Here is a 144179-nt window from a genome sequence, read left to right on the forward strand (position 1 = left end):
AAACTGCGGGTATCCTTTTAAGTTCATCTTCTGTGAGAATGTTTCTTATCTATGGTTACCGGTTCCTTACCTGGCTGAGTGCCCGAAGGCAGGTACTTTGCTACTTTGGATGGAGGCCCTGCACACACAGTGTACCTTCAGTAGTAGTTGAATGAACCATCATACATCACAATACTCCCAGGGCCTGAAGGTCTAACAAAAGAGTATTGCATCAGGGAGCATAATAGTTCTAGATCTAAATTAAATTTAGGTAGCTAAAAATACAATTGATTAAAATATTTAAATAGAAAAATAAAACAGAATTCAAAGAGAAATTAAAAAATCTTTTTGAGCCGGGCATGGTGGCCCAAGCCTTTAAATTGGGAGGCAGAGGCAGGCGGATCTCCGAGTTCGAGGCCAGCCTGGTCTACAGCGCGAGTTTCAGGACAGTCAGGGATACACTGAGAAACCCTGTCTCGTAAACCAAAAAAAAAAAAAAAAAGAAAAAAACTTTCCAAAAGTTTAACCATTGGAGTAGGGGAACGACCAACTGCATCGCGCGGGCGCCGCAGAGGTGAGACCAGGCGAGGGACGCCGGGGTGACACCATCACGTGGCCGCACGGCGCACCCCTCCAACTGCGCTTGCGCAGGGGCTCCCGGAAGTGGCCGACCTAAAGCGCTGGCGGCTCAGTCCGTCGGCCCGTCGGTCCGCTCGTCCGCTGCCGGTGCCGAGCGCGCCTAGGCCGTCGTCGCTGTCCCTCCGTGTCTCCGGCCCGAAGCGGCGGCCGGGCGCTCACCATGTCGTCGTTCATCTGGGTGCAGCTGAAGAAGACGTCGGAGGTGGACCTGGCCAAGCCGCTGGTGAAGTTCATCCAGCAGACGTACCCGAGCGGCGGCGACGAGCAGGCCCAGTACTGCCGCGCGGCCGAGGAGCTCAGCAAGCTGCGGCGCACGGCGCTCGGCCGCCCGCTCGACAAGCATGAGGGCTCGCTGGAGACGCTGCTGAGGTGGGCGCGGGCCGCGGGCTTCCGGCGCCCCGGCTTCCCACCCTCCCTCTTCCTTCCCTCCCTCTCCCCCTCCCTAGCCGCGCTTCTCCCCCCCCCCCCCACCCCCCAGTCCTGGCCTCCCCACCCTGACTCAGGCCAGCGGCGTAGGTGTGGTCAGCATTCTTTCCCGGTGAGAAGACTTGTTACCCGGCTCTCCCTTCCGGGTGGCCTCTGTCACCTAGGAGCCTTGCCTGGGAGGAAGTCCGCCACGTAATGGTCTCTCTGGTCTCAGCTGTTTGACTGGTTTTCACTTTCCTGGGTCTTAACAACTGAAGACTCCCTTTTTACAACCGCCCCTTGTGATTTTATTGGGCCGCATCTAGGTTTCCTAATAATAATTGCAGAAGGGAAGGGAAGAGAATTGAGCCACTGGGCCAAATGTCGGTTACTCATCACTTTGTTCACTTCGAATAAGTCACCTGAAGTTCAAACATAATCGAATGACAGATTGACAGTTGTAAAAGTTAGGAGCGAAAGAAAACCTGAGTGACATAGGCCGCTCAGAGTGGGTTCCTTAAAATCTGTTGACAGGGGGGTACGCACATGTGGAATACATGGGAACTCTGGTACTTGAAGATGACAACATTTCTGTGGTTCCTTGTGATCCAACTTCCTGTAATATGATCTCGTTTCATGCAAGAGACACTGGAGTATTAGGGTGCAAGTTTCAGAAACCCTGATTTAAGTAGCTTAAGCTAAGATACTCTGGGGACAGAGTTGTCTAGAGACTTCCCTTATTAAAGTTTGACATCAGTAGGGATCATCTTGCCACCATGGTACTTCCTTCATAGGTGAGCTCTGTGTGGTGAGAGATGACCACCGGCAGCAGCTCTTACCATAATTATAATGGCTCACAGCACTGCGTAAGCTTTGCTTGTTGAAAGTCTGTGGAGGCCGCTCTGCTTGGTTGGACACATACGTTAATGACTGGGGAAGTGGGCTAAGTTAATGACCTCTGTCTGGGTTACCCAGTTGGTTTAGCTTCTCTGCTCTCCATGGATCAAAGAAAGATTAATTTGGGAAGGGGGAAAGGTTGGTTCTCCAAAGGAAGGGATATTGGATAGTTTGCTCAGAGATTATGTTTCTTTGGTGTCAATTTTAGAGCTAAGACTGTTGGGTTGCAAGGATCATTAGTCTGATAGAATAAGCACTTTTTAAGGTAATGAAGAAATACTTAACGATTCTTTAGAATAAACGTAAAAATTTCAACTTTATGCAGACACCAGTAACATTCAGTGAGGTGTGCTCCCCACCCCTTTGAGACAGGGTTTTGTGTATCCCTGGCTGGTCTCAAGCTCCCCGTGTAGCTGAAGATGACTTTGAACTTCTAATCTTCCTGTTTCCACCATGATTTGTTTTAAGGGTGGTGGGGTTTTACCCCAGGGCTTCGTGCATGCTAGGCTAACTCTCTGCCTACTGAGCTGTATTCCCATCCCTCAAAGTTGTTGTGGCATTGGGTATTGAATTAATGGACTCAGGCATGCTAGCCACCACTGAGGTACACTCCCAGATTTGTAAAATATTTTAAAAGTTGACTTATTTGTTTATTGTGTGTGTTATATTTGTGCTCAGGTATATGCAAGTATGTGCACTTAGAGGCCAGAGGTTGACATGGAGGCCTTCTTTCATTGCCCCTCACCAGGAATGTATTATGTAGTCCAGGTTGTTTGTGAATTCTCAGTTAGTCCTCCTGTCTGCCTCTTGAAAGCTGGGATTAGAAGCATGAGCCACCACACCAGGTGTTAATAGTATTAATAAAACATACGTGGAGTGTAATGAACCCCATGATAAATAGAGTATGTTTGTTTCCAACACTGAAGCACTCCGGCATATGGTTTTAGAATGTTGGATAAAGTGCAAACGGTTCAGATGGAGGGCTGTAGGGACGCTACACTGCTCTTTCTCTCCTGCCCTTTGCTGGGAAGAAGTGCGGGAACTTTTCTTCTCAGAGTAGCAGAGAGGAGCTGTTGTGAGCTACCTCTGGCATCCTCTTGCAGCAAATAAGTGGTTGTTCGTTTGTTTGTTTTGAGGAGCTGGGTAAAGGTCTAAACTGTGTACACCTTATTTTACAGTGCAGATGTGTACCTGAATTATTTGGGTTGTGTATGGTAAAATTGGATAGTTGGGAATCAAATATTTGTGAACTATTCAAATAAAGCATAATACTTTAATAACCATGCTTGATAACTTTGAAAACAACATTGGCTTATCTTTTATTTATTTATTTATCTATCTATCTATCTGTCTATCTATTTATTTATTATTTTGGGTGGGGGTAGGTGTCTCACTATGTATCCCTGGCGGTCCTGGAACTCATGTAGACGAGGCTGACTCCACAGAGATTTGCCTTCCTCTGGCTCTTGAGTGTTGGGATTAAAACTGTGCAATGACACTAAACTTGATTTATGATTTTTTTAACTTGAACTTTTAAGTTAATAAACATTGGAGAAAAAGAGTTTAAACTAATTCCTCAAGAGTAGAAGCTACGTTTAAAAGACCTTGTGCACAACACCACATGTAGTCTTGCCTGTTTATGTGTTTATACTAATTATCTCTCTGTTTCTGAGTGTGAGTTCTGGGTTTATATATGCCATAACACTTGTGTGTTGAGACCAGCGAGTGCCCTTGGGTATGGTCCTTGTCTTCTACCTTGTTTGAGACAGAGTTGCTTGTTCTTGTTGCATCTGCTCGGTTTCTGGCCTCAGAGCTTCTGAAATTTCCTGTTTCTGCTTCCCATCTTGCCCCAAGGAGCACTGGGATTACAGATATGTGCTACTTTGACTTTTACATGGATTCTGGACGTTTGAACTTGGGTTCTCATGCTTGTATAATAAGTGCTTTACCACTGAGCCCTCTCTCCAGCCCATGACATACCTTTTTGTTTCTGACTTGTAAATGCTCTTTTACAGATTTTCTAGGTTAAACATGTAAGTGGTGTGACAGTAAATTTAAATTATATAAATTTAAAATTTCATTTATATATAATACCCTCCCCACCCTATAAGTTGTATCTTAGGGTTTTTATTGCTGTCATAAACACCATGATCAAGAAAGCAAGTTGGGGAGGAAAGTGTTTATTTGTCATATGCTTCCATTGTTCATTATCAAGGAAGTCAGGACAGGAACTCAAACAGGACAGGCACCTTGATGCAGGAACTGATGAGGAGGCCAGGGTTTACTGACTTGCTCCCCATGGCTTGCTCAGTCTGCTTTCTTATGGAACCCAGGACTGCCAGCTCAGGGATGGCACCACCCAATGAGCTGGGCCTTCCCTAAGAAAATGCTCTGCAGGCTTGCCTACAGCTTGATCTTATGGAAGCATTTTTTAAATTGTTATTTATCGAGCTCTACATTTTTCTCTGCTCCCCTCCCCCTTCAACTCTCCTTTAGGGTCCCCATGCTCCCAATTTACTCAGGAGATCTTGTCTTTTTCTACTTTCTACTTCCCATGTAGATTAGATCTATGTAAGTCTCTCTTAGTGTCCGCATTGTTGTCTAAGTTCTCTGGGATTGTGGTTTGTAGACTGACTTTCTTTGCTTTATGTTTAAAAACCACCTATGAGTGAGTACCTGTGATAATTGTCTTTCTGTGTCTGGGTTACCTCACTCAAAATAATGTTTTTTAGCTCCGTCTATTTTCCTGCAAAATTCAAGCTGTTATTTTTTTCTGCTGTGTAGTACTCCATTGTGTAAATGTACCACATTTTTCTTATCCATTCTTCAGTTGAGGGGCATTTAGGTTGTTTCCAGGCTATGACAAACAAAGCTGCTGTGAACATAGTTGAGCATATGTCCCTGTGGCATGATTGAGCATCCTTTGGATATATACACAAAAGTGGTATTGTTGGGTCTTGAGGAAAGTTGTTTCCTAATTTTTTGAGAAATCGCCACACTGACGTCCAAAGGGGTTTTACCAGCTTGCATTTCCACCAGCAATGCAAAAGTGTTCCCTTTTCCCCACAGCCTCTCCAGCATAAGTTGTCATCAGTGTTTTTGATCTTGGTCATTCTTACAGGTGTAAGATGGAATCTCAGAGTTGTTTTGATTTGCATTTTTCTGATGACTAAGGATGTTGAACATTTCCCTAAGTGCCTTTCAGCCATTTTAGATTCCTCTGTTGAAAGTTCTCTGTTTCGGTCTGTACTCCATTTTTTTTTTTATTGGATTATGTGCTCTTTTGGTGTCCAATTTCTTGAGTTCTTTGTATATTTTGTAGCTCAGACCTCTGTCTGATGTGGGGTTATTGAAGATCTTATAATTTAATTGTACGTACTGCTTAGAACTGGAGGTCTTTATACACTGAGGGAGAACTGAAGAAGGTTGGCAGATATCCCCAACCTGAAACTGTTCATACTCAGGATCTGAGAGCCTGGGAATGAGTTAGTTTGTTTCTTTCTTAAACTACATCTCTTTTCAGGGCTGGAACTCCTGCCTGCTTTATTGGTGGTCCATGCTTAATCAGTTCTGCCCTGACTGCTCTGGTAGATTTGGCTTCTAATTTGCGTCCCTTCTTGGTCAGATTTCAGCATTTTATGCTTCTTCTATCCTAATGTTTTCAAAAATTTGTTGAATGCCCTTTCCTTTTTCATTCCCATTGTCCTTGCTGCATATCCAGCCTTTCACCCCTGTGGTGGGGTGTTGCTGGGGATTATCCCAAGAGCTTTGCCCACTGCTGTTGGACATGTTCAGATTCTTTTTTTTTTTTTTGTAAGATTTTGGGAGGCAGCTGGTGTTAGAGAATTGTCTGTATTCTGTCAATCATGTTTTAAATAAATGCTGATTGGCCAGGCAGGAAATATAGATGGGAAAACCAGACAGGCGGTAGAAATGATGCAATGAGAACAGGAGAATTCTGGGAAGGAGGAAGCTAATTCCTCCCACTCCTGCCCAGACCTCCGAAGCAGCAGGATGTGATCTGCCCTGCTGAAAAAGGTACTGAGCCACATGGCTAAAATAAATCAGAATAATGGGTTAATATAAGTCATAAGAACTAATAAGAAGCCTGACCTAATGGGCCAGTCAGCTTTATAACTTATAGAGATCTCTGTGTGGTTTCCTTTTGGGACTAAACAGCTGTGGGGTACTGGGCGGGACAGAAACCCCAACAAGCAGGCCCCGGGGGTTCATGTTACAGGCAGTAGAGAAGAGCATTTATTCAGATTTATTTAAACAGGAGAGCCAGCTCTTTGAAGTGCTTGAGTCATTATATTCCCATAGTCAGGGGATGAGTTGTTTTTTTTTCCCCCTTCCACATCCTTACTGGTCCTTGTTTTCTGATATTTCGAATTATTGCTGGTAGCTGTACTGGGGATGTCAGGTAGCATTTGTTATTGTGTTGAGGGCAAGCCTTATTGCATATGCTGGCTGCTTACTCCCTTTTTAAAATGACTTTCTATTGTCCATTTTCCTGTCAGGTTGATATTTCTTTACTGATTTGTAAAATTGTTTTCTGAATATTTTATTTATTTTTCCAATGTCCAATCAATTTCTTTCTTGTCTTCCTCTTTTTTTTTTTTCTTTTACATTTTGAATGTTAAGCATGCAATATATGTTCTTTCCCCTGGTTAGACTTGCTCACTATTTGAGCCTTTCCTTCCTCCCTCTCCCTCCATCGCTCCCTCCCTCCCTACCTCCCTTCCTTCCCACTATGTGTGCAAATCAGACAGGGTTTTTATTTGTAGACAAGCGCTATAGTATCACATTGTATCCTTGTCTCCTTTTACAAACAAAGCAACTGTTTTGTTGTGTCCACCTCTTCTCTTAGTCTGGCATTGACTGTATCCTTCTGCCTTTGGTATATGATAGTCTTCCCCCCCCCCCCTTTTGTTTTGTTTTGTTTTGTTTTTCGAGACAGAGAATGCCTAGCAGTACTTGTTATGTAGTTGCCTGGTCTTTAACTCATAGAGATGCACCTGCTTCTGCCTCTTGAGTGCTGGGATTAAAGGTGAACTGTAGTGGGGGGGTGTCCTTTTGTTTCATGCTGCCCAGCTAGCTTAACCCCCGAAATAACCACACAGAGATTGTATTAATTAAATTACTGCCTGGCCCATTATCTCTAGCCTCTTATTGGCTAACTCTCACATCTTGATTTAACCCATTTCTATTAATGTGTATCGCCACTTGACTGTGGCTTACTAGCATGAGTCTAACCAGCATCCTTCTCAGGCAGGAGAATCATGGTGTCTGCCATACCGCCTTCTTCCTCCCAGAATTCAGTTCTGTCCTCCCTGCCTATCTAAGTTCTGCCCTACCAAAAGGCCAAGGCAGTTTCTTTATTTAACCGATGAAAGCAACGCAAATACAGAAGGACCTCCTACACCAGTGAACAACATCACACCAGGCAGATGATAGTCTTAAACATTTTTTGTATAGTGGTAGTAGTTTGTAGTTACAGTTTTTTTAATTGAGTCATTTTAGATAGATGTTGTAAAGAAATAAAGTTGTTGGGGCCGACTGCTCTTGCAGAGGACTAGAGCTTGTCCCAACACCATGTAAGATTGCTTACAGTTGCTTGTAACTCTAGCTCCAGAGGATCCAATGTTTCTGGCCTCTTCAGGTAGCTGAACATGTGCTCACGCACACACAATTACACAGTCATACGCTTAATTAAAAGCAGTAAACTAAATCTTTAAAAAATGAAGCTGATGGACCTAATTTTGTAATGTCTTAACTATTTTCCGAACACTTATGTTTTAATTATTCAGAAAGAAAATACTATGATTCCATTTTACTTCATAATTATTGCTTACATTCAGGTTATTGATTTAGGAGTGGAAAGATACTGTGATAATACTCTATACTAATAATATTGCTACTGTGTGTTTGTGTGTGCGCGTGCGTGTGAGAAAGAATGTGGATCTGAATGAATGTGGGTATGATTATGTGTGTAGGTCAGAGGATAGCCTCTGGAGTTGGCTCTCACCTCCCACCTCATTCAGACAGAGCCCTTGTTCAGTGCTGGGTGGGCTTGCTGGCCTGTGAGCTGCTGGGCATTGTCCGCTAGTCTCCACCTTCCTGGATTCTAGCTGGGGGCATGACTGCTTCTGGCTCTTCCGTGGATTCTGAAGGTCAGAACTCAGGTATTCAGGCTTGTGTGGCTAGTGCTTTACCCATTGAGCCATGCCCCTATTCTCCAGAATCACTTTTAAGATTTTAATTTTTATTTATGTGTGTCTGTGTGCCACATGTTTATGGGTGTCTGCACAACTCCCCTTGTGAGCTGGAGTTAAAAGTGGTTGTGAGCTGCCTGACATGGATGCCAGGAACTGGATTGGTGCCCTTAACCACCTAGCCATCTCTCCAGCCCCTCCAAAGCACTTTTAAGACTAGATTTTGCACTGTATCTTTGATATTTTCAAGGAAATGTACTAATTGCTAGTTTTCCCCCTATAAATTTCTGTTTTTAGCAATATGTAGAATAAAAACCCAGGTAGCCCTGTCTATGCTAAGTGGGTGCTCTATTGAGGCAGATTTTAAATTTCTCCTAGCCGAGTTTTAATATGAATTTACTTTAATTTTTTTTTTAATGCTGGAGTTTTACAAAACATTAGGGAACATCTTAAAAGCACTAAGGTGCAGTCTTATACTTCTTGTTGCTACAGTTATGTGTGGATTGTGTATCTAGCCACTGTCTCAAGCACTTTATGCATATTGCATCATTTGTTCCTCTAAGGCAGTGGTTCTCAGCCTATGGGCCTTGACCCCTTTGGGGTCACATCAGATATCCTGCATATCAGCTATTTACATTACGATTCATAACAGTAGCCAAATTACAGTTGAAGTAGCAATGAAATGATTTTATTGTTGGGAGTCACCACAACATGAGGAACTGTAGTAAAGGGTCGCAAGTGTTAGGAAGGTTGAGAACCACTGCTTTAAGGGAAGCATTACTTTCTGCGTAGGAGTCTTTAGACTAGGAGAGTTCTGTAACTTGCGGGTGGTCAGCTGCCTAAGACATTAACTGCATCCTTGGGTTGTCTGCTTGCAAAGTCTGAGTTCTACTCATTGTGATAGCTTTTGTTTGTTTGTTTTTTGTTTTCATTCTTTGAGACAGGGTTTTCCTGTGTTGCCCTGGAACTCACTATGTAGACCAGGCTGGGCTCAAATTCACCTGCCACTGCCTCCCAAGGGATTAAAGGCATGTGGCAACACTGCCTGGCTTCACTGTGACATCTTTAAATATGCTTAGAATTTAAAATTTTAAAGAAATGATTAAAAATGCACTGGTTTCTAGGAATGATCTTCCCCCTCGTGTGTGTGTGTGTGTGTGTGTGTGTGTGTGTGTGTGTCTTGGCTCTTATGTCTTGATATGGGTATAGAGGTCAGAGGACACTCTATAGGAGTTGGCTGTTTGGTCAGGCTTGGTGGCAAGCATCTTGCCTTACTTAGCTTTCTGGCCAGCCCTGAAGAGATGTTTACTTTTAAACTAAAATCTTTCGGGATTTTTGTCCTTTACTGTATTGTTTTCTATGTTGGATGTGCTTTGAGGGCCATCTTTAAGGCATAGCATATTGGCTTTCTCTCGGGCTGTGTTAAACATGCTCAGGTCTCTTTACATTGTAAGGTATATGTTAGAGTTAAGAGTTAAGTTAGAGTCTTGATATAGCCAAGTCCCTGTGAATGATAAAGAGAGAGGGGTGTGGTGTACTATACTATTTTGATAGATTTCCTTCCTGGAGAACTGTCTGAGACAGACGAGAACCAGAGGGTTGCTAGTTAGTGGTAGTTAGTGGTGTCTGTTCCCTCTGTGGAAGTGAAAGTTCTTGTATTTGACTCTTCGGGAACACCATTTTGTCTGTGGTAACTAGTTAGCCTTGTGGGCTCCCTCTTGTAAAGACATAGCTGGTATTGTTGGAGTTTGCTCCATATTGGTCAGACATTTCTGATTTCCACTGACTGTCCTCCCATAAACTTCCCTGTCACCTCCCATAACATATTCTAAGACAGCCATCTCATAGTTTGTGATTATGTAAATGTGGAATATAGATAGCCTCTTCTCCCCATTCAACTCAAGGTTTTGCTATTTGACTTCAGGCTGTGGAGGTTGAGGCTCGGTATGAAGGCTTCAGTATATGCTATGCAGTCATTCTTTTTCTACCTTTGAAACAAGTAACTTCATGTCGTATTGCTTCCTTGCTTACTTTCCAGCAGAGATAAGGATTAGAATTAATGGGTTGCCTGTTTTGTATGGCTTGGCGACACCTCTTGGGTGGATTAGCACTGTGAGCATTGGTAGCCTAATGGTGTTCTGTGCTTCATTCTGCTCTTTGCTTTTCTTACTATGCTGGTGCCACCCACACATTGGCGACTGTGCTCAGCCATGCTTGACTTCCAGTAGTGGGCCCCTAGTCTGGAAGTTTACAGTGAATTATTTTGTTCTCCAAAGGAGAGGAGAGTGCATTGAAATTTGGGTGTGGTTTAGTGTTGTGACAAAAATACCTGAGAAAAACAAAGTGCTGCGTTTGTTAACTGTGTAAAGAAATGTCCCATTTATGTTAATTAAATAAAATTAACCTGGGCTCACAGAGGCAGGGTTAGCAACTGGTTGGCAGGAAGTAACTTGGAGAAGCTTAGCGTGTTTTTTTTTTTAATTTTTTTTATTTATTTTTTTATTTTTTGTTGGGTGGTTTGGAAGGTAGTGGCTTCCCAGTATGACAGCAATTCTAACTCTCTGAGCTCACAGGTTTTCTCCCTAGCTGTTGAATCTCAAGTTATATTAGAATGATAGAGATTTAGTTAAAAGAACTACCCTTAGCGGCAGCAACAACAGAGCCACTGTCTGGGAGCAGCATTTTCATCAGCTGCTGCTGCTGCTACTAGATAGGGCCTCTAGTAGTTTAAAGTGTGGCCACTAAGGAAGGTGAACCAGCGTCTTCCCCTAAAAGTATCAGCAAAGCTGCAAACTTTTAAATGTGTTTACCTTGGACATGTTAAACTCTTAATATGAACTTACTGAATGAGTATAAATGAGTGAATGGAGAAATGTCTGCCTAGACGAAGAAGTAAGGGGGAAAGGTTTTTAGGTATAGAGGAGAAAAAAAAGACTGAAGGTCCTGAGCCAGAGAGAATGTAATTTATTGACCTGAATGTCTAGTGAATATATCGATGTTGGGCCTGAGAGTTGAGTGGTGGCCTGATAATAAACAACATCATTAAAAAATTTGAAAGTAATAATGTGTGTTACTGTTGTGTAACATGTTGTGTAACATGTCCTGGCTGCCCGGCCATCTTACACCTGAAATAATCACACAGAAACTGTGTTCATTTAAATACTGCCTGGCTCATTAGCTCTAACTTCTTATTGGCTAATTCTTACATCTTAATTTAGCCCATTTCTATTAATCTGTGTATTGCCACGTGACTGTGGCTTACCAGCAGGATTCTAACCAGCGTCCGTCTCAGGCAGGAGATCCATGGCATCTCTCCGTCTCTCCTTCTTCCTAGCTTTCAATTCTGTCTTCTCCATGCCTACCTAAGTTCTGCCCTATCAAAAGGCCAAGGCAGTTTCTTTATTCAACCAATGAAAGCAACACATAAACAGAAGGACCTCCTACACCACTGTTCCATTGTTATGATAGCACACTGTGACTGAGGCGACTTAGGGGAAAGAATTTATTTGCGCCTCTGGTTCTAGAGCAGTGGTTTTCAACCTGTGGGTCACAACCCCTTTGACAAACCCATCTCCAGAAATATTTACCTTACAATTCATAACAGTCACAAAATTACAGTTATGAAGTAGCAACAAAAACAACCTTATGGTTGGGGGCCACTGTTGGCTGCTTATTTGTCCTGGTTGCCCAGAACTGAAATAACCACACAGAAACCATAGTATTTAAATCACTCCTTGGCCCATTCACTCTAGCTTCTTATTGGCTAACTCATATATTAATTTAACTCATTTCTACTAATCTGTGTATTGCCATATGGCTGTGGCTTACTAGCTAAAGTTCCGTCCATCTCTGGTGGGGCTACTTGGCATCTCTCTGGCTCCGACTCCTTTCTTCCAGCATTCAGTTTAGTTTTCCACACCTACCGAAGTTCTGCCCTATCAGCAGGCCCAAAGCAGCTTCTTTTTTATTAATCAATGGTATTCACAGCATACAGAGGGAAATCCAATATCAGGCCACCAGAACATGAGGAACTGTACTAAAGAGTTGCACTGTCAGGAATGTTGAGAACCACTGCCCTAGAGGAATGAGCTCACCATCATGGGAAAGCATTAGATAAGGCAGCTGGAGCAGCAAGCGGAAGGCTCACATCTTGAACCATAAGCAGGGAGAGAGCATATGAGAAATGCTAAAATGCTTTGAAACATCAAAGCCCACCCCAGTGACATACTTCCTCCAGCAAAGCCACACCTCCTAACCCTTCCAGTGAGCACCATCAACTGGGAATCAAGTGATCAAATGGCTCAGACATGGGGGATCTCCTTTACTACCTCAATAGTAGTTCATCAAAAGGCTTTCATACTTAACATTTTGTTCCTAGGAATAAGGATACTTTCTTATAGAACCCAGCCATGTCTTTGACAATCAGGAAGCTGGCTGACTTCATTTAATCTGCCCAACTTAAGCTTTGCTGATACTCCAGGAGTGAGGTTTACAGGTCCAGGGTCTGACTTCTGCAGTGCATTGCTTCAGTTACTAATGCCTCTTTAATGGCCTTCGGTCTGAACAGTTCTCCTCTTGTTTTTTGAGCCTTAGCTTTCCTTTCCTTTTCTGGTTACTAGGAATCAAATTCTAGGTTAGAGATGGCTCAACGGTTAAGAGCACTTCAGTGCTTTTCCATAGGTCCTGAGTTCAATTCCTAGCAGCCACATGGTGACTCACAACCATCTGTAATGGAATCAGATTCCCTCTTTTGGTGTGCATGAAGACAGCACTCATATAAAATACATGAATAAATAAATCTTTAAAAAAATGCTAGGCCAGTAGATTGCATCCTGCCCATGCCATGACCTTGACATTTTTGAGAAACACAGTTACTGTGCAGAATGTCCCTTGATAAAGTGTGTTCTCTCTCTTCTCTCTTCTCTCTTCTCTCTCTCTCTCTCTCTCTCTCTCTCTCTCTCTCTCTCTCTCTCTCTCTTCTTCCTCCCCCCTCTGGAGACAAGGTCTTTCTATTCATCCCTGGCTGTCCTGCAACTCACTGTATAGGCCAGGCTTGTTTTGAACTCACAGAGATCCCGAGTGCTCTGGTTAAAGGAATGTGTCACCATTTCTGACCCCCATTGTTAAGGTTTTCTTCAGATTGCTTTGTGGCTTTGTCGTTTGTGCCCAGGTGGACCAGTGCTGCTTTTAGGGCATATTAGCCATATGGTAGCTTGGGTATCTGTTGCTTGGTTAAGACACTGCTTGCCAGTTTACTGCTTTACAGTTACTATGTTGTACTTTAAGTGCTTGTAGAGATAGCGCATCAAACTTTTTTGCTATTTTATTATGGCCTCAGACTCAGGGAGATCCTTCCATCTCCCTGTTGCTGAGATTATAGCTGTGCATCACCGCCTTTAGCTTATATAATGTCAGGGATTGAACCCAGGGATTTGTACATACAAAGCTTTGATTATTCTTAGTATCCATTGATGAATATTACCACAACTAGGTTATACTGTGGAAAAAGACTTATTAATTGGCTATGCACAGTATATAGAGATGTTTCTGGCCACCTGTTTATTTACTTCAGAATACTGTTATTTTCTTCAGTGGATTGTGACTTGTCAGTGTGACTTATTTTCTTAGTGTGTGGGTGCATGTGTGAGTATTCATGTGGAGGCCAGAAGTCAACCTTGGGTGCCATTCTTCTGGTACCACCCACCTCATTCATTTTTCTTTTCTATAACATTTATTTATTTATTTATGCACATGGGTGTTTTATGTGCATATATGTCTGTGCATCACACTCATGCCTTGTTGCCATGGAGACCAGAAGAGAGCACTCACTGCTCTGGAACTGGAGTTGACGTTGTTTGTGAGCTACCATGTGGGTGCTAAATCAAACCTAAGTTCCCTGGAAGAACAGTCAACACTCTTAACTGCTATGCCATCTCTCCTGACCTCAACTCTCAACTTTGTATTTTGAGACAGTCTCTCATTGACTTAAAGCTTGTAGAGTAAACTAGGCTGGTCAGATAGCTTCAGGGTCCCTTGCTGAGGTTACAAGTAGGGGATCTAACTCTCCTCATATTTGCATCACAAACACTTTAATGACTGAGCTACCTCCCCAGCTCCTTGTTATACTCTTCCTTACTCTATTGGAGCTCTTGAAGCTAGTTCCTTGTGGATTGTCTGTTGTCTTTCATTTTCATGTCTTCATCATTTTCTGGCTTGAGTCTTTAATTTCCCAATTTCATCCATTTCTCTAAGGAGCACTGCTGGCTCCTGTTAGTGCAGGACATTATTTATCTGGACGCTATGTGTGCTTCTTGTTCTTGGGAAGTGTCATTATGCCCAGGCCTTCCCAGCATATATATTTAGGAAATGTATAATACATATTTATAGTTGTTCTTGTTTATCTCTATGATGTTAAAAAAATGAACTCACATTGATACTTCTAGTCTAATATGGATTCCCCTCTGTATACGGTGAATATGTTTTATTACCATTGGTTAATAAAGAAGCTGTTTTGGCCAATGGCTTAGCAGAGTAAAGCTAGGCAGGAAATCCAAACAGAGATATATAGAGAGAATAGGCAGAGTCAGAGAAACACCAAGTAGCTGCCAAATGAGACAGATGTCAGAACTTTACCTGGTAAGCCACAACCTTATGGAGATACACAGAATAATAGAAATGGGTTATTTTAAGATATAAGAGCTAACCAATAAGAAGCCTAAGCTATTGGCCAAGCAGTGTTGTAATTAATATAGTTTCTGTGTGATTATTTGGGCCTGAATGGTAGGGAAACAAAAGAGCAGTCTCTGCTTACACTAGGCCAGTCTAGGCTTCAGTTTGTTCCAGCCCTGCCTCTTCTAGTATTTATGATTCTTTCTTCTGACAGTGAGATAACTGACTCCCATTAGCTTTCATATGTGTTTACATAATGGCTTAGTTCTTTCAGTTTGCAGCCAGACATGCTGCTTTCTGCCTCTCTGGCCTGCCTTCTTGAAACTTTCCCCCAGAAATAATCATGGGAAAGTTAGTCATGATGAAGATGGGGGTGTGTAGACAGGAATACATGACGGTAGATGTCCAGTCAGAAAGCATAACTTTGACCCTTTCTTCATCCTCTGATTGCTGGCTAGCAGCTCACCCTGAGCAATGTCTTGGGCATGGGTCAGTTTGCTTCGTTATGTGAAATGTTGGCTACTATATAGAACATATACTGTAATGAACAAGAAAGAAGGTTGTTAGATTGACATGCTTGCATTGGATGTGCTTTGTGAGTTTTGGGAACTGTGTGTCTTTGTGATGGACATACCTAAAAATGTCTGAAAGTTGGTAGATCTGTTGTTAATCATTTGACCAGCTATGCAAATGTGTCCAATAGACATAGACTTAGTCAACCTTTTTTTAAATTTTGAGACAGGCTCTTTCTGTAAAACCATGGTTGTTCTAGAATTTGCTGTGTAGACAAGGCTGGCCAATGCTTCTGTCTCCCCAGTACTGGGATTAAAGCTGTGAATTGTCACACCAGACCAAACATTGTGATCTTAACAAAATATTTTAAGAAATACAAAATTGTTGGGTGGTGGTGGCACACGCCTTTAATCCTAGTACCTGAGAGGTAGAGGCAGGAGGATCTCTGTGAGTTTGAAGCCAGCCTGCTCTACAGAGTGAGTTCCAGGACAGCCAAGGCTACACAGAGAAACACAGTCTTGAAAAACTGGAAAAAAAATTCAAAAGTTTTCAAATATGTGTTTATTTCCTTTTACTCTATAATACTAGATGAATATCTGTGGTGATGAATATCTGGTGTAGAAGGTCCGTCTGCCTATGTGTTGCTTTCATTGGCTAATAAAGAAACTGCCTTGGCCTGTTGATAGGGCAGAACTTAGGTAGGTGAGGAAACTGGACTGAATGTTGGGAGAAAGAAGGGTGGAGTCAGAGGATGCCATGAATCCACCTCCAGAGATAGACATGCTAGAATTTGGCTGGTAAGCCATGACCTCGTGGTGATGCACAGATTAATGGAGTTGGGTTAAATTAAGTTGTAAGAGTTAGCCAATAATAAGTTAGAGCTAATAGGCCAAGCAGTGATTTAATTAATACAGTTTCTGTGTGGTTATTTTGGTTCTGGGCATCTGGTACAAACAAGCTGCCTCCATCCTACAAGTATCCCTTTTCATTTTTGGTGTAGTTCTTTATTGTGCAATTTAGTCTGTGGCTTAATTGTTAAAGGACTGTGTTTAGTAACTTTAAAACAAATGATTAAATTGGGTTTGTGGGCCACTGTAGTTGGGGACAAATAGTGTCTTGGTATTGAATTGCTGTGAAGAGACACTGTGACCATTGCAGCTCTTATTGCAGAAAACATTTAACTGAGGATTGCTTAGTTTCAGAGGTTTAGTTCATTATTATCATGGCGAGAAGTATGGCAGCAAGCAGACAACATGGTGCTGGAGAGGTAGCTGACTGAGAGTTCTCCATCCAGATCCACAGGCAGCAGGAAGAGAGATACTGGCACTGACTCGAGCTTTTGAAACCCCAGTGACACATTTCCTCCAAGAAGGCCACTCCTACTCCAACAAGGTCCCACCTCCTGATTCCTTTCAAGTAGTACCACTCCTTAATGACAAGACATTCAAATCTGTGAGCCTTTGGGGCCATTTCATTTAAACCGCCACAAGTAGTTTTGGTGTATTCTTTAAAAAAAATTATTATTTTAGTTTTATGTGTATGGGTGTTTTTCCTGCATGTATGTGTACCATATGCATTCCTGGTTCCCACAGAGGCCAGAAGAGGATGCCAGAGTCCAGAAATCTGGAAATAGAGTTACAAATGGTTGGGAGCCACCATGAGTGTTTTGGGTTGAACCCCCCAGTCCTCTGAAGGGCAGCCAGTACTCTTAACTGCTGAGCCATCTCTCCAGCTCATATATATATATATATATGTATACATATATACATACACATATGTGTGTATATATACATATATATAAATATATAAAGCAATTGGACTTATATAAGTTCATATCATACCCTGCTAATAATTAATCTTTCTTTTTTTTTAGATATTATGATCAGATTTGTTCTATTGAACCCAAGTTCCCATTTTCTGAAAATCAGGTAAACTATTAATTTTATTATAAAGTTGTGTGGTGATGACAGGTCACCCATTTCTTCCCACCTAGGATACTGTTTCATTGAAGATAATGATGTGTCTTTACTATGTTTGGTCTTTTGTGGAGTTTTATATAAATTAGAACTTCTGAGGTTTGTCTGATGTGAATCTTTGTCCTTCTGAAGATTCTCCTGAATTCTCTTCTTGTTTTCCTCAGTCCAGAGTGTTAATTTGTATCTTATACCAATGGGATCTGCTTATAGATGGAAATAATGTGCTTATTTCCCCTGGACTTTTTGTTTTTAGTTTTTTGAGGGGGTGGAGGGTTGAGATAGGGTCTCTTTTTTTTCTTTTTTTTTTTATTAAAATATAAAAGTTTCCATTTTCGCCCCTCCTCCCAACACCCTCCCACTCCCCCCACTCCCTCTCCTCTTCGAGATAGGGCCTCTTTACACAGGGTTAAATAATGAAACCTTATTATTAAAAAGAATATTATTAAAAAGAGGGTGTGTTTATTATATGTGTGTATGTGATGTGTATGAGTGTGTGCCATGGTCCTGCTCGTGGAGGTCAGAGACAACTCTGTTGGTTCCAGGGATTGAACTCAGCTTGTAATGATTGTGGAACAAGCTCTCTACCTGCTGAGCTGTCTCACCAGCCCATTTTTCCTACTTTTGTAACAGTGCTTTTCAGTTTTGTCCACCAGGAAAACTTGCAGCGCTTTTTCTCCTTTGCTTGCCTTTGTTTATAAAGACCACATAGAATGATGTTTTGAAATATCTTACTGCTAGTGTTTTACATGGAAAATAAATGTCCTTAAGAAGGAAAGGGGGTCATTGTTTAGAGGTGACAGCTGCACAAGGAACTCTGTCCTTCCCCTTCTTGGATTTTCTTCAGTATTTAACAAGGTCCAAGGTGGTAATAGAAGTTTTTGTTTCCTCTCATTCATTCTAGATCTGCTTGACATTTACGTGGAAGGATGCTTTTGATAAAGGTTCCTTGTTTGGAGGATCTGTAAAATTGGGTATGTAATTTTTAATAAAAATTATAGACTTGACCTGAGCATTTTTACTGCTTTTAGATTTTTTAAAGTTGCTCTCCTAATTCCTTGTGATTACTAAAGTTTTGTTTTTTAAAGATTTCATTTTATTTTTAGCTTCAACTTCTAATCCAGTGTAATTTCAAAATATTTGCAGAGCCCATGCCTTGCCAGGCACTGTCCTAGTTACAAAGATACATAAGGCAGCTGTATTCAGTTTGGTTGTGAAGACAGTTATCTCATTGAAATGTACTATGTGTACATGCATGTAGGATGCACCATGGGATGATGTTTTGATCCATGAGAGACTACATGTATGATGGTGGCCACATACGATTGTTGTCTGGTGGTATTGTACCTGTCTTACTTTGTGTAACTACATGCACAACAACAAAGTGCTTAGCGGCTCATTTCTCAGAACAGGAAGCCGTTGAGGCATGGCTGTAAGATCTCATGGGAGCATAGATGAGGAAGAAGTTAGTTCTACCTGCAGAAAGCAAGCAACAAGTTAGGTCTTGAAGGATGAGTTTGTACAAACATCATAACCAAGGTCAGAAAGTGAAGGCATTTTGATCAGACAGCACAAGCCTTAATTTCCTCATCTGAAAAGTGGAAATAGTATTTATTTCATGGAGTTACTGTGTAGGATAAAAGAGTGAAAACATTTAAAGTCTTTAAACAGTGTTCATTAAGTATTAACTGCAATGAATAATAAATAATCATGCTGTTACTTTGTATAAACTATAGTATATTTGTATTCACATTATATGATGCCCATATTTTATAAAAATATCATATGATGTGTGTATTTCTTACATAGTAGATATACCTTATGTAAGATCTAACAGCATGGGGTGTGGTGTCGGACACCTTTAATCTCAGCACTTGGGAGGCAGAGACATGTGAATCTCTGAGTTCGAGGCCAGCTTGGTTTATATAGTGAGTTTCAGGACAGCCAGGGCTACGCAGAGAAACTTTGTCTCAAATAAAAAGCAAACAAACAAAAAGATATAGCATAGACTAAATATCTTAATATAAGTGTGTGTGTATATGGTATGCACGTAGATACACTTAAGTAAATATATGTGTTTATGTATAGGTGAGAAAATAGGAATATTGTAAAATATTATATATGTTCTATATAAGATGTGATCAATGTAATAATTATTATGGCTTGAAACCATAGATTGAATTGGATTTAGGAAAGCAATTGTAATGGAGCATAGACTGTAAAGAGGTGCAAATGTGCTCTTGAATTTTACTTTCCCACTTACATATTAAGAGCCAGTCATTACTGTTACTTACTCAGGTTTCCTATCTAGTATGTTACTGAATTCTCCAGAAATGCAATAAGGAAAGACACTTTCATTGCTGGTTGAGTATATTGGCTTGGAAAGGTTAAGTGACTTGTGGAGGGTGTGTAGCTAGGGCTGAAAGGAGCTGAGATGGGAATGCAGAGAGCCTGCCTCTAGGACTAGAGAAACAGATCATTTGAGAGATCTGTGAGAGATGATGAGTCTAGATTAGGTAGTGGGTATGGTCAGAGAAAGTTGGGCTTGGAAGGAATTCTGGGCGGTGAAATTGACTGGTTTTACTTCCCGTCAGAGAGATGAGGAGGAGCTAAGAGTCTGAGATTTGATCTGCTGGATATTTAGTTTTTGATAGGTTGAGTTTGGTTTCTCAGTTACCTCTGTGTAAGATTTCTCTGACATTTGGAAATAGTAGATTTAAAACTCAGATGAGAGAGAGCGAGTGAGGAGATCTAGATTTGCTAACCGTTACTCATGAATAAAATCCATTCACCTTTGACAGATTATAGGGAAAATCATATAAATTCTAGAGCTCGGGTGAAGTTGAGAAAAAGTGTTTGGACCATGGAGGACCAGGAAGAAGCATTCTCCATGGAATTGAATGTTGAAGTGTTTTCAAGGTGATGCTGTTCAGTGGTCCCGACACTTGGTTTCTTACTAGCACAGTTAGGGGGGCGGGCATGTTAAAGTTACCACCATTCTGTAGCCCCAGAACTTGGGATGGGGAGGCAGGTTTATCAATTTTAACTTGGCCTTGGCTACGTAGAGTTCTTGGCCAGCCTTGGTACCCTAAAATGACAACAGCAGTAACTGTGTATACTGTTTTATGCATGTACAGCCTTAAGGTTTCTTTAAGGATGTTAGCATGGATCTTTGACTTGTTGAAATTGTCTACATTTATTCTGGGCTCAGTTTTTAGTTACCTTTGTTTTTTGAGATAGTATCTTATGTAGTCTAGGCTGACTTGATCTCCTTATTTAGCCAAGGAGGACTCGGAAGCCCTGAATGTTTCCCAGAATGCTGGGAGTACAGGTGCACACCACCATTGTTCCTTGGTCATCTGTTTCTCTCGGGACCTCCGCATACTATTTGCCTTTTTCATGTTACCTTGTTTTCTTGTAGTTATTTAGAATGCAGATTAGAGCAATTGGTGTGTCTGCTGAGTGAGTGAGTGAGGAGATCATGATGGGTTTGGGAACAAGTAGAGAACTGGGTGCTTTTAGAGAGGTGCCAGCTACTTCCTGGCCCTACTGTGTGGAGTAAACAGCTGTCTTTTGCTCTGGTTCTTTGAGATGGAATGTGTACTGTTCTGTGTAGACAGCCTTCTGAGTGTTTGCCTTGGTGATCAGTGTCTCTTCTGTCAGCTTCTGGCAGACATGTTAGTCCTCTTGTTTTTGAATCTCACTGTCCTAAGTACTGCATGTAAGTAGACTTACATGTCTTCTTTTTAAGATGTTGTAAGACGCACAATGCATGAGATTACCTTTTAACCATTTTGAAGTATGTGGTTTTTAGTAGTGCGAGGGTACATCACATCATTAACAACTCTGCAAAAGTGCTTTAATTCACTAAACAACAGCCTTTTGGCCCCATCTTTGGTATCCACTGTCTTTGTACTGCATTCAGCTCTTTTTGCATATGCCCTGGAAGGGTTTCTGGGTCATAAGAATCATTTTAAGGTTTTGAGGACCGACACATTATTTCCTATAGACCTGCAGCATTTTGTATTCCTTCAAGTAAAAGTTGCAGTTTATCTCTGTTATTTCTCTAAGACTTTGACTCCTTTAAGTATTTCCTGTAAGTGGAATCCTAGCCTTTCATGATTGCTTATTGCACTTAGTGTAATGTCCTCAAGATTTGTCTTACATTAGGTTCCTTTCTTGGAAGTTGACTAGTAAATACTTTATTGACTGTTTATACGTCATTTTGTTTATACATCCTTTGGTTGATGCTCCCTCAGGTTGCTATTTTGAACATAAGTGCAGAAATTCCCCCATGAGATTCTGCATTCAGCTCTTTTTGCATATGCCCTGGAGGAGTTTTGGGGTCATAAGAATCATTTTAAGGTTTTGAGGACCTACACATAATTTCCTATAGACCTGCAGCATTTTGTATTCCTTCAAGAAAAAGTTGCAGTTTATCTCTGTCATTTCTTGTTCATTTCTTTTTAAAAGTTAATTAGCTGTGTTGATAGATGTGGGTTGTGTGGATTTTTCATCAGAGAAAGGGGGATCTGGAAGACCATCAAAAAAGCACTGGTATGCTTAAGTTGATGTAAAGACTGGTGTGTGTACATGTGTGTGCATGTGTGCATATGCATGCATTGTGGGGGGAAGATAAAAATTTGAGAGGTCATAGAAAATTGGAAATGATTTATTTGAATTTAAGTAATTAAGTGAGAAATAACATAAAGATAAGTTTTACATTTTGAACCTGACTGTAGTAAAAATGTGGGAACGAAGAGAAGGAGAGAAAGAATAATTTATTCTTCTTTTGAGTTTTTGATGAGTATAATGTGGGAATATGGCAGCCGGTCTGCAGTAGGTGAGAGGGAAGGTCTTCGGAGAGCCCCTGGGATAGAGGCCATGATATTTCTCATTAAATATTGTTTTCTTTAGTAAAAAATAATCTGATACATTTTTTCTTCTCAATTTTTTTTTACAGCTCTTGCAAGCTTAGGATATGAAAAGAGCTGTGTGTTGTTCAATTGTGCTGCCTTAGCTAGCCAGATTGCACAAGAGCAGAACCTGGATAATGATGAAGGATTGAAAACCGCTGCTAAGCAGTACCAGGTATGCAGAAAAGCAGTTCCTACACAGGGATGCGCACTGGATGCAAGGGGTGATGGCATTTAGATGATAGCTGTTGCCTTCCTCATGACGGTTGCTCCGGGAAAGTTGTGCTCTTCAGTAACCTGATCCTCGTTGAGTCCTTGGGTAAACTCTTCAGCCCTGCAGCCCTTGTTCTAGTGCCCGTGTCTGTTTTCCTCTCTGTACTCACACCAGCACCTAGCACAGTGCCTGGCACATAATAGAGGCTCAATGAATGTTGATTGGACAGCAAAGATGAAATGTGTAGGCGAATGCCATACATTTGTAGAAAACCTCTTAAATGACTTTAGTCAAAATGGTTAGACATTTGTGTGCGCGTTTTCTCAGGGCGAGGCACACCCGCAATTTCAGTGGTATGGCAAAATTAAGATCTTTTGACAAAAAACTAAGTTACGTGTAGACTCTGGAGAAGTTGTGTTTAAATGTGGTCAGGCCTGGACTGCTCTTAGGATAGCTTACTATCTTAGGGACTGCTCATTGGCTCATACGGCATGCTGTTTCCTGCCACTTTATCATTTACTCACTTTTAGTTTATTTTTTGTTTCAAAGATAAGAACAATGTCATATCTTTTTTTAAAATGTTAAATTTAAAAACTGTGTGTGTGTGTGTGTTTGTGTGTGTGTATATTGGTATGGTTGAGCATGTGTGTGGAGGTCAGAGGACAACTTGTGAGAACTGGTTTCTCCTTTCACCATGTGGGTCCTGTGGCTTGAGCTCAGGATGTCAGGATTGGTGACAGGCACCTTTCCATACTGAGCCATCTTGCTGATCCCATGATAGTCTTGTTAACACAGTGACTTTGAGGTTTGCATTATCTTACCAATTTAACTCACTCTAAGATCCCAGATTGACTTGACTTTTTCCTTTTTCTCAGCTTATAAAGTAATTTTAGTAGTAACCCCAAAATAAAATTTGGGAAGAAAAATGTAAAGGGGTACATTTCACTAGGAAGTTCTGAAGGCCAGGAAATGTCTGTCAATGGCATTGCTGGACCTCAGAGTGTGCCATTTGGGGTGTCCCCTAAGCCCAGTATGCTTATTTGAAAGATGATTTTGTTTGGGATAAAAAGCAAGAACATTTTTGTACTGAAAACAAACAAGTAGAGGCTGAAGGAATGTTTCAGTCAATAATGAAAGCAGTTGCCTTGTAAGCTCACTTGAGTTCGATCCCCAAAATCTATACAGTCAATGCTGGGCTTGGAGGTATATGCTTATAATGCATTCCCTAGGCCTTACTGACCAGCCAGTCTAGCCTCATGGGTGAGCTCTGGACCAATGAGAGGCCCTGTCTCAAAGGAAGTGGGCAGTGGTCCTGAGGACGACATCTGGGATTGTCCTCTGGCCTACACACACACACACACACACACACACACACACACACACGCATGCACACACACTGTGTACACACGTAGCCATTTGAATAGTCTTTTATCTCTTCATCTGTTCTTGGGTAAGTTTTAAAGAAGTGCGTCTACTAAGTTAACCTTGATTACCTTTTGCCATTCTCTTACTTTACTCTTCCCTGTTGTCACCTGTGAATCTTTGATAAACTTTTTGTTGCCCTAGAATCATGGTAAGGCCCTTGTCTGTGAATGAGATGCTTTAGATCACAGTATAGAAATGTGCGTGTAGTTACCTTATCATTTTCTCAGTTGGCTTGTAGATGTTTGTGTGTAACAGTAGAAAATTTAGTTTCAATGTTAAAGATTTTTTTTCTCTCCTTCTAGTTTGCTAGTGGTGCCTTTTTACATATTAAAGACACAGTTTTATCTGCCTTAAGTCGAGAACCTACTGTGGACATATCTCCAGATACTGTTGGGACCCTCAGTCTTATTATGCTGGCCCAAGCTCAAGAAGTATTTTTCTTAAAAGCCACACGAGGTAACTTCAGTTTCTTCTTTACTGTGTTACATGTGAAAACAAGTGCTAGACTTTTATGCCTAGATAGTGATTGGGTCATTGAGTAGTCAAGCTCACTGCCAAGGGAGAGTTGCCTGGAGGAAGGTAGAATGCTTCCTTCATGTGGCAGTGGCTGGTGGTGTGGTTGTGGGATGGCTATGGGGAGACCAATGATTTCTTTTAAGGTTTGATTTAAGTGTATATGCAGGTGTCTGTGCCCTACAGGTGAGAAAAGGGCATGGGTCCCCCGATTCTGGAGTCACAGGCATTGTGAGCTGCTTGATATGGGTGTTGGGATTTGAACTCTGGTCTTCATGATTGAGCAGCAAGTACTCTTAATCATTGAGCCATCAAGAAGGATTTCTTTAAGGTCATCCTGTTTATACTACACTTAAATGACAAAAAGCTATTCAGGCAATATCCTTGGTGACTAGGGCATAAGGACAATCCTTGTAAAGGTATGTAAGACAATGTGAGGGATACAGACTGAATGTCTGAGTACAGAGAAATCGAAAATGTGGAAGCAGCATAAACACAACTTATTTTTTTTTTCTAAAAATGGCAACTTGGGTGTGGTGGCTCATACCTGTAATCCCTACACTTGGGAGGCTGATACAGGGGGATTGCCAAGATACTGAAGCAATGCTAGGTTACCTAGTGACTGTCAGATTAACCTGGCAACAGTGAAACCTTGTCACAAACAAACACACCCCAAAAATTCTGTATGTGGTGACTCATACCTATAGTCATAGGAGTTAGATTTAGGCTAAGTTGGAGGCCATTTGGGCTACAGAGTGAGACTACTTCAAAAAATCATGGGGTTGGGGAGGGAAATGAGAAGCAGCTTATGTGGAGATAGAAGACATATAACTCAGTGTTGTAGGAGGCCACTTATTTGTTCCTGGCTGCTCAACCCCGAAATAACCACACAGAAACTGTATTATATAAATCACTGCTTGGCCTATTAGCTCTAGCTTGTTATTGGCTCTTACGTCTTAATTTAACCCATTTCTATTAATCTGTATATCACCACGTGGCAGTGGCTTACTTGCAAGGTTCTGGCTTGTCTGTTCCCAGCAGTGGCTACCTGGTGTCTCAGTGACTCCACCTTCCTTCTCTCAGCATTCAGTTTAGTTTTCTCCACCTATCTCTGTTCTGCCCTGCTAAGTCATTGGTCGAAACAGATTCTTTATTCATTAACCAATAAAAACAACACATAGACAGAAGGACTTTCCCACACCAACTCAGAATTCCCCTTTTGACTTTATAATGCAGTGCTTTCTGGAGTATTCACAGAACTTGATAGTCACCACTGCCTTATGTTAAGATATCACCACACCCAAGAATAACTCTAATGTCAGGTTCACTTCCTTCCTTCTGCTTCAACTGCCAGTAGCCATTACCTATTGCTGTGGCTTTGCCTCGTTTATGGAATTGTTTATTTATTTATTTCAAAATAGGCATATGTAGCCTGGGCTGGCTTGGAACTTGCTATGTAGCTAAGGACAGCTTTGAATATTTGATCCTCTGGGTTTAGGCCCAAAGTACTAGGGTTATATAGGCTTACATCATCATGTTTTGCTACCTGTGAAATAGTTTTTGTGCAGAAGACTAAATTTCATCAATATGGATTTCTTTAGACATATATAAATTTTTCTTTTGTCTTTTTTTCTTTTAAATATGTGTGGATATGTGGTTGCTGTGTGTATGTGCACCAGTTGTGTGCCTTTTGATATCGTTGAAGCCCAAAAGAGGGCATTGGATTCCCCAGAACAGGAATTAGATAAGTGTAAGCTGCTGTGGGCTCTCTGGAGGAGCAGCCTGTGCTCTTAACTGCTGAGCCATTGCTCCAGTCCTGGGTGTACACATTTTCTTTTTTTTTTTAAATTTCAGTATCTATGCCAAGTCATGTATCAGGTTATCTTATTTACTTTATTATTTTAGTTTGTATGTGTGTGTGGGGGGTGGGGGGGAGTGAATGCAGGCACATGTGTACCATGATGCTTCTGTGGAGGTCAGAGGGCAACTTTGAGGAGTTGGTTCTCTCCTTCCACTGTGAGTCCTGTGATGGAATGCAGGCTATCAAAGTAGTGCAGTGTGTATGCACGTTCCCCTGCTGAGTTTTTTTTTTGCTGGCACTTGTCTCATGTACCTCAGTTACAATGATCATTTAACATTTTATTTCAGATAAAATGAAAGATGCCATCATAGCTAAGCTGGCAAACCAGGCTGCGGATTACTTTGGTGATGCCTTCAAACAGTGTCAGTACAAAGACACTCTACCCAAGGTCAGCTATTGTCTTCATTGACACTTGGTTATTTTGCATGTGGGAATATTGTTATGTGTGAGGAAAAGGTTGAAAAGTATGTTTCAACAAAGAGATCTGGTATTTTAATGGAACCTTTGAAGGGTAGATTTAGAATGTTTTCTTACGTTGTAAGATGCATGAATTGTTCTTTTATGGGATGCCTTTCTATTTTACTCTTCACTAAGTTTATTTCTCTGAGCTAAAACTCTTTCTGGGAAATGCTGCTCATCTGTCCTCAGTCATTTCATCACCCTGATTGTTGACGTTTTGGAAGAAGCATGGTGTGAAGCATGTCAATGACTCACATTTTTAATCGTTGTCCTATTTTCTTAAGGATGAGCCTTAAAGCGCAAAAACAGACGTAAAGAAAAAAGGAAAAGGAAACCTAAATTCATCCCATTCTTTGATTAGAATTAAGTTTTACCAACAGGTATAGGACATTTCGCTGCTAATGGGCAGCTAAGGAAAAGCAGCCATCCTGACCACAAACCGCAGGAAGCATTGTTGCAATGTAAGCTTTTCTGAAGGGGTAATGGGAAGACTGTCCAGCCATGTCTTGTAAATGACAGAGCATGTGACCGCCGGGCTGATAGAGCTGGAGTTCTTAAAGTAGAGCATTGAACACCAGCAAGAAGGACTTTTTTTTTCCTTTTTGGTTTTTCAAGATAGGGCTTCTCTGTGTAGTGCTGGCTGTCCTGGAACTCCCTATGTAGACCAGGCTGCCCTCGAACTCACAGAGATCTGTCTACCTTCCTTTGCCTCCCAAGTACTGGGATTAAAGGTGTGTGCCACCACCACCTGGCTTGAAGGACGTTTTAACTGCACTTTCTCACAGCTGGACAAAGAATTGGTTATTTGTGTTAGTAAGTGATATTTGTAGGAGAATCTGTGAGTTTATGTTATTCAGGGATCTTTGTACATTTTGAAACCTCGAGAACATAGGGTACAGTTTGAAATAGATGGAAGGTACCCAATAGTACATGAGCAGTGGAGAATTAATATCGAGATCTATGGGCTTCAGGCGCACTGGGCTTGAGATCATTGTTGAGCACTTGCCTAGCTAGCACCTAAGACTCTGTGGGTCCCATCCATCCCATCCATAGCACTGCCACTGTTCCCTTCCTCCAGTTTTAGGAAGTTTGCCCAGGACCCTTGTGGTATCCAGAACCTCTTTCCATATATAGCTTTACAGTGCACTGTCATATCCTGCCACATCAGTAAGTCAGTCCTGTCACAGCCCTGTTATCTCAAAGGCTTGAAAGCCATGTCTGCAGCATTCCTGGGTCTTCTTGGAACATCTTTACTGAGATGCTCCAGCCTTCCTTGAGTACGGACAGTTTCGGACTACAGTGTGTTTGAATTTCTCCTTTCACTAAGTCTCCTGAGGTATTTTCGCATCCAGTTCTGACTAGATGTCCGTAAGCAGCAACTCAGTTCTAGTTCTGATTGGATGTTTGTAAGTAGTGGTTCAGTGCTGGTTTTTCTTAGCAGACAGGAAACACTCATGGTAGTCATTAGATTCTTGATATAACAATTATCTATAATTGATATAACAATTATTGGGTTTTAAAAAATACCATATACTTCAGAAAAGCAGTGAGGTTGCAGGATGGGACTTGATTGTTTTGGAAGAGTTCCTACCAATATAGTGACTTTCTTGGTTATGTGTTTGGATTTAAGTATATTAGACTATAGTTATTTTAAAAATAAATTAGGGCAAATTTACACTTTATAATCAGTTGTATGTCTGGGATGTATTTTTGAGTAGATAATACTGAAATGTTAATATTTATATGCTATTAAATGATTTTTTTTATTGGCTACCATAATCTTTTTTTTACAGTCTCTCAGCATAAGAATTTAAGTGAGGACTTAACTTTACTGTCTTTTGTCTTTTAAACATGACGAAACAGTCAGCTCTAGAGCAGTTTCATTAGTATATGTGAGTAACGGTGGTGTAGGTACCTGAGGGCTGGGTAAGGGCTAAGGAAGTTTCTAAAGCTGGGCTTAGTATTCCTCCATGAACTTCCCAACTCATGCATGCCTTCCTATCTTCCTTGTAAACAAAATGCTTATTTCCTGACTCCATAGAATGAACTTTAAAAAAGCTTTACTTAACAGTTTAAAACAACAAACAATAAACAAACCCTAATTTTAACTGAAAGAAAATTGAATTCATAGATGGTACTTCCTGCAAAACCACAAGGTCTTCTCTGCTCACACCTAATGACTAACCTATCTAAACCATTACTGGGTGATTGTAATTTCTGTCTCCTCTCCTTTCTCTTCCTGCATCCTGTTGTCTGTGGTGGTTTGTGTGGTTGGACTCTCCCTGGTCAGTATTTTTATTTCCAGGAGGTATTTCCCACCCTGGCTGCCAAGCAGTGTATTATGCAGGCCAATGCTGAGTACCACCAGTCCATCCTGGCCAAGCAACAGAAGAAGTTTGGGGAAGAGATTGCAAGGTTGCAGGTGAGTCTCTTGGTGATAAATGTTTAGGTGACATCCTTCTCCCATTTCTGCCTAATGAGACCCAGTTTGCCCATAAACACTTCCTGTTCCTTGCCTTTATCAGCAGAGGCAAGTGGTAGTTTTCATCCTTATACCTACAAGCATGTTTTGCAAACTCTTACAGGTATCTAAATATTGCATTTACAATTTTTATTATATTCCCTTATTTATTTGTGTTTATTTATTGTAAAAATATTCTAAATTAATTGTCATGTCCCAGGAAGATATGTACTGCTTAACTTGTGGTGTAGGTTTATAAACTGGAGATCATAGCTCCACAGTTTGAGAAAGATGTGGTGTCATGTACTCTGGTCTTTTCATTGTGTGGTTCTTTTCCTTCTACACTGTGGGTATATAGTGGGTCTGTGTGTGTGTGTATCTGTGTGTATGTGTGTGTGTCTTAGGATTTCTAAGGCTGTGAAGAGATACCATGACCATGGCAAAGTTTATAAAGGAAAATGTTTAATTGAGTGGTTTACAGTTCAGAGGTTCATTATCATCATTGTGGGATGACTGCATGCTCGCTGACATGGTGCTGAAGAGGTAGCTCAGAGTTCTACATCCTGCAGTCAACAGGAAGTGAACTAGGCATAACTTGAACATATAGGAGACCTCAAAGTCCGCCTCCACAGTGACACACTTTCTCCAACAAGACTACACCTACTCCAACAAGGCCACACCTCCCATTAATGCCACACGCTTTGAGGGCCATTTACATTCAAACCACCACACTTTATGACCAGACTGGCTTCACACTCCTGATCTTCCTTCTCCAGTCTCCTGAGTGCTGAGGGTCTAGGTATATTTTACTACTGCCAAATTTTAACTGTCATGAAAAATCTCACAAATTAGAAGTATGAGTTAACAAGTATCCATTACTTAGCTTCAGTGACTATTTGTATTTGCAGGTTTGTTTGTTTTCAAGACAGAATTTTCCTGTGTAGCCTAGACTGGCTTCAAACTTGGGATTTTCTTGGATCTTGAATGCTAGGGTACAGATATGCTCTCATCATCTTTTATTCCTGGCTTTTTTTTTTTTGAACCAGTATCTCACTGTGTAGCTGTCACATTGTTTAGCTTTGAATTCCTGATGTTACCTCAGCCTCCTCAGTGCTAGAACCACAGCAGTGCACTTTGTTATTTGATGCTGGAGATTCAACCTAGGGCCTTGTGCATGGTGAATGACCACTCTATCTTCTGTTGGTGATGCTTCTAGTGTTTTATTTGATTTACTGGATTTTTTATTTCTAATATTTTTGTTTTTCTACCATCCATCCATCCATCCATCCATCCATCCATCCATCCATCCATCTATCCACTGATCTATCAAAGTTAGAAGCAGGAACACAGGACCAGTAAGATGGTTCAGCTGATAGTCATGATCAGCTAAAAAAGCCTGATGGCCTGAATTCAGGTCCCTAAGGACCACATGGTTAAAGCAACATGCAACAGGCGGATCTCTGTGAGTTTGAGGACAGCCTGGTCTCCAAGAGCTAGTTCCAGGACAGGCTCCAAAACTACAGAGAAACCCTGTCTCGAAAAACAAAACAAAAGAACAGGAAAGAAGCTGGGTTTCCATGTTCCCTCACAAGTGTCTGTCTGTCTGTCTGTCTGTCTGTCTGTCTGTCTCTCTCTCTCTCTCTCACACACACACACACACACTCACACACACACACACACACACACACACACACACACACAGAGAGAGAGAGAGAGAGAGAGAGAGAGAGAGAGAGAGATATCTGCCTGTCTCTGTCTCCTAAGTGCTGGGATTAAAGGCATGTGCCACCACTGTCTAGCTCAGACCGTTTTTTTTTCTAATGAGATTTTGGTGTTTGACTTGCTATATCTTATCGTGTGTCAGATTTATGCGATAACGTGTTATGTTTCTAACATGGAGCTCAAAGTTCTGGAAAATTACACCGTGGTGCTGTTCACATTTCATTTATTTTTTTAGTTCAGGTATTGTTTGATCAGGGGTATTATAATCTATTTTGATATGGACTGAATTATCTTATATGGCTAGTGTCTTACATACAGAACTAAGAAGTTTTGTATCCTATAATGGCAGGTGGCAAAACATCTACTCATTTTATATCTTACAATTGATTTTTAAAAATTTTTTATGTATAATGTTTTGTTTGTATGTGCACCATGTGCATGCAATGTCAGTGATCAGCAGGAGGCATTGAATTCCCTCTGGAACTAGAGTTACTTGTTGTTTTGAGCTGTATGTGCATGCTGGGAATTGAACCCAGGCCCTCTGCAAGACCTGTTTAGTGTTTTTAATCCCCCAGTCATTGCTCAAGACCACCTCTGAAATTCTTTTTTTCTTTTTCTTTTTTTTTCTTTTTGCTGCTTTGGTGTCTTGAGGTTTCTCTGTTTCTCTATATAGATAGCCCTGGCTGTCCTGGAATTCAATACATAGACCAGACTGGCCTTAAACTCACAGAGATAACACCTGCTTCTGCCTCTCCAATGCTGGGATTAATGGCCTGCGCCACCACACCACACTTCTCCATGACAATCCTTTTTTTAAAGATTTTATTTATTATCTATACAATACAGTGTGCTGCCTCCATGTATGACTGCATGCCAGAAGAGGGCACCAGATCTCATTGTAGATGGTTGTGAGCCACCATGTAGTTGCTGGGAATTGAACTAAGGACATCTGGAAGAGCAGTCAGTGTTCTTAACCTTTGAGCCATCTCTCCAGCCCCCTTACAATTCTTATGTTTGTACCGTCTTTTTTCCTTCCTTGGCTGATTGATTTCCTGTGTTGTGGAATAACTCTTGGCGAGTTCCACCATTTCACTGAGAGGACGGCTACTTCAGGTTCTGCTCATGGGAGAGGCATGGAGAGGTGTATCTCTGGTCGCTGATGTCTGTGGTTTCCAGACTCTCATCCGAGGGCTCCATAAAGGCCCTCAGAACTTCTTAATTACTGTTAATAGTTGTGCAGCTTGTGGAAATAACATGCAGTCCTCATTAATGTCGGGGTGTGTTGATTGACCCCCAGCTTTCTTTTGCTGCCTTGGCAGCTCATACTGGGCTGTCTGCTCCTCCCCTTTTATTATTAGATGTTTTGTCATGGAATTTCCAGGTTATCTTGCTAAGCACAGCACTGGAATTTCGAGAGTTTAAAAATGCTTGATAGAAAAAGCAGTCATCTTCAAACAAACACTGTCTATATAAATGTTTATTTTTAGCATGCAGCAGAACTGATTAAGAATGTGGCTTCTCGCTATGACGAATATGTCAATGTGAAGGATTTTTCTGACAAAATCAGCCGTGCCCTTACTGCAGCAAAGAAGGATAATGATTTCATTTATCATGACCGTGTTCCAGACCTTAAAGATCTAGATCCTATCGGCAAAGCCACCCTTGTGAAACCCACCCCAGTCAATGTACCCATCAGCCAGAAGTTCACAGGTAGGTCTGTTCCCTGTGTACTTTAGTCAATTTGTGTTTTCTCCGGGTTCTCCCCCTTCTTGTTTTTTTTCCCCTCAGCGACCCTGAAAACTACTCATTTTCTATTTTTTTGTGAAGAAAATTGTGCTTTGATGAAGGCTTCTCTCTCCTCCAGGCTGATCTGTGTTATAATATAAAATCTCACATATTTTCTCTAATACTTAGAATAGAACCTGCATTTAAGTTGTTTAAAAGAAACATGGGAATAGAAATGGTACACACCTGATATCCCAGCACACTTGAAGCTGAGACAGGAGGAATCTGAGTTTGAGGTCTGCCTGGCCTACATAGTGAGTTCTGGGCCTAGCTTGGCTTTAGATTGAGTAAGATGAGCAAACACAGCCAACTATGGACAAGAAAGTGTGGGAAAGTTAGATGTTGTGTCTTCTGTGACGTTTCCAAGGGGAAAGTAAGCAACGGAGCACCTGTGAAGTATGAACCGTGGATATTTGAGGTAGGTTTTTGATAAGATTAGGACTTTAGACGAGCCTAGTTGTTTTGCTGATGGAACATTCGTTATACCATCACTGAATATAAACATATGGTTATTTATTTTTTATTTACTTATTTATTTGAGAGGTCTCATGTAGCCTAGACTGGCCTTCATCTCACTGTGTAACCTAAGTTGGCTTTGAACTCCTAAATCTCCTGCTTTAGCCTTCTAAGGACTGAGATTATGGGTATGAGCCACCGTACATGGATAAATAATTTTTAAACTAGTATATTCTAGTGTAGTATTTGCATTAGGTCAATGTTTTTATTACAGCCTTTCTTTGATAGTGCCAATATATGTTATATATGCAATATTTGATAGCTTCTAACAGATCTCCTGCATAATAATAATAGGAAAAAGTGATTAACTTAGTTTTGTTTAATAAACAGAAAGTGTTAACTGTGTGCCAGTGACTAAGATGGACAAATACACTCAGTTTGTCTCTCGCAGCGTCCTACGACACAACTATTGACGTCTTTGCTGCTGATGCCGATGCTGTGGCTCAGAGCAAGTATGTTTCCCAAGGCTACATAGCTAGGAAGTGCGGACTGTGATCACACAGTCTGTCTGGTCATCAAGGAAGCAGAACCACTAAGATCCTTCATATATGATGACTTGAAACTTATGGGAATGAAGGTCTGAGAGGAGCTTTCATTGCTCTTGTCTGTCAATATAGTGATCTGGAGTTCTGTTTACCACTGGCTTTCATTATGATGTAGTTTCTGATCTTGTGACATTACAGAGAAAACGAGTAGTCCTGTCTGTAGTTTGAGTCTGTTTCATATGTCTTACTTGGACCTTCTCTTCTGTTTTAGATTTGTTTGAGAAAATGGTCCCTGTGTCTGTGCAACAGTCCCTGGCTGTGTTTGGTCAGAGGAAAGCTGACTTGGTTAACAGATCAATTGCTCAAATGAGAGAAGCCACTACTTTGGCAAATGGGTAGGTGGAAGCTGGTCTTCAGAAGCTGACTTAGAGGTTCTTAAGTCAGCTGCTTACTTATGCTTTGAGTAATTTATGAACATTTTGTAACCTTGAGCCTGGAAATGAATACCAAGCAGACCTAGATACACCAATACTTGTTCTTTTCCGTTATTTTCTTAAGAAGGCTTACGTAAACTAGAGTTGGAATGAATGGAATTACAGAAAAAGGTAAGACAATTTGATTACTATTTTGGATTTCAAGAGACTTACTTGATGAACAATGAGTAGAGATGAGCCCTTTAAGATGCATGGTTCCAGGCTGAAGAGATGGCTCAGCCTTATGTTAAGTGCTTGCTGTTAAGCCGTATAATACCAGTTCTGTTCCTGGGACCCTCATGGTGGAAGGAAACACCTGCAGGTTGTCCTCTGACCTCCACATGTGCACTGTGGCATGCAAGTGCCTACACATATACTCAACAGAAATACATGTAATCAAAAGACTCTTTGAATCGTTAGGTACTGTAAACCAAGTTTTATATTAAGAAAATATTTCGTGGGCTAAAAACTAGGTATAAATTTACGCATAATGAAATGTGCTCATTTAAAGTGTAATTCATTTAGTTTGGTAAATGCAAATACCCATGTAACTCCTACGAAGAACATAACCTATGTCAGTCCTCATGCCTCCTCCCCTTCAGTCCCTCTGCCCTTAGTTCCTGGCTCCTCTCACGTGTTCTGTGTCACTGTAGGTCAAGTTCACTCTGTGCAGTTTGCCATAAATGTAAGCCCTGTAGTGTGAACATTGTGTACATCTTAGTTTGCCACATCACACACCATATACAGTACTAACAGTGCATGCTACATATGCCTCAGGAAGCAGAGCTAGGCGATCTCTATAGCTTGCCGTCCAGGGATCCACTTCTCCATCTTCTAAAGGTTCCACAACCTCTAAAACAGCTACCAGCTGGGATCAAGTGTTGAAGAACATGAACCATGGAGGATGTATTCTATTCCACCCACAATACTCTGAGCATTTTATCATTATGACAAAGTACTGTGAAAACTGCCCGAGGGAGAGCCTTAGTTTCTTTTCTGTTACTATAAAGTACCTTGACAAAAAAGGCGATGGAAAGGGTTTATTTTGGCTTAGTGTTGCAGAGGGATGGGTAAGGGTATGGAGGCTACCTGGGATCAAAATTAGGCCCTTTTATGTGTTAGGCATATTTTTTTACCACTGTGTTATATTATATTCTTAGTCATTTATTGCCTTTTCAAAATTTAAGTTTTCCTGGGACCAGTAAGTTAGCTCCGTGGGTAAAGTCATTTACTTTCAAGCCTGATGACTTGAGTTTGGTCCTTAAGACCCACATGGTAGAAGGCAAGAGGTGACTCTTGCAAGTTGTCCTCTGACCTCTACCTCCACATGTGTGTCTCTCCTTTCATAAATAAATTTAACAAGAAAATTCAAAATAAGGCTTTTTTTTTTTTTTGTTTTTTGTTTTTTGGAGACAAAGTTACTCTGTGTAGCTCTAGCTGTTCTGGAACTCATTTTTTTTTTTTTTTTTTGTAGACCAGGCTGGCCTCAAAATCAGAGAGAGCCCCTGCCTCTGCCTCCTGAGTGCTGGAATTAAAGGTGTGTGCCACCACCACTGGCAAGTTTTTTTTCTTTAAAAGATCAATTTAACATATTATTTTATTATAAATATAACTAATATATTTAATGTGTATGAGTATTGTGCCTGTATGTATGTATGTATGTATGTATGTATGTATGTGCACCATGTGTGTTCAGTGCCAGTGGAGGACAGAAAAGGGTGTCAGATCCCCTTGATCTGCCTTTATGGATAATTATGAGCTGCCATGTGATTGTAATGGCAGCTGTATTCTCTACCAGTTCAACAAGTATTCTTGACAGCTGAGTCACCTCCTGATAATCCTTGTCTTAAAGAATTCTTCATGTATTTTAAATGCAAGTCAGATATTTGTGATTGCATATTTTTTTCAATTTTGGCTTTTGATGCTTTCAATTTAAATGATTGTAAATTTTGACTTTTTGTTACTGAAACATTTGTACTAGTTCCCTCCCTCCCTTCCTTCTTTCTTATATCTTATCTGTCTGTCTGTCTGTCCATTCATTCATCCATCTCTCCATCCAGGGCCTCAGACTTCATCTATAACTGAGGATAATTTTGAAGTCCTGATTCTCTGTTTCTCATGTTCTTTGGCTTACTTGTTTTATTTTGGTATCATGAATAGTAAATATGTATAAATTCCTTTGCCTTTTCATGTACATGAAAAGTGACCACCACAAAACCCAGAATGTGGGTGAGTCTGTAATTGATACTTTGATCTTTTGCATAGATACAAAATTATAATAGGGCATGCACCACTGTGCCCAGCATTTTTCTTGCTTTTTGTTTTTTAATTCTGAACTCTGAACTTAAACATCTCAGTTCTTTTAAATTTTTATAAATTAATTGAAAAATTTATACTGGTATGCAGTGAATCTTTGTAGTGTCCATCTCCCACTCCCCTCCTTCAGCTTCTCCCACCCAGCCAACATAGCTCCTCTCCCCCTCCCAACGTCTGTTCTTTAATTAGTTTAATTGTATTAATCACTGATTTCTTCCTCCCTCTTATTTTTAATAGGAGTCATCCTTGTGTCATGCTAACTCCATTGTTGATGTGGGTGGCTGTAAGTGACGGCTGTTTTGAAGGTGGTGTAGATCTACACATACAATGTCTCCTCCTGTTTTTCAGGGTATTGGCTTCCCTCAATCTTCCAGCAGCAATTGAAGATGTGTCTGGAGACACTGTACCTCAGTCGATACTTACCAAATCTGCATCTGTAGTTGAGCAGGGTGGCATCCAGACTGTCGACCAGCTGATAAAAGAACTACCCGAGTTACTACAAAGAAATAGAGAAATCTTAGAGGAGGTATGTTTGAAAAGATTGGCTTTTCAAGTAGAAACTGACATCTTGGTGCCTCCTGGGTTTTGAGGGGTATTACTCAGTGTCTGGTTGAGGTCACTGTGCCTTCCTTGCCTTTATTTATTCTCAGGAAGAATTCTATTGAGTGAGAATGAGTCTTTTTTCCTTTTTTGGTTTTTCAAGACAGGCTTTCTCTGTATAGCCCTGGCTGTCCTGGAACTCTCTTTGTAGACCAGGCTGGCCTAGAACTCAGAGATCTACCTGCCTCTGCCTTCTAAGTGCTGGGATTAAAGGCATGCACCACTACCACCTATCTATTTCTTTTTATTGTTTTATAATTTAAAAATTATTCTTTTGACTGTTTCACACATGTATATAATGTATCTATCAAACCCCAACCCCAAGCCCTTTCTATCTCTCTGACCACTCCCATACTTCCCCCTCCTATATGGCTCTTGCTCCCCCTGTTCCCTAATCCACTGAGCCTAGTTAGTGCTTCTAGCAGGAACATGAATGTTGGGTCATTCACCTAGACAAACTATCAGAGGCCATACCACAGATGGAAAATACTGCTCCCCTTCCCTAGCAGCCAACAGTTGGGAGTAGATCCTCAGCTAGGGGTTGAGCCTTATGAGCTCCTGTCTCATTCACTGTTCTGTTGCTGTGAAGGGACATCATTACTAAGGCAGCTCTTAGAAAAGAAAGCATTTAATTAGGGGCTTGTTTGCAGTTTCTGAGGGTTAGTCCATTCTCATCATGGCAGGGAGCATGGTGGTATGCATAACATTAGAGCAGTAGTGGAGAGCTACATCCTGATCCATAGAGAGCAGACAGAAGCCTCAAACCTCAAAACCCACCCCAGTGACACATTTCCTCCATCAAGGCCACGCCTCCTAGTCCTTCTCAAATAGTGCCACTCCCTGATGACTGTAACATTCAAATTTATAAGTCTTTGGGGGCCATTCCTGTTCAAACCACCACAACCCTTTGAACTTTTAATCTTCCTGCTTTCGTGTCCTAAGTGCTGGAATTACAGGTGTGTTTGTTCTGCTACACCTGGTTTTTATGTGGGGCTGAAGACTGAGCCCACGGCTGTGTGCATGCCCATTGAGCACCCTGTTTTCTTTTACTGAGAAAAGTAATAAATACCCTTAACTTGGACTGCTCTCTCTGTGTGCGCTCTCTCTCTCTCTCTCTCTCTCTCTCTCTCTCTCTCTCACACACACACACACACACACACACACACTCACTCACACACACAGAGAGAGAGAGAGAGAGAGAGAGAGAGAGAGAGAGAGAATGAGGTGGTAATAAAATCCAGCCCCTTGTCCCTGTTAGGCAAGTACTCTACTACTGCTCCAGATCAATTTTCTGTCATGTTAAAACTCAAGATTTCTGCAACAAAAATGTATCATTTTTTGTACTAATAATGTCAGCACCTAGAAGGCAGGAGGGTCACAAATCTGAGGCTAGTCTGGGTTTTATATTGAGACCATTTCAAACTAAACAAAATTTACATAGCAATCATTTAGTGGTATTAAAATATTTCTGCCTCTTTCGTTATCTCTGTTGGGTTTGGTCAAAACAGGTCAAAAACAGGTATGGTGTCTTACACCTATAATTCCAACACTCAGTAAATGAATGCAGAAGGATTTAAGGCCAGCGTTCTCTTCATAGCAAGTACTGGGCTAACTAGGGCTATGTAACAAGACATTGTCTCAAAAAACCAAACAACCAACTCTCTCAGACCACATAAACAACAATTAAATTATTGAGGTTTTTTTTAATGCTAGAAATGATAAATGATATCTGAAGGATTTTTGCATCCTTTTTTAAGTCTCTAAGATTGCTGGATGAAGAAGAAGCAACTGATAATGATTTAAGAGCAAAATTCAAGGAACGCTGGCAAAGGACTGCATCCAATGACCTCTACAAGCCTTTACGAGCAGGTAACCACGGCACAGATGAGCTGCATGCAAATCGGTTCCCACTTTATCCACACGTATTTTTAAATTAGACTCAGTTGTTAACTCATTTTTACTGAACTTTATATGACTAATGAAAATGCAGGTGTTTCCCCTTGATTAACAAAGTTTAAAGACAAAGACAAAACAGTACTGAAACTCATCTAGGTTCCCAGTGACTAGTGGAATGCAGCTGATTTGTGAGTCTCAAGCTTTTCCAAGCCCCACATATATTTTAAAAACACACATGAAGTGGTAGGTATGATCTTGTCCTTCCTTTTTGACCTAGTAGTGAATCCAGTGAATTCCAGGTAGATAAGAGAATGAACCTTAACAGCTACTTTGACAGCTTTTTAAGAATTCAATTATTAAGGTTTGTGTTTACAATACGTAGTGTCTTCATTTTAGCTAGAAACAACTTTATCTTTGTTAGATTTTTCAAATGGATCTACTTTTCTTTGAAGTGAGATTATCTTCTGAGAGAGGAGTACTTTTTCATGAGTTGTACCTTGTTTTGGTGTAAATGATTTCGTCCTGTGTTCTGAGTTGTAAGAAGAAACTAGACAACTGTCAGGTTTCTTTCACTTGGCAAATGTTAGCCAAATGAGAACAGATTACTGTGCCCCAGCTTCATGGACAATTTTGTCTTTTTCCCAAAACCAAACTGCGCTGATCTGTAGGAGATAAGGTCTCTTGTCTAGGTCTGTTGTCTGGGGCCTAGTGAAGAGGGAAGGGGGATCAAGCTGAGGACCAGGACTTTAAAGTATCATCAACCCCATGAGCCTGAGTTCTGGAAACTCTTTTCCCCAGAGGGATCCAAATTCAGAGCGGTTTTAGATAAAGCTGTGCAAGCTGACGGAAACGTAAAAGAGCGTTACCAGTCCCATCGTGACACCATCGCCCTTCTGTGTAAGCCGGAACCTGAGCTGAATGCTGCCATCCCTTCTGCTAATCCAGCAAAGACCATGCAGGGCAGCGAGGTGAGAAGGTGGAACTTGCTCTGGGTAGTCCTGTGTTTGTGGAACTCTGTTCAAGCTGCTGTGTACAGTGACCTCCCAGTGTCTTCCTGTTACCTTCTAAACAGTAAAGAATGGGGTATGAGGTATAGCTTCATGGTAGAGCACTTGCTTAGTCTGCTCCAGGTTTTGGGTTTGATTCCAAGTACCACATAATCATACTCACACACAGACACATATACACATGTAGACATAAATTAGGGTTGTTATGTCTAAACTAGTATTATATATATTGCACGATACAGAATTATTGATTAAGATCCTGATGCTATTTTCATTTCTTGAGTTCTTTTTGTGAGCTGGGTACTAAATTCTAGGCACACATATGGTAACAGTGTTATTTTTTATTTTATATACATTGGTGTTTTCCCTGCATGTACATTGGTGCCAGATCCCCTGGAATTGGAACTGCTATGTGGGTGCTGAAATTTGTTTTGAACCTGGTGTTCTGGGAGATAAACCAGTACTCTTAAACACTGAGCCTTCTCTTCAGCCCTCATGATAATATTTCTTTCTTTTTTCTTTTTTTGAGACAGGGTTTGTCTATTGTTTTGTTGGGTCTGTCCTGGAACTCACTCTGTAGACCAGGCTGAGCTCAAACTCACAGAGATCCACCTGTGTTTGCCTTCCAAGTGCTGGGACTAAAATGTGCATGTACCACCACTGTCTGGCCCATGATAATATTTCTAATGATGAAACCCACAGAGCCTCTGATTAGGGAAGTCCTAAAGAAGAGAGAGTGCAGGTGTAATCTAACAGTGCCCACTGTAAGGAAGAGTGATGCATTGGATAGGATAGCTGCTCCCTGGAGTGCAGAAAATAAACTTGGGCAAGAGACAAACACTGTATTGAGAAAGACACATTTCCTGGGATAGTAAATTTCTAAAGTGGTTGATATTGTTCTTTATTTCTCTTTGTATAGAATAATTTTATATATTATAGCAACACTTACTATGTGAGATAGTTTGTTAAGTACTTTGAAAAATTAGCAGTGAATCATAGACACCCATTATTTATCTCAATTTGTGATCCAGTGTGGATAATAGTGTTGGGATTACTGGCATGCTCGGCACAGTTGGTTCAGTGAAACTCCGGGCCTTGTCCATGGTACTGAGTTACTTCTCCAACACGGGGATCTAACCACACTCAGGCACTTTAAAGACTGTAGGCATCCCTTTCCTCTTTTTTTTTTTTTTAAAAAAAGAAAAAATTTTTATTATATTTTATTTATATGTAGGTGTATCTGTCTGTGTGGGTGTCTTAGTTAGGATTTCTATTGCTGTAACAAAACACTGTAACCAGAAAGCAAGTTGGGGAGGAAAGGGTTTTATTTGGCTTATCCTTCCACATTGCTTGCTGTTCACCACAGAAGGGTATCAGGATAGGAACTCAAACAAGGCAGGATCCTGGAGGCAGGAGCTGATATAGAAGCCATGAAAGGGTGTTGCTTATTGGCTTGCTCAGCATACTTTCTTATAGAATCCAGGACCACCAGCCCATGGATGGCCCCACCCATAATGGACTGGGCCCTCCCTCATTAATCATTGATTACTTATTGACAAATTGACAGCTGGATCTCATGGAGGCAGTTCCTCAACCAAGGCTCCTTCCTTTCTGATGACTCTAGCTTGTGTCAGGTTGACACACAACCAGCCAGGACAGTGGGTATTCTCACATAAGGCATTGAATACCCTGAAGCTGGAGTTACAGTTGTGAGCTGCCCTATGTGGGTGCCGCAGACTGAACTCAAGACCTATGGAACCATGAGTACCAAGTGCTCTTAATTTCTAAGTCATCTTTCTAGCTCTTTTTAGATTTTTAATTAGAGAATGTTTATCTACAAATACTGAGAAGGCTCATCACCATGTACTAGAGGTGTGTTGTGGGCATCCAAACTCAGGCCCTAATGCTTACCCATGAGCCATCTCCCCAGCCCTCTCATATATATATATATTTAACATTTTGAATTTATATGCCCTATTGCACCTGACTCAATAAAAAATATGGCACATATTTAAGAGGTACCTTAAATTTACTAAATAAATGAGACTTTCTGATCTGCTTCACTTTTTTTTTTTTAAAACTGTCTGAATGTTTAGATTTCTAAGCCTCTATGGAGTTCAAAATGTGCCCAAGATTTGTAGTTGTTTCATAAAGTTCAGGTGCCAGGTAGCTATGGCTGCATGGTGGGCTCTGTCCTGTGCTGGGAATTACAGATTTCAAGTACCAGGTAGCAGTGGCTTTGTGGTGAGCTCTGCCTCTGCAGAGGCAGGGAATTATGTTGAACACTTCATATGGGTCACCTTGATCTTTACAGTGGTCCTGAAATAGGCATGATTTTCATTTTGCAAATGAGACGATTTAGCTTTCCAGGAACTTACCTGCCCTGGTTATATAGTAACCAAGTCTGTCATGCTGATTACTGGTATTTCAGTCGTGAGATACTATTTTCTTTCCTTCTTTTGAAACAGTGGTTCTGGAGATTGAATCCAGGGTTTCATGCATATTAGGCAAGCTGAACACCATGAACTGTATTCCCAGCCCTGAAAGCTAATCTTAAACCAACCTTCCTTCCTTCCTCCCTCCCTCCCTCCCTCCCTCCCTCCCTCCGTTCCCCCCTCTCTTTCTTTTCCTTCCTCTTTCTCCCCCTCTCCCTTCTTCCTTCCCTCCTTCCTTTCTTTCTCTTTCCCTCCCTCCCCCCTCTCTGTATCTTTTTATGTAGTCCAAGCTGCCCTTACTTTTAAACTCAATTATCCACCTGTGTCCACCTCCCAATGCTGAGATTAAGGTATGCAGCATCAAACCTAGTTTGAAATATTTTCTTTGCTGTAACTGTTTTACTTTGATAGGCCCATTTGTTTCCAATACCAAAAATTTTGAATTTTGATTATAAAAAAATGCTCATTTCCCCAGAGGTAGTGCAGAGGGATTGTGTTCCTCAGTCTTGAACTTTATGTCCAGGGATGCCCTACCAATGACCATGCATGTGTTTGTTGTTTAGGTTGTAAATGTGTTAAAATCCTTATTGTCAAATCTTGATGAACTAAAGAAGGAAAGAGAGGGTCTTGAGAATGACCTGAAGTCAGTGAATTTTGACATGACAAGCAAGTTTTTGACAGCCCTGGCTCAGGATGGCGTGATAAATGAGGAGGCTCTTTCTGTCACTGAGCTGGATCGAATCTATGGTGGTCTAACAGCTAAAGTCCAAGAGTCTCTGAAGAAACAGGAGGGACTTCTAAAAAATATCCAGGTACATTTATATATTTAAAAGGATGTGTGTGCCAGATCTATTACCATTGAAGAACGTGAAAATGAAGAATTCACAGAGGAGAGTATGGTATATCTGCATAGTATGCAAAAATAAAGGGTCTTTACAGCCAGGTTGGCATGAAACTCACTGCCACTGTGAGACACAGGTGAATCTCAAACTTGCCATCCTTGTGTGTCACCTTGAAGAGCAGCATGCACTCTTAATGGCTGAGAATGCCCATTAGTCTCATTCACCTGGTATGTGTGAGGTCCTAGGTTCAATCCTAGTACTAGAAACAAAGTTACTTCTGGCTACCTACTGCATAGAGAACTTTCAGACATGTTTTCCAAATCATTTCTGTTTGTTTCCTTTTTATTGTCTGTAGGGAGGGAAGAATCAAAATTAGTGGGAATCATTAATGCCTGCAGAATGATCGGGCTAATACATGACTTTAGCTGTGTATCAAACTTGAGATGTTGCCATTTTATCAGTGAATGTGCAGAGTTCTATAGTGGTAAAAGTATTCTAGAATAATCAGTTCTATCTGGGTGCTTTTTGTGTTATAGACTGATAGAAATTGGTAACCATTGTTAATTATGTTTTGCTATTATTGAATTTGTGATATTTTTACTTAAAAATGTCACAGTTTATGTGACACAAAGAAATTCCAGGTATTTCTTGTAATTTTGCATACCAGCAATCATGATTTCATAATGGAAAAGATCAATAGTTTTTTGTTGTTGTTTTAGTTTTATTCTTTGAGATGGTCTTACTATGCAGCCCTGACAGGCTTGGCGTTTTTAGAGATCTGCTTGTCTCTGCCTCCCCAATGTTGGAATTAAAGGTGTATACGATTATACCCGGCCCCAGTACAAATATTTTGATTGGCTATCAAGATGGCTCGGGATATAAAGGTGTGTGCCACTAGTCCTGATGACCTGAGTTCGATCCCTGGGACTCATGTGGTGGAAGAAAAGAATCAATTCCTGAAATTTGTCCTCTGTGGCACATGCATACCTACACACACCCATGTGTATGAACTAAGTAATAAATGAAAGAAAATTTAAAAGTATTTTAAGCTAAATTAAATTTATAAGTAAATATACACTTTGTTTCTTTTACCAAGGTCTCACACCAAGAATTTTCTAAAATGAAGCAGTCTAATAATGAAGCTAACTTGAGAGAAGAAGTTCTGAAGAACTTGGCAACTGCATATGACAATTTTGTTGAACTTGTAGCTAACTTGAAGGAGGGCACAAAGGTATGCGTGCACATGAAAGACTAGAGATAATAGGTACAGATGGGATACTATTGATAGTTGCAGTTGGATCAAGTATCTGCATTTGATTTGCTGGTTTTACTGCCTTTTGCTTCTGTCAGGCTTGCAGAGAGAGAATGCTGAGCGGAGGCAGCAACATTTGGTGGAGCTTTGAAGAATAAATTGTGTAGAGAAGGGACTTACGCATTGCAGGTAGCAGGAATTAGAGCTATCAAAAACGAATGACATCTTCTTTAGGGCTAGTTGGGACTGATCTGTGGTGGGAGGGGACACATGGCTGTGATCTCCTATGATGGTGGTGTGATGAAGACAGACTTCCTGAGTATCAAAGTAGTCTTCAGATACATTCTAAGTGCATTCCTTGATTTGTTCTTTAAAGGTTTAGAGGAATATTTAGCTATATATTTTTTCCTGATTGTTTTTTGAGAGAAGTGATTTTTAAGTTTTTCAGATACAAAGTTTCTTCTGGTTCTTAATTTCATAATGGTTACTGAATAAAGTTACCTTGATGAGACACAGTATTTATTCTCAACAGTCTGTGAATAGATAGCACTGTAAAGCCATGGTGTGGCAGGGTACGATGCCATTCTTAGGACTCAATGCTTTGTTCAATTAGATAAGCTGAAGAATTCTCCAGAGAGCTTTGGGTATTATCTGCAGTGACACCTGTATTTCATAGGTACTGTACAGGTTTAACTCAGCATGACGGTAGAGTTAGAGTCATCTCTTAGAGGTTGGTTTTTATGTAGGGATTGGGAACATAGTCACAGTTATAAAACTTGTAACTTACAGCTATTTAATATTTAGTGCCAGTATTCTGTGAACATGATCTCCTTAGTTTTATTTTCTTTATCAATCTTGGGTCATATTTAGTACTAAGTTATTCAACTGATAGTATGAATGTATCTCTTGTGAACAATTTTACCTTCTAGTCCCAGCATCATTGATAAATTAAATTATTGTTAGAATTTATTTTTCCTTAGATTAAAATTACTTTTTACTTATTACTTGTATTTGCTCTTTGCTTATAGTTTTACAACGAGCTGACTGAAATCTTGGTCAGGTTCCAGAACAAATGCAGTGACATAGTGTTTGCACGGAAGACAGAGAGAGACGAGCTCTTGAAGTGAGTTTGTTTTGTGTGTCAGATTGTACTTAAGCTGCTTCCTTGTGTTTAGAATGAACTGGGTGGTGTTAATGCAGCAATTCCCCTTCTGTCTTCTGAGCATTTCATAGAGTCATAGGGCATCTTGATCTGGGATGAAAGAATGAAGGAACAGAAACCCAAGGTGTGGAAGTACAGTGGGGCACAGAGGTGAAACAGCTCAGGAGGACAGTTTAGAAAATAGCACAGTCCCTTTTGCAGGAGCCGCTGAGAAAGCTGGGCCTATAGTAGAGGACTGACATAGTGAGTAATCAGGAGGAAGTTGACCCATGCTTACACAAAGGTACTGTGTTTATGATGTGAGCAAGGGAACAGAATTTAGCAGCCTTTGACTAACACCTTAAGGGGAAATAACCCATACCTGGCAGTAGATTTTTTATTTGGTAACCTGTGACTTCTGTGAGGAACACTATCCCCTGTGTAGGGTAACTCCAGTTAAACCCTCACATATGTATATGTATATGCATATGTATATGTGTATATATATATGCATATATGTTGCACATATACATGTATGCACCCATATATGGATATATATCTACATATATCTATATTTAGGAAGTTTATAAAATTGTATGTTTCTGGATGACTTTTTCAAATATCCTTAGTGTTTAGTTATCCCTCTCCCCTACCTCTCCTGTGCCTCACCCTCCCATTGTCCTCCTCCTTCCATCTCCCTCCTTATTTCCTTTTCCTCCTTCCTATCTCCTGTGCTGTATTATCTCAGCCTCCCTTAAGATCTTTTTCCCTTCTCCCCTTGTGGCCCCTTTCTAGTTTCCTAGCCTGTACAGGTCCTCCAAGTAAACACACAAATCTAGAGTGACAGATTACTGCATTAGCTTTTAACACAAAATAGCTCAGTGCCATGTATCTTTAAGCAACAGGCTAAAAAATTGTTCTAGAAATTGATATATTTACTTGCATAATTAACTTATCTTTATTTTATCCCCTTTTTGTTTATTTGAGACAGGTTTTTGCTACACTATTAGAGCTGGCCCTAAACTTGTGATCTTCTGCCTCTACCACTCTGGGGCTGGATTATTTTATGTGGACACTGATGTTGTACTCAGATTGAAATATTAGCCCAGTGTCCGAATGGGTTACAGTTCTCTGACAATTGTGCTAATAGTTTTTTTTGTTTTGTAATTAGCTATTATTAGATAAGAAACAATCTTCTAAGACTGCTTGCCTAGTTAAGATGTTCCTTATTCTAGTTACAATGAAGACGTCTGAAAGAACTCTATCCTTTGCTGGTCTTAGAAGTAGAGTCATATTACAGCTTTGTTTTGCTGCAGGATTAAAGATGCACTTTTTAGGCAAGAATGGGAGCATGTTCTAGAATACTGTCACTATTTGGAGGCATGTTTGCTTAATATGTGAAGAGAAACAAAGGAGGTAGCATCTTACAGGTATTTTTCATGGTGTTAACCTTAACGCTCCGTCTCTCACAAGGGATCTGCAGCAGAGCATTGCCAGAGAGCCCAGCGCTCCTTCCATCCCTCCTCCGGCATATCAGTCCTCCCCTGCTGGGGGACACGCCACAGCGCCTCCAACTCCAGCTCCAAGAACCATGCCGGTGAGTAGGCCAGGACTCCTGCTGCATTCCTGTCCTGCAGCTGGCCAGCTCAGGGCTGCGGTGGACGGAACTGGTGGTCCCCACCTGTGGTTGGGGGTCCAACCTTCTGATGGCTTCTAGTGTATAAACACAGCAGCACTCATGAATTCTCACTGCCACAAATGTTTAGCCTGAGTGAAACAATATCCTTAGAATGGACTTTTCTCCCAAATGAAGACAGTGATGGAAAAAGATGCTCAATCATGTCCTCAGAAATGGCAAACAAACCTAGAGCGTGAGATGCAGATTTTGAGATTCCCCTGTTTTCTAAACCACATACGTCGACGGGAGGGAGTTGTAGATGAGAATGAGCAGTTCTTTACAGTCTGTGGCACATGAACCTTGATTTGAATTTGGTTCACAACGGCAACCACAGACCTTTCTTTCAGGTGGGTAAGAATCTTGGATCTGGAGTGGATATTCGCCAGACCTAGGGAGCAGCATGATTGTTTTGATGACAAGCTGAGTGTTGATATCTGTCTGGAGGGCTGGCCCTGTGAAGCTGGCAGCTTTGAATGATTCTGCAGACATATGGGAGACAATAGTATTAACAGTTGCTCAATTTCATCGATGCTCATGCAAGTGTGTATTTTAAAAAAAAGTTTCCACAGGTTTAAAGGTTTAGTAAAGAGAATTTGGGGCCTGACAGTAGGCCCAGTAGTGTGTGTGGTGTTGGTGGAGACAGCATGAGTAGATGTCAGACTCCTTCAGAAGTCAGAGACTGACTTTCAGCCACGTTCTAGACTAGTGGGCTGATGTCTGAGAGTGGGAGTTGAACAGTCTGGATGCCTGTGCTCTCCCTCGTTACAGTCAGCAGGGTCTAGAGCCACTGCACACTCCGTGTCATTGCTTGTGTTCTCTTTCAGCCTGCGAAGCCTCAGCCTCCAGCCCGGCCTCCACCTCCTGTGCTTCCTGCAAACCGAGTCTCCCCTGCTGCTGCTGCTCCCACAGGGGCAGGGGCTGCTTCACCAGCACCGCCACAGACCCCTGGGTCTGCTCCCCCTCCACAGGCTCAGGGACCACCATATCCTACCTATCCAGGATATCCTGGGTAAGACAGTGACACTCTGTGTCTCCAGGAATTAACAAATTTCTAGCTGTGACTACTCTTTAAAGACAGGCTCATCCCTCTCTGAGCACAGATCTCATGACTCAGCCATGTTGTTGGCTTGCCCAGAAATTAAAATCATATTACAGTTGCATATTTGAGGAACTGAACAGCTATTTCCTAGATGTCTAGGATATATATTTTAATTTTTTGCATCTTTCATTTGTATAAAAACATCTCTTCTGTGTGAAATTCAGTACCTGTGCCCCGGCTGCCTTTATGTGAAGCCAGGATCATAAGCCTTGTTGATGTGTGTATACTTGGGAATCTCAGTATCTAGTAAACAGACGAATGGAAATTTAGACCATTATGGGATGTGTTTGAAGGTTAGCCTTCTGCGTGGCAATGTCTATTTGTTTACTTATTTTCATGGTGGTGGGAGCTAAACCCAGATCCTCTGGAAGAGCAGCCAGTGCTCTTAACCAGTGAACCATCTCTCCAGGAGCATAGCCAGAGAACTAGAGAACTTCATTCAAATAGACAGTTTCTGTTTTTATTCTTCCTTTAGTAGTGGGAGTCAGCATTATTATTTTCTGGGCAGTATTAGCAGCATGATAATCTTTGATTTAATTAATGATAGCGATGCCTTTTCTTTTGGAACAAGTCCTTTGTCTCGCTTCTCTTTCCTAGAAGAATGAAAAGCTGTTACTGAAAATTGACGTTAGAGTAATGACCTCACTCTACAGGATTTGACTTACCAACCCAGTGTTTTGTTTTCTTCTCACCCTCAGGTATTGCCAAATGCCCATGCCCATGGGCTACAACCCCTACGCATATGGCCAGTACAACATGCCGTATACACCGGTGTACCACCAGAGCCCCGGACAGGCTCCATACCCAGGACCCCAGCAGCCTACCTACCCCTTCCCTCAGCCCCCGCAGCAGTCTTACTATCCACAGCAGTAATGCTGCCACATGCCGGCGGGTTCAGATCAGAGGGACAGGACAGCAGCTGCCGTCAGTGTTCTAAGCCATGTTCTGGTCACTCAAGCGTACTTTGCTCTACCAATTGCCGTGGATAATTTCTGTCTGTGGCTAAAAGCTGAAGTCTGGGCCCCACTTCCACATTTGATCGCACTCGTGAGATTTTGCTGCTGTTGCAGTATAAACACTAGGTATAATAGCATTTGAAAAAAATTACAGTTCATAAAACATTGCAAGTGAGAAATTAAACCTGCAAGTGAAACATTTGAAATTAGCGTACTTTATAAGATGCGGTTGGAACAAAGATGGCTTAAGTACTGATATTCAAGAAAAAGTTTTCTTTCTCTTTTGGTTTATTGATTTAGTTTAATTTCTATTATATTTTGCATAATCAAGGCATTGTAAATCTTATAATTTAAAAATAAATTACTTAAGAACAGCTGTCATTGTTATGTTTTGTCATTGCTGTCTGTTCCTTTCTGGTATTAGCCTCTCATTGTGTATGTTCGCAGGTTAAATGTACTGTGTTGAAATGCATGACCAGCGCCAGTTAGCGGTCAGGTTTAAGGTTGCAATATGAAAGCGCAGCACTTAGCTCTACAGCTCATCTTTCATATGCCGAATAGTAGTTCGTTTTCAAAAGTCCTATAATGTGGGAGACACACAGTTGTTACCAAAGATTCTTCAAATAAATACAGAATTAATAAGTGTATATATATATAATGTTTCATTGTTAGATTTTCCAAGAAAGTGGTGCAAATTCTGGTAATAATTCATTTCCCCCACCTATAATCTGGTTAAAATAAGTAGCTGCCATTGACAGTGTTGTCTGATGTGGTAGAAAGTTCCCTGTGCCTTTCTTGTCCTTGGTGTCACCCGTTCTTACCTGTAATGTGTAATATGCAGTGTCTTTGAACGGATCTTAACCCTTCCTTTTAAAATTTCTTTTTCTTCTTTTTTATTTTTTTAAAGTTTGTGGCTTCTGAAAGCTGAGATTATTTTGTAATTCAGGGAGCAATTCAACAGCACGGTTTTGGGGGATGTATGCTGAATCTGGAATAGGCTGGGACCTCATGAGTCTGCTCTGACAATGCTTAGCTGCTGTGCAGGCCTCATTGGCAGTGAGGAGACGCATTCTGGACAGGAAGCTGTGCAGACAGGATCTCAGGGGCTCAATGGGCTCTGTCTGTGTGAGGCTTCTAGCACATTAGGCACATGAGCAGACTTCTGGACAGGAAGCCATGCAGGCGGGATCTTGGGGGCTCATGGGCTCTGATGAGCAGACTTCTAATCTGTGCTTGGTCTCGGAGTTTAACCTGACTTTTTCTTGCATTATCATCTCATCTGAATGATACTGTCACAGTCCTCTGTTGGTTTCATTGACTATTTGGGCGGATATTTAAATGTAAGACTGAAGATACAATTGTAAAAGGGAGTAAACTGGTTTAAACAAATGTGTATTTTAAGTCACCTACTTTGTTGTATGCAGAAAACACAAAGATGTGCAACTTCACTACAAATGACTGACTACCTGGAGTCTGGACATTGGCTTAAAGTCCAACAGCTTAGCCTTGGCAGAACTAACGGTTAAACATACCATTGCTCAGCTTCAATGTTTTGGATTACTCAGCATTTGAGATGGGTTTATTTGAGTCCTCTGTAAATGGCATTTAAGTTTTATATTCTCCCCACTTGAGTATCTTATATTGATATAAGACATCCCCTGAATTAGGGAGTTTCCAGATTGCTAGCCTATACTCTTTACCAATGCGAAACAGCCTCCAACCAACCAACCAAACAAACAAAATGGCCTGAATATTCTCTTGGGGAATGGGGGTGGAGGTCTAAAGGAAAAGGTGAATGTATCAGAGAGCCAAAGGGGGTGGGGGGCCAGGCTAGCAGCCATTCCTCACTGTACTGGGCCTGCAGGGTCATAGAGGAAGGTCAGCATAGAGGGGGAGCCCCCGACTCTAGGGCAGTCCCTCTCAGTGACCTAGCTCAGCTCCTTAGGGGAGCCTCTTGTGTGGCAGTCACCTCTTGCCAGGTCTCTCATCCTTGATTTTCTCAGGATGTTCCTCTGATCTCTAGGGTTCGGCACCATTGATCTTCAGTGCTAGGTGTGCCTCCCTAAGCCTGTCCGGTTCGACAAGGACTGATAGCCTCTTTCTGTGCCTTCTGTCCTTCCTAGAAGACAAGATGGCGGTCCTCATTGGCGTGGATTGCCAGTGCACTCTTAACCCTGTGCTTGGTTTGCTGTGCTCTTCAGAGCGTACTGCAGAAGTTACTGTGCATGGTGCTGTTTACGTGGAGGTTGAGGGGTCCACTCTGGCTTGAGTGTATTACCGGTGTTTATAATTAGACTTTCTGTTACCTTCTTAAATTAAGGTACCCACCCTCAGGCCATTTATGTTGCCTTTCTAAGCCTATTATGAAATGAATTACCTGCCAACTACTGAGGCTTTGCTGAGAAACCAGTAAGAAGCAGGGAAAAACCATCCGACTTGGATTTCCCATCCTCAGATGGCTGGAATGGCTTGACCACTCGATGTGGTGTCAATCTCTGAGCTAGAGAGCCATTGCTCTGCTCCTTGGTCTTTTTCTTAGTTGAGAAAAACAGTCCCATGGCACTCACTGCACAGCAGCCAGTCTCTGAGACACCCCTGAGTCCACACTCTGACACCCTTGCAGTCAGGCTCCCCAGTAAGTGTGGGGGTCACAGCTGTATTCCCACCTCTGTCCCAGCCAGCAACCTTTCTAGTCAAAAGACTGGTACTTTCTTTTCCATTGAGCTTACGTTTTGCAAAACATTCCTTTGTATACATTTTCTAATTTCATAGACAGGATAAATGATAAATGGGCCTCAGTTTGCTAATGGGAATTTTTAATCAGTGACTAGGGTATCTTGCAGCCTTGCTACAGCCCCGTGGCATGTCATTTCTAAGACTTGTGCAGTTGTTAGTTGACTCATACTGTAGAACAGGGCACAAGCTGGACCAATCCTTTGCGAGAAGAGTTAACATTGCTGGTTTAAATACAGACTTAGAATAAAGTGGAAGAGCAAAGAAGGAAAATTATATTTTTAACAAAAGAGAATATTCAGGCTTTATTTCTGGTATGAAGTTTATATTTTTAAAAAAAATATATCCTATATTATCACACCAGAGATTTTAGATTCCTTTCTGGTTACAAACATTGCTGGTAGTTGGATTATATTTTTATTGTATTCATTTCTCTTAGGGGGAAAATTGTAAAGAAACAAAGATTCCGGATGAATGTATCCTAGAAATAAAAGTTGAAAGATTCTTACTTCTGTGGAGTATGAATTCTTATTTAAAGTGTTTCTCATTCAGCTTCATAGTTCCCACAACTGCCCTGATAGCGGTGGGTTGGGAAGTAATACACCCTCCAAGACTTGAGACTGCAAATGGAAGCCTGATAGCTTTTAATAGCTGTCCATTTCATATTTAATTGTTATGGGTGGACTGTGGTTTTCATTAATTAGCAATTTGGCCGCAGTTCTTTCAGACATACATTTTCTTCTAGAGACAATTTTTGGTCTAATTTTTGGAACAAGTCAGCAAGATTACTACAATATTCATTAATTGGAGAAGGGGTAGTGAAGTGTGTTCATCTTCCCTCCCCTCTTTTTATTAATGCATGTTAATTGTATAAAATAATGCATTTAATTATGGCATTTCATACTCCGCCAATTACCTCCTTTTGTTCCTGTTATAGGAACAAGGCTCAGGAGTCAAATAGTCCCTTTCTTTTTCCTTATACTTCTGTGTCTTTTTTTTGAAATTAGATTTTGCGTATGAGAGACAATGTGAATATTTTGTTTAACACAATGACCTCCAGGTTCATTTTCCTGTAAGTGAATTTTTTCTTTTTTGAGACAGGGTTTCTCTGTAGCTTTGGAGCCTGTCCTGGAACTAGCTCTTGTAGACCAGGCTGGCCTCGAACTCACAGAGATCTGCCTGCCTCTGCCTCCCGAGTGCTGGGATTAAAGGCATGTGCCACCACTGCCCAGCTCACAAATTTGTTCTTTATGGCGGAGTAAAACTTGATCTGTTGATAAGCACCAATGCTGACTCCATGATTTGGCTATTGTGAATAATGCCTTAATAAGCATGGGTTCAGGCATCTTTGTGTGCTTAGATTTCTTGAGCATATACCCAGAAGTGGTATGGGAGGGTCATAGGGTAGTCCTATTTTTAATTTCTTGAGAAGTTTCATTTTCACAGCAATTGGACATTTTTAGAAAATGGGGCAGAAAGCACAGGGATTTTTCCATGCACCTCCACCCAGCTTCTGTCATTAGTGGGCTTGTTGGCCATATGATTGAACCAATAATTTCACACATTAAAGTTCATAGTTCACATTGGCGTCCACTTTGTCCTAAATGACAGTTTTGCCAAAAGCACATTATTTCTCCATCATTATAGCTTCATGCAGAATAGATTTATAGTCCACGAAATCCCTATGTGTCAGCTACTCACCCCTCCCTTTCCAGCTCTAGGTGAGCATTGGTCTTTCACGTTGTTTTTCCAGTGTTGCCTTTTCCAGAACATGAAGAGTTGGAAACACAGTATGTAACCTGTTTTGAGACTGATTCCTTTGTGTCTGTTTCATGCCTTTTCATGCTCAACAGCATAGTGTGTGGATTTACCTGGGCATATGACAGTCTGGCTACCCATTCGTCTCTTGATGGATCCTGGGTGCTTTCAACTCTCGAAGTGTAGGAGAATACATTCTTGTACATTTGTGTGTGTGGCCATACAGTTTTAGTGTTAATCTGGGTGAAAAGTCTTAGTGCAACTTTATGGATAGACCATAGATTGCTTCGAAAGAAGCTGTCGTTTTCCAAAGTCTTGTTACCAGTTTGTATCCCACCAGCAGTATGTAATAGGTCCTGTTTTCCCCATCATTGTCAGCAGTTAGTGTTGTCTGTCTTCTGAACTTTAGTCATTGAAATGTGTGTGTGGTATCACTGCCTTGAATTCATAATTCACTGAAGATGCTTGTCCTCTCATTTGCTAAAATGTTGCTAACATGAGACGGTTTATTTTGGGGAAATTTTATCCATTTTTAAAATGATTATTTTATGTGTGTAAGTGTTTTGCCTGCATGCGTATATGTGCAGCCCATATGTACCTATTGTCTATGGAGGCCAGAAGAGGGCATGGGCTCTGGAGCTGGAGTTAAAGATGCTGATGAGACTGTGTGTGGGCCTGGGACTCAAACTCAGGTCCTCTGCAAGAGCAGCTGGTGTGCTTTTAACTGCAGAGCCATCTCTCTGTTCCTGACTTTTATCTGTTTTTAAAACCAAGTTACTTTCTTACTGAGTTTTAAGGATTCCACATGTATATTTCGGATATAATTCCAGTATCAGATGTGTTTTGTATGTTTTTTTCCCCTCGTAATGGCTTGCCTTATTCTCTTGTTAACCTTCTTTCTTCAAATTTCAAGTTTATTTTAAAATGAGTATATCATAGGAATACACAATAGAGATGACAAATACAAAATTAGTTTTTTTTACTTTATTATAAAAAATCTTGGAAATAACATTTACAGAGCTTTTTCATGTTATTGTTGTAACAAAAAGCTCAAAGCCAGAGCCACCTAGATTCCCCTCCTGTCAAAGCCAGAACTACCTAGATTCCCCTCCTGTCAAAGCCAGAACTACCTAGATTCCCTCCGGTCCCCTAAGTTTGTGTTTTACATTTAAACCAACATTGGCAGCTGAAATATAGTTTTTGCCAAATGCAGAGCTCTAGGCTAAGGTGGTTTCTTTTAAACATGAAACACCTCATTTCATTCTCTCCTTGCCTGGACAGTTGTGCAGAGCTCCTATGAATTCTCATCGAAGTGCAAGTAACACAAGCTCACCTCGGACTTCCAAGATCTTGTGTTTTCTGTGGTCTGCGTACAATTTTCTGAGGTGTAGGGCTTTCATAGCTGAGCGTCCTCATCTGTGCTCTTATCTTAGTTAGGGTCTCTTTATTGTTTGTTTTTCAAGATAGGTGTGTGTGTGGGTGTGTGTGTGTAACCCTAACTCTCCTGAAATTAGCTCTGTAGACCAGGCTGGCTTCAAACTCACAGAAATCTGCTTGCCTTTGACTCTGAGTGCTGATTTCAAGGCGTGTACTATCATTGTCTGGCCACGGCAACTCTTCTAAAGGAAAACATTTAATTGGAGCCTGCTTACAGTTTCAGAGGTTTATTTAGTTCATTATCATCACGGTGGGACATGGTGGCATTCAGGTAGACACAGTGCTGGAGAAGAAAGTGAGAGTTCTACATCTGGATCTGCAGACAGCAGGACACTGCAGACAGCAGACACACTGGCCAGGCCTGAGTCCACCCATTAGTGACACACTTCCTCCAGCAAAGCCATGCCTACTTAAACAAAACCACACCTCCTAACACCACTCCTTATGGGCCTATGTGGGCTGTTTTTTATTCAAACCACCATAGCTCCTGTCATTTAGACAGGATTTTGTGTAGCCCTGTCTTATCAAACTCACCATTTAGTCCAGGCTGACCTTGAGCTCCTGATCCCCTTGCTCAGTGATGGCCCCCTCTTCAGTGTTGGAAATTATAGTCGTGTAACTGCGTGTGATATTTCTTCGGCTCTTTCCTGTCTTTCTTGACCTGGCATTCCCACTGTGCCGTGGACTCAGCGCTCTCACAGCCCTTAGATATTCTGTTCCAGTTTTTAATTCTCTCCTTCTCTCTGCATTCCCTGCTGGTGCATTTTCAAGGTTTCTTTAGTTCCCCCATCTGTGTTCAATAGACTGCATTTTCTTGAGGTGGCGCTAGGAATTGAACCCTGGGCCCCAGATGTGCTAGGTAAGTGCTCTACCACTAAGCTGTGTTTCCCAGCCTAGGTTTCAGTCCACTAGTGAGCCCACTTAAAGTGTCTCCATTTCTTCTACACGGCTTTTGGTTTCCAGCATTTCCTTTTGTCTCCCTAGGCTTCCAGTCTATGTCCTTGACTCAGTCTTGTACAATGTCCATTTTTTTTTGTCAGAACTCTCAGCATAGTAATTAGTTATTTAACATTTGTAGTGTGAACTTTCCCAAATGCTTGCCATAAATGGGTCTGGTTCTGTTGCTGCTTTTGTCTCTTCAGATGCTTTGCTGTTTAGCGTGTGTCATTGAAGGAGAGACGCGATGTGTTGGATAAAGGAGCTGAGATAGAGAACTATAGAATCAGGGCTAATTCCCCTCTGGCTTGGCCATGGTGTTTTTAGCTTATTGTGGCTGTTAAGTCTTGAGATTTCATTTAAGAAAGTATTGTTTATGTGTCTGTACACGTGTCTGTACCCAGGGAGCTCAGAGTGCTGGCAGCCCCCTGAAGCTGGAGTTCCGGGCCGTTGTAAGCTGCCTGATGTGGTTGCTGGGAATTGAACTCTGGTCCTCTCTAAGAACAAAATGTGCTCTTAACCACTGAACCATTTCCCCAGCAAATTCATTTTTTTAAAGTGCCTTTGCTTTCCCTAGGAGTTCCTTAAATTAGATCAGCAGTAGCCCTTTATGGTCATAGAGGAGTGCTGTTGGTGTCACAAGGTGTTTATGTGGGTAAAGTGTCCTGAGAAGACCCTGGGTTTTAAGAAGCATGTGGCCCTGAGCTATGGCCTTCAATAAGTGCTTGTCATTTGGTCCTCCCATAGTAGGAGGGAGGGCCTGCTTTTTGTCCCGCCCAGCTAGCTTACTCTCAAAATAACCACACAGAAATTGTATTAATTAAATTACTGTCTTGCCCATTAGCTCTAACCTCTTATTGGCTAACTCTCATATCTTAATTAACCCATTTCTATTAAATCTGTGTATCACCATGTGACGTGGCTTACTGGCAAGATTCTAACCTATGTCCATCTCAGGCTGGAGATTCATGGCGTCTGCCATACTTCCCTTCTTCCCAGCATTCTGTTCTGTCTACTCCACTAACCTAAGGGCTGCCCTATCAAAATTCCAAGACAGTTTCTTTATTTAACCAATGAAAACAATACAAATACAGAAGGACCTCCTACACCATTTCCCCTTTTTCTGTTTAAACAAAAAAGAAAGACTTTCACTTTAACATAGCAAAATTACATATAACAAAACAGTTGTCATGCAAGAATTACAGTTACAATATTTATATCTATTTTATCTTTTATTATAACAAAGGAAAACTCAACTATCTATTTTTTAACTCCATCAAAGACTCCAGAAGGATATAATATTACCTAAGTAAACAAGAAGTAAGCAACTTCCAAAACTCTAGAAATGACAGAGACATCTCGCTGCCTGGACAGTCACCCAAAGTTCTTTTGTACCGTTGGGGTACCCATCTTCGGCCTACAGGCCCATAGTATCCAGCAGACATTTCCATGAAGCAGGAATTTTTAAAGATAGTTTAGTCATTTTTTTCTGTGTCCTGTAGAATGTCTCACAGACTCTTTCTTGAAACAGGAACCCGAAGGACCATCTCACCTTCAGGCAAGTTCAGCAGTCCTTTCTCTGTGGGTTTTCTGTGTCCAGTTTATGCAACAGTCCAGGCAAGAGCAGTTTCTTGCCCAAATGGCTATCAAAGTCCATAAGGAGCCTCTTCAATGCCCATCTTTCTCAGGAAGTAGCTGGTGCTGCCAGGAGCAGACGTCTCATTGTCATGAAAAGCCCTAAGTTATTAAAACATCTTAAATGCCATATTCTGTAGTCTTTGAAAGAGATGAAGAATACCTATCTAGCTGAAATATATATCCATTAACAACCTATATTTTCTAATTATACATTTTTAAATGAACTACACAATCACAATACCTTAATCAAGAGCAGAAATATACATATAGCAAGATTAACCTTAAATTTATATCAATAAAGCCAAGTCCATACCAATGCAAATTATTTCTATCTATATCATACCCCCCTTTAAATGTAAAAGAACATTTATAAACAATACTTGGGAATATGGGTCATCCCCCCCTTAGTTAAAGCGCTAGGGTAGCAGGGGCTAGAACAGGATGTATTTATTTCCTATAAGGTCAGCTCTGATAGAGCAGGGCGCTGAGACAGCCGCTGTCCCCTCCCTCCTGCTGCACACACGAAGAGACTTTTCTCAAATGGGTCCTGGAAGTAGATGTCATGAAAGTGTGTGCATGTGTGTGTGCGTGTGTGCGTGCATGAGTATGTGTGTCCATGTGTGGTGCGTGCATGTGTGTGTGCATGTGTATGTGTGTATGCGTGCTCGCGCGCGTGTGTGTGCATGCACACGCATGTGTGTGTGTGAGTGTGTGCGAGTAGAGGGCTAGGGCTGAGCAGCAGGAAGCTTTACCTCTCAGGTCAGCCCACGCCAAGCTTCCAACAGTTTGTTCATCATTTTGTTTCCTTTCTTGATCCCCATGGCATACAGTTACCATAAGCAATGTCTGCATTCTCCTGTCCATAACCTTTTGGGGGTGTGTTGACCAGTGAGTTCAGGTCTCTGATGGATCTACAAAGAGGTGTTGGTTTTCAGTTTGCATGTTCTCTGTAAGGATGAAGTGACCCGGGGTGGAGGATGGCTCCGTGGTTAAGAACACTCACTGCTCTTGCAGAGGGCCTGGGTTCAGTTCTCAGCATCCACATGACGGCTGCTCACAACTGGCTGTATCTCCAGCTCCAGGGTAGCCGACGCCCTCTTCTGTTCTTTCCTTCTGGGCACTCACACATGTGGTGTGCTTACACCTGCGCAAATGCTCCTACTCACAAAATAAACCTTAGCAAAACGAGTGGCAGCATCTGAGTTCTTCACATTTCAGAGTGGAGTCCAAAAGTCTAGATACATCTCTTTCAGTTTCCTAGAACGTGATTTTTATGTAGTTTTGGTGCGTGTCTGTGTGTGGCATGTGTAGGTGAATGTGTGTCTTAGTTGGGGTTCCCATGGCTGTGGTGAACACCATGACTAAGGCGACTTGGGGAGGAAAGAAACGGTTTATTTGGCTTATGCTTCCACATCACTGTTCTTCATCAAACAAGTCAGGACGGGAACTCGAGCAGGGCAGGAACCTGGAGGCAGGAGCTGATGCAGAGGCCGTGGGAGGGTGCTGTTTACTGGCTTGCACCTCATCGTTGCTCAGTCTGCTTCCTTATGGAACCCAGGACCACCAGCTCAGGGATGGCACCACTCAATGAGCTGGGCCCTTTCCTATCAATAAGAAAAGGCTCGGCAGGCTTGCCTGCAGCTTGATCTTATGGAAGCATTTTCTTAATTGAGGTTTCCTCCTCACAGATGACCATAGCTTGTGTCAAGTTGACATAAAACTAGCAGGATAGTGTGGTCAAGTCTATTTGCTTACGTGTTTCTGTGCAGGTCAGAGGTCAACGTTGGGCATTTTCCTCTCTTGTTCTCCATCTTATTGGTTTATTATTTTTTAAATTTTGTTTTTGTTTTATATGCATGGGTGTTTTGCACGTATGTCTGTGCACCATGAGTATGCAGTGCCTGAGGAGGCCAAAAGACTATATCAGATAGATCTGGAACTAGAGTTACAGAGGGCTGTGAGTTCCTATGTGCCTTCTGGGAATTGAACGTGGGTCCTCTGGAAGAGAAGCCAGTCCTCTTAACCGGTGAGACATCTCTCCAGTACGTTCTTTTTTTAATCTACACGGATCTGCGATGGATAGCCTGTGTGTCATTCTGCAGGCCAGCAGAGGGCACTGACAGACAGTACGGAACTACTTGCGGTGGCCGGGAATTGAACTTGGGACCTCTGGCAGAGCAGGCGGCGCTCTTAACCTCTGAGCCATCTCTCTGGCTGTTCCAGTACATTTTCAGATATGGTTATGGGATCATGTGATCTGAGACAATCCATTGAGTTCACATTTTCTCCATAGCCCGTGGCTACTTTGTTTACTTAATACCACAATAGCCACCATGCTTCACATAATAAGGTCTTGTTTAATGACTATGGTGAGTCTTTGTTTCATGGAACCCCATGAAGGCAGTGCCACCTCAGAACTACACTCTAAACAGAGGGCACAGCTTAGCTGAGTCGAGCAGCTTGTCCAGGGTTGCAAGACTTCTGAGGAGCTGAGCTGGGCCTCAGTTGCTTCCAGCCTTCTGTGTTGCTGCTCCTGCTCCTGCAGCAAACTGGTGGTCTGAGCTTTGTGGGATCCGAGCTTGCTTGGAGCATTCCAGGTCCTTCAAGCATTTAGCTCAATGGCCACTCGTGAGGTTTCTGCTAACTTTGTCTCACTTTGTAGGAATGAATGAAACATGATCCAGAGATGATAGTGTCTGGGATTGGGATATGGTGAGGCTGGGTTTTCAATATGATTACATGTTAAAGTTTCTAAAATTTATCTTTCCTTTTGTATGTTACTGGGCATAGTGGCATATACCTTTAATTCCAGCACTTGGGAGGCAGAGGCAGGTGAATATCTGTGAGTTAGAAACCAGCCTGGTCTACACAGTGAATTTCAGGACAGCCAGGGCTATATAATGAGACCCTGGCTGAGAGAGAGAGAGAGAGAGAGAGAGAGAGAGAGAGAGAGAGAGAGAGAGATAAATCTCAAAATTTATCAAACTAAATTGCAAGGTGGTAGACTACTTATATTCTCGATTCTATAAATTTTCATTTTGAGTGAGAATGGGATTGAACAGGGAAGCCTGAAGGTGAATACTGCACTGAGCTGCAGGAGGCAAAGACGATAACCATCACACTCTGGAAACTCCCTGTGTGGGGGTGGGCATAGGTGCCAGCAGGAGCTGTCTCTGTGGCCAGAGCCAAAGTCAAGAACTCAGAGGAGGTGGCTTTTTGGCATAATGATACTGGAGCATTCCCAGAGGTGTCATGCTTCTTGTGTGGTGAAAGACTCGCAGATGAAGGGACAGGCTTGTGGTAGTCCGTGGCGACACCCTTGACTGACTGCATGAAGACCCAGCGACCGCTGGCACAGTTTCTCATCGCTCCGCTGTGCTTCAGAGCCAGAAGGCAAAGGTTTTAAGAAATGAGGTAGGTATTTCCTGTTTCTCAGTTGATGGCTTCAGTTTATAGTCCTTTCCTTTATCAGGCCATCTCCGATGGCACACGTATTTTCTACCGCTACTACTACTCCTATCAGTGTGTGACCACGTGCTCTTGATGTGTGTGAGCACATGTGCAATGGCTCACATCTGGAGGTCAGAGTAAACCATGTGCAGTTGTTTTTCTTCTTCCTCCTTTACATAGACCCCAGAGATTGAACTCAGGTCATCAGGCTTGTAAAGCAAGCACCTATAGTAACAAGCCATCTCACCAACTCAGCATAAGTACTTCTGAGGTGCAAACCTGCCCTTCATGCTTGCTGCTTCTGCACCACTGATTCTAATGGACTGTTGAGGCTCCAGGAAAGGGGGAGATGGTGGCCACAATTCAATAGTCTATGGGTGTGGACTAAGAATGGCAATTCCACAGGTAACCACAAGATGGAGACATTTCACAATTTATGCTTTAAGACATTGCGGCAGAGGTTTTATTCTTCTGGTGTCTTAGCCTTTGTTCTAAAATTGGTTCAAGTTTTCCTTAGAGTTAGCAGTGTGATTGGAACCCTGTGATGAGGCTCTGTGGTGGCTCCCCACCAGGAGCTGAAGAATCCTTGTCTTGTGAATCCAGGAAGCAGAGATGAAAGAATGAGCTCCCCAGGGATAGGTGAGAACATGAGGGTTATTGTTCATAGCACCCCTCATGCCCTCTTCCTATCCCCCCCCCCACTCCACCACCCCATCCCAAACCTTGCAGAGCGGAGAAGATATTTATTTTGCTATTTTGCTATGAACTGGACAGATCAAGACAGGCGCATAGTTGTCGGTTTTCTGTTAACTGTCAATACAGCGTTTGTGAGGAGTGTGTGTGTGTGTGTGTGTGTGTGTGTGTGTGTGTGTGTGTGTGTGTGTCGAGGGCGGGGGCGCAGAGCTGGTGTGAAGGAAGGGTAGGAGAACATTCCAAGTGGACAGAGGCTGTGATCCTGGTCTAAGAACCTGAGAACCCAGTCAGGCTTTCCGCTTTGTTTTCCCGTTCGCCCCCAGGGCTGATTTTAATGGGAACAGTTTCGCATACTCCTGGTCCTTTGGCCACATCAGCACTTAGGTCACTGTCTTTATTGCAGGGTACAGAGGGGACGTCTCAAAGCATCTAATTGCAAAGGGCAGCAGCCACTTTTTCAAGTCAGCATCATTTGTTCAGGGGAAGAGTTCTGCAGACCCGACTTGGCGAGAAGTAGGTCAGGTTGGAGGAAGCATCCTGGCATCTGCGAGAGCAGGGTTCAGGGGACTCTGGAAGGAACATTCCTTCAGCTGCCCGGTTCTCTGACCCTTAGGGGCCTTTGGGTGTCCTCTCACCCTGTGTCAATTATGAGCCATGTTTCAATCACCCACCCACCCACTCGCGCTCCACTCACTGAAAGCTAGTGAAAGCCGGCCTTTCCAGACTCCATCCTAGATGCTGGAGCCCCAGCAGAGGACCTCTCAGGATGCTTGCTACACACTGGGAACATGTGGGTCCCTTGAGACAAGTCTGCAAGGTGGTCACTTACTCTCTTCTCTGAACTTTGGTTCTCTCAGAAGTATAACAGGAATAATTTTGTACCTAACGATATCACCAACGGCACAAGATTTCAGTGAGCGTAAAGAAAGCAGATTGTGCGCAAGTCAGCATGGGAGCTGGCTACGGGAAAGCTTTGTCCTTTGAGCAGGTGGCCAAGGCGAACTGTGGTAGCAAGGGTGTGAATTGCTGCTGTTCCCCCGCTTTCCTTGATGGCGCTGGAGCCTGAAACCCGGTGAACCTAATAGATACCTTCTTCCCTAAGGTGTCCAGGACTGAGTTTGTGAGATGACAGCATGACAAATTGTTTAGGGGCGCAGGCCCTCGAGCAGCCTGGCCCGTGGCAAGTCCCAGCTGGACAGTTGCTGGCTGCAAACTTGAAGCCGGGCTACTGAGAGTCTTTGTGTTTCAACGGCCGACCTGTAAAATAACAGCAACTTTCTGAACACGGTGGTCATGAGTCAGTGCCAAGCACCCAGAATAGGCCCTGGTGGACTCAGTCACTCACCATGATGCTGTGGTTACTGTTGTTCCAACCGACTTGGTTCTCTGATGGTAAATTCAAAGGGTGTATGGCTGCTAGATCAGTGATCTCACATCCATGGAGGCCGTTTCTCTAGCACAGTAAAGGAATGCGGTGAGAACAGGGTGGGTGGGAGAACAGAGGAGGGTAGTGGGACGGGTGGGGTTATAATGGTGAGGTTGTGGTGAGGATGAAGGTGAGGTGGCGGGATGAAGGTCAGTATGGCGGGATGAAGGTCAGTATGGCGGGATGAAGCGAACAGAGGATGGATGTTGGTTCAGGTGGGATACTAGAATAACTCCAGAGTTGTAGTTACTTCACTCACTGTCTCAGAAGGTTCAACCCATGGACATTTGGCTTCGTGATGCTGGGCACCTGCTGAGGTAACGTTTCAAGGCGGTAGGAGTGTGGAGGAGGCTGTTTGCGTATCCCCTTGGTTTCCCAGAGCTTCCTAAGGAGCACAATCAGCTAAGGACCAAGCACTTAACTCACGAGTCTTGGGGGGGGGCATTTTAAATCAAAACATACGAGGTGAAGGAGGTGCTGGGTAACTGTTGTCTGTGATGGTGATGGGCTAATGGTCAATGGGGTGACGGTGGGGTTAGTGGGGAGGGGTGTGAGGGACTGGTACGTGGAGGAGGACGGGGTAGTTGTCACTGGAGCTGTGGGAGGTGGTGTGAGATGGGGCTCTGCCAGTGTGGTGAGGTAAGAGGGCCTTTCTCTTTGTTCTGGGGAGGCCATTCTTACTGAGGCCAGCACCACAGGTCACCTTCAGTAACTGAAGTGACCCCAGCTCCTCAAGATTCCACATCTCTTCTTGGAGGCCCTGGTGTGTTGACAGCTATGCCAGTTTCTTCTCATTGCCTAGATACTTGTCTCATTCATTTATGGACTTGCCTATACTAAAGTAATTGATCAATCAATCAATCAACGAACTGTAATTTTCTGTTTTCGTGTGTCTGTGTATTCATGCTTGCAGGTGTGTGTGTGTGCACCCCACCCTGTGTGTGTGTGTGTGTGCGCGTGTGTGTACATGTGTGCGCATGCGTGTGTGGAGACACAAAGTTGATGTCAGGACTCATCCTTCATCTTTCTTCCATCTTACTCATCGAGGCAGGGTTTCTCAATCAAACCCAGAGCTCACTGATATGGCTAATCTCACTAGCCAGCCCTGGGAATCACCAGTCTCTGCCTTGTGAATGTAGAATCACAGGCTGACCACCACACCCGTCCCACATTTATGTGGATTTTGGGGGATCCAAACTCCAATACTCATGACGTGTAGAAAGCACTTTCGCCACTGAGCCATCCCTGCAGCCCTGTCACCTTTCAATAAAATTTTAGCCGATGGTGGCAGTGGTGGCGCACGCCTTTAATCCCAGCACTCGGGAGGCAGAGGCAGGTGGATCTCTGTGAGTGTGAGGCCAGCCTGGTCTACAGAGCAAGTTCCAGAACAGCTAGGGCTGATACAAAGAGAAACCCTGTCTTAAAAAATTCTAAGTATCTGTATTTTATGTGCCTGCACCCGAGTGTGTGTGCCATGTCCATTCTTGGTGCCCAGGGAAGGAGCCGACCTTCTGGAACTGGAATCGTGGACGGCTGTGAGCAGCCATGTGGGTGTTGGGACTCTAACCTGGGTTCTCTACAAGAACACGTGCTCTTAGCTGCTGAGCCATCTCTCCAGCCCTTACGCTTTATTATAGAGTCTCACCTCATTCTCTTTTCCCCCTCTGAGAAACCACAGGCATTTTAAAGATATTGTTCACATATTTCTTACAACATGCCTTTGATGTGGGGTCAGGTACAAGAACCTCACTTTACAGGTGACAAAATTGAGGCTCTTCTTCAAGTCTCGTGTTTCTTAAACCATCTCCAAGTGGTTTCTGGTTTGCAACCCTTCCTGGGGCTGGCGCGATTAATTTTTGTGGGAGAAAAAGACTGTTTTGTTACATTTCCACCTCCCCTCCCATGGAAGGGGAGCTGCCCGGGACGACTGTTTCTTCCTCTTTACAGAGGTTGAGTGGCTTCGTCCTGGGTGACCTGGTTTCCTTGCTGACAGGGTAGTATGGGGTGGGGGCTGATCTATAGAACACTAAGGCACAGGGAGGGACATGCAGTTTTCCTATGAATCTTTGAAGAGTGAGTGCTGTTTGTATTGCTCTTGCCAGCTCAGAAACCATTTTGGGGACAGGAAAGAAAGGAAGAGAAAGAGTGAAAGAGGGAGAAAAATAAAACAAAGCCCTAAACACTTCTGCTATTTTTGATCACTTTTTTTTTTTTCTTCACGGTTGGTAAAGCTGAGAAAAAAGATCACATTTTCCTTGGTGAGAAAAGCTGCAGTTTCTTCCGGAACACCTTTGAAGAGAGGGGCCCACCGTGGTCCCTGTCCTTGGAGATGGTGCATTGTTGCGCATGAGCTGTGACAAAGGCCTTTGAGGCTGAGAAACGGATGAAAGGACCGCATGCAGGCCATTCGTCTCTAGCAAACAGCGTCCTCAAATGCTAGCTGTGCAGGTTAAACAGGAGCCAGAAGCTCCCAGCAGCCTCGCCAGTCCTGTTTGCAGATGGTTTACGGATGGGCGTTGAAGCCTCAGGACCCTCCCTTCTTCCCTCCGGTGAACACTCTTGCTGGTGCCCACTCATTAACTTGTGTTCCCGTTAAGTGCCTGAGGTTGCAGTCCTCTGCTTGCAATAAACGGGCAAGCGCCATCAGGGGAGAGGCTGGAGCCTTAGAAGCGGTCTCCGAAGTGGAGCAGTGTCATGATCACTTTGTAAATTTAAAAACAGCACATGAGGCAAAAATGAGGAAGCCCCATGAAGTGCTGACCAAGAGCGACTTCTCTTCCTGTCCTGGGGCTCCGCGTGGGATGCAGGCAGGGAGGAGGGAAAATTACGAACCACGCAGCGTGCTTGGTTGAGATCCTCAGAGATCTGCCGGGAGACTTTCCTTTGTTGTGTCTCAGAGGACTCCTGGTACCAACTGCTCTGCGCCCACCTGGGTCAGGGTGGGGAATTTAGCTGTGAGGAAGAAGTAGTCTTGGCACCAGGGAGGGAGTCAGTCTCAGGGCAGGGCTGTGTACCCCTGGAAGCTCGGGGCACTGGAGGGCACTGGAGATGCACAGCAGTGGAGCGTGGTCCTGAGAAGAGATGGGCTATGGTGTAGTCGGGGTGTTTCTCTGCTGAGGTGAGACAGGAACAGATGTCAATGGCCCATTCAAGGCCACCAGGTCTGGGCCTGGAGTCAGCACTGTGCTCCTAGCTTATTTCGTCAAAGGAAAACCAGAGTGTTTGAGGAAAGAGGGACTTTGGTTTATGAAATCATTTGGGCATGTGATTCCGGGGTGATGGTGGTGTTGACTACAATGGATTTGGGCTCTGTTCTGGGTTAGTATTTCAGAAAGGGGAGCAATTTGGTGAGTAGGTACCTTGTCTTAGTCACACGCCTTGATTTAACCTGTAGGTCTGGACGTGGGAGGATGGAGCTATCTGCAGCTATGGCTCGGAAAGGAACAGCGGTGACTCACATTAGGGAAGGGAGAGGATGCTCGGCACTCCACCTCCCCCGTTCAGTTATGGAGTGTGGTTTTCTTTTTATATAATTGGACTTCTCAGTTGATGCTGATAGTGTGACATGGGTGTGGATCTTGGGGGCATCACAGTCTAGCAGGGAGCAGCTAGGTTGGCTACCAAATGAAACATCTCAGGGATGTTCTCCCTTCCTTTTTCATCAAAATAACCTGGGATGAGAACTCAGGTTCTTGATATGGAATTTCTGTGTTCTTTAACGAATAAAGAAACTGCTTTGGACTTATAGCAGGGCAAAAATGAGGTAGGCTGGGAAAACTAAATTGAATGCTGGGAGGAAGACGGTGGAGTCAGAGAGAAGCCATGTAGCCCTGTCGGAGACAGACACAAAAACTTTACCTGGTAAGCCACCGCCATGTGGCAATATGCAGATGGATAGAAATGGGTTAAATTAATATGTAAGAGTTAACCAATAAGAAGCTAGAGCTAATGGGCCAAGCAGTTATTTAATTAATATAGTTTCTGTGTGATTATTTCGGGACTAAGCAGCTGGGAACCAACAAGCAGCCTGCTGCTACAGGGTCTCATGATTTCGTGGCAAGCACTTGATTGGTTATTTCCCCAGTCTCTTGTATAAGGTTTTTTTTTTTTTTTTGGTGGGGGGTGGGTAGTGTCCTTCATCCTCTTCCTTGCTCATTTTCTCTGCTATCAGCAGGTGTATTTGAGATGGTGAGTACCTCCTGGGGTCTGTGTAATGCCGGCACTTTGGATTCATGGCCTAAAAGAAATTGCGGTCATTTGGGTAAGGGGCAGGAAGCTGCTGTTGTTGCTGGTGCCAGGCTCTGAGGGCATCGGTGCAGGGATGGTGCCGGCTCGGACTCTGCTTGTTTCCTCAAGTGGCGGGAAGGTATAGGAGGCCCACCCTAGGACTGGACTGCTGGAGTGTTTTCTAACTCACAGGTCCAAAGTGACCCCCCTTCCTTGTGGTGTCAGGCGGGGGCGAGGAGGTACTAGTTACCATTTTGTTGTTCCAGGCAGGAGCAGCATGCTGGGGTGAGACCTCTCTTCTTGTCAGCTCACTAAGGACTGGGATAGACACCTGCAGGCCACGCAGCAGAGCAGGCTCTGGGCCTGTGGATCCCTGCTTCTTCATGATACTCTCTCATGTTCACTAGGAAGACAGGGACAGGGGAGGCCTCAGCAAAGAAGGTAGTTTGAGCTGGTGTGGGTATTGGAAGTTTCTGATACAAAAAGGCTGTGAACAGGTCTCCCCAATGTGAAGGGATGCTTGGTAGATGGAGAAAAGTGTCTCAGATGAAATAGCCGCAGGGGTGCTAAATAGCAGCGTGCGTTGTGACAGAGGCCAGCCTGCCATACTGCCAAGGCTAAAACGTCCTCAAGTATTCCGCTTTCTCGGCCTGACTCCGTGAATCCTCACAACAGACCCGAGAGGCAAGAAGCAATGCTGTCCCATGTCACAGGAATGTCGAGTGACCTAGTCAAGCTTCTCGGTTAATAAGTAGCAAGCAAAGGCAGGATCACGCGTGTTAGAGTCTGGAGTTGGCAGTGACGTCAAGGACAGTTGTAGCAGGACGGTGGTATCAGAGTCAACAGTTGCTGCATGCTTACCCTGCACTGAGCACCGTGCTAAGCTCTGTCCTGGGTAATCATCAGGACATTTGAGTCTGTGGGCTTTCACCCCCACTCAGGCATGTGAAAACCAGAGATTGCTTAGTGGCTTGTGAGGTGCAGGGTGAGAGAAGTCAGAACGCGGAGGAAGTCTCAGACCTGGAAAGGCCTAGTGTGCCGCATGCAGGACCGTGAGGCAGTCACAAAGCCAACATGGATCACTGAGAACACCATGTTGCTATCTGGGGGCTTCTTACTACCCCTCTAGGGGCCAGACTCCCTGAATTCCATAGTTTTTTTCCTATCAAGGGGGCAGGAGCTGTGCCATCTGTGTCATTTGCCTGCCCTGGCCTCTTCAGTGGCTGCTCTGGGGTCTTGATCACATTGTAGGCTACTGACGGTGACGGCAAGGATCGGCAAAACCAGTCTCACCACTCGGAGTTCCCTGGGAGTTCTTGGGCCTGCAGAACGCCCTTTCTTCACTGAATTTTATCTTTTCCCGGGCATGTCTACTTTGTCTACCCTCCCCCCCCCCCTTCCCATGGTCTCCAGAGCTCAGGAACAGGCAGCATTGTTGTGACAGTCAGTGTCCACTGGATTTGGCCATGAAGTTCCCAAATATTTGATTGGACTATATCCTTCATGCTTCTGCAAGGGTGATTAATTTAGATTATAATAGTGTTCTAGCAGAGGGAATGAGATTGCCCCCTACAGTGTGGGCTAGCCTCCTCTAATCAGCTGAAGGCTTGAACAGGACAGAATGACAAGTTTCCTCAAGTACGAATGGTTCTCTGTCTGCTGTTGGTGTGGGTCTCCTCCTCAGCTCTCCCGGGCCTCGAGCCTGCCAACTTGCACTGCAGGTTTAGACTTTGCCAGCTTTCCTGGTCACAGGAAACATTGCTTGTAAGAGCAATTTGTATTGTTCTTTAGGATGGGAATGTAGTTCGGTTGGTAGGTTTCTTGCCGACTGTGCCTGAAGCCCTAGCTTTGATTCCCAGCACCGCCTAAACTAGGTACGGTGGTGCACACCTGTAATCTCCACAGTCGGGAAGCAGAGGCAGGAGAATCAGCAGTCTGAGGTCATCCTCTGCTGTAAGAAAGGTTGAAGCCAGCCTGGGCTATGGAAAACCCCATCTCAAAAAAAAAATGCTATGTTCTGTTTCTGATTCTCTGGAGAGTCCTGAGCAATGTCTGTCTGCACATTTGCTCAGGCAGTACCTGAGGAATCACAGGGACCACCCCATGCCAAACCAGGCACCGAAGTCCTCTTCTGTAGGTTTAGCTCTGCTTATGACAGCAGGGCACCCTAAGGTGCCGGGTGGGTTGATGGAAGCAAGAACTCGGCAACGAGAATAACAAAGCTTGAGACTTGTGGGAGATTTCAAGCTTACTCAACCAGAAGCCTCAGCCTATGCTCCAGTGATCCTCAGAGTTCCTTGGAGTGTCCTGAAGGACCCAACACGGGGAGAAGAGGGAACTCCGAAGCCCTGACCTGGGGGAGCATTTGTTCCTTTATATAATGGAATCAATCTGCAATATCATCCTCAAGCATTTTCATACACAGTCAAACATAGCCCAGGCTGGTCTAGAACTTGCAGCACAGCTGAAGATAAGCTTGAATTTTGGGTCTTCCCAATCTTACCTCCCGAGTGCTTGGAATGCACTACTCTATCTGGTTTCTGCCATGCAGGGGATTGAATTCAGGACTCCATGCATGCTAGGTGAGCACTTTACCCACCAAGCCACATGCCCAGCCCCTCTGAACCATCAGTTAGAGAATTCTCATGCTCAAATATTTGAAAAGCCATTCAGACTTTCTTCAACTGAGTTCCCCTCTCTTCTTTCACGCCACAGGCAACCTCAGTCAAAGAGGTGGAAAGCTGTGCCCAAAGCCAGTGGTGGCAGTGATGGGACTTGAACTCGGCTCGTATATAAAGTCTTTTTTTCCTGTTTAAATAAATACTTAAAAAGCCATACATGTTACCATGTTGCAAGTGTGTGAGGTATCATGCTTATGAATGCGCCAGGCACAAGCTTTATTTGCTATGAAAAGTGTTTGGAATTTTTATGATTTGGAGTTTAAAAATTATTATTATTTTTCTAGCTTAAGAAGCACAAGGTAAATTGATCAGGCCTATGAAGATGTTGAGGGATTTTTTTCCCCATATACAGAGAATTGAACCCCTAAAGAAAATGTCCTAATGGGGTTAATAAAGGTCAGCATCCCTCAGAGAACTGGGAAATTAATCTGCCGGTTGAAACCTCAGAGGGGTTAATGGAAAGTGTAAAGCAACGATTGTGCATATTGAAGTGTCTATAAATAGCTCAAAGTCCTGAACTGCCTCCCGAAGCTGCCGGAGCTTCCTTATTAACTCCGGCAGCTGCATGCCATGCTAGGATGAGACTTGAATCCATTCCAGTGCATCCACAAGACCCCTGCAGCCCTGACCAAAGAGAGGAGTGTGGGGGTAGATGGCAGGTTGCCTGGTTATGAGTGATGTACAAGGTCCTCTTACAGTGAGTGGCGAGGTGTGTTCATGCGCGTGTGCATGAGAGAGAGAGAGAGAGAGAGAGAGAGAGAGAGAGAGGAAGGGAGAGAGAATTTGTGTGTCTGAGATGAGAGGGGAGAGAGTTTGGTTACAGCATGAAGCTCTCCTAGAGATTAGAATCTTTTCATTTATTCGTTATTTTTTGTGTATGTGTGCCTGTGTGTGAACAGGTGTGTGTGTGTGTGTGTGTGTGTGTGTGTGTGTGTGCATGCATGTGCATACGGAAGCCAGAGGGACTATTCATCTTGTTTGATGCAAATTCTTCACAGGCCTGGAACTTGCCCAGTCGGCCAGGCTCCCTTGTCAGTCAGTCAGTCTCAGGGATCCTCCTGCCTTAGCCTCTTCAGCAATGAGATTTTAAGTGTGTGCCATTAGGCCTCCTACCACCCCCTTTGAGAGTGTGGGTTCTGGGGGTCAAACTCAGGTCCTCATGGTTGTCAGGCAAGCAGGCACTTCACTGGCAGCGTCATTCCCCGGTCCCACAGCCTTCAGATTTTCTGGAACAGGATTTTGTGGAAGAGGGCACAGAAGACTTAGATACCAACTTCCAAGCCCCCAGTTTTGATGTGAGGTCCCCTGAAGGCCCAGAGAGAGGGGGAAGCTTGAATGAGACCATAGCTCCAAAGAAGGCATGGGTCGTCCTCACTAACCTGATGGGTGCCTTCCCCACTCCTCTATGTTCTGGGGCCACCTGCCTTACCTGTCTTTCCTGCTGGCTTGTGACCCCCTCAATAGCAGGGACTGTCCCATTTGATTTTAATGTCCAGTGCCTGGCAAAGGGTCTTGGCAGAGTGTAGGTGAAAGAGCTTTCTTAGGAGAAATTGTCCCAGAGTCAATTTTTCCTAGAGAGAGACAGGAGAGGTCAAAGGAAGAAGATTTTTTTTTTTTTGAGTCAGGGTGTCACTCTGTAGACCAGGCTGGCCTTGAACTCACAGAGATTTGCCTGCCCAAGTGTTAGGATTTAAAGGTCTGAGCCACCACTCTTGATGGGAAGAAGTTTTGAACAGAAACCAAGAGACAATGGCACCTTCCATGTCTACAATGGTCATTGTCTCCTGTGACTGAGGAGAAACCCTGCGCGCTGGTCATACCTTACTTGGTGACTGAGGATGGGGAGGCCCTGGGACACTCCACACTGGAGAGAGGCGTGCCTGCTCAGAGGCCGGCGCTGAATCTCTGTGAGCTTTGCCAAAGCCCCATTCTTTATGTGCGGGCAGCTTTCCTGTTTGGGTGCCTTGGGAACATCTGGCAGGGACAGAGAGGGACAGAGAAGGGACACCATGGCCAGGAAAACCGGAGCTATCATCTGTTCAGCGGCGTCCTTTGGTGTGTTTTCTCCCATCAGCCCCTCGTTGGTCCCCAGCCACCTTGCTCTTGCCATGGCTTCCACTTGCCTAGATGAGGCAGTAAGTCCTCTGTCCCCATCATCACGATGGTAGCCAATGGTACTGGGAGTGAGCCTAGGACCTCCATTCCCGGAGTCTCAACTTCACCCACTGTCCCATGGAACTTGTGCCCAGAGAACAACAAAGCAGGTCTGAAAGCAGACGGAAGGCCTCCGAGTTGCAGGGCAACTGGGTTCGACGTACAGGCAGACATGTAGTCTGTGGCCGAAGCTACACCTGAGTTGGGGCTACTGAGGAGGCTCTGATGGGCAGGTGTGATGGGGCGAGAGGGAGGCAGAGATGGGAAAAGCATCACAGGAGGCCAGGAAGCCTGCAGAGTCAGAGGAGGATGAACAGTAGTGATGCTTATCAACCAGACATGGGAGATGGGGAGGGGGGAGAAAGAGACAGAGAGAGACAGAGATAGAGAGAGAGGGGGTGGGGGGCGCTAGCTAAGTAGATGCAGAGAAACAGAATGGAGACCTCACCCCAGGAAACGTTTTTAAGCTTCAGAGTGTCAAGAGATGTTATTTTTGCACTTGTGACATTTTTGGGCTGCAGCTACTTACAATTTAAAAGGACAAAAAAGAAAATCCTCAATCAACCCAACTTGGTCCTTATGCTGGGGGAAAGATAACGCTGAGCTGCTAACCTCCATGTTTCGAGGGTTACGGAGACAATCCTCGGAGGATTTAGAAAGGGCCAGGGTCATTAGTCCTCTGTGCCGATGTCACTCGGGAGGGCCAGGAGTGTGCACCCGGAACCCGGACCAGAGCCCGGCAAAGACAGCATCATCGGAAGGCAAGTCCTGGAACAGGGCGGCAGCCAGCACTCCTCCCAAGGACTGGGTCACCTGCCAGGGCTGGACTTCCAGTGGGTGGCAGGGTTCTGTGTAGCCTGGATCCTGAGGTCTGGCTCATCTCTTCGCTCAAGGTTTTGATTGATCTCAGATTTAATTTCGCCTTCTAGGCATTTCTGACAAAGCTCTGAGCAGGAAAACAATATTATTTTTCTTTTCTCTTCATGAAAAAGAGGGTAGGACCTTGCAATCATTTTCCTTTGTGAGAGAGGATAAATTGAGATGTCTGTGGGCAGGAAGGAATAAAAGATGATTGTAGCTAGGAGGGGCTTGGTAGGGCCTGAAGATTGACTGCCCGTCATTGCCGCCTCAGCGAAGCAACACCCCTGTGCCGGTTAGGTTTTGTTACTTTGACATAAAGTAGAATCAGCAGGGAAGCAGCAGCCTCAATTGGGGAATTGCCTCCCCCGGATTGACCTGTGTGCATGTCTGTGGGGCATTTTCGTGATTAATGTTGGACGTGAGAGGGCCCAGTCCACTGTGGGCAACGCCATCCCTAGGCAGGTAGTCTGAAGTTGTATAAGGAAGTAGGCTGAGCCAACCGTGAGGACCAAGCCGGTAAGCAGCTTCCTTTCTTCCAGGTTCCTGCCTTGATTTCCCGCAGGAATGGACTGTAACCTAGGAGCTGAAATCACCATCCCCAGAAGTTGGTTTTGGTCAGTGTTTTACCATAGCCACAGAAACTGAACCAGGACACAGATTGACAGAGCATGAGTTCCCACTTGCTGCTGTGAATGACCTGACCATGTAGGGTTTAGGTTTTAGACTATGTAGTGGGAAGAGGTGAAAGCTTTTGTAGCTTTGGGCTGGGAAAACCACTGAGTGCTCAGAGCTCAACGAGTTATGGTGGGAACTTGTAAGATGACACTGAGAGTCGTGAAAATGATGGTGGCCTGGCTTGTGACATTTCAGAAGGGAGTCTGAAAGTCCCTCAAAGACTCCATTGGGGCCAGACATGTGATATCTTGAATCAGTCTGTGATTTGCGCTGAAGGGATGGTTCCGTGTTTCAGAGCTCTGGCTGCACTTCCAGAGGTCCTGAGTTCAATTCTCAGCAGCCACTAGCATGCAACCATCTAGAGTGGGATCTGATGCCCCCTTCTGTCATGCAGCCGTATGTGCAAATAGAGTACTCACATACATAAACAAAGAATCTGTGATTTCTGGTCAGTTTGGACCGATAACTTGGCCAGCTGTGGTTAAAGAGAGAGCAGCATCATTGAAATGAAGCCTTCTGGGAATTATTCACTCAGGGTCATCACACAGAAGCTGTGGTCTCGAGAGGAGGCTAAAGCTGCATCTCAAGTTGGTAGCCAAGCGTGGTAATATGTAAGAGTCTCCAACATGGTACTAGGTTTGAAGGTATGAAGGTGAGAAGGAGCTATGTATCGCCGCCAGGGGTTGGCACCATGTGGCAGGGATGGAGCTCCTGTAGGGAGGCCAGGAGACTGCTGGTGAAACTATAGCCTCAGGTGCACTGGAGACCCCCTCCCAGCGTATTGGAGACACAAGGCTGGTGGGGTGACCACTGAAGTCAATGGTGGGTGTGAAGTGGAGCCAGACAGAGCCTAGGTGACAAACTGTGCGTGCTGTTGATAGCAGATCCACAGTGGTGGGGCCACCCAAGCCCTCTGGAGCCCAGAAGATCACAAGTGAGTCTAAGATTTCAGGCACTGAGCTATTTATACTGCTGAGATGGGAAATTAAATATGGTAGTATATTAGTCAGGGTGGTCTAGAGTCACAGAACTTATGGAATGAATCTCTATCTACTATCTAGCATCTATCTATCTATCTATCTATCTATCTATCTATCTATCTATCTATCTATCTATCTATCATCTATGGTATTTATTGGAATGGCTTACAGGCTACGGTCCAACAGTGACTAGCTGTGAATGGAAAGTCCAAGAATCTAGTAACGGCTCAGTCCCACAAGACTGGGCATCTCAGCTGGTCTTCTGTATGTGCTGAAATCCTGAAGAAGCAGGCTCCAATGCCAGTGAAGGAATGGATGTGCTGACAAGGCCAGGGCAAACGGGAGAAGAATGAATCCTTCCCTCTTCCATTGTTCTTATATAGGTTCCCAGCAGAAGGTATGGCCCAGATTAAAGGTGTGCCTTCCAGCCTCCAGGTCTGGATCAAAGGCATGCTGTCTTATTGCCAGGTCACAAGTGTGCCCTCCATTTCTGGGTTATAGATAATTCCAGATACAGTCACGTTGACAGCCATCACAAGAAGTCAAAATAGAATAGATGAAATGATTTCTGTTTTCCCAGTTCTTTGCACTGTCAGCAAATTAGGAACTCGGTAGGATTGCCTGTTACCCACCTGCCCCGGAAGAGGTTCTACCTGAGGAAGCAAAGCTCCCAGCACCGGGCCTGATTAGTTTTACAGTGAGCTTCCAGTGTAGCTGCTGAAAACAGGGCAGTATGCCTGCCATCTGCATGCCCTACCCACCAAATCTCTTCTCCCCACCTCCTGGCTTGTTTTGCAGGAGGGTCTGCTCTTTGGGCACAGGAACACCCCATTTTCTAGTGTCTATCATCTTATAGAATGCATCCCCAGTCACGAGCAGAGCAGTGGGGCACTTGGTGCTTTCCTATGGTTCAAAATTGACAAGTCAGCGCTGCCCGCAGGGGTCCTAGACATTCTGTTTCAGTGGGTCATGTGATTGTTCACATTTTACGAAGGAGAAAAAGAGACTCTGAGGGATCCAGCGTCTTCCTCAAGGTCACACTGTTAAGTAGCAGTCCGTTGACAACCGCCAAGCCCACACTTTGCATCTGCTCTCAGACCGCAGGCAGGCGATGTAGCTCACTGGCTCCAGCAGGCTGTGACGGGCTTGTCCTGCGGAGTGTGCAGAGAGCCCTGTGCTGGTCAGAGTCCAAGATGAGGTTCCTGCATCCTAGCTGTGCTTCTAGCACTTTGCTTAAGCAGGGTCTCGGCTTGTTATAGATGCAGACCCTGGCAACCCCAGCTGCTACATCAGAATCTGCACGGTGATTAGTAAATTAATTTTTGCTCATGTTTCCCTCTGAGGGTATATGTGTGTGCGTGCATTTAAAGGTCATAGGACAACAGCTGTCATGCCCCAGGTTCCGTCTATCTTGTAGTTTTGAGACCGGGTCTCTTACTGCTTGGGAACTTGCCAAATAAGCTAGGCTGGCTGCTCAGGGAGCCCTGGGGCCCCTCCTGTGTCCCTCTTCATAGGGCATAGGCTAAGTATGTGCTATTATGCTTGGCTTTTTAAAATGATGGTTCTGGGAATCACACTCAGCTCCTCATATTTTGAGGCAAACACTTTACCAGTTCGAAATCTGTATTTTGGTCCCTCCCTCCCTCTTTCCCCCCTCTCTTCCTTCTTTCCTCCCTTCCTTATGTGTTGGGGATAAAACTTTGGACCTCATGCAGGCCAGGCAAAATTTCTACCACTGAGCTATAGCATATGCATTTCTACAAGATTTTCTTGTGGCCAGAATGCACCTAAAAATCCAAGAACTTCTATAGAGGGGTCCTTCTGAAAGGAACAGCTTAAGGATGCTAGCTGGGGGGTGTCAGGGACAGATGATACAAAAAAATGCTCCATGTTAGTGTGTCCCCAGGGTCAGAAATAGAAAATTCTCTGCAAGGATGGAGAGAGCCAAACCTACCCCTGGTATTTATTCCCAGGGCAACGAATACAGAAAGTAGCTCACAGAAAAGCTTTCAGTAAGTCTTGGAGTCAGTGGATGTGACAGTGTGGGAACGCTAGATGGCAGTGGATGGACATCTGAAGAAAGCTTGCTAGGCCTTGGGTGCTGTTGCTGTCTTAGGGGTAAGAGAAAATGATAAGGGGCGTGGGGCAGGGTGGGGTGGGAGGCAGCTGAGCACAGTTGGGTCCTGAAGAGACTGTTCGGGTGATGTGAAAGCAACTGTGGTATCATCAGCAAGTTCAGCAAGTCCTGGATGGTTCTGGGCATTTGTAATTTCGGCTGCTCTTTCTTTCTCTCTCTCTTTCTTTCTTTCTTTCTTTCTTTCTTTCTTTCTTTCTTTCTTTCTCTCTCTCTCTCTCTCTCTCTCTCTTTCTTTCTTTCGTTTCTCTTTCTCCTTCCTTCCTTCCTTCTTTCCTTGCCTTCCTTTCTTCTCTCTCTCTCTCTCTCTCTCTCTCTCTCTCTCTCTCTCTCTCTCTCTCCTTTATTGCCTCTAGCTATGTTAAATACAAACTGTCTCCCCATGGGGAGGGATGTCAGCAGCTGGAAATGATGAAGCTGCAGAGAATCAAGTGCCGGTAAACAGTTCTCAATCCACTTGGTTCTGCTCCCGGAGGCCAGGGGAGGCAGCAGATAGTTTACAGCACCAGTTAGTCAGAGCTGGGCTGCAGGAATGGGAACATCCTTTCCCACCATGCACCGGGACTTTGGGATGTGCCTGCACCCCTCTCGGATGCTGCCAACTGGTGCCTTTTGCCCTTGAGAGACTAGAGGGGATGTTTTCAGTGTGTCCACCTATTTGGCTCACCAGACTGGGAAGAGAATACACAGGCTTTATTTGGTTCCTAAGATTCTCCATTCTTCATTATCCTTGGACACCCAGTGGCAGCCATGTCAGAGGGCTTGGAGTCCATCTATGAACTTGAGGGATTTGGTTTCTAACAAAAGGCAAATAAAACCTTCATCACCCCCCAGAATTGTGGAGTCATTTTATAAAACCTAGTCTTTGTACTTGAAAATCTTTATTTGTATTTGACGTGTGTGGATGTTTCGCCTGTATGTGTGTCTGTGCACTGCATGTGTGCAGTCCCACAGGGGCCAGAAGAGAGGCCCTGGAACTGGAGCTGCGGATGGATGTGAGCCGCTGTGCAGGTGCTGGGAATCAGACCCAGGTCCTCTTCACCGCTCCATCACCCCTCCACCCTCAAACCTGGCCTCTTTGCCTGATGGTGCTTGTTTCAAGCAGGTCTATTTGGTCAGTGGAGATAAGAGTCTGAGAATTTATATGGGAACCTATTAAAGAAAACAGAACGATTTCCTGTCTATTTGAAGGCAGTGCTGTCTGAGATAACCCTGGGGTTGTGACAGGTGGGTGGGGACACACTGTTTTTAGAGACCTCAGCGTTCCAAGTTTTAAGTCTGATTTCTTTTCAAGCAACTGTCTTTAATTTAGCTTGGCTAGATTGCCGATGCTGCAGAAGTCATCTGGCCTATTGGCAGTAGGGTTGTGGGTTGTAGGATGGGTATGAGAATGTCTTAGCCGTCTATTGCTGGAGGCCCAGAGGGATCCAGTGTGCTTGTTTAGCAGAGCCAAGGTGAGCAGGCTCACAGCAGACTCTGTGCAGAGACTGCAGATACAGGAAACGTGAAGCACAAATCCAATCAGTGTGCTGTTCTCCCTCCCTCCCTCCCTCCCTCCCTCCCTCCCTCCCTCCCTCCCTCCCTCCCTTCTCTCTCCATCCCTCTTTCTCTCCTTCTTCCTTTCTCTCCCCCATCCTTTCCTTGTTCTCTCCCATCTCTCTTGGACTCTATTTCCCCATTCCTCCCTCTTTTTCCCTTCTACCTTTTAAATTTTCAAAAATATTTTGTTTTATTGAGGTAGGTTTCATGTAGCTCAGGCTGGCCTCAGCATGCTGTGTAGCTGAAGGTAACCTTGAATTTCTGATTCTCTCGCCTCTGCATCCTCAGTGCTGGGGCTACAGATGCAGCCATTACATCCAGGGATGGAACTCCCACACATCTAGGTGAGCACTCTTCCAGCTGGGTACAATCTCAGCCTCTCCTGACCCTTTCAGTTCTGATGCTGTTTTAAGTCCCTCTGGGGATTTTGCTTGCACCAGGTAAAGATGAATAAGCAAGAACGTGGAGACTCCAAGGACAATTTCCTCCTTCCCCAAAGGCCTAAATACAAGTTCTTTTAGACTTTAAGACGAAAGCTTGTATTTTATTATAGTAACTTGCCCTGTATTCTGAGAGAGAAAACCGAACTAGTTAACGTTTTTAAAATTTCTCTGCCCCACCATCCCTCGGCCTGAGGAAATATCCCTTCTGCCACAGAAAAGCCCAGAAATACTCCCAGGAAAGTGCTGCCCAAGTACAACCTGGACATAGTTTACAGCGGGCTGGTCCAATTCTCTAAGTCCTGGGAGTTTTGCTCTTTTGTCAGGGTTTTGTGGCTAGAAACAAATGGCGAATTAAAGAAGTGACGCTGTTACCTTGTTTTCTGGACCGTTGCTGGAAAACACAGGCACACACTGATAGGCAATGATAGGAAAATCTCATGCAAATCAGCCCCATTCCGCCGGCCTCACTGGGCCAAGGCTGGCAAAGGCTGCAGTCCCTTCTTTGGTGTCTGCTGACCTACAGGAAGAAATTAGAGGCCTGGTACCAGACACCTAAAGTCTGCATATAATTGGGCTTCCGGGCCTCTAAAATCTTACATTTTCTTCACAAACACAGGCATCTGCTGCTAATTAAAGTATCAGGGTATAATTATACCCTTTCTTATTAGTAGATATAGAATCTGACAGTTGCTTAGATACAAAATAAGCAAGTACAGATTGCGTTCTGTGCCCTTCACAGGCTGGGGAGACGGAATGGCAGTTTTCAGAGGCTGCATGTGAACGCATCTTGCTGCCCAGAAGATGCAAAGTTCTAAGTTATGATCGGGAAATTTGCCTTCGAACAGATGTTGGTCCCCCATCTCGGCTCTGTGATTGGAGTCTTAGCAGCTTGCATTTCTTTCCATTGTTCTGCACCGTTCACCCCTGCACTGCACCCTAAAAACCAAACAGAAAACAGCTCTTCCAACCCCCATGCAGCTCAAGCTGTGCCCTCACTAACTGCAGGCCAGGAGGAGAGGGCTTTCTCAGGGCATTCTGGAGTCAGTAGGATTACCTGGCATGGTAGGGCCTTGTTGGGGCTGGCTTGGTTTTGGAGGGTGTCAAAGACCTACTGTGGGTTCAGGGGTTTTGATTCCTGACAAATCCTTTTGACACAGTCTCTTTTCTTGCTCAGACTGGTCCTCCTACAGCTCCACCAGAGCTCCCCCCCCCGCCCCCGCCAACCATCAGCTCTAGACGTACAAGGGACCAGGTCTTCTCTGGATGTCTGACCTACTTCCAGCCTACAGCATGGTACAGAGCTGTAGGAAGCTGCTTAGAGCTAGCAACTGGGGAAAAATAATTATTTTAATATATGTATTTTATTATTTTGTTTGAAAATTCCATACACAAGTTTAGATCATTCCCACTTTCCCTCCCCCCACCTCTAACTCCTCTTGTGTCATCCCCCCCACATCCCAACCTCCTTGCAAAGTCATGACCTCTTCTTTTTAAATTATTATTGTGACCAATCTTGGAAATGTTAGTATTTCAACCTCAATATTGGCTATTCATGTCTCAGAATATTATACATTAGTTAGGTGAAGACTTGGTCCTTTTATTATTATTATTACTGTAATTTTATTGTATATACAAATACACCCCTGCCAAGTTATTTAACTTTGTTCATATGTGTATGTGTTTAGGGCTGACCACTTGGGACCAGATAAACTAGCAAAGGGCTTTTCCCTGGGAAAGATTGATTGTCCTTCTCTTAGCAGCCATGAATTGCCCGAGGCTCTTTATCTAGGGGTGGGTCTGTGATGTTTAGTTTCCTGTCAACTTGATACAAGCTGGGTCTTTTTGGAAGAAGGAATCTAAACCGAGAAAATGTCTCCATCTGATTGTCTGGTAGGCAAGTCTGTGTGGCATTTTTTTTTTTTTAAATTTCTTATTAGTGATTGCTATGGGAGGATCGAGCCCACTGTGGGAGGTGCCAACCCTGGCCAGGTGGTTCTAGGAACTATAAGAAAGCAGACTGAGCAAGCCATGGGGAGCAAGCTAATAAGTGGCCTTCCTCCATGGCTTCTACTTCAGCTGCCTGCCTTGAGTGTTTGCTCTAAGTAAGATAAAATAAACCTCTTTCTTCCCAAGTTCCACTTGGTCGTGGCCTTTATCACGTTCATAGTGGCACATCAGCTTGTACTGTCATTGTGCAGGTCTTTGTTAGGGTTTTATGGGCGCATCCCTGCCGTATGTAGAGGGCACCACAGAAGACATCCTGTTCCCTTGGGTCTTACAGTCTTCCTTCCCTTCTTCATAGTGCTCCCTGAGCCTTGGGTGGAGGGGCTGTTTGCAGGATGTGTCAGCTGGAGATGGGCATCTCACGGCAGCTGTTCTCTGCAGTTTGTTCGATTTTGGAATGAAACAGACCCTTGTTGCTTGAACACGCAGTTTGCCTTGCGGAAAGTTAGTATTTCAGTCCCAGCACTGGACATTCCTGTCTCAGAATATTATGCGTCGGCTAGATGAAGGCTTGGAAACTGTAGCTGCTGGGATAGACTCTGCCTGCCAACCTGGTTTTATGTGCCATGGGAACCAAGAACAGACGCTATAGTTTTAAATGGTTGGGGAAAAAAGAATAATATTTCACGACATGTATACGTTGTATGAAACTCACATTTGTTGTACATAAATAAAGTTTTATTGAAACAGCTAAGCCTATTAATTTACATATTGTCCTTGGCTACAGTGGAATTGAGGGGTGGTATAGGAGATCTCTTAGCCTTTGAAGTCTATAATATTTACTATCTGCCTCTAGATCAGGAAGATCATTGTCCAGGGTTAGCCTTTAAGCCTGGGGGTTGTGGATGGAGGCAGGGATAAGATTTTGGGGACAATAAGGAACAAGTTGGCCAGAGGAAGAGACTGGCCGGAAGCCTGCAGAACATTTCTTCATTCTTGATGGATGTGCTGGCCCCAGAAATCCTCTTTCTCCTATAACTCTGATCGGTGCCAGCAAAGAATGAAGCCACGATCATTTCTCAGTTCCTGTGCTACTCTGATTCAAATGATGATGTCTATTTTTCTTAGTCATTGTAAATCCTTGGTCTAAAACGTCCTTTCTTTGTTGGACATGAAGTTTTGCTTCCCAGACAGTGTTTGGGTTGTAAATCTGTATGTGTGAGTGAACATGAGCTGCAGTTTGTTTTGGAAAGCAAATATCTTCCATCCAGCCACAGGCAGCAGCTGCCCCGTGCCTTAGCTTCCCAGTCTGTGGTGAGCCCCACCCCGTGGAAGCCATAAGCTTTCTGTCTCTAAACTCCTCATTGGGATGGAGCCCTATCCTTCCACTGAAGTGCCTTTGTGATTAAGCCTGAAAGGATGCAATCAGCCTAGTTAAAGCCTTGATAATCCACTTGATCCATCCCAGTTATCGGTCCAAATCCCAGAAGGCACCTCCCAGACTGGAGCTTCATTTCTTTGGGGTTTGCAGAAGCATCTCCTGAGCCTATAACACCATCTCATTCTTCTATTATCCTTCAAAATTCTGAATTAGAGTCTAATTTCCTCTAAACTGTACTCTTTGGACTGGCTGAAGCCTCTGACTTCCTGGAGGACACACACACACACACACACACACACACACACACACACACAATGCCTAGCATTCTCTGATGGTGTATTCAAGGAGTTAGGCTTTTTTTTTTTTTTTTTTTTTTTTTTTTTGAGACAGGGTTTCTCTGTAGCTTTGGAGCCTGTCCTGGAACTAGCACTTACAGACCAGGCTGAACTCAAACTCAGAGATCTGCCTGCCTCTGCTTCCCGGATGCTGAGATTAAAGGTGTGCACCACCACCACCTGGCTAGGCTCTGCTTTGTGAATGATAGTGAGTGATCATCTCTGTTTACCCTTAGTAGAAATGAGCTTTGAGAATGGTAAGCAATATGAAGGCTTTCATGACCTTTCAAGAGTCAGTGAAGGAGGGCTCCGTGTGAGATTGTTAGTCAGCTATCTGGCCTGAAGGGTTTGTTTCATTATTATTATTATTATTATTATCATTAAATTTCATGTCTGAGGGTGTTTTGTCTGTCTGTATGTCTGTGCACCACTTGCATGCAGTACCGGAGAAGGCCAGAAGAGAATACCAGATCCCTTGGGACTGGAGCTACAGACAGTTATGAGCTGCCCAATAGGTGCTGGGACTTGTACTGGGGTTCTCTGCAAAAGCATCAGCTGGTGCTCTTGACTGAGGAGCCATCTCCAGCTCACGAAGAGTTTATGTTTAAAGAACTGCAGGAAATGAATGGTGTATGGAACAAAAACACAAGGTTTTCTTCTGAAATAATACTTAGCATTTGGGGCATCTATGTCATGCTAGAATGCTTCTCAAGTTGTTCAGCTTACTTTCTCTGATCCTTACTCGATGTACTGTGTGTGCATTGCAGAGGAGGAAATCATGACCCAGATAGGAGGAAAGGTTGCCAGAGAGCATGCAGACAGGAAAGGGCACAACTAGAGGTGAAATTCATACAGGTATGGCTGCAGAGTCCACGCGGATGTCACTGCATTGCGCCTGCCTGGCTGTAGAATTTACACAAATGTCATCGTATTGCACCTGTATGGTTACAGAGGCCATGTGGATGTCGTTGCATTGCGCCTGCCTTCAGGAATGACTCTTCAGTCACTTCATACTCTAAGGACAGAGAGAATTCTTTTTTAAACTTTTAAAAATTTATTCTTTGTGCCTTTCATATCATGCATGCATCTCGATCTCATTCATTTCCCATCTGTTTGTATCCACCCTCTGCCCTTGCAATCTGCCCCCTCCCCAATAAAATAAAATAAAATTTAAAGAAGAAAAAGGAAGAATCTCATCATGGAAGCTGTAGTGTGACATAGTGAGTCACACAGTAAACATTTTTATCTATATATCTTTACTTGCAAGTGTTCATTGCAAAGAGTCATTGGTCTGGTTCAAGGCCTCTGGTTTCTGCTACACTATCGATGCTGGGCCCTCACTGGGACTCCTCTTGGATATTCTGTTGTTGCCCTGTGTCATGGAGATCCTGCAGCCTTGGGTCTGCAGGCCTGGCCCCTTCATGTGCTCCAGCAGATCATAGATGAGTGGGTGCTGGGGTGGGCCAACCCTATTCTGAGTGTGGGTAGTTGTAGGGTTGGTCATTCCACCAGCTCTCTCCCCTCCTTACCACAAGGGTGAGCTCTCCTGCATTGCCCTGGTTAGTTCACACCTTGAAGCAATGAGCAAGGGGCGGGGCCAATTTTCCTACTGACTCAGGTCAATAGGGTCGGTTCTACTGGTTCTACTGCATTGTTCAGGTGAGGTGTAGGGACCACTCTCTCAAGAGCTGCTGTTGCTAAGGGAGAGGTTCAGCTCCCTCATCCACTGCAGGCAGCAGGGGCAAGGCAGGGGAAGGGCATCTTTTTCCTCCCTCTCCACCATGTGGCAGATGAGATGGGTGCGACCTGCTCTTCCTTTGTCAGGCTCTCAGGGACAGCTCACCCATGCTTCTGCCAACAGGGTCAGCTCCACTGTGCTGCCCAGGTGAGGCATGGGGCCCTCTTAGAGAGAATTTTTGAAAGAACCAAACTAGAAGGAAGTTAACAAATGTGACAGTGGCATATGTGGACCCAGCTGACATGCGACTATTCATTAGGTACAGGGATGTCCCAGCCTCCTGTTTTCCTCCTCCCTCCCTCCCTCTTTTTGGCGTTGTGAAATGGGGTCTCACATAACTCAGGCTGGCCTTGACTTTGCTTGTAACCTTGAACTCCTGACCTTCCTGGCCCCACCTCCCAAATCCTGAGATCATGGGTGTGTCCTGCTGCATCTGGCCTCCCGCTTCTTACATTTTTAGAAAGGATTATCTCTTTGTAAACCAGGCTGGCTTGGAATCTGAACTTCCTGTGCTAGCTTCCCAAGCGCTGGGATTACAGGTGTGTGCTACCAAGTCTGGTGGGCTCATATTTTGTTCAGCTAAAGGTTTTCATCCTCTTTCTTGTTAAACTTTGAAACATAATTGCACAAACAGAGTTACAGTATTTTGGTTAAAATGTATTCACTGTCTTTTACTTGTTGTTTGATAAATTCAAAATCCCGAAAAGAGATATATAAAGAAATATGTAAAGAAAAATATATAAGGAAGTAGGGTATCTATTACCCCTGGGAGACGTCTCAAAGACATCCTTCTGGGTCTATGCCAGTATGGTTGATTGCAAATGGGACCCCAGTTTCTTTCCTTCCTTGGTCCACTCCTTACCTCTCTGTGACTCTGCAGCACCTGCTTTGAAGAGTTAGGGCTTGCTTCCCTGTCCCTCCATGTAGGCTGGTCTGCTGACAGACTATGTCAGTGGGATGTGGCAGCTGTGACCAAGCACCGGTTTGAGCCTAGGCGTCATGTGCTTCCTTTCTTTTACTCTGAAACAGGCTGAGCTCCCACCATGAAGGCAAGTCCAGGCTTAACTTGGAGGACGAGAGCAAGTGTGGAAGGCTGTGAGGATCAAAGACAATGGGTGTATATAATGAGCAGTTCAGAGGCTGGGGTGCAGAGCACACTGGGAGGGAAAGAGCTGGAGAGGTGGATGGGAGCCTCGTCAACCACAGTGGGGGAGTACATGTGTAGAGTAGCAATGTTTGAATAATAAGCAAATTACCAAATAGATTCAGGCATGAATGGCCAACCATGGGTGGAGAACGTGGTCGCGCCCTTGACAAAAAGGGCAGTAGTTGCTTGGCGAGGAAACTTGACTGGGACTTGGAGCTTAAGAAGAACAAATTCCATATTGCTCAGTGACAGGCTGAGCCAACAATGAACAGAGCTGGAGAAGGCCAAATGAGCAAGCCCTGGAAACCACCAAGCCCGGTTCCTGCTGTTTTCTTTTGGATTTGGGATTCTCAGTGCACCGGTTAGTTCTCATACTGACCGTTGACTTCTGACATATCCGTGGAGGGTTCATCCACAGTCGAATGGTGATTATCTGCAAGAAAATGAAATCTAACGTGCCTCTGAGACTGGTGTGGAAGAAAACATGAAGCTGTGATTATAAATAGCAGATTCCAACCTGTCCACAAAACAGCACTTCCTCCCCTCTCCCTGGAACAGTGAAAGTGATTTCTAACATCTTTGAACTTCATTAATATGAAGGCATCTGCAGTGCTATGGAGAGAATTCACCAGCTGTTGGTGCACAACGTCCTAAAACATGTTGGCTTGTGACTCTGTAACTCGGCACAGTAGTAATTTCCCCAGTAGGAGGTGACTTGAACATCCTCGACCAGACTTTATGCCACCTGTGGGCAGTTTGTGCATTGGTTTGTGAGTAGTCTAGCATGATCTCATTCACAGGGGCTAGGGGCTTGGCAGGACGATGGCCCAGAGGCTTCACTTCTCCCCCACAGTCTTGTATCTACCAGGAGGCTAGCTGCGGTGGGACAATCGTCTGTACCCTGTCACTTGTATTTCAAATAAATGCTGATTGGCCGGTAGCCAGGCAGAAAATACAGGTGGAGTGACCAGGCAGGAAGTAGAGGTGGGGCAATGAGAATTCTGGGAGGAGGGAAGTTTCAGTTTGCAGTTGTCACCCAGATGGAGAGGAAGCCAGACACAGAGGAAGCAAGATGTGGCTGCCTCGCCAAAAAAGGTACCAAGCCACATGGCTAGCACAGACAAGAATTATGGGCTAATATAAGTTATACAAGTTAATAAGAAGCCTGAGATACTGGGCCAATCAATTGATGATTAACATAGACCTCTGTGTGATTTCTTCGGGACTTAACGACTGCAGGAACCAGGCAGGAGAGAAACTTCAGTCAATGACTAGCTGTGATCATTTTCCTGTATAGTTCCTTGTACTGTAAGAGAGGGCAAGCCCTAGGATGAACATACTTTGCAATCTCCTCTGCTTATGTGATGCTTAGTGCTAACACTCCATCATCCAAACAAATCCCAAGGTGAGTCCAGATGCAAGAAATGGAAACAGACTCCGTTTCCTCCCTGTCTCTGTTTGTTTTTACTTAGACAACACTTCCGAGAGAATCACTTATTTAGTTTTTGGAGTGGAGGATTGAACCCAGGGCCTTATGGTTACTAGAAAAGTGCCCGGCCATTGAGCTACATTCCCATTCCAAGAGAACAGTTTTGTTTTAAAAAGTGTCTCATTAGGTAGGAAGGTTCTGACAATCCATGTGGCTAAGGCTGGCATAAAGCTTCAGGACTTTCTCTGTATGTGTTATGTGCCATCGAAATCATAGGAGGACACATGGTGACCAATAACGATTTCTTGAAAGCCGACAAATAGCTTTCCTATTCTTTTTGCACTTTTTGACAATGTTGTGTTAGTTGGATCCATATTTACATTCCATCAGCAGACAATTCTTGTCCAGCAAAGTTGAGTTCCCTCTTGGGAAGTCAAAAATTGGAATAAGACTATGATGTCAGGGAAGCTCTAGGTAGTTCCTGAGGGAGACAGGCCATCTCATTCTAGTCTGTTGTCCAGCAGAAAATAGCCTTGGAGAAGTCCTTTGAACTTCTCTCGCTTTAAATTTCTTTCTTTTAAAAATACTTAACTTTGTTACATTTAGTATGCATGTGTGTGTGTGTGTGTGCGCACGTGTGTGTGCGTGGGAACACACACACACACACACACACACACACACACACACACACACACACACACACACACACGAGAGTGCAGAGGGTCGGTCCTGGATTGGTGCTCAGCTTTGGCTTGAGTAATGAACCAGTTGTGATGGATGAGAGATGGTCACTACAGCTTCAAGCAGCTGTCCATGGCTATTGATACCTTGATGTAGCGATTCCTCAAGAACAGTCACCGAGGGGCCCTGAAGTGGTCCTCAATAGGACCTACAGAAAAACCTGGGAGATCAAAGTGTTCACAAACATCTAAGATCTTGCTGCTTCTGAACTTTACCCCAGAATGCCAGGTTTACTCTCCCAGCCCTGGCTGTTGCTCCCAAGACGTTGAGAGGTCACTGACATGAATAAATGAAAAGCAAGTTAATCTTCTTCGGAATGATTGTCTTCCACAGAGATCTGATTGCTACTGTTTCCTTTGGTCAACTTGGTTTTGGTCTAATAGTGCATCGTTCTACAACATTTGCTCATCTCTGATGCCCTCCATTGGGGATTGGGTGAAACCTTCCAGTCAGGGTCTGGGGTAGGCCTATGTGCTGAGCCTCAAAACCTAAATCCAGCCCTCACCAGCCTACTTAGATATCCAGCTGCAGAAAGAAATTCTGTTTCTAGGTGCCTGAGGGCAGTTGAGGGGTTGCTTCTGCTTATGTGGTAGGAGGCCCAACATCCTTACTCCTCATGGTCATAGAGATGCATTGAGCTGTACATTTGTGAGGTGGCTGGCTCATGTGGAGAGACAGGTTCTTAGTGCTATAGATTTGGGACTTGGCAAATGCTGAGAGGCAGGGATAGGCAGAGAGATCCCCATAGACTCCCCTTCCTCCCTATAAGGTGATTACTGACAAGAACAGAGTTATTTTTAGATAAATATATTTTAAAGCATCTTCTTAAAGTGCCTTAATATTTGAGTTGAATTGCTTTCGAAAGACATAGTCTCAAAATGTATAATATGATTTCTACCCTTTTAAAGCAGAACCCTCTAAAATCAATTTATCCTTAAAAGACACTTTTGGATGTATCGAGAGAAATCCCAAGCATAGATGAAAAGCCAGAGTATCATACAATGAACCCCATGAGCTAACAGATGTCCGCAAAAATCCACAGCCAACCTTGTTTCATCTGCACCCTCATTTCCCTCCATTCCAGGCTATGAAAATTTACCTCAGTTCTGTGAATGCAAGGTGGCCATTGTGAATGTCTTCACATACACAGGTAGGGCATGCCCCTTTTCATTGCATTCCCTACAGCTGCCCCCTTACCTTCACCAAGACTCTCCCTAGGCTCACCGCCTATGACCTAGTCTAGAAAGTCGTGGTTTTGTGTTACCTAAGAGCATGTGGAGCTGAAGACTTTCTGTGTTGCTTAATTGTGAATGTCAAATTGATTAGATTTGGAGTCACCTAGGAGGCACACCTTTCTTTGAGTGTGTCTGGGAGGGTTCTTCCAGAGACGTCTAAAACTGAGGAACTAAGGTGGGAAAACCCACTTTGAATGAGGGTGGCACCATTCTGTGGGCTGAAGTCCTGGACTGAATAAAATGGTGAAAGTGAGGGGCTGTGGAGGGGGCTCAGTGGGTAAAGAGTTTGTCGCGCAAGAACGAGAAACCGAGTTCAAATTCTGAGTATCTCGGAACCAGACACAGCCATGTGCACCTGTAATTCCAGCCCTGGTGGACTGAGACAAATAGATCTAAGTAAGGGACTTGCTGGCTAGACACTCACGCAGAGATGGAGAGCTACAGGTTTAGTGAGAGACCCTACCTCAAAAAGTAAGGTAGAGAGTGTTAAAAGAACACACCCAATGCTGACCTCTGCCCACCACACGTGCATACAAAAAAGAGTGCCCCTGTGTGCACCCCCACTCACGTGCTCAAAGATCAAGAAAAAGCCAGCCGAGCACCAGCATTCAGCTCCTCCCTGCTTTGGTTGCCATGTGACCAGCTGCCTCATGCTCCTACTGCCATGGTTTCCCCTCCATGATGGACCATGCTCCCAAACTGTGAGCCAAAGGAACTCTTTCTTCCTCAATGAAGGAGCTGTCAACCAGTGGGAGGAGAGGTGAACACACTTTCTTACCTTGATTTAGTACTGGGTTTGCCTGGGCCATTTAATCTGTTTCGGGAGGGCTGAGATTCTGGATTTTTCATCTCCCAAAGGTGGGGGTATTTTTATTGTATTTTACTGCGGAGGCGTTTCATTCTCTTTTAAAAAACAAAGTCATCATTCACAGATGTAAATAAATTGAAAACCACTCATTTTTTTTGAGAAAGATTCTGAGACATAAATGAGGGAATCTAAATATACTGCACCCATCATTTGTTGGATGATGAGGTTCAGTTTGTTTGCAGCTTCAGCACCGCGTGTTTGCTCAGGAGTGCTTCTGAGAAATTACATTCAGCTTTGGACCAAATGGCTTCAGACAGCTTCTGCATTTATAGCTGAGAGAGAAACTGCAGGACCAGGCAGATAACCCTGCCTGACACTGTGGCCAGCCAGTGTGTGTGACACTGGATCTGTAAGCCACCTTCTCCAGAGAACTGAGCAGCCTCCCGTGGAACTTTCTGGGTCTTCAGTGGTGGGCTCTAAGGATGCTGAGGTGGATAAGGTGTATAGACCCAGAAGCACAGGGGAGGGTTCAGTGAGCGAGGCCATAAAGACCAAGAGAAGAATTTCATGGTCCTTAAAAAACAGAATTTTGCAGTCGACAGGGGCTACCCCTATTTCCCAGAATCTTCTAGCACTTTCCAGCACTCTCTGGGAACACATAAAGACATCTGTAATCCCAGCACTGTGTTTGTGAGGAGGGGTTTGAGATGGCAACTGAGGCAGGAGAGTTTCTAGTTCCTAGATAGCCTTGACCTCACAATAATACCACCTTGAATAAAGCCAAATTGTCAAAGATGGGAGCTCCTGGTTCCATGGTGTAGGATGTTGACAGGGCTAAATGCTGAATGTGTAAGAGTGAGCAAGTGTGAAGCACAGCGCTCTATGAATGCGCCTGTACTACGTGCTATATGGTACTATGCCTGAGGCACCTGCCCTGTGTCACAGGTGGTACGCAAGCCGGGAACTAAGCTGGAGACTTAAAAACACACGACGGAGACACTCAGAGAGAGACACGAACATGGGTCCATGGGTCATCCTTGATACAAGAATGCCAATGCCCAGTGCTCAGGGGCAGCTTACATAGGGATCCTTAGTCACATCCAGCTCTCAGGATCTTTCAGCTGCAGGCCCACCAGTCTGCCATCAGGGTCTCGTGCTCAGAGCAGCTGCAGGTGAGGTCTCATGCTCAGTTCACTCCAGCAGGCAAAGGGTCTGAGGCAGGCAAAGAAAGTCAGGGGGTCAGGGATCTACAGCTCCCAACAAACAAGTGCTTCTGTGTTCGTGTCCATGCACACAACGGTCATGTGTAAGAAGGGTGTGTAACTCTTGCTTGCCTTTGGTAACCACAGACTTTAGACTCTGGGCTGTCTGAGGATAGAACCCTGTACAGGTGGTTTTGTAAACACAGGCAGAAGCTCAAGGTCAAGTTTCTGAAGCTGTTTAATTTACAGCAGATCTATGTCTATAGATTTAGAAGAACATCATCAATAAAGTTCAGCCTGTTCTCTCTCAAATACCACAGACTCAGTATATAGAGAGACAGGATTGACATGTCTTGCTTGGCTGTTGTCTAATGACCAACACCTATGTTACTGCAGCTTTTCCACATTAACTAGAGCACTTCTCACTTATATTCTTGCTCCTGTATAGATGTTTGCAACAACTTCACCTCAAAAGATTAAAATAACCTCCTTTTCAGCAAAGCCATCCTGCTGGTTTCCGTTCTACCTGCTCCTTTGGTCTGAGGACCCTCTCTTTCAAGGAACTGGAAATAAATCTCATACTTAAAGATATTTTTTCCCTTCACTTTAAGAAAAAAAATCCCATGCATATAGAGTTAAAAGAATACAGATGGAAATCTGGTAAACCACAGAGAAAACAGATCCAAATTCAGGCTTGCTGTCTGTCCAAACAAAACATTCCCAGTACAGACCCAAGGATATAACTGATCCTCAGTTGTTAACAGTCTTCTGTGGTGATTTGAATGAGAATGACCCCCTCATAGGCTCTTAGAGTTGGATGCTTGGTCCTCTGCTGGTGGAACTGTTTGGGAAGCATCAGGAGGTGTGACCTTGTTGAAGTGTGTCACTGGGGGCAGGCTCTGAGGTTTCAAAAGACTTATGTCATTCCCAATATGTTCTTTGCCTACTGCTTTTGAATCCAGATGTGATCTCCAGCTGTTTCTGCCACCATGCCTTTGCTCTGCTGTCATGGACTCTAACCCCCTGAAACCATAAGCCCTAATAAACATTTTCTAAGTTGCCTTGGTTGTGGCGTTCTGTCATAGCAATAGAAAAGCAACTAAGCCCCCTACAAGAGTTTGTGCTTGTCTCCCATCTTCTTAGTTAATTTGGCATACCTCTCATCCATTAAGAAAATCTTAGCCTTAGCCTTTACTAGGGGTGTGGCTCAGTGGTGTAGCACTTGCCTAGCATGAGTGAGATTCTAAGTTCAAACCTCAGCAGCCTCTAACCCCAATTTGTGATCTAAACAATTAGATACTAGTCACAATTGTCTAGACATTTAATGCAAGTAACTTTGGTCTTAAGTTTGATTTATTCAAGGTTTACTTTTCTTTGTGAAGATTGGTAAGCATGGTTTCCTAGAACCTCAGATACAGGTAAATTATCATGGGCCTACACTATGGTTTTGTCTCTTTGTGAATGTAGAACTTAAATCTTTCATCTGATTCATCCATCCATTCATCCATCCATCCATCCATCCATCCATCCATCATTTACCCACACATTCATCCATCACCCATCTATTTACCTATCCATTCATTCATTCTTTATCTATTCATACACTATCCATCTGTTCACTCACAATCCATCTATCCATTCTCCATCTATCCGTCCACCATCCATCCATCCATCTGTTTGTCCATACTTCATCTATCCATTCAACTACACACCCACCTATCCAACAGTCTAAGAGTATTGGAAAAAAATAACCCTTATTTTAAGCAGATTGCTGAAGACTTGGACAGTCTGATGGCTTGGGAAAGGAGGATACCATTTGAAAGAAAAGACATTGAGTAAATATTACAAATTCTTTATGGAAGTTTAATCTACCTACAGTCAAAGAAACACATATGAAGCATGTGTCTTAGTGACCCTTTACAAGCATGTATGACTGTGTGGCTACCAGACTGATAAGGATTCAGAAAAAGATCTATCAGCTAGGAAAATACCCTAGCTCACCTACACCCCCTTCCATCCACCCTGCCTGGAGTTAACTACTATTCTGACTTGTCTACATAAATCAGTTTTCCCTGATGGTGTGCGTCAAGGGGTGCTGGCCTCTTTCACTCAAACTCTTGTCTGTGAGAGTCATTCCTATATTGCCATATCACTGGCGTGTCCTGTTTCATTGGCCTGCTCTATTGAGGAGCATTGTTCTGTTACACGGGCTAGTTTTCCCATCCCTTTTCCTGTAGATGGACATTCCAGGTGTTTCTAGCTCTGGACCATTTTGCTCAAATTTGTCAGAGCATTCACGTTTAAGACTTTTGTGGAATACCCTCTTGTGTTGCTGTTCTCTTGAGTCACAGTCTTGCTAGCGTAGCCTCAGGTGGCCTGGAACTCACTATGTAGCCTAGGTTGGTCTTGAACCCTCTTATCAATCACCCTCCTTCAGCTTCCTGTGTGCTACCATTAAAGGCGAGTGCCAGCACTACTGTCTCTAGTGTGAATTAGTGTGAATTAGTGTTCCTCCACGGCTTCTGCTTCAGTCCCTTCCTCCAGTTTCTACCTTGAGTTTCTGCCCTGATGTCTCTTAGTGATGGCCTGGGATATGTAAGCCAAATAACTCTTTCCTCCCCAAGCTGGTTTTGTCACAGCAATAGAGAAAGCTAACTAGGAAGTGGACCTCACTGTCACTGGGGAGCCAGAGACCCTTCTGTGAGACCCTCATTTATGGAGAAGACAGGACAGCTAGCCTGCATGTAGGGGATCCTGTATCTTTCTGTTGAACTTATTCACGCAGCGGAGTAAAAGAGAAGGCAAAGGAGGCGATGCTGCCCTGTGCCAGTTGTCAGCGTTTCCAGTCAGCAGATCCTTGGGACCCAGAACTCTCATCTCACTGGTTCCCTGTATGTAGCGACATGCAAGGCCAGTGTCTTGTGACAGGCAGTTTAATCTTACCTGCCTGCTGTGAGCCGCACTCACCGTCCCAGAGAATTGCGAAGTGGAAATTGTCTCTTAACACTGATAAACAGTAAGGAGGAGGAGATGCTGACAAAATGTTACAACTTCATTGTGTTTCTCAGCTGGGCTCAGGAACCTGCTTCCTGCTCAGGCGAAGGCTGTTTACCAACTCTCCTAGCCCCACAGTAATTATATCCTTAACCCGTGGTGGGCTAGCACCTTTGCCCGGATGGGCTATGCTGCCAGGGAAGCTGAGCAAGGCTTTCCAGGTGCTCAGGCAGGGCCACAGGGTGCGGGGGACCCTTGCTTTTTTGCCTTCTGGCTTTCGACTGTGGGGGCAGCAGGAGGATGAGCTTCCCCCCCCCCAGAAGAGGGGTGGGGGAGGGGATGAGCCAAGCCTTTCTGCTGGCCTGGTTTTCTGGTCACAGGTGTTTGCAGCTCGAAATAAATGTGCGGTGTCAGGGACTCAGCGGCCCATCAGCTGAGACTTATAATGAGGGCTGAGCAGGGAAATAAGATCGGTCCTCTCTGGGCACTTGTCATTATGTTGGATGGACCCAAATTCAGGCCTAATTACGAAGCTGGGAGAAAGGAGTTTGGAAGTGGGAGAGACGCGGGGGTGGGGGGTGGGCGCCTGTCAGGAGACCTGTTGTAGAGATGTCTCTATGCTCTCTGGGCAGATGTTAAGAACGATGTGTTTCGAGTTTCCATTGTGAACGAGCATCTAGAGGTAAGAGCAGCATCTAGCAGCGGCCACCAGGCTCACAAAGGCTCACCTCTTATGGTTTCATCTGGTGTTGTTCAGCAGAGCATTTGTGTGATCCCTCATTTAGTCACTGCTCCCACACAAGTGAAGCCGAGCCCCAAGTCCTCACCACAGCAGGTTGAAGAGCCATGCTCCCAAGTTTCTGTCATTCCCTGAGCCTCAGGATGTGACTGTATTTGGAAAGATGTAAGGTCCTATGTGGTCATAGGGCCCCTAGGGTGAGCACTTCATCCAATGTGACTTTGAACAGAAAGTATCCTTTGAACAGAAGAGCAGATAGGCGTGGCGATGCATGCCTATAGCCCTGGCGTTTGTGAGGTTGCTGCAGAGGCTCTCAAAGGCCAAGGTCAGCCTGGGCTGCACATCAAGACTCATCTAAAAGAAAAAGACAGAAATAGAGCAGACACAGAGGGCACACATATGAAGGAAATGTAACCATGTGGCAGCAGGGGCAGAGATTTAGGCAGAGCCTCTACATGCCAAGGAGCACGGAGGGTGGTGGTCATGAGGAGATGGGAGAGGGGCCTGAGGTGGATCCTCCAGGAGGCACCTGCTCAGCCAACGCCTTGCTCGTGGACTGTGACTGGTGCTAGCCCCTGTCCCAGCACCCCCACAGAACACACACACTCTCCATGACTTCAAGGGCCAGTTCCTTCCCTTTTCTCATTTATTCCCAGTCCTTCCTCAGCTCAGTCTGGCCTCTTGAGGGCTGGTCATGTATGTTGAGCATGCTTAGTCCTCAGGGATCTTGCCTTTGCTGTCTTCTCAACTAGAATATTCTCCCTGAGAAGGTCCCACGACTGGTTCCTGTATTTTCCTTAGGTCTCCATTCAAATGTCACCTCTTCAGAGAGACCTGAGTAGACAGACACTGGAAATAACATCTCCATAAGGGATGAATATATTCAGCATATTGTATGTGTGTGTGAAAATGTCACAACAAATACCAGTATTTCTTGCAATTGTTATATGCTAATAAAAGGGAGAAAAAGAAAACCAGTATCTTTTTTTGTCACTCTCTCCCTCTTTACTACGCTTCCGTTCCTTGGAACTCACCATCATCAGTGTGTATATGTGACTGTTTCCTCCAGCTTCCCCAACCAGCCTGGAAGCTCCAGGCAGGACAGGGGCCGGTTACTGCAGGATCCACAGCATGCATTAATAGCAAGTGATCAGTAAGTGTTTATTGTCAGTATTACACCATGCTGGGCAAGCAAAAGTCAAGTCAGTTCCCTAGATTTTTCCTTCTCAAAGTGCATGCCACAGATATGAAGAGCTGCACGGGAGGAGAGAGGAAGGGGTCACACACTTGGAAGGACCAGTATGAATTTCTTGGACAAGAGGTGCTTGAGATGTATTTGACTGTGGAGCTGGACTTGACCAGGTGGAGCGTGTGCAAAGGTCTTGTGATGGAAGGCACGGCGGGATGCCTGAGAAAGCAGAGGAGGTGTGTGTCGCTGAGCGTCTGAAAGCCGGGGTGGGAGGACCTCAGTGAGATGCTGTTCATATTCCAAGGGAACTGAGATGCTGAAGGGGTCAGACATGGGAGGCACAGCAAGATGGGGTGGCTTGATTTGACTTGTGTTTCGTGGAACCTATTCTGGCTACATTGTGGTGAATTTTTGGGAGTGACCAACCAACTAAGACAACTGCCCAGCTGTAAGAAGTGGCCAGGTACCAGAGGACAAAAATTGGCAATGGATGGCAGTTAGTGTGTGCTGTTGTGCCAAAATCCCTGGCAGGAGCAACTTGAAGGAAGGATTCTTTTGAACCAGACATGGTGGCGCATGCCTTTAATCCCAGCACTTGGGAGTCAGAGGCAGGCTGATCTCTGTGAGTTCGAGACCAACCTGGTTGACAAACTGAGTTCCAGGTCAGCCAGGGCTGTACAGAGAAACCCTGTCTCAACCTCCTTCCTCCCCAAAAATTCTTTTTGACTCATAGTTTGTAACATATCCCATCATGTCGGGGAAAACCGTGGAGTCAGGAGGCTAAGGTGGATGATCACAGCACGTCTGTACTCAGGAACTTGGAGACATGAATGCTGGTGCTTAAAAGATATTTTCCTTTTTAATTTTTGGTTTAATTTTTTTGTTGAGACGTGGTCTCACAATATAGCCTTGGCTAATTTGGAACTCATATGTCTTACCGGGCTGGTCTTCACAGAGTTCACAGAGTTCACAGAGTTCACAGAGATCCACCTGCCTCTCTGCCTTCAGAGTGCTGAGGGTAAAGGCATGTGCCAACAGGGCTGGCCCCTTTTCTCCTTTATATCCATTCTGGGACCCTAGACCATGGCGGGATGTGCCCCCATTGAAGATGGATTTTCCTGTCCTCAGTTAAGCCTTTCTGGAAGTACTCTCAAAGGTGTTTCCACAATGATTCTAAATTCTGTCCAGTTGATAGTCAAGAGGAGAAGCAAGGGAAGGTCCCATCCACCTCAAGGGCTCTTGTGTTTCTCACAGTGGATCAAGATACCATCTCCAGAATAAAGGAATGTCAGAGGAACCACATGTGTTTGGACATGTGTGTAAGAGTGTGTCTCTATGTGGGCACTGTAACAGCCAGTACAGTTTCTGCAAAATTACCCTTAGGTGATGTCTACCAGTTTCAGTGGCCATTAAAGGTGAAACCTCTGAAGAAGGCATCAATCCCCTGTAGTTGACTGGTAAGTTGGTGTTTCCTTTGAATGATGGATTTTGTGTTTATGGCTTGGGCATTCCCTCCTAGTCCTAGTCTGGGCTTGGACACGGGACTTACTTTGGCTAATGCCTTGCTGGTGAACACAGAACAGGTAAGGCTGGGCAAGTGCGTGCATGTTGAAGTTTCTCTTGAAAGCTGCCCTGAGAAGGTAGCGGCTCTGCTGTAAAGGTCAGGTCTTTCCCTAATATGGCAAATGCCACAGAGACATACTCCCGCAGCGTGAGAGGTTTTGGTTTAGATGGAAAGTGTTCTCTACAGACTAAGTCTTTGAACTCTTGGCTTTAGCTGGTAGTGCTATTTGGGAGGCTTTGGACCCCATGGGAAAGGGGACCTCACTGGAGGAAGTGAGTCACTGAGGTGTATAGCTCAGCTTGACCTCCTGTGTCCTCTGTTTCCTGTTTTGTCCCATGTGAGAAACCAGTCCTGTCACCATGGGCTCTACTCTCAAACTGAGCTGAAATAAATCCTTCCTCCCTTGCCTGGGCTGTCACATGTCAGAGCATAAGAAAAGCATAAACAACAGGCCACCATGAATCTCCAACCCCGGTCTTTATGCCACTGTCACATCCCATGAGGCAGAACCCAGCCTCTCCCAGAGACATAAGAGGGGCACCGTGTTCTTGGGCTGAGTTCTGGGTGACTTTTGACACTGTACAAGGTAACTGAAGCAGAATCAGGTGGCGGAGTTGAATTTCTGGGGGGCCTTTGTGGGAGTGTCTCCTCAGCGGACACCACCTCGGGGTCCTCATGTCTAGAAGTATCATCTCTTTTTTACTCTGTCTTCTGTGATGGCCTTCAGGTGGCATCAAAAAAGAGTTAATGGTGACCCTTGCCTTCCTGAGGTCCCTCTCTGATTTCCCCTTCTCTACTCTTCCCTGCCGGTGCCTGAGCTTGGGTTTTCTCTCTTCCCGCTTTTCCTTCTTCCATAGCCCGAGGAGCCCTCAAGGCTGCAGAGGCTTCTGGAAGCTGGTTAGGACCAAAGGACTTGCACCACAGAGTGTCCTCACCATTTCTTTTGTCCCTTGTCCAAGCACTGGAGCAAAATTAGCCATTGTTTGCTGGCTATATTATGTAATAGACTAAGAGTACTATTTGTGAGCCATTGTCAGCCAAGATAAGGGACTAACATGGACACCGTCTTAATTATGCGCCATTAATGATGTTCTAACTGCAGTTGGGGGACGCTGCAGCTTTAGTCCTTGTTTTAATTCTGTGCTGTGTTGTGGAAAGCGCTAATGATTCCAGAAATTCTCAAAGGTTATAATCGGAATATATTTCCTTTTCTTCTTTTTAGGGCAGCAGGAAAAAGATTTAAAGCGATGAAAATGAAATTTACTTCATCATTTGCTTAGCCACATCCTCACCCAAATTATACTGAGGTATGTATTCATTCGCTGGTCATTTGGACAGATTTGAGTGTGCCAGATTTCTTGTATGGCTCCTATTTTTGAATTCTACACTGTTGTGTGTGTGTTTGTGTGTGTGTGTGTGTGTGATGGTTGCCTACCCTATTGATTATGAGAAATAACTGAAAAAAAGTCCATCTAAATCATTATAATATGAAAAGTGCAAATTTAGCAGGAGTAGCATTGGATTTTCCAGGGAGTCATTTATCATCCTTAGAAAGTTTTGGTTCTTTGCAAATAAAAGGGAGGAAGGAGTGGTAATTGTCCTCCTCAGCTAATTGACAGAACTGTGTCAGGAAGCGGAGTCACTGCTGTGCCACCTTCGATGATGACATTTGAAGGTTGTTCCCATTCTCTCTGCTCTGCTAAATTGGGCAATCATTATTTCCCTGTGAACATTATTAATATAATGGCTACTTCTCCCCACAAGCCCCTCCATTAGATTCAGGATCCAGGTGGAAATGTAGAAACAAAATACGGAAGGTCAGAAAATAGTTTGGTCAGTTCGGTTGCGTGGGACTCCTCTAAGTTTTACGACTCTGTCCCTCCATTGGCGAGAAGAAGGTGTCTGTTTAAATTGCGGTCTCAGGAACTCGAGGCAATCTGTTAAGAAGGACTTTCTCATTATTTTCAGGGAGTCCAGAGGTTTGAAGTGCCTCTAGATTCCGAGGACAGGAGTCCACATCGCCCTAGGAAAGCGGGAGCCAAGAAGTTAGAAATGGCAGACAGTGGTGCCCAAGTAACCCCCTCTTTGGGTGGCTTCCATGGGGGGAGGCAGGAGGCTCCATTGACTTTCAGGGTTAATGACACCCCCCACCACTGCCAAGAGTGTTTTTCAAATGGAGGTCTTACACTATGACTTCTGATGAGATATTAATGAGACAAGGGCTAGACTAAGAAAATTGATGTTTGTCACCAGACTTTATAACCCAAATGCCAACTTGTAATGAAATCAGTGCAGGCCAGCTGTTGATAAAACATCACAACTCAGCAGGACAGGTCAACAGCTACCCTCAGTGGCATGCGAAGAACAGCTGGCTGCCTTGTAATAGCGACCTCACGATTTGAAGGCTATCCGATATCTCAGGGATGGGTGTCTCTCTCGTGGAATACCACAGACTCAGCAACAGCTTGTTTGCAGAAACGTACTGGTCCAGTTCTGGAGGCTTTGAGGCCGAGGTCCGAGGAGAGGGAAGGGGGGCTGAATTCATTCTTTTCAAAGTGGTTTTCATTAGCTCATATACACAGTGAATTTCGTCATGACATTTTCATGCATGAACACAATGCATTTTGAACATTGCCCTAGTTACTCTCTTTTGTTCCCCTTTTCCTCAACTAATACCCTTCTCCTTCCTCCCTTTTCCTCCCTCCCTCTTTCCTTCTCTCCCTCATTTTTCTTCTCTCTCTCTCTCTCTCTCTCTCTCTCTCTCTCTCTCTCTCTCTCTCTCCTCTCTATGATGTAATGAGTTTCATTAGGGTTGTTTACAGGATCTTTGATGAAGTTTGCTTACTGTGTTTCCAATAGCTAAACCACTGAGGAAAATCTCCCCTTCTCTAAAAACTAGTAACTGCATATAAATCCCCGGAGACTTCCAAGACAGGTAATGATGGCTTCTGAGAGTTTAAGAAGGCAATGGCCAATGGTCACGCCATGGCCAGAAGTCTGTGATCCATGCCATGAAGTTATTCTTAAGTAAGGAACCCACTCACAAGGTAACGACATCAACCCATTCAAAAGGGCAGAACCCTCATGGGCAAGCCACGTCGTAAAGACCCTACTTCTTAACTGTGCTACATGGGAGATTAAAGGTCAGCCTAAATTTGAGAGCAGACAAGCTTTTCAGACCCCAGCAGTGACAAAGTGCCGTCCATGCTCAGGCAAGACCGTGAAGGTCTTTCTGCTCTCTGCATGCTCCCCCTCCTTACCTTGTCAGTGCTCTCCCTCCTTACCTTGTTGGTGCTCCCCCTCCTTACCTTGTCGGTGCTCCCCCTCCTTACCTTGTCGGTGCTCCCCAGAGCAGTTATCAGTAAGAGCAGTAAACATCCTTGATGGAGAAGAGGAAGCCAAATAAGCTTCACAAATGCATCCTGGGATATTCATTGCTTCCTGTTTCTTGTGACTTCTTGATTCCATGTAATAGCAGGAACTGAGAGCAGAGCTCTGTGGAGTAAATGGGAAAACAGTGCTTGTGAGTAGATTACTGGGGCTGGCACGATAGCTCAGCAGGTGAGAGACCTGGGTACCAAACCCTTACCTATGATCCCAGTGCTGTGGGAGGGGCTGTGATGGCAGGAGGGTCGCTGGGGCCTGCTGACTGCCAGTCTTCTCCAGGTTCAGTGAGGGAGATCCCGCTTCAAGAGAAAGCAGAGGATGTCAGAGCAGGACACCTGCAGTCCTCCTTTGGCCTCTACACATGTGTACACATCATATACATACACACACATATACATTACACACATGCCACACACACCAGACATACGCACTACACATATACCTACATCCACACACAGTACACCACACACACCCACACACCATACCACACCACACCACACATACTCTACACATACATACCACACACACATATACACACAACACACATGCACACACACCACATATACACACATATCCACTTTTAAATTGTTCAAGCTGGCTACGGTGGCATATGCTTGAGATCCTGGAGCATATCTTGTCTAAGATAAGTCTAATGGACTGTGTTGGTCTTTTAGGTATCCACAATATTTATGGGCTAGTGATTCTAAAAATTAAATATTTTTTTAAATAGCAATTTTAATTTAGTTAATAGCACTTGGTATTTTAAATAAAAGTCAAGTCTAGCTTGTCCCTGAACCCAGAGGGATAAAAATGTCCTGTTTTCCTCTGGCAACCACATCAAAATCAGATTTTTGAATCAATGAGAAGATGTTGGAGCCTCTGCCTCTACCTTCCAGCTGAGTGAGCTGGGACAGCGTTCACGTTTAGAAGCGAGGCAGCCCATGCTTGCACGAAGGAGTGCACACACTCTCACTTGTTTTATGAAAGAATTTAAGTGCTTTTCTGCTTTGGATGGGATGTTTTCCTTGGTAATTTCAATAATCATGATGAAAATCATGTGGGCGGTGATGCTGTGAGTATGTGTTACTGCCATTGGTTAATAAAGAAGCTGCTTTCGGCCAATGGCTTAACAGAGTAAAACCAGGCTGAAAGAGATATATAGAGAGAGTAGGCAGAGTCAGGGAGAAGCCACCAGGGACAGATGACTCTGCTGGAGACTGCTGAAACTTTGCCAGTAGGCTGCGACCTCGTGGTGATGCATAGATTAATGGAGATGGGTTAGTTTAGGATATAAGACCTAGCTAGCAATATGCTTAAGCTATTGGCCAAACAGTATTGCTAATAATATAGTTTCTGTGTGATTATTTCATGGTCTGGGCAGCTGGGAACAAACGAGCAATCTCCTCCAACATAAGACCAATTTGAGGGGGTGTGGTTCAGCTGGTGGAGTGCTTGCCCAGCATGTGTGGAGACAAAGGTTGGATCCTCAGCACTACACTGAACTGAGCTATTGCCTGTAATTCTAGTATCCAGGAGGTGGAGCTGGGAGGATCGGAAGTTCAAGGCTGTCCTTAATTACGTAGCAAATTTGAGGCCAGCCTGGACCATACAAGATTCCATCTCAGAAAAAAAAAACATTTGGGAAAAAAAGCATTAAAAAATATCAAGCTGAGTGTGGTGGCTCCTTTAATTCCAGTATTTTAGAGGCAGAGGCAGGCAGACCTCTGAGATTTTGAGGCCAGCCTAGTCTATATAGCTAGTTCCAGGCCAATCAGGGCTACCTAGTAAGACACTATCTCAAAAAAAAAAAAAAAACCAAAAACCAAACAACAACAACAACAAAAAACATTGGTCTTTTGTTTGACTGAGACAGATTTAATTATATATCTTTTTTCTTTTCTTTTTTCTTTCTCCAAATTGCCTTTGTGTCCCCTGGGGTAGGTCCCTTGTTTGGTGATAGCCTGTTGCCTAAAGTGAGAATGAAAGAGGGCCAGAAGGACACGGAAGGCTGAGCAGTCAGGCGACAGCACCTATGGCATTGTCCTTGGTTGAGTCTTTTGTTCTTGTGCCTCCTCTGCGTGGGGAATGGCACCAAGGATGCTTGAGAGTAGCATTAAAAGACGGAGGAGTTCTTCATTTCTGCTCTTATCCGCCCCCACCCCTTTTCCTTTTAATACAACTTTGGCATTCAGGGGCCATGCCCACCAGGAACCTAGCGCGCATTAACTACAGGCGAGTCTCTTGTGGGCACGTTGGCGTGTGCAGTTGCCAGAAAAAGAACGAATCAGATTTCACTTCTGTGTCTAGCTTTGGTAGCGTGACTCATCTTCCTAGCCTACAACTAAAATATGGTTGTTAAAACAGTAACATGATATTTAGAGGGTAATTTCGATCAAGGCTGTCATAATTTTCTTTCCTGAGTAACTCTGTATGTCCTTTGTTATAGCTTTAATTACCCTGACAGTTATTTAGAAGGAATGGTGGGCTAGATATTATCCAAATAGGAGAACGAAGGGTTGACATCAGACACGGAGGGAGTGACTCTGATTTGCTAACATTTATTTTAATGTCATATAAGCTTACTGACTTTTTTCTTCCCTGAAGATGATCATTGCTTTTTATTCTATTTTAGCTTTATATTTATTGTTGAGGAGGAAAGCTGTGCTCCCCTCTGTTGTCCCTATGTCGCTCGACTCGGAGGATCCTAAAATAGGATGCCTCAGTTCAGACACTAAGTGTGGGCTGGGGGTCTGTATCAGTGGTGACGTCCTCGCTGTTTGGACTATTGATTCAAAGCATGACAAACCGTCGCTGTCTCCACCAGAGCAGCTGTGACGATCTGCAAGTAATCCTTAAGATTGGGTCTGCTTATGGTCCCTTATGGGTTGGAGAGGATCATTACATCCTCACCTGAGGCTCAGCCACTTGGTCATGTGTCTTCGCTGACTCCTGGTTGCCTTAACTCTGTTCCAGTTACAAGTTCTCACGGGAAGAGCTGAAGTGTGTACAGGGTGAGACCTTAATGGAAGGGACTCCGTCTGTGCAGCTACGGGGGAGTCGTCATTCATGTGGGAGTAGCACTTGTGGTATTGCTGTTGTTTTGGGGTTCACCAGGCTAGACTTGTGTGGGATCTCTACTTTTGTCTGTCCTTGGTGCCTTATCTGAGAGGAACAGGCCTTTATTCATGTCTCCTCAGGAAGAGTTGAGACAACACTAGCCTGTCATGTGCAAGGTTCTTAGTTCTATTACCAACACAACACACAGCTGCCACCACCACCACCACCCACTACCACCACCTCCACCACCTCTACCACCACCCACCACTACCACAACCACCACCACCCCCACCACCACCATCACCACCACCACCACCACCTCCACCACCTCCACCACAACCCACCATCACCTCCACCTTCACCTCTAGCCCACTACCACCACTACCATCACCACCACCCACCACCACCACCACCATCACCAGCACCATCACCAACACCAACACCACCACCATCACCACCACTACCATCACCACCATCTCCACCACCACCCACTACCACTACCACCACCACCCAGCAGAAGCAGCAGCAATAACAGCTATTCATCTACCCCTTGGGTTCCCTGCAGCTGTAGCCTGTCACAGGGTAGGAGTTCAGCAGGGACCCTCCAATGACTGGACTCTTTTCACACCACCTCAGGGATCTCCATTAACTCCACACAACTAAAAATAACCACATAGAACTGCTGAGAGGGCCAGGGAGACCACAGGCCTGGGGAAGGCTAAATATTGCTCTCATTGATCAGGACTGTGGGTTCCTTCTCAGAGTTGCCTGCTGTTTGACCCTGAGGCTCATTAGCAATGGTGCCTCTTTGGGGCTGAGAAGCAGGAGCACAGTGGGCTGGGCAGGGGGTGGGCAGGAGAAAGCAGGAGGCTGCTCTAGTTGCAGAGTTCTGCCCCATCAACCCAGAGTTCCCTTTTCTTCTGAATTAATGCAGCTTTTGGAATTAAGGTGTGGTCTTACCTTGGCTCCAACCCTCAGAGACTCAAAAAAAACCAGGTTCTCTCAATTTCCTGGCAAAATGTCTGCTTCTTGTTTTCCTGATGAACTATGGGTTTTCATATGCATGCTCAGCTAATCGAATTAAAAGATTCTAGATCCAAATCACATTATGTTAGAAGGGTGTGTCATGAACCCACCGGCAGCCCCGAGACCGTGCTGGTGAGACTTCTGACAATTCTAGGAAGCAGCCTCACAGAAAATCCCGGATCCTCTGGCTTTTACTGTCTTTTCTCACTCCCTTCCTCTATGATCCCTGAGCCTTGGGGGAAGGAGGTAGACTGTCGATGTATTCGTTGGGACTGGACCCCAAGCTCTACATTTTGATTGGTTGTGGTTTTCTGTAATCGTCTCCATGTTTCCTTAATGAGGGGTGAGGAGCATGCTTATCCAGGTTGATCTTGGAGAAGGCTATCTTGGCAGGCCGCTTACATGGCTTATCGAGGATCTGAACTCCAGACTTTAAACTTGTGTGACAAGTACACTACCAACTGATCAGTCTTGTCTGTCTGTCTGTCTGTCTGTCTCCCCATCTCCTTGTGTGTGTGTTTTGGAAGATAGGGTAAGTAGGGAGAGACATTTAAATGAGTTATGAGCAAACTCTCTTAACTCCGGTATGAAAACAACCTAGCAGTGTTCTGCCTAACGTTTCTGTCCTTTGAGACAGGGTCTCGTGGGACACATGGGAGGATTTGAGGCAGGTGGGCCTCAATTTGGCTGAAGTCAAGGATGGGCCTAAAGTCCTAATGCTCCATCTCCTGCCACAGATGTGTCTGGACCGTGTCCCCATTTTAGCCAGGTCTAGGGAATTGACTCTAAGGCTGCAGTATGCCAGGCTGCTGGCACTTTATCCACTGAGCTACATCTTCAGCTCCCAGTAGGGTTTTTTTTTTTGTGTGTTGTTTTTAAATGTGTCAAACGCAGTGAGCATATCTTTCTTTAATAGCTTTTTTCCCTATTGTTTTTAAATATAAATAAAAATTTTTATGTTCATGGGTGTTGTCCTGCATGGATATCTGGGCTCCACACGTGTGTCTGGTGTATCAGATCCCCTGATGCTGGAGTCCCCAGCAGTTATGAGCCACCTGATGTGGGTACTGGGAAAGAAACTTGGGTCCTCGCTTAATTCAGTCACTCTCTCCTGAGGGCATTTGCCTTTCATTTCTGAGCTCTGAAACACATGTTGGAATTTACCCCCACTCTGAGGTTTAAGAACTGGGACCTTTCAGAGGTGACTGAGCAGTTAGGGCTCTGTCACCACGAATAGACAAATCCACCAACGGGTAATGGGCTAGTGGGGTAACGGGTCACTCTTAGAGTGAATCTGTTGTAAAGAACAATTTATCTCTGTCTCCTGTTTGAGCCTCTTTACCATGTGACCCCTCCTTCACCACTTTGGGACTCTGCAGAGTCCCCAACAGTAAAGAGACTCTTAGCAGGTACTGTCCCTCTGCTGGGACCTCCCAGTCTCTGGAACTCTGAGTTGAATCTTTATGGATTCCGTTACAATAACAGCAACAGATGGACACACCCCCAAACTGTTTTTCAGACTCTAGTACCTAAACAAAGTAATAAGGAATCATCTTTTGCTTTGCAAATGAGACCATTGAACTTGTGCACCCACTATCCCGTAGCTTTGCTTGAGACTGCTGAGCATCGTTGCGTAAAGATCAGGTGTATGGAAACAGACAAGCAACCAGTTGTTTTGCTTGGCTTTTGGAGTTTGATTGTTCAGGGTTTAATCCCGAGCCTGTGACCTTCTAGCTGTGTGACATGGGGTTGGTGACTTGCACTAATAAAGCTTCTATTTCTTTACCTGTGAAATTGTTCAACCACCACTAATTAAGTCCCAATGGTTTGAAAGGCTAGGGCAAACCAGCATGTGAAATGCGAGGAAGGGTAACCTAGCAATGGTAAGCGCTCCCTGGGTATCGGGGCTGGATAATTATTTCTGGGGTTAGTGACTGGAGGATCCTTCTGTGTAGTTGTTTTTAGGGTGCTGAGATAAAATACTGTGACCAAAGCAACTTGTAGAAAGGTTTATTTTGGGTTATGGTTCCGGAGGGTTAGAGTCCATGATGGGGGAGGAGAGGCAGCAGGTGGCAGGCAGACATGGTATCTGGAGTTGCAGCTGAGAGCTTGTGTCTCAAACCACAGACAGGAAGCAGAGAGAGCATGCTGGAAATGTGTCCGGTCTCCAGTGTCACACTTCCTCCATCAACATCACACCTCCGCATCCTCACCCACCAACTGGGGTCCAAGTCTTCAAATGCCTGAGACTTATGGGAAACATCTCTTTCAGACCACTATACCCTGTATGACACTAGCATCACATGGTAGATCAAACTGCCCTCAGTTGGTTCCTCAGCTTAACTACCGAGTCTTCTCCCAATCTTAGTCCTCAGGCCCCCTGAATGTGTTTTAAGATATTTTATGACCAGGAAACCTTCGACAGTAACTCTGATGTCGTCTCCCAGGGAAGTATAAGATATAAATAACAAGCAATAAAGACAGAAAAATTATGCTGCAGAAGTGAGGGGGAAAATTGGTCCTGGAGGAAGGCATCTGAACTTTACTGCCAAAGATAGAAGCCTCAATTGGAAATGTGGGACTAAGCAGAGAGTAAGAGGCCTTAAAGAAACAGTTCCATGCCACAACTGTTGGGCTTTGTAGGAAAAGAAGCATTTTGGGTTGTTATTTCTGAAGACTAATCAGCATCAAGAAGAAAGCCAACAATGGGACTGGAGAGATGGCAAAGAAGTTACAAGCACTTAATTGCTGCTCTTGGAGAGGGCCTGAGTTCAATTCCCAACACCCACAGGGTGACTCACAACTGTCTGTGGCTCAGGTTCTAGGGGAGTTGTTGCTCTCTTATGAACTCCATAGACATCAGGCACAGATGCCTATACTTAAAAATAAACAAATCTTAGAAAAAGAAAGCCAAAGTGTTTAAAACATTATTTGATTTTGAAAAAATACTATAAATTTATTCTTTGAAAATTTCACACATTCATGCAATGTAATTTGATCATATCCTTCCATCATTACCTCCATTCTAACTTCTCCTAGTGTCCCACCTTACCTTCCTCCCAACTTCCTGTCCTCCTCTTGACTGAATCAACACACGGTAATTACACACGCTGATGTGGTAGAGTGAGATACCTCAACACACACACACATCGTGTGTAACAATCAGATCAGGGTGATGAGTGTGTCTGTCACCTTTGTTTCCTTGTGTTGGAAACACTTGAAATCCTTGCTTCTGAGTTATTTGGAAGTAAACATCAGATGTTATCTACCATCGTGTCCCTGTGGGGCTGCTGACTGTTATTAGAAGTCATTTCTCCTGTGCCTGAACCTGTTACACAGCCTCTCGTAGCCCTTCCCCACCCTCAGTCACCATGGTTCTACTCTCTACTCCTCTGAGATCGGCTCTTCACAGTTTCCGTGTGGAAGTGAGAACACGGACTACGAGTCTTTCTGTGTCTGATATTTTACTCAATAGAATGTGTTCTAGACTTGTCAGGCTGCCACAGAGGAGTTCATTCTTTCTGTGGCCGAATAATACTCCATCGCACATATGTATCCGGTTTGTTTTCCTATTCATGCATGGGTGGAGACCTGGGCTGCTGCCATGTCTTGGCTGTTGTGGGTAGTACTATATATAATCACTGTGGGAAAGGCTACTGCCCCATAACAGAGTTTTCTTTGCATACAGACTCAGGAACGGGATTCCTGGATCATTTGGTTGTCCATTTCCATTTAAAGTCTTTTTACTATACGTATCTTTCCATTGACTAATTTTCTCTCCCTCCACCTCTCCCTCTGTGCATGAGTATACATGTATATATCTGTGTACACGTATGTCAATGGCATGTGTACGGAGATCAGAGGGTATCTTGGAGAACGCATCTCTCTATCATGTGAGTTCTTGGGGCTCAGCACAGTCATCAGTTTTGATTGCAAGTGCCTTAACCCACTGAGCCATCATTTTATTTTTAGTTGTTTTTCTTTGAAATTATATTTGTGGGTTTGTGTAGGTGCCCACAGAAGCCAGGAGGGGATGCCAGACCCCTTTGAGCTAGAGTTATTGGTGGTGGTAAGCTGCCTGACATGGGTGCTGGGAACCAAACTTATGTCCTCTGCAAGAGCAGAACTGAACACCACCTCCTTAGATCCCATTTGTAGCTTTCCGAGGGTTACCCCACCCTGTTTTTCATGATGTCCATTCTAATTTACATTTGTGTCAATCATGCAGAAAGGTTTCCTGGTCCCTGTGTGTATGCTAATATCTGCTAGGCTTTGGGAAAGAGATCATGTCTCATTGTACTTTTGATTTACATCTGTTATGATCAGTGATGTTGAGTACCTTTACATATACTTGTCCATTAATACATAGTCTTTTGATAAATACCATTTAATTTATTATTGTTGTGCTGTTGAGCTCCTTATGTTTTGGAAATTAATCCTTTGCCAGATGAATAGAAATATCTCCTCCCATTCTGAAGGACTGTGTCCAAGGCTTTGCATGTATGAAACAGCCCATCATTGCGTAACAGTTCCGAAGGAGTGATGGTGCTGTCTGTTTACAGGTGTGACTGAAGCATCTAGAGTTCTGACATCTTTCTAGAACCCTCCTAGTGTGTCAGTTACTGCTGTGGGACAATGGTCCTCTACCCTGTAAAGATTTGTCAGGTGTATTGCTTTAATAAAATACTGATTGGCCAGTAGCCAAGAAGGAAGTAGAGATGGGACAATGAGAACAGGAGAATTCTGGGAAGAGGAATGGGTCAGTTTGCAGTCGTCATCCAGACACAGAGGAAGCAAGGTAAGACTGCCTTGCTGATAAAAGGTACCAAGCCATGTGGCTGACACAGACAAGAATTAAGGGTTAATGTAGGGTAGAGAAGTTAATAAGAAGTCTGAGCTAATAGGTCAACCAGTTTATAGTTAATATAAACCTCTGTGTGCTTCTTTGGGACTGAACAGCTATGGGACTGGGCAAGATAGAAACCTCTGTCAACAAGTTACCTCTCTAGTTACGGTGACAGGAAACAGCGTAATGGTAAGGGATTTATTTCAACTCAGTTTTAGGATGCTGTCCATTGCGGTTGGGAAGGAGCATGAGGATGCCAGTCACACTGAACCTCTATGGTCAGGAAATGAGAGCAGACAGGGTGTGGAGCTGGACTGTAGCCTTAAGACTGACCCCTACTCCTCCATTAGTGAGGCTCCCTCTCCTAAGGTTCCCACAGCCTTCCAAAGTCAGCACCACTGGCTGGAGACCAAGTATTCAAACACATGAGCTTGTGGAGGATGTTTCATACTGAAACCACACTGTGAAACCACACTGAGCTGGAAAATGGTCCACCTGATGCTCCAGCCCCCTTGTCTGTCAAATTGAAAGCCCATGAAGACAGAGGCCTGGTGAGTTCTCTGTGTCTTCTTCCTCAGGGGAAAATCATCAAGAAGCAATAACTTCAGGAGAAGGGTAAGTGTGTTAGAGCGGCCAGCCGCTGAGCTTCATCCTGATCTTCCAAATGTGGACAAAGATGGAAAAACACAATTTGAGCAATTTATTAAATACCCCTTCTCCTAAGAGCAGATAGAAAACAATAAACTGAAATGAAAACACAGAGAACAGCAAAACAGTGTCCTCAGAGTTTTCTCCCCCCATACTAAAGGAGTGGCTTCAAGTTCATGAGGTGTTCATGACTCCAGCAGTCACTATGTCTGCAGATACGAAAGAGAGAAAGGCAGCACAGGAGGTGGGAACTGTGCAGACAGTGACAGTTTTGAAAAATGGGACAGATACTGAAAACTGGAGACGAATGTCTCTTGGAAGAGATTTTAATTTCCTTGTAACATAATGGAGCAAACACCAGGAGAAAAGAATCTATAATCACACGAAAGGTAATAGAATCAAGAGCAATGGGCAGTCAGTTTGTAAACAAAGATTCATGCCAGAACACCCCGCAGCATCTCACCGATGGAATTATAGAATTAGTGTATGAAGGAAAAAAAGGAATTTAATACGTTTGAATATTTGGTAATATCTGAGGGAGAGAAGGTGTGAAAACCAAGATGAACTGAATGTAAGTAACATTTTAGAAAAGTTCCTAACATCTCTTTGGGCTGGGATTTCCCTATTTAAAACTTACTTTTTAGTTAAGCTAGATTTTGCTAGAATTCTGTGAGCAGTCTGTTTCGTGATCTGAAACCTACAAAAATAAACACTGCCCTCCCACACACCCCAGATCCACCACCGCAATAAGACATGGCAGAGGTTTTCATGAATTCCAAAGAAGCTATATCTTTTGTTTTAACCTCAAATGGATCACTTCATGCTTGCAGGAACTCAGATGAAGATCCTGCATGTGTGCATGTATTTCGAGTGGACTTGTCTGTGCATGCACACACCTGAGGGAATCAGAGGTCAGTGTCAGGTGACTTCCGTATTGCTTTCTATCTCTTATTTAGCATCCCTCATTGAATCTGGGTGATTTGACTATTTCAGCTCGCTGGCAGGTTAGTGAGTCCCCAATGTCCACCTGTCTGCACAGTCATGTGCATGTGATGGCCAGCTCTTAACAGGGGTTCTGGGGATTCAAACTCAGGTCCTTATTCTTGTGCACAAGGCACTTTGGCCATAGATCTACCTCCCCAGTGTTGATACCGATGTCTTAGAACCTTTTTAGATTTAATTTGGGTGTATGAGTGTTTTGTTTGCATGATTGTCTGAGCACCATGTGTGTGCCTAGTGCCTGCAGAAATCAGAAGAAGGTTTCTGAAACCCTAGAAGTGGAGTTAGAGATAGCTGTGAGCCTCCATGTGGGTGCTGGGCACCAAACCAGGGTCCTATAGGAGAGCAGCCATGCTCTTAACCACTGAGCCATCTTTGGCCTTTAGCATTGTTCCTGTGTGGTTTGATGATATATCTCTTGTTCCTTTTTAAGGTGGAACACGCAGAGATGTTGTAAGTCTACTAAGAAACCCACAAAAAGATGCTGGAAGAGACCTTGAATGGCGCATTTAGAGTCAGACTACAGTGTTGAAAGCAAACAGTTATTGATGGTTTTCAAAAGCGATTTGGAGAGAATATTATTGTATTTTGATATGTAAATAGGAATAAAAGCTATAAACGAGTAAAATGGGAAACAGGCAGAATGGAGGGGCCAGAGAGCTGGTGCAATGGGTGAGCGTGCTTGCTGGATAAGCGTGAGGGCTGAGCTGGAATCTCAGCACGATGTAAGAAACTGCATGTGACCTGTGCACCTGTGACACCAGTGCTGTGGGGGTGGAGGCACGAGGATCTCCAGGGCTGGAGCCACCAGCCCAGCTCCAGGCTGAGTGATAACCGTCTCAAGGCTACGGTAAGGCAAAGTGGTAGAGCAGGATACCGGGTCTCTGGATTTCTCAAGTGTGCACACAGGTATGTATACTCTCTTACATATGTGTATACACCACACACACACACACACACACACACACACACACACACACACACACACACACACTTTAGTAGAAAGGGAAATAGAAAAGCAGAATGGGGAGAGTGTACTAAGAAAAGATCTTTGAGAATAAACATTGATCTATGATGGATGTTTAATGTGATTGGTCGCTACAGACGCTGAGGGAGTGCGCTCAGCTTGAGATGCTTTCAATCTCGGGGCGGGGTCTCGAGGGAGCTCTAGTGCAGTTCTACAGGTCACACTTTATCACACACACACACATACACACACACACACACACACACACACACACACGCACGCGCGCGCGCACGCACGCACGTCTAGGCAGATCAGAAGACAACTTTGGTGGCTGTGTTCAAGTAAGCTCTAGTTTTTGAGACCGAGTCTCCATTGGCCTGGAACTTCACCAGCTAGGCTAGTTGGCCAGGGAGTCCAGGAACTCAACCGTCCCCACCTCCCATCTCATCATGCCTAGCCTTTTTGTTTTGTTTTGTTTGTTTTTTGAGACAGGGTTCTCTGTGTAACCCTGGTTGTCCTAGAACCACTCTGTAGACCAGGCTGTCCTCGAATACAGAGATTCATCTGCTTTTGCCTCCTGAGTGCTGGGGTTAAAGGTGTGTGCCACCACCCCTGGGCTGTGCCTGACTTTTTGCCTTGGTTCTGAAGATCTGAACTCCAGCCCTCACACTCGCAAGGCAAGTGTTTTATTCTCTGAGCTATCTTCCTAGCCCTATTTTAAAAATTAATTTGTCTATTTTTTTTAAAAAAATACTATCTTTTCTCACTTTACATACCAACCCCAGTTCCCACTCCCTCCTCTCCTCCCACTCTCTCCACCTTCCTCCCCATCCCACCCCCCATCCACTCCTCAGAGAGGGTAAAGCTTCCCATGGGAAGTTAGTAAAGTAGAGCACATTGCTTTGAGGCAGGACCAAGGCTCTCCCCACTATATCTGGACTGAGTAAGGTATCCCTCCAAAGAGAATGGGATCCAAAAAGTCAATACAAGCAGTAGGGATAAATCCTGGTCTCACTGCCAGTGGTCTCATAGTTGCCTCAGCCGTACAACTGTCACCCACATTCAGAGGGCCTAGTTTGGTCCTATGCTGGTTCCCCTGCTGTCAGGCTGGAGCTGGTGAACTCCCAGTAGCTCAGGTAAGCTGTTTCAGTAGGTAACCCCATCATGGTCTTGACCTCTTTGCTCATATTATCGCTCTTCCCTCTCTTTGACTGGACTTTGGGAGCTCAGCCCAGTGCTCCACTATGGATTTCCATATCTGCTTCCTTCAGTTGCTGGACGAAGGCTCTATGATCACATTTAAGATAGCAATAGGACAACATTTGCAATTTTAATGGTACTCTCTGGGATTAAACGCATTTATATTGTTTGGCCGCCAACACCGTCCATTTTTAGAACTTCCCCCTTTTTCCATTTTTTTGTAATTTCAAATTGAAACTCTATTTATTCAAGAGCTCTCTCATCTTTCTGTTCCCCGGTCCTTGGCACTCACTATACTCTACCCTGTCTCTTTTGACGTTGACTTTTTGAGGTCTCAGTGTAAATGGAATCATTCAGTACAGATGTTTTTGTGTATGATTTATTTCAATGTATAATGATATCCAGACTCATCTATGCTGCACCATTTGCTAGAATGTTCTTGTTTTTGTGGTTTAGGTAATCAAACCCAGGTCTGACACAGACCAGGCAAGGGCCTGGTCACTGATCAATGTCCTCAGCCCTGATCTCCTTCCTGGATAAGACTGCATACCAACACGGTGTTGCATACATGTGCTATCCTCTGCTTACCCATTTGTCTGCGGATGGGCATTTAGGGTTTCCCACCTCTCCCAGCATGAAGAATGGGGCTACAAACTCTGCTCTGCAGACAACTGTTGAATAGTTTGCTTTTGGTTCTGAGTGTTTTTCCAGAAGTAGAATTGTTAGGTCATATGGTATTCTATGCATAATATTCTATATTTCTGTATTTGATTTTTGTATTTCATTGGTAATTTTAGTCACAATGTATCACATGGTAATTCTGTGTTTTTCTTTAGTGGCTACAACACTTACTTTCCTGGCAGTGACATTCAAGGGTTCCGATTTTTCTATATTCTGGTCACCATTTGTTATTCTCTCTGTCTCTGTCTCTGTCTCCTTACCCAAGTGGCTGTGAATGGCTATCTCATCATGCTTTGGCTCAGATTTCCTAGTGACTGATGATATACCAGTATTCTTATTTGTTTACTTGTATCTCCTTTACAGGAAGTGTCTGTTTGCATCTTTGGCTCTTTTAAAAATTGTGTTGTTGGGGTCGAGGATGGAAGTCAGCTGTAGAGTGCTTGCCAAGCCTGCAGAAAGCCCTGGGTTTGATCTCCAGCATGGCATAAACTGTATATGGTGTCACATGCTTGCAATCCTCACACTTGGGAGCTGGAGGAGGAGAAGAAAGATAATAAAGTCATCCTTGGCTACATAAATAGTTTGAGGCCAGCTTGAGCTATGTAAAACTCTGTCTCAAAAAAATAAAAACGGGTCATTGTGTCTTTGCTGTTTAAATGTAAATATTCATTATGGTAATTTGGGCATTATCTTTCTGACAGTTACACGGCTTGCAGATACCCTCTCGGTTCTGTGGGCCGTTCTTGTTCTGTTGGCAGTGTCCTTGGATACAGAAAGTTTTAGTTTTGATGAATTGCAAAGTCTTTAACTTTCCTTCTTTTTGCCTGTTCCTTTTGTTTCCAACCCAAGAAAGTAGCCAAGTCTAATGTATAGAGTTGCCCCTTTGCTTTGTTGTAAGGATGTTATACTCATGCTTAGAGCATTGATTCATTTTGAGTTAATTTTGTGTATGCTGTAAGGTAAGGGTCTGATTTCAGTCTTGGATACCTTGGTACTTTTATCAAAAACTATATGATCAAGGACTGGAGGTGGGGTTTGCCAGTACAACAATTACTTCACACACACAGGCCTTGGGTTCAATTCCCTACATTGCAAAAACAGACATTTGTTCACGATATGCAGGGTTTCATTTGTGAGCCCTCCTCTGCTACATTGGTTCAAGCATCTTCTATATACCAAGTATAACTGTTTCGATTATTGTAGACTTACGGCAAGTTTTAAAATGAGCTTGAGTCCTTAACTTCAGTCTTTTGTAAGATTCTTTTACCTGTTCAGGTTCCCTTGAGAACCCCTGTGAGTTTGGGGATGAGGTTTGAGCATGGTGACTCATGTCTGTAACTCAGCAATTGTGGAATTGAGGCAGGAGAATTATTATGAGTTTGAGGACAGCCTTGACTACATAGCGAGTTCCAAATCATCCTGGAATGCAGACTAAGACCTTGTCTTAAAAACAAACAAACAACAACAACAAAACCCCAAACTCCCCAAAGCAAAACAAAATCAAACTATTTTATTGATTGGGTTATGCTGAATTTACAAACTGCTTTAGGCATTATCAACATGATGAAAATGAGAAGTTTTTTTTATCCATGTACAAGGGGTGTTTTTCCCTATTCATGTTTTTCTATAATTACTGTTAATAATGTCATTTAGTTCTCAGGGTAAAAGTCTTTTGTCTACTTGGTTGTTAGTTTGCTATTGTTTCATCATCAGCACCATCATCACCATCACCATCACAACCATCATCACCATCATCATCATCATCATCATCACCACCACCACCATCACCATCATCACCATCACTATCACCACCACCATCACCATCATCACCATCACTATCACCACCACCATCACCATCATCATTATCACCACCATCATCACCATCATCATCATCACCACCATCATCATCATCACCACCATCACCATCATCACCATCATCATCACCATCATCACTATCACCACCATCATCATCACCACCATCACCATCATCATCATCACTATCACTACCATCATCACCATCAATAGTAGACTAATAGTAGGGTGTATGTTTTGCTAGTATGTAGCTATGCGCACCATGTGTAGCCTGCTACTCAGGAGGCCAGAAAGGGGGATTGGTTTCCCTGTAACAGGAGTTAGATAATCGTGAGTCACCTTGTGGGTGTTGGGAATTGAGCTCAGGTCCTCTGGAAGAACAGCTAGCCAGCCTGTTCTAGAAGAAAATTCCTCACCTCTGAGGTCTCCTGTTCTCTAGGACTAAAGGGGGACCACCACACTCACCCAACATTTCTGTGGGTGCTAGGGATCTCCGCCCCCATCAGAGCCCCTCTCTAAGCTTGCCTCTGCTACACTGGGACAGAGTGACTAAAGGTTTAAATGACACCAAACCTGCTCTGGAGCCGGTGTGCCTTGCACCGTTCTTCATTCTGAATGCTGATTTGACAGCTTGGTGCTTCAGAGACCATTTGGCTTCCCAGGTTTTCCTGGGGCTGTTGCTTTTGATCTCCTGGGGATAATTTCCCCCCACTCACTATATGGCTCCATTTATGTCCTCTTTGACAATTTCCAGTCACCCTGTGGTCAAGGACTTGGGAGCCCGATAAGCTGTGGTAAGTCTTAGCCTTATTCCCATTTCTACAAATCTTAGACTCTTGTATTTTCTCCACTATACATATATATGAAAGCTAGCATAAAGATTAAGTAGGAGTCAGATAAGGCGTTTAGATCTAGAGAGTAACCTATACAATGAGATTTCCTATAGGCAAGAGCAGACTTTTGTCTTGATTTTTAAAATTAGTTTTTATTGGGACATATTAATTACATATAATAATGGATTTCATTATGATAGTCATATATGTAAATAATGCATTTTGATCATAACCACTCCCTATTCCTCCCACCCTCTTCCCATTACTGCTATCCACTCTTCTTCCCAATTAGTCTCCCTTTCATAGTTTGTTTTTTTCATAGTTTGAATGAGTTCAGTTTATTTATTATGTTTTCCTTAATTTACTTTTTAGTGCGTGCGTGCTTGCATGTGCACGCATGTGTGCTTTTGCAATGGTGTGCATGTGGAGATCAGAGGACCACTTTCAGGGATCAGTTTTTTTCTTCCACCATGTAGTTTCTGAGCTCCTCAGTGTTCATCGCAAGTGTCTTTACCTACTGAGCAATCCTACCCTCTCCCAAATGAGTTTAATCAGGTTTGCTTAGAAGGCCTGGGCAAGGGCTTATTTCCAGGGGCACAGGCAGCTTGCTGGGGCTATACCACTGAAGAAAATGTAAAAGCAGTTCTTTTATAGGGAGAACTGGGCCGCCAAACGTGCCAGCAGCAGTAGCCGGAGGAGTAGAATTACTGTACTATTTAATGAGCTAAAAATGTCCTTTTTGGCTATTAACTGTAGTTTGGATAATATGAGTTTCCCCCAGGAGGGCCGTTAGTGGTAGGCATCAGTCTGATTAGGTAACAGTTTCCGTGGCCTCTTTCACACCCTCATTTGTGCGCCCCCCCACACAGCGTGGGTGGTGGTGAGGATGGTGTAGTGGGTCCCAGGGGCAGCGTTACCTTAGTAATTTTCTGGTAACACTCAGCTTGCCGACGTGGAACTGCTGTTTACAGGAAGCCATCTGTCTTTCTCCAAACAGTTCAGAAAAGGAATCCATTTTCTTTTCTATAAATCCTCTTTGTCTTGTGATGTATAAATCATGCCTTCGTAAGAAGCCCTCCGAGATATCAATTCAAGGCATTCTCTCAAAACATCATCTCTCAGCACGGCCCTTTTATGCAAGATAATCCTTTATGGCTGCTCAAAAGGCAAGATTCATCCCGAGTTTCACTGAATTCCCATGGAAGATTAATGTCAAGGCTATCCCTGTGTGCAGTCTGGTTGGGGGCCAGTGGCAAGCGGTGACGGTGTTGATGTCCTCTCTAGAGACCCTGGGCTTCTTCCTTAGTGCGATTTGTGTGTACAGCCGTTGTGCGCTGTGGCTCATTGCTGGGTAACCAGTACCACCTTCTCCTGACTGGTAATAGGTGGCAGGAGACCTGTCTCTCGTGCTGGAGCAACAAATAGCAACCTCTGACTGACTGGTGCCGGCTCGGAGGGAGTTTATAAAGCCATGATCTTCTGCCTTAGAACTAGATAGACCCACTGTGCCACCTATGCCCCAAGAACTGCCTGTAAGAGTGGGTTGAGGCTAGACTTTGCTGGAGAGTTTCAGACTGCATGATTTCTGCTGCTCATGAAACTTCTTGTTTTACCCCCGAGCACTCTCCCTATAAATCATCTGGACAGAAACCTCCTTCTCAGAATGGCTTTGAGGAAACCCTTAACCAGGTCAAACTCGAGCTGACCCAAAGACTTCACAGGGGGTTCTTGGTCTGCCTGCAAAGGAGCCGTACTGTGTGGTTCTGGGGTTGAGGTTAAATACTCCCCCAAGGAAGCAGCAACCCGTTTGGTCTTAGTGACTTTGCTTGATGTATAAATGTACTTGGTTGAAACTTGGGCCAGCAATCTTTTGTTGCCTACAGGGGATGTGAGCTGGGTGTTTGTAAAGAGTTGGCCTTGCCTGGACTCTCCATGTACCCCTGGCTTGTCAGATGACTGTCTTAGGCGGGAGATGCCCTCTTGCTCTCCAAGAGTCTACTGTTCACTGGCACTGGGAGAAAGATGCTGAAATAAGGAAGGATGTGGAAGTCGTCTGTGAATGTGTCAAGGTCTATACAACAGTATCCTAGAAGCTTGGGTAAATCATTCTGGGGTGTGATAGCAAGGGCATCTTGATGAATGAATCTGAACTGAGCCTAGGAGAATCGGCTGAGAGACCAGTTTGGTTTAAGAGACCGTGCTTGGTTTAAGGCTGGAAAAGACATTGAGTTGTGTTGACAGTCTTTATGACCTCATATAGCAATTATAAATTATAATTCAATGTGTCCTTTATTATGTAGGACTCTCAAAAGGGACTTATGGCAAAAAGGAACTTCTGGGACCATGGGGATAGTTCAGTGGGCAAGGGCTCTTGCTGTTGAATCTAAAACTTTAGTTCAGTCCTTGAGAGTCATGTGGTGGAGAGAGAAAACCAATTTCTGCACATTTTCGTCTAGTCTCCAAGTATGTGACCCTGCCCTGATACACGGACAGATGTAAAAACATGAGCTTTTCTGTTCTCAAGGTACCCGGCTGAGCTGTGGGCTCGTTTCGGCCAGTGAAAGTGCACATACAGGCTTTTCTCCCTTCTCTTGCTTGGAATCCATGTGTCCATGCTGCTCTCTCTAGAGACAGCTTTGCAAGCACATCTATTATGTCCTCGAATGAAGCATCTGCTCTACTGGGTTCAGTGGCACAGGCCTGTGTTCTTAGGTGTGTGGGAGACTGAGGCAGGAAGATCACAAATTCTTTCCGGGCTTCAGAGTGAGTTCAACGCTGACTTGAACTATATCATGAGATCCCGACTCAGAAACCAAAGCAAACCCAAACAAAACAACACTGGAACTCTTGGACTCTTTCTGGCTTATGTGATTCTCATGAAAGGCCCTGTGTTAGTTTTTTTCAAAATTGTTATAAAATACCTGAAAAAACAAAACAAAACAACACAAAACAAAATGAAACAAAACAAAACAAAAAACCCCTGAGGGATGAAAAACTTATGTCTTACTTCTGTTGTAGTAAAATATCCTGACCAAAGCATCTAAAGGGAAGGTTCCTCCCTCCCCCATAGTTGGAGGGTATAGTCCGCCCTTGTGGGGAAGTCCTGGTGGCGGGAACCTGGTGGCAGCTGGTCACATGGCCTCTGCACTTAGGAAGCAGAGCAGGATAACTTCTGCCATCCAGTTTATTTCCCCTTTTTTATGTAGTCCAGGACCTCATCTTACGGAAGGGTGCCACCTACGATCAGGGTGGGTCTTCCCACTTCCCTGACACTAAGCTGGGTCGTCCCTTTCAGGCATGCCCAGAGGTGTGCCTCCTAGGCAATTCTAGAGCTTGTTAAGTTGATAATATCAGTCATCACAACTTACTTGGCTCACGTTCTCAGTCTATGCATGGCTGAATCCACGGCTTCGGGTCTGTGTGAGGCAGAACATCCTGGCAGACCAAATGGGGCTGGCACAGTGGAGCAGGGCTGCTTCGCTCTTGGTGGCCAGGAAGCAGAGAGTTGACAAGGGAGTGAGAACAAGACATATCCTTAGAGGACGTATCCCACGTGCTCCTCTTTCTCTAATTAGATGTCACCTTCCAGTTTCCATGTCCTCTCAATAAATAATGCTGTTAATTATAAGTCCATCGATAGATTAACCCATTGATTAGGTGAGAGTCTTAGTGACTCCATCAGTACTGGGAAATGGTGTCAACTGGGGACTTCAGCCTCTCTTGGGGGACATATTCCACCCTGACTACAAAGGTGTATATTAAGGTTTTTTTTTTTTTGATACTTTACTTGTCTTGGGAACACAGGCAGGTAGAGAAGTATTTTCTCACTGAGTACAAACAGCTAGCTCCTTGAAGCATTGATGATTACAAAAACATCAGTCAGAAATTGAAAAAACATGGAGTGACGTTTGCTCATCCTTTTTTTTTTTTTTTATGCATAGCCCTGAAACGCTCACCCTGATCACACGGACATTCGCTTGCTGACAGTTCAGAACCTGAGTGCTCCCTAGGAGCTGTGACTGTACCCGTTAACTACTGTGTTTGCAGCCCACACAAAGATCCTGGGGAAGGTGGGGGTCTTCCTTCTCCCAATGAGTGCAGCTGTGCGTTAAGGATCCAATAAAGTTCCATTCTTTCCTTTATCCTGCAGCGGAACATCTGCTGTTTAGACTTGTTTCTTTAGGGCTTCTGTGAGCGTACTTCTTTAAGCCCATTTTCCTTCCTGTCACCCAAAATCCCGTCGTAAATCTCCTTCTTTGCTATTGTCTTCGTTGTTAGAAGTTGCTCTGGAGCTGGGTTGTGTGTTAGCTGTTGTCTATTTGTTATGTCCCTTGCCTTCTCGGTCCTGCTTAAACGAGCCCTTTGTCTTCCACACACCACCATCATTTAATATAATCTCATCCCGGGTGAGCTGCAGACTCCTTATGCTGACTGTGAGTCATGAGGCACATGTCCTCCTGGAAGCAACATTTCCTTCTTAGATTAAAAGAATGGATTTTGAGCTTTCTGAAGTAATCTACTGGTTACTTGTAGATGGTACTTCCCTTAACAATGAGATCCAGCATTCTATGGAGGGGCGTCCTTGAGATTCACAATAGCATCTTAAAGGAGATTTTTTTTGACATGGTCTCACTATGTAGCCAGACTGGCCTTGAGCTCAGCTCTCCTGCCTCAGCCTCCCGAGAGGTGTGATTATAGGCATGTAATACCATTTTTTGACCCAAGAAAGAGTTGTTCTACTGAGTATGAGCCATCAACTTGGAATTCTACCTTTCTCATGGCAGGGGGCCATCTTGCCATAAGGCAGCTATGAAAGGAGATAAGGGTAGAGAGTTACTTTCTGCTTATACCCTGCGTCTGGCTATGTTGGGGGCATTGAGTGTTGAGTGTTTTGGTACATTGAATGCTAACAATATCTTTTTTTCCTTTTTGGTTTTTCGAAACATGGTTTCTCTGTGTAGTCCCTACCTATCCTGGAACTCACTCTGTCGACCAGGCTGGCTTTGAACTCAGAGATCTTCCTACCTCTTTCTCCTGAGTGCTAGGATTAAAGGTGTGCGCTACCAAGTTAGGGTTAAATGTTGATAATGCATTTATTATTCTGCATGATGTGGCAGATTGGCAAGATTGTCTATCAGAGTATTTTTTTTTTCGTTTAGAATGTTATTGTTCAGTTCACCAATTCTGAGCATCAGTTATGTGTTAGAAATTGAATTGTATATAGGAAAGCAAACATGAAAAGACAATGTTTAGATCTCAAGTTTTTTAATATTGAAGTGAGGAAGTGTCTTGCTTTTGTTCCTGTACTGTAATAGAATGCCCTGATAAAGGTGGCTTACAGGAGTTAGCCTTTAATTGACTCAGAATTTCAGGTTCCATTTCACCAGTGTGGGAAAACCAAGGCAGGAACTCGAAGAAGCTGGTGACATCACATCCACAGTCAAGAGCATAGAGAGCGATGAATGCCTGCTTGCTTCTGCTCAGCTTGCCCTCTGCGTTCTTAGGCAGTTCAGAATTCAAACCCAGGGCATGCTGCAACCTTTCAGGCTGGGTCTTCCCACATCAGTGAAAGTGATCAAAACAACACCCCACCATGACATACCCAGAGGCCAGAGGGGTCTAGACAATCCCTCACCAAGTCACTTTGCAGATGAGTGGTGCGGGAGAATTGTCTGTATTCTGTCAATCATGTTTTAAATAAATGCTGATTGGCCAGGCAGGAAGTATAGGTGGGAAAACCAGACAGGAAGTAGAGGTGGAGCAAAGAGAACAGGAGTATTCTAGGAAGTAGAAAGCTCCCTCCGCAGTCTTGCCCAGATGACTGAAGAAGCAACATGTGAGCTGCCACGCTGGGAAAGGTACTGAGCCGTGTGGCTAACATAGATAAAAATAATGGGCTAACATAAGTTATAAGAGCTAATAAGTAGCCCAAGCTAATGGGATAATCAGTTTTATAAGTTATGGAGATCTCTGTGATTTTCTTTGGGCTTGCCGGTTGTGGGGTACCGGGCTGTGGGGTACCGGGCGGGACAGATACCCCAACAAACCGGCCCTTTGTGTTACAGAGTGGCACCCAACGTGGCGCTGTGTCAAGTTGACAATTAGAACTCTCCATCACAGGAGGGCACAGAGCAGTTAGAAGTTGTCATGGAGTGTGCAAGGCTCTATAACGTGTAATGGAATGTAAGTGTCAGGAAGGTGTGAGTGAAGCCGCTTGACTGTGATACAGCCACAGCTAGCAATTTATCTCCATTGCTTTATCCATAAACTACTAATATGGACAGGCAATTTTCCATCTTTCATGTCTGAACATCTTATAGAGTTCTTTTATCAGCAGAGTTATTTACAGGTATGTTTTCCAGTTTCCAGAAGGTTTTTCTTTCTGTCTGTGGTTCATACTTCCTTATTTATTGCTCTGTTACCAGGAATCCTTTGTAAGACGATGATTATTTGATACTTGGTAAGCCTGGCTCTGTAAGAAAATGATGATATTCTTATAACAACATATAAATACAAAGCTTATCATTGTGGCTAATTTTACTAAGTATTTCACTCAGACATATACTTTTAATTATTTGATATATATATTCAAGAATTTCAGTTGCATCAGTTAAAACTTACTTATCTTTGATATTTTTCTTGTTTCATTCACCTATAATCTTCCAACCGAGGCATATGGAAATGTTCCATGAGAGTGGCTTTCTCTAGTTCTCCTTGTAATTGTTTTGATTTCAAGCATCTTGAGGCTATGTTGCTAGGTAATATTTCTTTTGAGATTTTTTCCTTGTGAAATCATTCTCTTTACATACAGTGTGTCTTCATTTATATGTTATAATTGAGGTGACAGTATAATTTACCAACTAAACAGAAAAATACTTTGGGAGTAAATATGGAGCCTGGGGCAATGTAGCCATTCATGGAGTTTTGGTAGGTAGAATCAGGGCTATCCTAGGCAAACCAGGGGTTTTCACAGACATATTCATAATATTTGTGCTTATGGTGTTTTTTGTTTTTCACATCTATTATATTCTTTTGTCTAAATATATCTCTTCTAAACCTGGGTATTACTGGCAGAATCCTGAGGGCTTGGTGTGAAGTACTTCTCTAGTTCAGATTTGTTTTGCTTTTGAAGATATCTAAGGGAACAACGAAGTCATATACATTTGAGTAAATCTGATGATAATGATGGTGATGATGATGGTGGTGGCGGTGATGATGATGAAGATGATGATGGTGATGATGATGATGGTGGTGATGATGGTGATAATGATGGTGGTTGTGGTGATGATGATGGTGATGGTGGATGGTGGTGGTGATGATGATGGTAGTGGTGATGATGATGGTGATGGTGATAATGATGGTGATGATGATGGTGGTGGTGATGATGATGGTAGTGGTGATGATGATGGTGATGGTGATGGTGGTGTGTATTAGTATTTGCCTGCATGTGTGTCTGTGCACCATGTGTGCTTGGTGCTCACGAAGGCCAGAAAATGGCATCGAATCCCCTGGAACTGGAGTCACAGAAGGTTGTGAAGCATCATGTGGATGCTGGGACACGAACGAGGGTTCTCTGGAAGAGTAGCTAGTGCTCTTAAGTGCTAAATCATTCTCCAGCCTCCTCAATATTTTATCAAATATTTAATTAAGGGCTGGGTAGAAGGCTTAGTCAATTAAGTACCTGCCTGAGTTTGAATCCTCAATACCTACTAAATAAAAGTTGCATGTAATCGTATATACCTATCGTCCCATTACTGAAAAGGGAGCAAATAAAGATCCCCGGGTTTCTGTGGCTGTCCAGTCTAGCTGAATCAGTGAGCTCCCAGTCAGAGAGAGACCCTGTGGAGAAATATTGAGAAAGGCAGCAGGCATCAACTCCTGACCTCATACATAAGCTCTGCACACAATGATTTAAGCAGCTTTTACGTTCATCTGTACACTCATGCACATACATAAGCATGCACACACAATAGTTTAAGCAGCTGTATCGTTTTTTATGAGGTGCAGAGAATGAATTTGAATCCAAGAATTTTGTTGTAGAGACCTTGAGCCACACTAGACTTCCTGAAGAGGGAAAGGCCCATCCAATAGGCTGCAATAGCTCACAACCCAATGTAGTCAGCTTATAAGCTGGGCATATGGACATTTCTATGTTCTGCTCTCATTGGCAGACAATTGAAAGTTTTTTAGATGTGTTCTGTTATTAACCAGCTAAGTTAGCCATATCAGACTCTCCCTCTCTCCGTCCCTCCCTCCCTCTCCCCCTCTTTCACGGGTATGTGTGGAGGCTTTGTGTTGATATTGGGAGTCTCACTTGATGCTTTCTGCCATGCTCATGGAGTCAGGGTCAATCTCTCCATTGAGCCCAAAGCTCAACATTACAACTAGTCTAGTCTGGTCCAGTTTACTCCTCGGATCCCCGTTGCTAGCTCCTGAGTGCTGGAATTATAGGTGGGCAGCTATTCCTACATGGCATTTACTTGGCTTCTGGGGATCTGAACTCGAGTCCTCTTGCTTGCCAGTGGATGTTTTATTCCCTGAGTCATCCCTCGAACTCCTCCTGCACTGTTTTATAACATAACTTTGAGCTTTCTGTTTGGGAATTCCCACTAACAGAGGTAGTGAGAACCTATCCTTGCCAACCATGGAAACCCCAAGCTCTTCAGCTTGGCTACCCGATGGAGGCTTTGTACCCCGAGTCAGAATGGAGACATGTTTTGTTTTTGTTCTGTGTGCTGACTGGGTGTTGATCCCACTCTACCCACAGTGTACACGGTCTTTGCCTTGAAGGACCCGTGTTTCGCCTCTGCATCCCTCACAGGCCTTGTCTACTGTCTTTTGTGGGACAGTTAAGAATCCCAGTATCTTTATATTTTTCCAGAATAGAATAAATCACAAAAAACTGTGGTCACCTTGCAGTATGTGATGTAATGAGTTAGTTAGCTAGATTGGCATTAGCGTGTACACACATCTGAGCATCATGTAGCACATGACAAACTCAGGGAATGCTATCCGATGGATACTAATTTTAAAGTGACAAACTTACATTCAGTGTGTGGGTTAACATTGGAACTAATTCTCCTTTCACCCTGAGTTAGGGTGGAGTCACGGCCGTCCTCAGAAATAGGCTGTGGTCAAAATCTACCCGTGAGCTCAGTTAAATGGGCCTAGTGCTCTTGGCTTCATTTTTCAGAAGCACAGAAAGATGTTGAATTCTGGATGTTCTATATTCTTTCCAACATTAGATTTTGAGGTTGAAAACAGCAGAACTGTCTGCTTTCTGTTTGTGTGTGCACGTATGAGAATGTGTGTGCACGTGCACGTGTGTGCCTGTGCAGGAAAGAGGACCACCTTGGCTATTGGTCTCCAGGCACTGCTCACTATTTTTAAAAGACATTGGAGATGGCTCCTCACCATCTTGGGACTTGCTAGATAGGCTAGGCTGACTGGTCAATGCCCAGGGATCTGCCTGTGTCCACCCTTCTGGCTCGGGATTACAGGTGTGTGCTACCATGCTTATTTCTTTTTTCTTTTCTCTTTAAGTTGGGTACTGGTTTTCGAACTCAGATCCCTAAGCATGAAAAGCAAGGGCCTTACTGACTCAGCTATTCTCAGTCCCTAATTTCTTATTTTATAATACTACAGACTTCTTCCCCACTTGAAGGACCCTGTAGTCTGCTAGCAGGCCTGTGAGAAGCGTGGATTTACCAGGTCACCAGAGTCACAGAAGCTGTGAGAATATGGTCCTATGTATGTGTCCATCTTCATTGATGGACACCCTCCAAATTTGCCTTTTACAAAGCTTTTTATTGCTATTTAATTAGTGTGTGTGTGCATGCGTGTATGCATATGCCACTGTGGAGGTCAGAGGACAACTTTTGGGAGTGGTTTCTCTTCTTCTCTGTGGGCCCCAGAATTCAAATTCAAGTTGTCAGGCTTGGCAACAAGCACCTCTACCTTCTCAGAGATCTTGCTGGCCCCCAACTTTATCTTTTGGTGAAAGAGTCTCAATCTGTTAATGAACACATTCTTTGTAATTTTCTTAAGTATATGTGTATATAAAGCTTTATTTTAACATTGTTACAAGCACAGCAACCAGGAAACCATAGTAAATGATATCAAAATAAAGAAGAAAAACAACCAAAAGTTATTTCGATGCATCACATTCAAGTAGAATAAAAGTTGCCATTTTGAATGTAATGAGCTTCTGCAGATGACATGGTGCTGCTGCTGCTGCTACCCTGGGCACAGGCTTGGTGCTGCTGCTGCTGCTGCTACCCTGGGCACAGGCTTGGTGCTGCTGCTGCTACCCTGGGCACAGGCTTGGTGCTGCTGCTGCTACCCTGGGCACAGGCTTGGTGCTGCTGCTGCTACCCTGGGCACAGGCTTGGTGCTGCTGCTGCTACCCTGGGCACAGGCTTGGTGCTGCTGCTGCTACCCTGGGCACAGGCTTGGTGCTGCTGCTGCTACCCTGGGCACAGGCTTGGTGCTGCTGCTGCTACCCTGGGCACAGGCTTGGTGCTGCTGCTGCTACCCTGGGCACAGGCTTGGTGCTGCTGCTGCTACCCTGGGCACAGGTTTGGTGCTGCTGCTGCTACCCTGGGCACAGGCTTGGTGCTGCTGCTGCTGCTGCTACCCTGGGCACAGGCTTGGTGCTGCTGCTGCTGCTGCTACCCTGGGCACAGGCTTGGTGCTGCTGCTGCTGCTACCATGGGCACAGGCTTGGTGCTGCTGCTGCTGCTGCTACCCTGGGCACAGGCTTGGTGCTGCTGCTGCTGCTACCATGGGCACAGGCTTGGTGCTGCTGCTGCTGCTGCTACCCTGGGCACAGGCTTGGTGCTGCTGCTGCTGCTACCATGGGCACAGGTTTGAGGCTGCTGATGGCACCACCGTGGCCACAGGCTTGACCTACTTGTACTGTGTATCAGAGGTGACTCAATTGCTCATTTTTTTCTAAGCGCAGTTAGACTTTAAGCGATCTAAAGAACTTCAACTCTCTCTGGACCCCAAGGGATCCTTTAGCAGCGTTTTTCTCTGGACTCCACCTCGTTAGCATCTGGAAATTAAAGTCAGCACCACCTGGAGCTGAGCTAGTAACTAGCGAATAAAAATGTGGGCACTGAACTTTCAGCATATTTAGTTTTATAGTGAAAATCTAGAAGATTTGGAATATAATGGTATTAAGTATAAATATTGAGGAAATAAAGGAGGAAGATTATTTGCTTTACTTTTCTTTTTTTTTTGAGAATTTCACATACAGTACTATATTCATGTTATCTCGACTCAGCCTCTCCTCCTCCAGCTCCTTCTGTGTCTCCCCACTCTGTTTCTAATTCATGGCTTTTTCTTTTTATTTACAGTTAGAATATCTTTTGGAGGGTTGGAAAGATGACTCAGCAGTGAGTACTTGCTTCTCTTGCAAAGGACCTGGGCTCAGTTCCCAGCACTCATGTTTGCTGGCTCACAACTCCCTGCAACTCCAGTTCCAGGGTATCTGATGCTCTACTGGCCTTCTGAGCACTCACATATCTGTGACACACACACACACACATACACATGCATGCGTGCATACACACACACGTGTACACACACACACACACACACACACACACACAAAGAAACAAATACATCTTTAAAATACTTCTTGCGACAGGATCTCATGTAGTCTAGACTGACTACAGTTGTCTGGAACCAAGGGTAACCTTGAATTTCTGGTCCTCCCATTTCCACTTCCCAAGTTGCTGGTGTTATAGGCTTGCTCTATGATATACCCTGTTAGGGAAGAAAATGATACGGACTTTTGAAGATTTTTCACAGTCTCTACCTGGAAATCAAATGTTATTCCACAAGTGATTTAGGGTTTCAGGACAATTAAGTGACCAGACCAGAAGGTCACCATGAGTGGGACCACACTGAGGGCAAAGAGGAGGAAGGGGTCTAGTGCCTGGCAGTGATTACGTTGGGCTGGGCAGGCCATTTCAGCAGAGACACTGGTCCCATACCACCCTGAGGTCTCCTCTTTAGGCTGTAAAAATATCCCTTCCTTTCCTTCACATATCTGACTCTCCTGGACCTGCCCTTAGAGACGGGGACTGCTTTGCTTAAGGTCGCATTCTTTTTTAGGAGTGCAAGTCTGACAGGCAGCTGGCTGCTGTGGAGACACCGAGACTCAGCTTCAGGCAATCCTGAAAGTCCATCCAAGTTGCAGAGCCCCTGTAGAACCCGGCTGAGTGGTGAGGCTGTAATTGGGTTCCAGGCAGGCTTTCTGCTTACCAGTCTGTTCTAACTCTGCCCTGCTGTTGCTCTCCTGAGAGTTCTTCACATCAGACTTCCACATGCAGTTTCTCATGTCAGGATCTGATGGGACAGAACTCAATCTCACACCAGCGTCAGTGAGATCCTTGGGTGGAGTGGATGGAGCTTTTCGCTGTCTCACCCCCAGCTCTCGGCACAATGTCTGGTGCGTAGGGGACCAGCAAACACCTGTTGAATGAATGAATAAATGGTGGATTTGAAAAGTCAAGAATGACTTCTGCCTTTGGATATTAATTTGATAATGGGATTATAGTGTGTGTGTGTGCGTGAGAGAAAGAGATTAATTTAATTTTACTCTTTCTTTAGTCTACATTTACTTCTCAATCCCATGCATTTTTTACCATCTTGAGCCCAAACGTTCCCGGTAGGTCAACTGTAGGATACAACGTTAGAAAGACGGATTGGCAGACGAAGAGCTCACCTGTAACCCAATTACAATTCACAACCCAGCTAAGTTCTACGGTGGCTTTGCAACTTGACTGGCCCTTTGGGATTGCCTGAAGTTGAGTCTCAGTGTCTCCAAATCAGCCAGTTACTCACCACCCCACCTTCCACAATACCTTTAAATACACACTGCGTGGTTTCCTTGTGGCATTTCTGTGTGTTTCAAAGGAATTAGGAGATGCTGCCAGTATGACTCAGACCCTCTGACCCCTTCCCCATGTTCCTACTTAACAACCCTAGTTGAAAGCCCATGCCTGGTGATAGACCCTTAAGAGTGGAGTCAGGTTTAGGGGCCCTCTATATACATCAACACATAAAATGACAGCAATTAGATTGAGTGAGGGGAGGAAATGCTTGGCTTCCTGATTGCTCCAAATTTCATTTCTGAGGTGTCCAGGAGCACACCCATAGTGGGGACAGTAGCATTACCATTTTAACGGGCTCAGTCTCCCCGGAGTTTATGGCTTCCTCTCACCTACGGCAAATCTGATGGGCAATTTCTTTCCCTCTTAAGGTAGCCATTCTGGGATCTGAGATTGGGTCAGACTTTCTTCCCCACTGTCAGGCGGCCTCATAAAGTCTGTTATGGCTCCTTCCTTTAATTGGAATTCCAGGCCATTAAGTAATGGCCTAATTTGCTTGCCATACACCGGTTCTCACACTGTTTCTGTCAGAAGAAGCAAAGTAGGTTTGTACATGGGTCTCTTTTGTTTCTTTTTTTCTCTATCATCTTCTTTCTCTTTTTTTCTTCTCCTTTTCCCTTTTTGAGATAGGGTCTTGTAATTCAGCCCAGGCCAACTTGGAACTTACTATGTGTAACCCAAGATTGCCTCAAGTTCTCAGCATCCTCCTGCCTCAGTGATGAGATTTCAGGTATCTACCACCACTTCTGGCCTCTCTGTCTGTCTGTCTGTCTGTCTCTCTCTCTTTCTGTATTCATGTGTATATGGGTGTATGTGTACATTTATGTATATATGGGCATGTGCTTGTGGAGGCCAGAGTCAATGCTTAATGCCTTCTTCCCTCTCTCTTCACCTTAGGTTTTGCAGCAGGGTCTCTCACTGAGCCTGGTGCTCATTGGTTCAGCAAGACTGGCTGCTCCCCTGTCCTGTGTTCTTGGAGTTTGTGTTATAGACTCTGTCCCTTGCACTCTGCTTTTCCACAGGTACTGGGGATCCTAATTCAGGGCCTTGGGCTTGTGTGACAGGCATGTTACCAACAACGCCCTCTCCTCAGCCCCTTTCTTGCATTTCTTAGAACAACTGAATGCAGTTTAGAGAAGGACTGAGGGGGTAGAGGTGAAGAAACACCACTAAGACAGAGTTGTGGACGTTTGAACAGAGCTGAGTCCTCAGTGGGAACTGTATGTCTGCTGCTGTATTTTACACACATGCACTTACATGATCCAGGTAGGGGACAGGGCAGAGATGGCTTAGGGAAGACGCTGAATAGAACCTTTGGGATTCCTGTGTCATACCGAAGTCTCCATAGTTTAGAGGCCAGGATGGAGAGAGAGCAGAGAGCTGGGTGTAGGCACTGCATTTCAGCCCTCAGCTCCCTGGTCCAGGGAGGACTCCCTTCTCACATGGAGAGTCTCAGGATGGCACTGGCCAGGAAAGCCTTAGTCAGCAAACATGCTTCTTAGGCCAGAAGAACTAATCCAGGAAGCATCTTTGTCCAGTGGGAGGGGAGTTTCTGGTGAACCTTAGAGTGAATGCTGAGTTTTCCAAACGAGAGCACCCATGGAGGCCCCAGCCTTCTGGAGTCCTTGTTTGTGGTCTTACCTGTGTCCCAGCTCCAAGTTTCTCCCCAGAGTGTGCTGTTGACATAGCAAGAACTCTAGCTGACATTTGGTACCAGCCGCGGTCCTTGGGCTGTCACTGTGAATCCCTTAGTCCTGCCGGATCCTTAGAACAAAGCTAATCTGCCATTTCACACCTGGGCTTGTCACCTTTCATTTCTGGCTTCTGACTGCGGTCTCCAGGGAAATAAAGGAAAAGAATTTTCTTTTGCCCTTACATCCTTCTGACATCTATTACTCCACTCCTGGGCGCCTGCCCCCAAAGGGCACAGAGCCACACCACTCTGCCCCCTGTTTTGTACTGTAAAACCATTTTTGAGGCACTGACCTGTTCATTTTTCAGTTTTAATTTTAGGGAGCAAAGAATCCTCATGACAATGAAACAAAAGCTTTTCAGAAGCTTGCCCTCCTTTCCTCTCTCCCTTCCCTCCTTCCCTCCTTCCTCTCTTCTCTTCTCTTCTCTTCTCTTCTCTTCTCTTCTCTTCTCTTCTCTTCTCTTCTCTTCTCTTCCCTTCCCTTCCCTTCCCTTCCCTTCCCTTCCCTTCCCTTCCCTTCCCTTCCCTTCCCTTCCCTTCCCTTCCCTTCTCTTTTCTTTTCTTTAGAGTGTGTATATAGTCCAGGCTGGCCTTGACGTTGCTATATAGCCAAGAATGACCTTACACTCCCGATTCTTCTGCCTCCATTGCCCTCAGTACTGAGATTATAGATATGTGCTATCATACCAGTGTATAGGTTCAAATCCCAAGCTTGGTGCATGCTAGGCAAGTAGTTAGCCAACTGAGTTACATCCCCAGCCCTAGAAGCTCTTTCTTTAAGTTAAAGTAGTACTTTGCTATTTTATGTGTTTGGTCTGTGCACGACGGGGTGTGCAGTACTTAAGGAGGCCAGAAAAGGGCTTTGACTGATCTGGAACTGTAGTTACAGAATATCGCAAACTGCATGTGGGTGCTGGGAATGGAAGACAGCTCATTCGGAAGAGCGGTCAATGCTCTTAACCTCTGAGTCATCTCTGTGTCCACCCCTGAAAGTTGTTTCTTGATAGAATGATTTTTGCGCAAAGAGATTTTAGAAAATAAAAAGGGTCTACACACTCGCAGTAGAACTTTAGTCATGAAAGCTCTAGGAGAGGTAGTTTGGGGTGACACACACACACACACACACACACCTCAAACCCATAAAAATACTTAACTGGAAACCATAACGCATATGCAGAAAACCAGCAAGAAAAAATGCCCAAATAAAACAATATGAGGCAAAAAAAAAATAACCTACAAAAACACTGAGTTCATTTTGTGTTGGCCATTTACAGCTGGACATGGGGTCTATCCATAAATGTGCTCAATATGCCCAGTGGGACTCCATTAGAGAAAATGACTTTTTTCCTTTGCAGGTAGAGGTTAGTCACAGATAGCTTCTTGGTTAGGAGTGGGAGCCCATGTCTGGTTTTTTTTCTTTCAACACTGGGGCCCCATCTGTCTTGGAGCTGTTTAGGCCCTGTGTGTTTGCTCCCCAGTCCCTGTGGATTAATATGTGCATCAGACCTCTTCTGTCTGGAAGACACTGTTCTTGTCATTCATCCCCTGTGGCTCTTGCAATCTTTCTGCCTCTTCTGCATAATTCCCTGAGCCCTGAGGTTTGTCCCATTTAGGGCTGAGTGTTCTGAAGGCTCTCACTCTCTGTGTGTAGTTCAGGGGTCTCTGTGTTAGTTCCCCCTACTGCAGGAGGAAACTTCTCTGATGATATCTGAGCAGAATGTCCTTAGGAGTCATTTTATTGATGTGTTCCCTTTGCAGAACAATAGTACACCTTTTCCTTTTCTCTAGCCCTTCTTTCTCCTTCGTTTTAGGATGTCTCTGGTAAACTAAAGAGTTTATAGAGTTTTAGGTGGGAATATAGAAGATGTAGAAGTGAATGACAATTTCTCAGTGGCTTATGGGACATTGACTATCTCGTTTTGAGGAAGGGAAACTTCCTCAAACTTGTGTTGTTCACACAAGTCACAATGCATCACATTCAGTATTGTTCCTGTTGGTTGGCTGTTAAAGTTTCTGTGAACGGCAAGCTAGAATGTAAGGACACGAACTGTGGCGCACATGGTCAGTGGTCCTGGGAGCTGACACTCCATCTCCTTTCCAAGGATGGAGGCTGGAAAATGAATATACACCATCATCCCAAGACCGTCTTCCATCGAGAAGTTGGTTCTGTCAGTTAAGTATACTCAAAGTTAGGACTAAAGGAGATTCTGAGGCTCTTTTCCTGCTGCCCAGCTTTGTTTGAATGATCATGGTCAGTAAAGCCATACGAATGTACTTAGAAGCCTCAAGGGCAGTTGGACTTCATGGGCATTTCAAGGTAGCCATGGCAGGAGTGGCAAGACATCTGAGCCACAGCTCCTTGGTGTGTTTCTGAACTCCGTGATCTCATGGCTTGCGTATATCTATAGTCTCTCCAGCCCTTCCATATTAGGTAAGCCCTGGCATTTGATGTGGAATATCTAGTTTGAAATGCCCTGTGTGTTTTCTGTAGCTTTGAAGCACTGCTTGGTGAGTCCTTTATATAGATGGAGAATATCAGAATAATTAGTTCATCTCTGTCTTTGTGAACTGGCTTCAAGGATCCTGCTTCTTCTCCCACCCTCACTGTAGTGATTTCCAGGGCTACTGACTTTCCGTATTTTTCCAGGACATGTATGTGTTAGTTCCTGTAGGATGTTGCACAGAAAGACCTGGGCTGGGAAGCAGAGAACTCAAGTCAGAACATCCCAGGTCTCTAATTATCTGGCCTGGGTCAACTTGAACACTTTGAGTTTCAGTCTTATCCTCTGTTGAGATTGGAGTCTTCCTTCCTGATTTATTTAGGGGTTACTATGAGAAGCTGCTGTCAGCAACACCATCTGCCACTCATTTAATAGAACCTGTTGAGAATTGTCCACCCTGTGGGTTCCACGTGAAGCTCAGTAGCTAGAGGAGCTTCTACCCTTGGTCCCCCATAGGCCTCTACAACTCTTGGCAGGTACAGGGAATGCACAAAAGCCTCATAAACACTGTAAAAGCTCACCAAAACTTTCCATATCCTGAGATCTATCTATAAAGTCAACAATGGGAGGAGGAAATCTATTCTTAGGTCCATAAATAATTTAGGTCAGAATATTCCAGGTAGCATAACATCATAGCTGAAAACAAATCCCAATTTGGATGGTTATGAAATGATTTCAATAAACATCATTGCTAAAAACACAAGCATTTTAATTAGCTCATCTGTAACTCTGCAGGGCCTGCTGAGATATGAATATACATATATATTCATAATATAGATCATCGTGAGTGTGTTTCTTACTGTATCTCTCCTCTTTTCCTATTGTTGCCATTATTTTGTGGGCATAAAATGTCTTCTACCTTTTGAGTGAATGAAGACTTCTATTTATTTGTATCCCAGGGGTCATTAAAAATACACTTAATTTTCCATGGAATAGAGATGGGGTCCAGGTTGGCTTCGCCATCTTCAACTCCATGAGAACTTCCTGTGTTACTTCATGGGAAGCTACAGCTTTCTTGCTCCCGGGTTCCAGTGAGGTGCAGAGGATCTGCCCTGGGTTCTCTATTGTTAGAGACTGGAAGACAAAGAACGCACTGTAGAGGAACTGTGTGCTGGGGTTCTCTAGAGGAACACAGCCAACAGCACGGATGTATTAAAGGGGAATCCATTAGATTGGTCTGGGTAGTCCAACAATGACTGTCTGCATACTGGAGGGGCTAAGAACCTGGTAGCTAGCTGCTCAGTCCATGAAGTTGGATGTCTCAGCAGCCCCCATTTGGTGTTGAAGGCCTGGAGGATTAGTGGGCAGTCACTGGTCTTTGGTCTAGGTTAGAAGGTCAAAAAGATGGGTTTTCATGGCAGAGAAAAATGACATTATTACTATTGTCATCACTGCCATCATCACCATCATCATCAGTAGTAGTAGTAGCAGCAACAACAGCAGCAGCAGCAGCAGCAGCAGCAGCAGCAGCAGCAGCAGCAGCAGCAGCAGCAGCAGCAGCAGCAGCAAGATGCCAGCAGAACAGATGAACTTGCCAATAAGACATGAAGGCAAGTAAGCAGAAAGCATAAGCTTTTGTTTCTCATATTTCCTCCTCTTTGGGTTGCCACTGGAAGTGCCAATCATGTCTATGTTGGGTCTTTATATTTCAATTACACCCAATAAGATAACGCCTCACAGGTGTACCCAATGGCTTGCCTATTAGTTGACCCTAGATCCAGTCATGTTGACAACAGAAATTGGCCAAACAGGGAGAAGGAAAACAGAAGAGAAACTCATTTTTTTCAGAAAGGATAGGCTCAGTTCTGCCTGGGACTGTGTGTTTCTCTAAAAAGGTCTTCTCAGCAACACCTCAAGACAGGCTGATTTCCACTCTGCAGAAAGAGAGAGAGAGAGAGAGAGAGAGAGAGAGAGAGAGAGAGAGAGAGAAAGACTCAAGATCAATGAGTAATTTTTACACAGCCATGTGGTTGTGACCTGAGCCCAGAATCCTAGTCTTGAAAAGAAAATGGGTTATGGTTCTGGTTATGGGTTATGGTTCTGGTCTGTTGTCTTGAGGGACTCTTGAGGTACACTAGGCAAGTGAGAGTCTTAGCAAGCGATACAGAGGAACAGAAGGGACATGAGGTAGAACCAGGTTAGAGGCATAAGCAAAAAGAGAACAAAAGCCAGCCTTGTGTTTGTACCATGAAGAGCACCTGCTGGGACCCCTTGAGTCAGTGATACCCCCTCCTGTGCACTGACCTCATGATCTGGCAGGCAGGAAGAGGAAGGACTTGGGCTGAAATGATATACTCCAGCTGTGGGCCCTTTAAAGCCACAGCTGAGCAAACTGCATGGTCTTTGGAATGCTCCTACCCTACATTTGGCATGGTACTTTTATAGACAGTCACAATAGATTATCTCTTAGGGTTCCTTGATTTGACCCAATAGGTGTTTTCATCTCTGTAGTCAATCAGAATCCTAGGAAGGCTACTGGATCCAAAATGCTATTTTTCATTTGGGGGAACGTTGGCATTTCCTATTGGACATCCTGAAAACAAGACATTTTTATCTCTGCCTTGCCAGTTCTATGTCCAATCTCTTCCAGTCTTCTCATCTTAGATTCAGTCATCATCTTCAGCTAAGAATGAATCAGGCTTATATTTTTTAAACTATCTACTGCCTTGATATAAATGGTCTTAAATTGTATCCTAACACAGTAAATACTCTCTTATATGATTCCAGTAGGTCAAGAGCTGAGAGGTGGCCAAGCAGGTAGCTCCCAGGTCATGGAAGACTGGAACGGGAGTGAGGATTCCTTCATGGGGCTGGTGATTCGGTGGTACAGGCTGTTCAAGGGAGACTTCCCTCTCTCTGTAGGGGCCATAGAGAGCATGCGTTGAGTGTTTGCCACCATGACATGGCAGCTGTCTTCTCCCAGAACTGGTAAACCAAGACAGCCAGAGTTTGATGGGAGTTACTTATTTTTCTTTGAGGGTGGGCATGTTCTTACCTATACAGCCTTGACTGTCCTGGAACTTGCTTCCAATTCACAGAGAGGCCCCTGTGTCTGCCTCCCAAGTGCTGGGATTAAAGGTGTGTGGCGACACGCCTGGCGTGAGCCATTCTTTTTTTATGAGCAACTATCAGAAATCACAGAGCCTCACACCTGCCTGTTTCTTTTGCTTCACGTGGAGCCAGGCAGAATGTGACCTGCTTTGAACAGGAGGGAATTAGTCTCACTTTCTCAGAGGACAACTGCTATAGAACTTTCAGTCAGTTTGAAGCGACTGTTTTTGGATTTTGACAGGGTTGTGAAGTCACTGAGCGTTATCCTTCTTCATTAGCATCTGAGGAGGGGACAGTCTGTATCATGGGCGATACATAGCTCCCTCTGTGTGATGGACCGTTCCTCGGTAACCAATCTTCATTCACCTTCTTATGCAGGCTATTACTGACCACAGCAACAAGGGCGGCTGGATCTCAAAAGCCAAAAGGCATTTGAAAAAGACAAAAATCTGAATGCAGACGATGGCCGGAAGCAACTGCTCTTAGATAGTTTCTGGAGTCCTCTTCACCGAGGTGGAGCCACACACCCTTTCTGCTGCGGGAGCGAGCACCTTCTGCTCCTTCAGTCAGTAGCTGCTGAAGTACGAGCCCACTGTGCTGCGGGAGTGCCTTCTACTCCTTCAGCCAATAGCTGCTGAAATACCAACCCACTGGGGCATGGTCTATTGCTCTTTAAAAAAGAGCAGCAAGCCTCTGCTCTCTTGGTTCCCACACTTGGTTCTGGCTCCTGCTCCAGCGACTAGGCTTCTTTCCTGATGGTTGGTGTTTTGTAAGTGTTACCCCCCAAGATAAATACCCCTTTATATCCTAACTGGTGTGGGATTGTTTCACGCATTACCTTTCAAAGGTGAACTTTCTTTTCATCTCTCATGAAGTGAAGTATATTTAGACAGTGGGCTTATTTTTTTCCCCTTCCTCTCATGAGTTCTCTGTGAAATTCACTAGCTCTGATTTACTACAGTACAACCCACACCCTAGGAGTCAGTTTAACTAATTCCAGATTATCAGCTAAAACTGCTCTCCCCTCCAACCACTTCCCATGGAGGAATCTGCAAAGATTAGATTGGAGCATTGGCTGTAAAACATACCCCAAAGGAGGAAGGTGTGAATTGGAGCCTGGGGTCTTCAGCCCTTGGAAGGAATTATTGAGGGTGTAAAGGGCATGCTTTTTCTGTTGGAACTTCCATTGTCGTTGGTACTTCCTATGTTCATGTTTTCCTGATGGAACTTCATAGTTTTTTTTTTTTGTTTTTTTTTTTTTTTGCATAAGCCTCACTTAGTCTGAGTCCTGTTGGGTCAAGGTGGTTGTCCAGAGTAAATGGCTTTAGCTCAGTGGGTCAGTTGAGTTCAAGTCGCAGCACGTGGAGTAATACTGTGATTTAGGGACTGTTTTATAGATCATTCAGGCTTGGGGAGCCAAATGAGGTCTGAGTGAACTTAGTTTTGGTTTTAGATCTGGTGCAGAATGCCTTGTCAAATATCTGCTAGCACTGGCTTTCTTCCCGGACGGATGGAAGCTAAAGGTGGACCAGAGGCAGCTCTGTTCTGGGATGTTGGGAGGATTAGAGCTGTGAAGGCTGTGCTGTGGCAACGCCTAGAGAAATCTTCTAGCCCAAGCTCAGTTATATGCTGACGAGACGTCGTCGATGCCAACAGGGTCTCCTGAGCACCTCATGTAGGTGTCAGACCTTCTCAGACCCACAGACTGTGGAACCGAGAGGCAGTGGCTGCCTCCTCAATCTTGGCTCTGCTTTCTCCAAATGTGCCCTTCTCTAGAAAGGACACTATGGGATTGCTTTGACGGTGCTGAATGTTGGTGACAGGATGCATTTTTGTATATCCTCCAGATGATGGGGCCCCTGTTTTATACCTGGGGGATTTTCTACACTCATGGTTCTCTGCTTCTGCCTGTGATGTGACCAACTGCCTCAAGAGCCCTCCACCAGATCTTCCCCACCATGATGGATTCTACCGACCGGAATGGTGAGCCAAAGACACCCTTTCTCCCTTAAGCTGCTCTTGTTGGGTGTTTTACCACAGCAGTGAGAAAGGTAACTAATGCAGCGGATAAGTGTAGGCTCAGGGAAGCATTTTGGTCATTCTGATAGAAACTCTCTTCCTACACGAGGCCTACTCTCATCTTCAACAAGGGCAATTGGTTTTGTTTATCTTTAATTAGATTTTTTAAAAATACCAATGCAAGTTCCTCCTCCCTCTCCTCCTCCCATTCCGTTCACACACCCTCTTACCCCATCCTCATCCAATCTTCAGAGAAGGTAAGGCACATTGCTTTGGGGAAGGGCCAAGGTCCTCCCTACTATATTTAGGCTGAACAGGGTATCCATCCAAAGGTAACAGGTTCCCAAAAAGCCAGTACATGCAGTAGGGATAAATTCTGGTGTCATTACCAGTGGCCCCTCAGTCTGCCCCAGCCATATAACTGTCAACTACATACAGAGGGACTAGTTTGGTCCTGTGCTTGTTCCTTCTCAGTCTGGCTAGAGTTGGTGAGCTCCCATTAGCTCAAGTGAGCTGTTTTAGTGGGTGTCCCCATCATGGTCTTGACCTCTTTGCTCATATTCTCACTCCTCTCACTCTACAACTGGAGTTTGAGAGCTCAGTCCAGTGCTCCAATGTGGGTCTCTGCCTCTGATTTCATCAGTTGCTGAATGAAGGTTCTATGGTGATATTTAAGATATTCATCAGCCTGACTACAGGGCAAGGCAAGATCAGACCCCCTGCCTTTATTGCTTAGGGTCTTAGCTGGGGTTATCCTTGTGGATTCCTGGGAATTTCTCTAGAGCCAGGTTTCTGCTAACTCTATAATGGCTCCCTCAATCAAGATATCTCTTTCCTTGCTCTCATCTCTGTCCTTCCTCCATCTCGACTATCCCATTCCCTCAAGTTCTCCTCAACCTTCCCCTTCTTCCGTCCTCTACCCCTTCCACTCCCTTAACGCTAGCAGGTAAGAGGGCGACTAGAGCCCAACACAGCGCCTACCATGAAGTAGGCGCTCTATCTACCAATCAAAGAAGCATTATGAAGTTCTGTGAGCTGATGGCAACCGATGGTGACTCTTCTGGTATTGAGAGTTTAAGACTTGGTACATGGATTCTGTTGCCTTTCTTCATACCAGATTCCCCTCTCAAGCAGACTCCCTCTTTTATCAACTTAGGGATTATTTTTTTAAAGCTTGGTTTATAGATCTCATTCTTATCTCCGTACCCTTGTCTAGATGTCTAGATACATAGATATCATGGCTCATGTGTGAAAACTGGGTCATTTTCAAATTGATTTTTAGAGTTTGTCCAAGGAAGGATCATGTTGAAGTCTTGATAGAAGATTTAAAAAGAGATACATAACTACTGGTTCCGGATATTACAATGCCAAGTGTTTCAGAAGTTTTACTTGTTTTTTGTGTAACCCTCAAACTTATTTCACTATTATTAATGTACTATTTGTGTCCTTAAAAAGGGTAATACACATCTGATTGATTTTGAACTTAATGTGGTTGTTTATTTCAATGACTTCACTTTTGTGTCTTTTCTTTGCCATTAGATTTGGTGAAATAAATCCCTAAGTGATTTGCCTAATAGCTGAAGGAACAAAAAAAAAATCTTAGTTGTCTGGGAAGTTTTCCAATTTCATATTTTGAATGATACATGGGTTTAAAGAGTCACGCGGTTCCTCCTCTTGAAAGTTGTTTCCTTTAAGGCCCCACATTTGTCTTATTGTTTAAGAAGAGTGTTCCGCGACTTCATGATGTCCCTCTATGAAATGTCAAGAATTCAGTGTGTCATTCTCAGGTCCTCTTGCTGTAGCTGCCAATGGCCCATCTTGTTGCTTTGTTTTTGTATGTGCTCACCCTTTGTCACTTGTGATGGTCAATTGTGAGGTCAGGCTGATGGGAATTTGGAAGCAGTCAAGAGACAGCCAGCACTCTAGGTATGTGTGTGAGGGTGTATCTAGGAAGGATTAACTGAGAGAAGACCCTTCCTCAGAGTGGATAGCGCCCCCAGAAGGTGACCCAGACAGAAAGAGCTTGGTGCCTGCTTGCTTACCTTTGCTTCTGGCTAGTGGGTGCTTGTAACATGAGGGGGCCGCTTGTTGGGGTTTATGTCCTGCCCGGCCCCCCCAGCTGTTTAGTCCCAGAGAAAAATCAACCACACAGAGGACTCTATAAGTTATAATGCTGATTGGCCCATTAGGTCAGGCCACTTATTAACTAACTCTTACATCTTGATTAACCCATTTTATCTGATCTATTTTTAGCCATGTGGCTCAGTACCTTTTTCAATGGGGCAGCTCACATCCCGCTGCTTCGGTGGCCTGGGCAGGAATGGGAAGAATCAACTTCCTCCTCCCCAGAATTCTCCTGCTCTCCTTGCATCATTTCCACTTCCTGTCTAGTTTTCCCGCCTACACCTCCTGCCTGGCCAATCAGCGTTTATTTAAAACATGATTGACAGAATACAGACAATTCTTCCGCACCAGGTGCTCCTATCTGGGGCTCCTGCTGTTAGCCTCTGCTGCCCTCAGAGTGGAACTTCTCTAGCCCTCTACTGTGGACTGAAGAGCAGTGTCTTAGTCACTGTTCAATGGCTGGGAAGAGACACCACGATCCAGGCCATTCTTATAAAAGAAAACACTTAATTGGAGTCTTGCTTATAGTTTCAGAGGTTTCGTCCATTGTCATCATGGTGGGGAGCATGTGTTAAGTAAGCACTGGAGAGGTCACTGAGAGCTACCTCCTGATCCATAGGCAGAGAGAGACAGAGAGAGACAGAGAGACAGAGACAGAGACAGAGAGACACAGAGAGACAGAGTCAGAGAGACAGAGACAGAACCAGAGAGACAGAGACAGAGAGACACAGAGAGACACACAGAAAGAGACAGAGACTCTGGGCTTGGCATGGGCTTTAGGAACCTCAAAACCCATCATCCCTAATAAAACATTTCCTCCAACATGGCCATGCCTCCTGATTATTTTAAGCCTTCCAATAATGCCACTCCCTGATGACTAAATATTCAAATATATGAGCCTGTGGAGCCATTTTAATTCAACCAACCACAAACAGTGAGCGGCTCTCAGGAAGTCTCCAGGCCTTCAGCACAGGATTGGGGTCCCAGAGGCATACTGCTTTGTAGATGCTAGATCTCAGCTTCTTCAGCATGCAGGTGACTGCTGTCAGACCACCAAGCCATTATTGTGTAAGCCAACCTGGTGGATCCCCTTTTGTAACAGGTACGCATTTTTTTTTGGGGTCTGTTCCCCTAGAGACTAATGCCTAATACATCCTCAATTACAATATAAAATTTGATAACAATAGTATATTTATTATGTCTTACTACATAACAGGTTGCCTCCAAATTAGATGCCATTTCCCTGTTTTTGTGTGTCAGGTATCTGGGTGTGGCTTAGCAGGTCTTCTGGTTCAGGGTCTTGTTTACATGGTTAACATTAAGGTGTCAACTAGGGGGTATAATTGCCTCAGGGATCAGTCAGAGCAGGTTCTGTTTCCAAACTTACTGGTAGAATTGTGTTCCTGTTGGTCTCTTGAGATTGCCTTCACTTCTTTGCACAGTGGCCCTTTTGACAAAAGCAAGCGTGCAAAGAGAGCAAGTGTAAAAATGTGAAATCAAGAGTGAGAGTAAGAGAAAGGTAGTGCCAGGTGTGATGGCACACACTTTTCATTACAGCACCGGGGCGGTCAGGTATGGTGGCCCAAGTCTTTAATCCCAGCACTAGGGAGGCAAAGAAGACAGATCTCTGAGTTGGAGGCCAGACTGATCTACACAGTGAGTTCCAGGACATTCATTGCTGTCTCAGAAAGAGAGAGAAAGCAGGGCTGGGAGGGCTTATCTATGCTGGAGACTAGTTTTGGAACCTAAGCAAGGAGGCAGCCTCTCATTGCTTCTACTGTTCTTGTTGGTTAGAAGTCACCAGGAGCAGTGCACAGGACCAGAGGGAGAGAGTTTCAAGAGGCCTTGAACTTTCGGAGACAAGGATCATCTAGAGTTATACCATAGACTACCACAAACACGGTGTATGACATGATATTTACCGGAAAGGTGCTAAGCACAGAAACTGTGCTAGGGCCTTTCCGTGGAGTGTGCCAGGCAATCCTTACAGAATCCTACTGAATAGATAGATACCCTTTACATCTCTGATTTCGAGATGATGGACCAGATATAAAGTAAGGTTCAATAACTGGCAAGGGTCAGAAGTTGTCAGAGGTGGGTCTGGGTTCTGGTTGGGGTCAGATATGATTGGTGCCTTTTACTCTCCATAGACAGTGAGCTTAGCACAGCAGGAACCAGGTAGCTATTGAGGAGCTGTTAAATAAATCAAGGAAGGAAGGAAAGCAGGGAGGAAAGAAGGAAGGGAAGGAAGAATGGAGGGAAGAAGAGACAGAAGGGTGGAAAGAAGGGAGGACGGAAGAAAATCAGGGAGGGAGGAAAATAGACTTGAGAAACATTCTAACTTCTTTTGCTCAACCTCTAGTCCTGGACCTTGATTCAAACTGAATAACAGATCAATTACTGTGTGCTCAAATGAGGCCCAATTATATCCACTAGTCAAGACTTTTGGACATAGGAGTCAAGAGTAGGGATACTGTGCTATTAATTCTTCTCATGTGGACTTCATTACCACTCAGGACTTCAGAGGATGTCCTGCTAGTTTGAATGCTATGACTACAGAGACAATTGTCTAGTCATGAGAAACATCACAGGAGCGTTTGAAAGGTGTGTTCAGCACTAACTTTTGGTCAGATTTTAGATCAGTTTTCTGCTTTCCTAAAAAAATGAAAATTGGATATTTAAGTGCTGCTAGGTTTTTATGCCAAAAATGCCAAATCTGGAATAGGTTATGATCAACAGAGATTGATGTCTCACGGATCTGAAGCTGGGAAACCCAGGGTAGAGCTTGGTCTTGTGGGCTGGCGAGAGGGTTCTGCAGGGAAAAGCAGGTGTTGTGCAAGCCTGACAACCCAAGTTTGATCCCTGGAGCCACAGTAGGAG

The 144179-nt window shown here is 44.1% G+C and overlaps 1 protein-coding gene across 2 annotated transcripts; it reads left to right on the forward strand.

Moving 5' to 3' along the window:
• Window positions 1-651: 651 nt before the first annotated feature.
• On the forward strand, window positions 652-52583 carry Pdcd6ip (programmed cell death 6 interacting protein). Of its 2 annotated transcripts, none has more exons than XM_087905190.1 (18): window positions 652-987; window positions 17191-17245; window positions 18195-18264; window positions 22254-22381; window positions 24148-24301; window positions 26507-26607; window positions 28969-29100; window positions 32349-32571; window positions 33919-34042; window positions 36785-36962; window positions 38794-38905; window positions 39731-39900; window positions 42938-43186; window positions 44313-44447; window positions 45497-45591; window positions 47083-47206; window positions 48112-48296; window positions 49085-52583. In XM_087905190.1, the coding sequence occupies exons 1-18, from the start codon at window positions 779-781 to the stop codon at window positions 49257-49259; spliced, it is 2619 nt and encodes an 872-aa protein (XP_087761316.1). In that variant the 5' UTR covers window positions 652-778; the 3' UTR covers window positions 49260-52583. The 2 variants fall into 2 exon arrangements, with proteins under 2 accessions (XP_087761316.1, XP_087761317.1); XM_087905191.1 differs by having other exon boundaries at window positions 653-987; window positions 28984-29100.
• Window positions 52584-144179: the final 91596 nt, after the last annotated feature.

The sequence above is a fragment of the Myodes glareolus genome, chromosome 4, assembly GCF_982192425.1.
Source record: "Myodes glareolus chromosome 4, mMyoGla1.1, whole genome shotgun sequence".
Lineage (NCBI taxonomy): Eukaryota > Metazoa > Chordata > Mammalia > Rodentia > Cricetidae > Myodes > Myodes glareolus.

What these genes read in the sequence shown, in the direction of transcription:
- Pdcd6ip (XM_087905190.1), top strand. Translation starts at nt 779, where the DNA reads ATGTCGTCGTTCATCTGGGTGCAGCTGAAGAAGACGTCGGAGGTGGAC. An exon ending in TCCCATTTTCTGAAAATCAG is followed by an intron (nt 17,246 to 18,194) that starts GTAAACTATTAA and finishes CATTCATTCTAG; the next exon opens with ATCTGCTTGACATTTACGTG. An exon ending in ACCTATCCAGGATATCCTGG is followed by an intron (nt 48,297 to 49,084) that starts GTAAGACAGTGA and finishes TCTCACCCTCAG; the next exon opens with GTATTGCCAAATGCCCATGC.